This window comes from Halictus rubicundus, chromosome 1 (assembly GCF_050948215.1).
Source record: "Halictus rubicundus isolate RS-2024b chromosome 1, iyHalRubi1_principal, whole genome shotgun sequence".
NCBI lineage: Eukaryota > Metazoa > Arthropoda > Insecta > Hymenoptera > Halictidae > Halictus > Halictus rubicundus.
Genome location: NC_135149.1, coordinates 12,986,994 through 13,109,942, shown reverse-complemented (window position 1 = coordinate 13,109,942; position 122,949 = coordinate 12,986,994). Strand labels below are relative to the sequence as shown.

General features: G+C 45.3%; 3 protein-coding genes across 6 annotated transcripts; 2 read left to right on the top strand and 1 right to left on the bottom strand.

Annotated features, from left to right (window-relative positions):
- The first annotated feature begins 5,413 nt into the window (after positions 1-5,413).
- Positions 5,414-7,152, top strand: LOC143354409 (coiled-coil domain-containing protein 130 homolog). The gene is made up of 5 exons (XM_076788461.1): positions 5,414-5,570; positions 5,737-6,054; positions 6,142-6,402; positions 6,655-6,787; positions 6,849-7,152. Exons 2-5 carry the CDS (start codon positions 5,743-5,745, stop codon positions 7,079-7,081), a joined length of 939 nt encoding a protein of 312 aa, XP_076644576.1. The 5' UTR covers positions 5,414-5,570; positions 5,737-5,742; the 3' UTR covers positions 7,082-7,152.
- Positions 7,153-7,209: 57 nt separating this feature from the next.
- Positions 7,210-8,448, bottom strand: Lamtor4 (Late endosomal/lysosomal adaptor, MAPK and MTOR activator 4). Of its 3 annotated transcripts, none has more exons than XM_076788496.1 (3): positions 8,312-8,448; positions 7,686-7,765; positions 7,210-7,618 (listed from the first exon to the last, which is right to left on the bottom strand). In XM_076788496.1, exons 2-3 carry the CDS (start codon positions 7,755-7,757, stop codon positions 7,376-7,378), a joined length of 315 nt encoding a protein of 104 aa, XP_076644611.1. In that variant the 5' UTR covers positions 7,758-7,765; positions 8,312-8,448; the 3' UTR covers positions 7,210-7,375. The 3 variants fall into 3 exon arrangements, with proteins under 3 accessions (XP_076644611.1, XP_076644600.1, XP_076644590.1); XM_076788485.1 differs by having other exon boundaries at positions 8,127-8,401; XM_076788475.1 differs by having other exon boundaries at positions 8,193-8,397.
- Positions 8,449-9,002: 554 nt separating this feature from the next.
- On the top strand, positions 9,003-120,190 carry L (zinc finger protein Lobe). Of its 2 annotated transcripts, XM_076788443.1 has the most exons (10): positions 9,003-9,742; positions 24,142-24,222; positions 24,462-24,524; positions 51,453-51,524; positions 105,299-105,537; positions 109,642-109,784; positions 115,549-117,280; positions 117,412-118,491; positions 118,594-118,818; positions 118,894-120,190. In XM_076788443.1, exons 1-10 carry the CDS (start codon positions 9,703-9,705, stop codon positions 119,263-119,265), a joined length of 4,047 nt encoding a protein of 1,348 aa, XP_076644558.1. In that variant the 5' UTR covers positions 9,003-9,702; the 3' UTR covers positions 119,266-120,190. The 2 variants fall into 2 exon arrangements, with proteins under 2 accessions (XP_076644558.1, XP_076644564.1); XM_076788449.1 differs by lacking the exons at positions 9,003-9,742; positions 24,142-24,222; positions 24,462-24,524; positions 51,453-51,524 and adding an exon at positions 99,499-100,197.
- The last annotated feature ends 2,759 nt before the right edge of the window (positions 120,191-122,949 follow it).

Here is a 122,949-nt window from a genome sequence, read left to right as displayed (position 1 = left end):
TCTCTCCTCTCCTCCATCATTTCCTCCACCTCCTGTATTGTCCATCCCCTATCCTCAAAGAAATCCCGTCTTTCCCTCTCCCACCCTTCTCTTACTACTCCCCTCCTTTCCCTCCCTCTCATCTCTTCCCAACACAATCTCGCTAATTCCCCTCCCTTGCCCTCTCTTAACTTCTTTTCATACCCCCATGCCCTCAACCCCGCCCTGCCCCTCATTAACTCTCTTTGCAGTTCTTCCCTAACCATGTACCCTGGCGTACACCTTTCCACTTCTAACACCCACTTTAGGTATCTCTCCTGCATCTTTTCCATACCCTCCCTTTCCTTCCACCCCCATATTTCTACTCCGTAGCTCATCACCGGCCACACTAACTTATCAAACAGCCAAATCCTCCTCCCCCAGTCCTTTCCAAACCTCCTCTTCCCTATTCCCCACACTTGTCCCATCACTGCCGCCCCCTTCCTTATCCTTTCCGCCACTTGCTCTTCCTGACCCCCATCCCTCTTTATTACATATCCTAGATACCTATACCTACTGACCTCCTCTAGTGCCTTACCTTTCCACATCCACGTCACCTTCTTCCACCTTCCCCCTCCCCTCCTACACCTCATTATCTTTGATTTTTCCGCGTTTAGCTGCAGCCTTTTCCTATCTATATATCGCTCTAGCACCCCTATCATCCCTTTCATCCCTTCCTCCTCTTCCGCCAGCATCGCAATATCATCCGCATACGCTAACGTGTATACTTTTCTTCCTCCCACTTTCACCCCTCCCCATCCACCCCTTTCAAGTTCCTCGTCTATGTCCGCCAATAACAGTGTGAACAGCAGAGGACTTAGCGGACACCCCTGCCTCACCCCTCTTGCTGTCCAAAACATTTCCCCTTCCTCGTCCCCTACTCTTACCTTGCCTCTCGTTTCCCTCAGAATCTCCTCACATCTCCCTATTAACCCTTCCCTCACCCCCTTTCTCCTCAACTCCCCCATCAATACATCCCTATCTACCGAGTCAAACGCCGCTTTCAGGTCTACAAACAATACTACCAACCTTCTTTCCTTCCTCCTCACCTGCCTATTCACTATATAGTTAAGCACGTAAATATTGTCCATACAACCCAATCCTTTCCTGAAACCCGTCTGACTGTCTGGCAGTATCCTCTTCCCCTCCACTTCTTTCCTTAGTCTTTCTGCCAAAATCGCTGCATACACCTTATATGCCGTTTGCGTTAGCGTTACTCCCCTGTATTCCCCCACCTTTCTACTTTCCCTTTTCTTCGCTATTGGTACCACTACCCCCTCCGTCCAGTCATCCGGCCATCCTTCCCCTTTCCATACCCTATCACACACCCTCCATAGCCACTCTTCCACTTCTCCCCCTCCATACTTCCACACCTCGTTCGGTATCCCATCCCCACCTGCCGCTTTTCCCTCTTTCAAACCCTTCACCACCCTGCTGATCTCTTCCCTTTCTATTTCCTCTTCTCCATCCTCACCTCTCCTTTTTGCCTCTCCCTTCCTCACCCTCCACTCTACTCCCCCCAATACTTCCCTAAAATGTTTATCCCACTCGTCCATCCTTATTCTTTCATCCACCCGTGACCCTTTCTTCCTTTCCTTCCTTATCAGCTTCCATACCTGCCTTTCCGTTTTTATGCCCTGCACCTCTCTTTCCCACTTTTCCCTCTCCTTTTTCTTCTTCTCCTCGCATAGTTTCTTGTACGCTAACTTCTTCTCCTTTACTTCTATCCCCTCTCCTCCCCTCTTTTTCCATCTCCTCAACTCCTCCCTCACCTTCTTTTTTTCTTCTTTACATTCCTCATCCCACCAACCTTTCCTCTCCCCTCTTTTCTTCTTCCCCATTTCCTCTAATGCCTCCTTTACTCTACCCTTCAATTCTCTCCAATCCTCCTCTACTCCCTTCTCTTCCCCATCCTTCTTCCCAAATTCCCCCCTGAACTCCTCCACCCCTTCTTCCGTCCAACACCCCATCAGCCTTCTCCTCCCTCCCTCACCCCTCCTTTTTCCCCCAACCCTTTCTCCCTTAATCCATACCGTCAGGGGCAGGTGGTCTGAGTCCACCCTTTCCCCAACCTCCATCCTTTTCACCCCATCCCTCGTATCTTCATCTCCCAATACATAATCTATCACCGAATTCCCCCTCTTTCCTATGAACGTCCACTCCCCTAACTCATCTCCCTTTACGTTCCCATTTAGTATCCCCCACCCCCTCTCCTCTAAATACCCGCACAACCTCCTTCCTTCTGCATTTATCCTCTCATCTTTGGATTTTCTGCTCCCTTTCCCTTTTCCCTCATCTTCCTCTTCCCCTCCTATCCCACCCCCTTCTCTTCCCGTCCTCGCATTAAAATCCCCCCCTATAATCACCCTCACACCTTTTTCTCTCCCTTCTATCCATTCACCCAGCACCTCCAATTTCTCCCGCAAGTCCCCATTTACATACACTCCAATTACCTTCCACCATCCCCCCTCTATCCTCATCTTTATACCCATCACTCCCTCCCTTTCTCCCTCTTCCCCTCTCACCGTCTCAATCTCCTTCCTTATTCCCACTAGCATACCCCCCTTTGCCCTCCCCATCTTTTCCTCTCTCCTTGCCCACTGTGCTTCCCATATATACCCTCTTGGCATCCTACTCCTTACCTGTTCCCATCCTCTCTCCTCTATCCACGTCTCCATCAACACTATCACATCCCACTCCTCCAACCCTTTCCAGAAGTCTTCGTCCTTGTTCCTCAATCCCGCCACATTCCAGAATGTCACCTTAACCTCCCTCTCCCTCCTCTTCCCTTTCTTTCCCCCTTCTTTCCCTCCCTCCCGCCCCTTTACCTCTCCTGCCCGTTTCCCTGCTTACCTAACCAACTTTCTTCTATTTCGTCCCATTGCTTCAACTTTCCATTCACCCACATTTTCATGTACCCCACCTGTACACTCCTCCCTTCCCTCCTCTCCTTCTCCGCTTCCCTTTCAATTTTCCACCTTGCTCTTCTCTCTTCCTCCGTCAGGTCGTCATCCAACCTTTCCTTTTTCCCTCTTAACTTGCTCCTTTCCCTCATCACCTTCCTTTTCTGTTCTCTGTCCACCATCTTCACCAGTACCATCCCCCTCCCCTCCTTTCCTACCCCTCCTATCTTTTTTATCTCCTTAATTCCCTCGTCCTTCAGACCCATCATCTCCCACACCCTCTTCACCTCAATTTCCATGCCCTCACCCTCCGCTCGAATCCCCCTTATTACCACGTTGTTTCTCCTTTCCTCCCTCTCCTTTCTATCCTGTTTTACCTCCATCCTCCTTATCCTCCTTCTATTCTCCTCCACTTCCCCCTTCCCCATCCTATCTTCTATCCCTTCTCCTCCCTTTTCCCTCCCTTCCCTCTCACCCTTCTCCGTCTTTCTTTCTAGTCCTTCCATTCTTTTCTCTAACCTTTCCCTCTTTTCCACCTCTTCCCTCCTTTCCTCTTCCCACTTCTCTCTCTCCCTTCTTCTCCCCTCTCTCTCTTTCTCCAGCTCCTCTTTTATCTCCCTCAACTCCTCTTTTATTTCCCTCAACCCCGCCATCATCTCTCTTATCATGTTCTCCCAACCCTTGCCTAACCCTTCCGCCTCTTTCCTAATCTCCTTCGGCGACCTCTTCGTCTTCGCACTCTTTTTAAATATTCCCCTTTCCCCTTCTCCCTCGTCGTCCCCCTCCTCCCCTAACTCCCTCCCCCTTTTCTTCCATAAATTGTCAAAACTGCTCCCAGTACTTCCTCCCCCTCTCCCTATCTTTTCCGTGACCGTCGGCTTTCCCCCCCTCGTCCCTCTCCCCCTTCCCGCCTTCTACTTCCCCTTCCCCTCTGTTACTCATTTCTTCCTCTTATTCACACTACTTATACTACCTTCAAATTTCCCGCTTTCCTACTGACCCTACCGCCACCTATCAGCGCCACCTACCACTCTTTCTCTCTACTCCCGCGTTCGCCCCACGAGGATGCCGCCAACCTAACCTCCAATCGCTCCCTTACTTCCACCTTTCTCACAGATATATTTTATGTTATAATCATTTTTTAACAAAAGATAGTTTAAGCGCTCAAATAAATGTTTCACTACCGAATTACAGACAATCGTGTATCCCATAGTTTTTATGTCGACGTTGTGTAGTATTTCATAAGAATTTCAAAACGAATGAAATTTATACGTATTTTCTAAGTTTTCCTTGCTTTGACCGTTTTACTATATAAGTATACATGAAAATGTTAGAACTTTTACAGAATGTTAGTACATTCTGACATGTATGAATACATTCTAATATGTATGAATGTCCATGCATTTCTTACATTTATTTTTTGCTCGCCCAACGTGTATCCAAAGCCCGCCCATGTTTCAACGTGCTAAAACATACAACTTGTATGATACAAGCACTATAATCCAAATTTATAAATTCTTAAATATTACTGTATATCTTTTCTATATCTCTCTATGTATTATGTAGACACTTTTATATTTTAAGTACACATCAAATTACTTTTAAGTCCTTGAGGTGTCGATACACGTGAATTAATACAATGAATTCTCGTTATCAAACATCAAGTGTCCGAGGCCTTTCGAGCTTCGCGGTCTCTCACAGGTATTCGCTCGGCGAGAGTTGGCACGAGAAACTCGTAGGTACCACGTGGTGCTCCCACTACGCGCTACACGTCTTCCGCGATTGGCCGAATCGCTCAACGAAGACAGCAAACGAGCGTATTGAGTGTGACTGCAACAGAGCGATGTCGCGTGGCGACGCAACGCTGAGCTCAGAACATTGGCGTAACTCTATTGTGCGTGCACGGAAAACAGGTCCATGGAAACCTATTTTCCTTGCACGCACAGCAGGGATCCATCAACCCACGCTTGAAATTTATGACTTTTTTATTAAATTTAAGACTCCAGTCTTCACGGTTAGTGAGAATCAGAGAATATCATGTGCCCCCCATAGTTTACGCGGATCCTACTTATTTACGCCTATGTCGACCGTCCCCGCCGGGAGTAAAGCGTAAGAGTGGGATCCGCAGCTTTGCGTCAAGAGTAGGAACTCGCCGTTCCCCCTGCACCCCACTGACATTCTGAATTTCACTGAAATTCTGTGCCAACTCTCGCCGAGCGTACAATATACCCCGCGGTAGTGGGGATAATTCCGCGACATTTATCATCCAGGTCTTTGCGACGTATATAGAGAAATCACTGTATACGAAACTGACGCAAGCATTGAAATGAAATCTCGTGATCTCTACGCAATGTGTTAATAACCAAATTGCAAATATAAGTAACATTTAGACAATTTTAATTTTAATTTCAAATTTTATTTTTCGTATAGAATGAGTGTATTAATAACCAAATGAACATTTTTGTGATTTATGAGAAACCAATACAATATGTACCGTCGGTTAGACAGAAATCTTCATTTGCCACACATTTGTAAACAGACGTTTCAGTCGTTAGACGGATGAAAGCGCGTCGAAGACGAGTGAGGTTAAACACATTTAACACTGAGACAATCTACTCTTTTTGCAGACACGTATAGTAAAAAAACAAGGTACGAGTTATAAACTTTAGAGCAATGATACGATAATAATATTGTTCGTGTGTCTTTGAATTTTTATCGTTTTATATATGTTTTTTATATATTTTTGGTGCGTTGAAGATTTTGACAGATAAATACAAAATGACAATCGAATTTTAAGTATTCGTTTAATTTTTAGGGCATAATGGGTGAACGTAAAGGTACAAACTTATATTACCCACCCGATTATGATCCAAAGGTTGGAGGACTCAATAAATTTCTGGGTACCCATGCTTTACGTGAGAGAGCACGTAAATTACACATGGGTATCCTTATCATCAGATTTGAGATGCCATACAATATATGGTGTGATGGATGCGGCAATCACATAGGAATGGGTGTACGTTATAATGCAGAGAAAAAGAAGATTGGAATGTATTATAGCACACCTTTGTACCAGTTTCGTATGAAATGTCATCTGTGCGATAATCATTTTGAGATAAAAACTGATCCAGCGGTATGTTTCGTTAGAAACCAGTAATCAGTAGATCTGCAGATTAATTATTAATTATGCAAAGTCTCATGAATGGATCTTGTTTCGCAGAATCTAGATTATGTGATAGTTAGTGGAGCTAGACGACAAGAAAATAGGTGGGACCCCAAAGAAAATGAGCAGATAGTGCCAGAGACCAAAGAAGTGTCTTGTAGACTTTATGACGATGCAATGTATAAATTAGAGCATGGTATAGAAGACAAAAAGACTGCAAAGTCGCGTGATTCTTCCTTAGAAAGTGCGATAGCACTTAATGAAGCTACATGGAAAGATGATTACACTTCGAACTGCGAACTACGTTCTGCATTTCGAGTATGCTATATTCAATTAAACATATATTACATAATAATCATTATAGCTAAAACATAGCTTGTTTCTTTTTTCAATTATCTTATTAAGCTGCAACTAATACGTTGATATTCTTAAATTTTTTAAATATGTTCACTGCTTTAAATTGTACATTTTTGTCAGGAATGCACAAAATCGTGACAAATCGTTATAATTAGTCTTATAGTATGAGTATTCAATGATTGATTTATTGCATTTAAATGTATTGCATTCCAGACGAGAAAAAGAGAGTTACAGAAGAAGCAAGGTATCGACCACATGCTGCTCAGGAGGAATGGGTTAAATATTGATTTGGTGAATGAACACGAAGATGATGTGAAGCTAGCAAAGTTGCTCATGAACAAGAAAAGTATGTAACTCAAGTAATATATTTTCTCTGGCAATTACAATACTTGTTTCATGTGTTGCAGATGAAAAGAAGAAACCTCATCCTTTGAAACGATTGGTTTCTATTGTACGTACGAAAGACAAGTTACAAAAATTATCGCTATCGGCTTCGAAAAGCGACATGAAGAAACGTAAAAATGAAATACCAAAACTTCCGGAATTGAAATCACAACCATCGTCATCGAAACCGGTGACCAGCACGTTGAGTACGTCGTTGGTCACTTACGATAGTTCCGATACGGACAACGAGTCATAGTATTTTTTAAGAGTAGTTCGTGTAATATATTGTAAATTATAGCAGTAATCAATACAATTTATACCATTCTGTTAACTGTGTACCATATTTATAATTGCGGCAACAAACTCCGTGTAAGGAAGAAAATGTTTTTTGTGATTTCAAACGATTTTATTTATGATAACAGATCTTTAAAATTATCTTACATTTTTCAATGTTTTACAAACTGAGCTTGATGATTTCTTACATATTTATTGGATTCGTGTTTATGTTTACACACAATCTTCACTTTGTACAATCTTAGAGTAGTTTCATTTATAAATCAACAAGAGGTAACTGCTCTACAACTGCAGTAGTTGCAGAAACTAATTTTTTCTTAACTACATGGATCTTTTTGTTAGAAAGACAAATAACATAGCAATGGTCTGGATATGTTATTGATATCTTGTCGAATGCTTCGTTGCTGGGAAATCCCTTAGGATCGATTTTATTTGTCAGTGTGACTAGGCCTAAGATAATGTTTGCAATCCTTTCGTCATTTTCTAATTCACCTCCAGACTGAAACAACAAAGTAGATTGATCACCATGTTCCTTTTCTAGTACATTGTATTAACAAAATAATTACTGTTAATACGGCTCCGTCCTCTTTCAAAACCAAATATCCAATTTGATCGGGGATACGTTCCAGCACCAGCATGGTTGTATCTTTAATTGTGAAAGTCGCAAGTAAGATATCTATAGTCTGCCCAACAAGATGAGGCAGTGAAGTTCAGCATGCGTTCTTTGCTAACTATCTGAGAAGTGTAACTTCAATTCTGTCGCACTCGAGTGGCTATGTTTACGTTTACTGTCTCGTCTCGTTGGATAGACCATGATAGTTCAACATTTTGTTAATCATGGAACGACTAAAACACAGGCAATATTTTGATTATAGTAACATTTTTACTACACAAACAGATACAAGAAAGAATTGATCATAAAATTTAGTGTGTAGTTTTTTAATATTATATATTACATGATATATCAGTGAATAAATAATTGAGTATGTAAACAAGAGAATAGTTACAGTGGAGTCAGAATGACTGCGTTCGAGGATTAACACCATTCTATTGTCGACTGTCTAAATTCTAACCTATTCGATGGTCGTAGCCGTGGATACGTAGAAATTAACAATTGTTACGAATTTATATGGAATTGATGAAGGATCAGAGAAATTAACTGATTATGTTACAGTTTATACTTCGATCTCACTGAATCCAAAACAAATTAAATCGTCGAGCTGTCATAACAGGGAACTTATCTGTTTGTATATGTAGTACAGGACAACTGGCGATTTGTTCACGTCGGCAATGCAGAATACCTTCTCCGAAATGTAATGCATCATTGAAATCACCTAAACTTCAAACGGCGGAAGATTTCATGCAAGACAGATTATCAAAGAAAAGTAATGAGATATTACACTATATTGTAATTTATTAGATAGAGGGGATAGGAACATTTTTTTGTCTCGCTGAATAATTGATCGAGATTTAAATTCTGATTTAAATTTGAAAATAAACATTTACATAAGTATATGTTTCATTGTTGCTTTGGGGCCAGACGTGTGCGCGCGTGTGTGTGTGTTTGTTTGTGTGTGTGTTAGCCAAAGTATAAATTAAATACGAGAAATGCACTTGAAGATTTTGATGGACAAACTGATTTCATATCGTTATCGCATCATATAATACGCTTAGAGCCATAATATGTAGTTATCCAGCTCGCTCCTGTCATCTCACTCAGACAGGCGACATAGTAGTGGGTGGACTGTTATAATGACTATAAAAACAGTACACAATGTTGCAGAAAATATTTGCATGTGTCGCTGTAGAGACAGTTACCTGTACGAGGGTTGACGCGAGATTAGAAGGGATTGCGCAGGAACGCGGACGCTATCAGCGAGGGTGGCGCGTGCGCAGTGAGTTCCCAGTGGTTCTCTGCGAAAGGCTGCTCGCGATATCAGGTACGCAGTCATTCGTCGCGCGACTTTCGAGCCGCGCTTGTTGTTCGCCCGTATCTGTTGCGATATGTTGGACCGTGTGTACACGCGAGTTTGAATTGAAGCCACGTGGTTTCCGGTGCACGGACCGTTATCTCGATATACGGTGTCGAACGTCGCGCGTTAATTCGATCGAGGCCGCGAAACAAATCGGAGTTCGCTCGCCACATTTCGCACGTCGAAATAATCGGTGATCATCGGTGTCTGGACTGGCGAGAATATTTTACCGTGGGACGAACAACGTGGCATCGAACATGATGAACACGGTTCTTCGCTCGACCGTGCAACTTTTCGCAGCGAGATGTTACTCGGCGTCGCCATGGTAACGTCGCGCGGGTAACCGGATACTTTTTCCTCGTTCGAATTCGCGCGATGTCGTCCCTCGTCGCGTCCACGCTCCCGCGACAGTTTCATTAACGGTAGCGTGTCTCGCGCACCACGGACCACCGGCCAGGTTTTGTTAACGGTGCGGTTTCGCGACGGACGTTGTTTTCAGTGCGCGGAATATCGAGTTTCCGAGGGAAGTGCGAAATGTGACTGGATCCACGTTCCTGCTGAGCTGTCATCGGCGATCCGGCCAGAGCGGACCGACCAACGCCACGCTGCTATGTCCAGGAGGAAACAGGCGAAGCCGCGATCTCTCAAACGTGAGTAATACTTTTCATTTTTCATTTGTTTTTCTACGTTTCATTCGATTTTTCCGTCACGATCGGCATGACAATCTTCTACTGTTTCAAACTGTTTGCCTGATCGCGATTAGGTTAGCGCGACGACACAAGTACCGAGCAGGCTAGTTGTTTTGCAGCAACGGATTTGTTTAAACATTTGATAATTGTAAAGTTACGGACAAACACAGTTCCAACGTTAATTTTTTCGGGGTAGTTCTGAATTGGCGCGCAATAACGTCAGCCATGACACTTTCATTAGAATTTTGAATTTCCGCGCGTTAGAGAGGATTCAAACGGAAACGTAAAATGATTGCGGCTGAAAAATGCAAGGAGTCGGTCTCGTGAATTGATGGCACAATGCATTGTGCCGTCGTGTCACGTTTGTTTTTTTCCGTGTTTGCAAATTCGTGGCTGATGGTACGTGCGATTCTCAGTTTATCGGGTCCTTGAGGTTCGTAAACGGAAAAGACAGAGAGCATTGTTCCTCGAAGTGTATTCTCGATGTAATTGGAGGATATAATAAATATTGATGAATTATACTCGCTTTGTCGCACGAGGAAGCGCGGAGACGTAGAAAACTTTTGAAAACGAATTTGCTTGATGCAAATATTGGAGATACGGGTCACGTGCTACGTTGTGAAAGATGTCGCTGAGATTCAAATCGCGTCATTTATTAATCCCGTTTTTCTCGCAAGTAAAATGACGACTTCCTGGCAATTAAAGTTGCATACCACGGAGTTTTTGACCGTTTTTATTCACACACTGTCTGCATACACAGGATCATAGAAGAAGGTCCCATAGACCTCATAGTACTCACCGCGAGGAGTAAAAAATGTCTAATCAACACAGGTCCTAAAAGCTATCCTTTAAAATAAACTTTTGTCATTTATTACTGTTCCATATCATAACTGGTTCTTTTCGCAACATATTGACCGTATACACGCGATTGAAGCTTTATACTGCGACTTGTCTTAATAACAAGTGACATAATGTGGTCACGGTATGTAACGCTAATGAATAATAAATGTTGATCTTCTTGCGTAATCTGAAGATTTCACATTGAAACATTCTCGAATGCAAATCTCGCGGTTCTTTACGAACACATTGTCATTCGTTGCATAAATTGCTTTATTTATGAAGCATCGATGCGTGCAAATTTCGAATATATATTTAACGACACCGTGGGAACCACTGTTTTAAACGTCTTGTAGAAACTTGCTGAAACGTAGCAAATATTGCAAACCAATCAGGAAGTCAACCTCGATGAAGTAGCAAATCGGATCTCGTTCGATCCTCCTCGAACTTTAATCCGCATTGCGTTCCGGCGAAGTTAAAATTTTCTGAAGAACACTGAAAATTTCAACTCTGAATTCTCGAGATTTTGTGCACGGGGCGAGCTAAGTCGAAATGATTTTGAGCGTGAAATAGAGACAGTCACGGCGGATCAGTCTTAGTGAGGGTCAAGGAGAGCACTGAAACCGAGTACCTAGTGGAAAAAATACAGGGGTGCGTTGGCGAACGCGCGAAAGAAATAGGTACAGTTATTTTTTTTCTGGCGATGACGGACCATCCGGTACAGAGTGAGATAGTGGAAGAGGCAGCACAGTAGAGGAAAGAAGAAAGGAGAGAGAGAGAGGGGGGTGGGCTGAAGGGGTGTGGAAAGAGAGGGAGGCTCGCGAAGGGAGAAACGAAGAAAGAGAGAAAGCTCGCGTAGAGTGGCTGCTCGCGGTAGATGGAGAGAAACGGGATGGAAAGAGAAAGATGAAAAGAGGGAGACAGAGTCAGTAGTCAGCCAGGATGGAATTAGGTGGAAACCCGCGGGACCGGTGCCTCTCCCCACGGAATTCCCGGCCTCTGTAATCACCAGTTCTCCTATCCTATCCAATTCTGGTCGCGCTGCTGCGTTCCCTTCCTATCTCGCTTTTACTATTTTCTCACTTGCTTCATCCCGCTGGCCTTTCCCGCCCGTTTCTTTTATTTCAACCCCCTCGTTCCCTCTTTTCCTCCTTTCCTCCACCCCCGCGTTATCTCACACTCTATCCTCCCTCTCCCGGCACCCGCGCATCTTCGTCTAACGTTCCGCCTCGTCTACGGTGAGTTTTCGTCCGCTATTTCCGCTTTTCTTCCTGTTCCCGTCGTCGCGGGACCGGGCGTTGATGCGAGACCGCACTCCCATGCTTTCACGGGGGTTCCACGGGGGTGTCAACGGAAGCTTATGATGGCTCGGTGCCGCACGGTGGGCCAAGTGGTGGCGAACTTAGCGGGGGAAAAAAAATCAAAATTCTGACCGTCTATTACTTAATTTTCAATTTGTTTACACTCCTGAATGCCTATAAATATCTAAACACCATTTTGCCTATGAAAATATGAAATGCATATCTTTGCAACGTATTGTTTAATTCAGCTGTAAAGTTTATAGGCCGTCAATTGTAAAGAGGGTTTACAATTTTTCCGGTTTATTTGATCTTTCATATATCTACTTTCGCCGGAATTTCTAACGTGAGAATGATTTTTAAAACAGGTTCACAGTTCATGTTTCGCTTATATTGACTGAATAGTTTTTTTAAGGTCGTCTTGTCTTGTCTCGGAAATGTGAACAGCATGATCGTTGAAAGGATGATCTCATTCTATCTGGAACTGTCCATTTTTAGGGAATTTTCTTTAATTTGAAAGTTCGATTAGTTTCAGGGGCGGTCTTTTATACTTTTATGGAGCACGAGTTGAGTCGTCGGCACGTTTTTATTTTACTCGCGAGCTCGGAGCAGACTTTGGACGTTTTCGCCCGCGTGAAATCTCTCAGTGGTGTGCGTGTCTTCGTTTTTGAAATATTCGTCGAAGAAATTCACATTCTCCGCTCGCGCCCGAGGACCGCCTACTTTTCGAGCGTCGCGTCGTCCGTGGCACGCCTCGCATAATAATTTAACGAACAGCCGCCCAACTTAATCCTAGTTAGAAGTTGCATTATAATCACTATAACCACCGGGCAGGAATTAGGGCTGTCACTGCAAAAACTAATAGTGGATTAAGTTTTAGGGGAGCCGCGGTTAAAGGGATTAAAACCGTAAGCTAGAAATTTACATTGTACCGTCGTCTCGAGGTCCCGCAGACCAGTCTTTCCCGAATTGCATAATCATTCATCGATTGCCATTAAAAGTCGGGGGACCATTAAAACACTCGCAAGGTTCCCTGGGATCTCCACAGTGTGCAACAAGGACCCTTTGTGTCTGCCAAATCCTCCGAAAAATTTGTGCAAGTTCCTTAAGCGTTTAAGGGTCTTCGGTACATCATAGAATAATGTTTGAGACCTTTAAGGTTCCCTGCAAGACCTTGAAAGGCGCCCTGGACGTTGCAAAAGGTTTAGAAAAAAATCATACGAGATCTTTTAGGCTCTTCAGTGTTCTTGGTAGATCATTGAAAGATGTTTAAACCCTCCAAGCTTTTTTAGAAGACCTCAAGAGAACCCTTAGGCTCTATTAAGTTGTTCCAGGGTGTCCTCGAAGGACTTTCATCCTTGTAACTCCCTCCAAAAAATTTGTATAGAGCTTCCGACCCTCTAGATGCCGTAGTAGACATTCATAGAATTTGTAGGCCCTTTAAAGTTCTGTATAAAAATCCTCAAACTCTGTAAAGTGCGCCAAGTGTCCAAAAATGGTCAAGGTGCGTTTTTTCTGGAATCTTCGAATTTTTAAAATACTTGTAGCATCGATATTTATCTATAATTATAAACCGTTGGAAGACCACGGTCTACCAACGGGGAACAGAACAATTTGTTCCCAATCAGAACCGCAAACGAAAGTCAGCAAGTCTTCGATCCGCGGAGCGAAACCGCGAATAATCGTCTGGGTCCATGCGTTAATTAGAAGATTATTATTATGCATTCACGCGACACGCGCAAATTACAATCACGATCCTGAAGCATAATGCGCAGTGATTCTAGCCATTGCGGCCGGCTTTACGTTCATACGATCAGAGGCTCTCGAATATTCCAATATAATATCGAATATATTAACATCGAATATTAATACGGAATCCGAAGGTGATCGTTAAAAAATTCGCATTCGATTATTTTCCCGTAACGCCGGTATACAGTCGTTGCACCGGGTGTGCCGATACGTTATTCACAATTTTTTCGATCCGATACAAAATTTTCTCCCACGTATCCAGTCAATTATTTCATCCTATATATATCTTCATTCGTGAACTGCTCTTCCGTTAAAATTATGGTCGGATCGATCCTCTTACCTTGCAGATTACATTTGTTCTAAACGTTTCAATTAATAGGTAACAATTTAACACTTTGAGTCCCAGCCAACAGCCTAATAAATTCCATAAAATCAAAGTAATTTATTCTGGCATGTTGCAGAGCCTAATTAAATTCCAGCTCCCATTTCTGGGAAACGTGGCGCTCAGTGTGAATTTCATCTGTCCCGTTTGTTCGCAAGATAAAATATTTTATACAAACTTGTTCGATCAAAATGAATATCTAACTGTATTATTTGGTTTGTTGTATTTTAACAGCTTGCTAAGCGGTTAGGTTGCAATTCGCGCAAAACTGAACGGTGAAACGGCGCGGTTTCCATTCGAAAGGGAATATAACAGGGTAGCAAAGTCGATCGAGCAAAATGGAATATTTCTTGGGGTAAATATCGCGCGGCAGTCGCGTCGGCTCTAAATTCGCATAATCGAACGGTCGTTTCGGCGGGGGTCGGGATGCGATTATTTGGTGGACGAGTGACGAGCAGAAGTAGCCCGAAAGCCGGCAGCGCAAACAGATGGGCCCCTCCATTAACGCAATTACGAACGGTTCCGATGTACCTACGGATCGTCCACGTTATGACGGGGCATTGGAATCCATTAATACAGCTTCGGTTGCGCCCAGGTTCATTATCGTGCATTAATTAGCGACACCGTATATCACCTACGCTCTCGCAATGCTATCGGGCCGGGCTTGCTATTTCGTGGCTAACCGCGTGTACGTGATGCTCTGAACGCGGGCGGTGCGCCGTCTCTGATGTTGTTGCTGTTGCTGTTGCATCGATGCATTTGTGTGGTGGTGATGCTGGGTGTCCGTTGATCCGATCGAACGACAGCGAATTGCTTTCGCCGGAAACGCGCGATTTCTGCGCTCCGTTCCTACGACAACGAAATTACGCGTGCATGGGGCCTCTGTGCGGGTCGCGTTGCCTCGGTGGATCGAACCGCGATCGGTCAAACGATTCAACGCGCCCGAACGAAATATCGGCCGCGGGGAGTGCAGATGCTGCCAGCTAAGAGAATTTCTCAGAAAAATTACCTCGACCCAGAAACCACCGGCAGAACCGCCGGGAAACTGTAAAGGTTACTCGGCTAGAACGGCAATACCGTTCTCCAGATGCCTGTCTGTCGCGGTCCGTCTGTTTCTACTTACGGCGCGGGGTTGCTCGCTGCGACTCCCTCCTTCGTGATAAACCACCGACGATCCTCCAACGTTGCTATTAACGTGGGTCCACCATCTTCGGAAAATGGAAAGACTAATTCCGCGTTATATTATCAATTAACACTATTCCTACCGGGACCGGTCAAATGACCGTTTTTAAAATTTCGATTAGAATTTCTTATATACAACGTAATTGAATCGCCTTTAAACTTCACGACTTTTCCTGAAATATGCGTATAATACATTTTTCAATATTCACTTCTCTTTTTATTGTTTATTTTCTGAGAAAAATTTGTAGTCTGTCTTACCTACCGCGACCGGTCATTTGACCGGTAGAACGATTTATATCTTTTTGTAATAGTATTCTTTCAAAGACTCAATTCCAAAAATATAAAGTCGTTACATACGAAAGGTAAGGCAGTTGTGGTATGATTTTAGCCGAAATGTGCCATCCAGGGACTGCTTTACGGCACTTCAAAGTGTTTACAGTTCTCGCTCGCCTATCGGCCTCGCGGTGTTTATTTGCCTGATTGGTATCCGAAGCGGTCCAGAACCTCGGATTTTCTTACACCGTCTTATCTACTATGACTGTAAAATAAATAAAATCATAGCCGAAGGAGATGCCTAGACGTCTTCTCACGAATTCAAATCAGTAAAGTCTTGTGAGCTGAACAGAGAGCATCAAAACGTGAAAGTTACAAGGAGCATATTCGGCAGTCTTTTACTATTTTGTATTTTTATTCTATTATTATTCTACTTTTATTTTATATTGTCTTACGTGTTATAAGTGTCATTTTCAAAAAAGTGAACAAACCAACAATACTTCGTAGTAAGTTTCACATTTTATCTTTTGTTCATTTTTTTATCCATCTTGATTTACATTTTTATATTTTAATTTTTATTTCATCCCTTGAATATTCATTCCCAAAATGTCAAGACTTTCGAAATTTTTGATATTGAAAATGACAATACGGAAAATTATGATCTATTTGAGAACGACTCGAACACCGATGAGGACGAAGAGAATGTTTCGAACGTACGTAGAGGACGAAAGAGAAGGAGATTTTTAGTTACTTCCGATAGTGAGAATGAGGAAGAGGTAATCGAAACTGCTGTAGACAGAACTGTTTGGCAAGAAGTAAAAGAAGGGTCTAATCCTGGAAGAGCACCTATTCATAATATTTTTAGGGGAACATCAGGCCCAACAGGGTATAGTAAACGAAATATTATGCGGTGAAAACGAATAAAATATACATTATATACTCCGAAATAAAACAAACTATATTTTTATACTGTCAAATTGGCTATTATCTTCATTCTATATTAAAAATATAAGTTGTGCTAAAGACCGGTCATTTGACCGGTCGCGGTAGGAATAGGTATACATGAAGTGTCGGTAGGAATAGTGTTAATAGGTTCAGTTAATTTTCAGCCTCAAAATGGCCGCGAAAAGAACACTGTTGCATAATTTGCATTTATAATATACTCATATCTTTGCTGTTTTCAATGATACATTAAATGTCCTCAGGTACAAATTTTTTTTTAAGATATCAGAGTCACATTACTTTTAAAAAATGGAACCACCCCTTTAAACACTCAGGACGATAGTTAATTCCGTTAGGAGTTCAATGACTATACTTACTCGAGATCATTCGTGGTCGCGGATATAGGAAACGTATAAGATTTTAAATCGTCATAGAAACTAGGCAAGCGTCTGGATAAAGCGACGGCGGAACTATAAAAATTAAGAGAAACGCGTGGTCGCGCGACGGCGTTGAGAAGTTGAATGGAAGATGCAGGTTTGTGCATGAGCACGGTGCCATGAATCGGCTCTGGGCGAATGAATGGGGTTGGCGGCGATATGTCGACGTTAACGCGTCATTGCGAGGACAACGGTGAGAGGCAGATGAGCCAGCCGGTGCTGTCTCCGGAGCACGTTCTCTCGGTATAGCACTGTTGCAAAAGGAACGCCTAAGAAATGTACAAGCGGCGAGATAAAGTGGGCGGCGTTCGGGACGTTTGAGACTGTTTTAAAAGTGCCCGGCATGCGGAAGGCTGCGTAGCTACCCCCCCAGGAAGGAGAGGAGAGGAGAGGATTGGAGAGAAGGTTGTCTCTTTCTCGGCGAGACATTCCCGGGATGCGGTATTCCTTTGAGGCGAGGCCACGCGTCGACGTTCGCCCCGGCTCGACGTCCCTTTTGCGGCGAATTGTGCGTCTCGCCTGCCACGAGAATCGCAATCGTTGCCTACCTTTTGTACTAGTCGTCGCGTGCACCAGTTGCGTCCGCTTGACCCTCCTCCTCCTCTTTATTCTCCTTCTCCTCCCAGACCCTCTTTCACTTTGTTACGAGCCTCGCATTGCGATAAAAAGGTCAGAGACGCGTTGCTGCTCTTACGCCGCAGGGTGCGGTCAATTTTAGGAAATTGGATTTCGCTAGGACACGATTTATTGGAACGCTAACGTCCCTGTGAAACCCTCTGATTCACACCTGCGGGATATAGAGCCAGTCGGTATCGACGAGAGCTTCGAGTCGAAGATGGTTAAAGTGTTGGACTACAAGGATTTTTGATGGACGGGGTTGCTGGTGCTTCTAAGAAAATCCAAAACTTGCAAATCCGAAAATTGCAAGGTGCACAAGTGAAATGAAAACGTCTCTCCTCTGTTGTGAGAACGTAAAATCTGGAGTCTAGCGATGAAGGGACCTAGTCGAGTTGATGGTAACAGTTTTTTTAATCCAAGAAGAATGGTCTCTGCACCTAGAACAGCACCATCATCTGCTACTCTCCAGCCCCGAATGGAAACCTAGTAAAGTTCTTCGTCCAGGAAGAGGGTCTCCGGTGGAAGAGAATAATCTTTCAGCAAGGTAGTTGCGTGGTCGAGGTTCGTACGTTCGAATTGAAAGGCAACAATAATTCCTCCCCTTTGACTCGGTGTCGGTGGTCCTTGGATGATCCCCGGCGGTCGGTGGACCGATCGATAAAAGAAATACTCGTGCGCCGGGAACGGTGGCACCAAAGTTATCCGCAATATCCCGGGTGTGCTCCAGGTACCGTGTCGGAGCCAGAGGGTATTCGTCGGCGGATGCTCCGGGTCCCGCGGGAGTCTGAGCCCGCGTCAGTGCTGGCCGGGCCGCGGGGGTGCGGGGGAGACGGGTTCCCTCGGGAATCAGCTCGACTTCCCTTGTAGCAGCCACCCAGCAGCAGCAGTAGCAGCAGCGGTGTAGCAACGGTAGAAGCAACCGCCGCCTAGCATGGAGCAGTCATCCACCGCAGCAGAGCAGATCAGAGCGGAGCGGAGCGGAGCAGAGCAGAGCGGAGCAGATCAGAGCAGAGCAGAGCAGAGGAGAGCAACCATTGGGAAGGGCTGGCCGCTCTCTCGCACGCCCTGGCTCTCTCACAGGCTGTCTGGCTGCCTGTCACGAGTCCAAGACGTACGGCGGCGGCTGCAACCGGGGAGCAGAGATAGCAGTCGGTCCGGATAACCCGCAGGGCGCTCCTTTATTCACGGCGTATCGATTAATGACTCGAAACCCTGCCAGCCAGGCTTCCTAGCCGCTCCTACAGCCTCCAGCCTCTCCGGGATCGACGTCTCCGGGACTCCCGCGACCTGCTGCCGATCCCCCCGAGATATCGTTAGCGAGATTATCGTAACCGGTAATCGGGAGCAGTCGCTGTTTTACCCCTCTTACCTTCCAGGCATCGTAACGAGTTGACCCCGCGCCGGACCACCGACGCTTATTCCCCGCGTCAACCTGCCCGAGGTTACACAACTGCCCATCGACTTCGTAACTTTGTACTTTCATTCGGTTTCATGCTTATTACGACACTCTTAACGTCAATTTACACTATACGGGACGAACCGGCACTGCACGACAGTTTATGCTTTATGTCTACACTGCTCCGGCGACACACCGTCAGTTGACGTCAAATCGACAGGGATCGGACAGCGACGAGGAACTAGCTCTTTATTCTCTTTAAATATACTGTCACTGTATTTAGGATGGTGGCTTGTTGCATACAAAGGTTCGCATAATTTCACATGTTCACGGTTCCTTCCGTTGCCGGTACGTGCCGGTCCATGCAGGTCCGTGCAGTGTAAGTGTGAACGGTTCCATTTAGACCGCATGTTTCAATGTTTTGTCGTGCGGGTGACGGTTCGTTCCGTTGACGGTTATGTCTTTAGCACCGCTTGTCGGAATGCCATTCGTCAGGACGAGGGTCTACTGCCCATATACAGGGTGCAATTGTCAGGTTTGTTTAAGGGGAGGTTCTGTTGGATCGACCAGTCTTTCTAGGATCAATGGAGTATCTGTTCATAAAGTATATCAGATCGTTGCATATGAAATATCCGATTCATAACAGAGTCTACTAGAAGAAGAAGACGAAAGTTTTAGCTTCGAGTCTACCTAGTCTGTGTAGACCTGCAAGTATACAGTTCCAACGATTCTTTTTAGAGTTTCTATGGCGAACAGAGAGCACCGTACGACGAGACTCCGCGTTCGAATAGGCTAATCTATTAATTAGTCTTCGCCGAGTTGACATCACCGAACACAGAGGAAGAGGAAGCTCTGTCTCGAAACACTTTTCCGTGAGAGATCCAGCACGGTCTATGCTGGCGGAGGGTTTAGCCTCAATATGCAGTTATCGTCCCGCCGCATATAGATTGGCTTATAATAATACGTCTCTTCCGTATTAACCGGAAAACTGTTCCACCCGCGTGGATTTCAAAGAGTCTCTGAAAGAACTACCACCGCTCGCAATATTCAGAATATTCATCTCTTATCCGTTGAATCTACTCCACATTAACCATTTAAATCTAGTTAGCAAGTCGGATGTTCCTTTGCAGAGAACATGACGAGATTGCTAGCGATTGTGATACCGAAAAGATAGTTACAGCTTGTGAACGTGTTAAACAGAGTAATTAATTCCGTACATAATAACTAGACGAAAGGGTTCGTCGATCCAAGAAGAACCTGTAAACCTCTACCGGTGAAAAAGCGGAAAGAAAACTGGCTCGCTCGAATTTTTGCGGGCTCGTAACCGGAAGAAGACATTTCCCGGCGAGTTGTTGGTCCGAGAGGAAGGTCTCTCGCCGGCCCTTTACAGTCCACGTACGTCACGGCGCTGTTACGAATGTATCTGTAAGCGTTATCGAAAGTACAACGTACGGGGTTAAGCCGCAATATGCAGTTATCCTCGGGACGAGGGTGCACGTGGGTCATAATAATACATCCGTTTAACGTTGCCCGGGACCGTAAGGGGGGGGGGGGGGGTGAGAGGGCCCCGAGATTGCCCGAGCTGTATTTTCGAGAGCTTACATCGCCGTCTTTGTCCTGGTCGTCGAGCCGAGAGCTGGTATGGCGCGCGGTGCGCCGCCGAGACCAGACAGGAGACCGTATTACGTGCCTTCTTACGCTCATATCGTACATAAACACAGGTGCACGGCCGCATAAAGCTACACAAGCGGACCAGGCCCGCCCGAGATGATAGCCAATCCCCTTACCTTTACGATTATTGTCCGACCGGGCTATTCCGCGGCCTCACCGCCGAATTGTTTACAGTATTTACGATAGATCGAGTCCCGGGGTGCCGCGAGAGGCATACGAACCAGCCACTCGGTATTCCACGAGGTTACGCGCTAACCCCATGACCGGGGAGATTGGATTTTGCATCTAGATCCGCCGTGGATCTTCGTTTTCGCGCCAGCGAAACTGCTGCGCCACGGAAATCGCGAAAGAACACCGAGGTGGCTTTCGCCGTAGGATAATACCTTCTGCGATCATTTATTCAGCGCGTGGATTTCATGGATGCAGGTCCAAAGCGTTCCGGGAACGAAACTAGATCCATCACCGATTCGTTAGATGGCAAGGATCAAAGATTTCGTAACGAGTGTCCACCCTCTGCTAACGTTAGGCAGAGTCTATCCGGTAGCTTCAGGGAAAATTGGGATTATCCGCTTCTCGTCCGTTTCGAAAATTCTGAAAAAAATCTAGCGTTTTATAGATATACTGATGTACGTTGGAGAATTTTTTCAGATTTTGCGGTCGAAAATCCTGGTCGCTATAGGGAAAAGTGTGCGAAGGAGATTCGAAGCTTTCGGAGTTCTTGACTACCTAGGTTGAGGTACCTTTTGCTCGAAGATATCCAGTTCCCTGTCGTTCCAAAAATTCTCCGAAAATTCTAACGTTTCACAGGTACTTCGACGCGGGTCTGGGAATTTTTTCCGATTTTTTGGTCGAGAACCCAGCTCGCAATCTAGTTCTCGAGCATCTCGAATAGATACTGTCCGAAGAGAATCGTAGTTGAATGTGGTTTTGCAGAGTAGTATTGTATCGAGAATTGTGCATCGCAGTATCGAGTTCGAGTCTTGTAGTATTGTGCGTCGGATGGACAAAGTAGGTGCGAGACATTCGAGATTCTTAGGGGTGGAATCGGCGGCAATTAGCGGGACAAGTGGAACCGACGGAAAACTCCTCTCGCCCGGGCGCCCCGGGGTTCTCGATGATGGATGAACCATTAACCGTTGATATCGTCGGCGGGACACGCGCGCACCAGCTCGACAGAAGCCTTGACAGCTGACAGGGCGGAGGGTGCGAAGGTTCAATCGAAGGGTGGTTGCCACCGGTGCCTTGGCTGATGTCTTCTGGAATATTTAAGACCGGCTTCCATTCCCTTGCTCTCCGATGCGCCCGTTGTTTCTCGTCACCGGGGCTAATGCTCCTTCCGTCTATGGGAGGACGTTCAGCTGGCTCTCTCCCCGAGGCTTTCCAATAAAGTCGATGGTCGCTGGAATTTTCTCCGGGAGCCTCATCAAACTTTCGCGATTACCATCCCTATGAAACGCGCGGTGCTGTTTCGTGTCTCATCTCTGCCGACCTCTTCGTTCCGTCCCAGCTTTACTGACCAACCCCTAATTCTTCTTCCGAGCAGCGTTGCTTTCAGGGTGGAGGACTGTCCACCGTAAAGAAGAACGAAGTAATATTCTTATCTTTGTGAGTGGAATTTATAGAAATTCGGAATGTAAGGGAAAACCTTCTTCTTAGGTTAGGTCTAGGTTTCGTTCATCCTAGGGAAATGATAATGTTTAGGTCTGGGTTAGGCAATCGTTCATCGGTAGACTGCGTATCTTTATGCAAAAATTTTCGTCACAAATTGTAAGTCACAGAAGCCAGATATAAATCTCTGCTTTTTGACAATATTATAAAGCTGATAATAATACATTGACAACCTTAATGTGTTTTATTCGACTGTTTGGAATTGCACCACTTTTCCCGTAAGTGCATAAAATCTGCAGTCTATTCGACTATTTTTGTAAACATACATAAAACGGATGTTGCAGATGGATGTTTCTGACTGACATCAAATTAAAAATTGGTTTTAAAAATTGCCAAAGGGGATGAAGGATTTCCGAGAGTATACAGTTATAATTCATCAAATCCACTATTAAGTTTTCGCCTTCTATTTGGCTTAGAGATTAATTCTGTTGCACGGATCAGCGAAGAGAGCGTTCCGGGACAATGTATCCTTCGACAAAAGTTTTCGAATGTCTGGTTAAAGGGGTCGATCGTAATGCATATCGAGTGTGTGGCTGCGGAGCCGGTCCTTCGTCGGGCCGCGGCCGTTCGTTGTTGTATATCATCAAACGCGAAACGACGAGCCGTGTTTTCGGAATGAAATATACTCGCGGAGCGCAGTGACGTGGCTACCGTATACCAGAGCCATCCGTTTGTCACGCGGGACCACAAAATTAAACTTAAAAAATTACACCCCTGTCCACGTGGCCAACAGGTCGTTTGTTATTTTCCATTCACCCGCCTCCGCCGCTCCCCTTTCTCTCTCCTCTGATTCTCTTTCTCTCTGTCTCTTCCCGAATCGTTCTCTCTCTCTCTCTCTCTCTCTCTCGCTGTTCGACCACCCCCGCAGTCGAGCAACTTGCCACTCCGGCCGATTGCCAGCATTTCCGAAGGTGTCGAATGCGGATTTTTTTGTAAAACTCGACTGGCCTCAGCTTTTACCTAAACGAGATCGTTCGTCAACCCCGCCGACTGATTAACCCATTCGCGGGCTGACCGCTTCTCGCTTTTTTTTGTTTTTTTTTTCAACGATATACCGTTCGACCGGTTTATGATGTTACACCGTGCGCACACGGCGATTCTTTGTAAACGACACCGGTCCGGGGACTTTACGAATCAATTAATCAAAGACAAGAATGTGCATATTCTGTTGTATCGATGCACCGTTCACGGATTCTCCGTTGAGTTTCATCTTTCGGGATGGCTGATCATTACGGACCGGTTCTACTTAGCGCGACTCGAGTGCCGGGCACGCGTGACAATGTAACAAGTCGACTCTGAAAGTTGATTCCATGCATCAGGTGGTAACATTTACTGTATTTACTTTAGATTTTCATTGGCGTATTTTTGATGGAAAATGAATGAAATGTCTCCAAACGGACGTAAAAATAAGACATACAATTTTTACTTCGTCGATAAAAATACATGTCGCTTAGACACGAATAAATATGGACAAATTTTTGTTAAAAGACGTTGAGGTTCCGGAATGCATAATGCATTGACCGTCGATCAGAATGGTTGTCGAGTATTAATTGCGTGAAGAGAAGAAACACGGGATAAAATTGGGGAGATCGGTTAAAGAAATGGAATTAATGGGATTACATCGGAGAGTCGTAGGCGGCTCTTGTCGATACTTTTTCCGTAGATTCCCGTTGGCCGGTCTCACGTCACTGCCCTAAGAGCTTATTATTAATCGTCTGGTCTGCGTTACTCGAAATCCATATTCATGTTAGTCGCGGCTCGCGGTGTCGGTGTCGGTGTCGGTGCCGTGCGGTGCTGTGAGGTGGTTGTTTTTGCCTGTTTTTCCGGAGCGCAAATACAGATTTCATTCTTGGCCGGTGATATGCAAATGAGACGGAATTAATGGTCGGTTGTCTCTCTCTCCGCAGGAGACGAGGAGTGGGAGGACGGGAACGAGCAGAATGTCCTGGAGGTAACCGAGCAGGATAATGGGACAACGGGAATTAAGCGTGAGTGTTACTAAATACTTTCCACCGTTATCAAATGTTTGCGTAAATCTGCTCTCTCTCTCTCTTTCTCTTTCCCTGAGAGCAGCGAGCCCCCCACGATTGTTTTTCTTTTTCCTTCTCTTCTGCTTCTCTTTCATTCTCTTCTATTTTTCCTCGTTTTCTCTTTCCTCCGGTGTGTCGCGCATTTCTCTCCCCTGGAAAGTTGGCCGGTCTCGATGCGAATAATTTTTCCGTTACAGAGGACGACGAGGACGAGGAGGAGGAGGAGGAGCTGCAGCGGGCGTTCAGTCGTCATTCCGAGGGTGAGTCGAACGATTAAAAACTAATTAGCTGACCCCCGTGTCTTGGCTTTTCCACGCCGACGAATTACCCGCTTTATCCTGTGTTCCCCGACCGAGCATATCCATTTTAAACTTGTGTCGCTGGAAAACGCATAAAATCCGCAATCTACACACACACACATGAATTTTTAGCAATTCCTTCAATGCAAACGCGGTAATGTACAAATTCTTTCTGCCCGTTTTTCGTTCCAAGAGATCTAGAAAAAGGAAAATCTTGCCCTACGACGAACGTTTTCAACTGTTATGAGCTGCATTATAGATTGCACAATATTTCTGTTGCACGAGGGACTTGTCCGCACGTCAAAGTCAATTCCAAAGGATTCCCAGTCTTAACACTAGATCTACCGGACCAGTCAAAATGACTCATGGACGATTTCTTCTTTCACGATTACTGAAACTATCAAAACGTTTTCACGAGAAATTTTTTAACATATCTCTCGTTTGGAGTACATGTTACCATAAAAATCGTATGAAACCTGAGCAAATTCAATCTTACTGTTATCATAAAGGGATAAGTCTGTCACGTTTAGGGCTCGGTAGTTCTAGTGTTAAGTGATAGCATAAACGCGGACAGAGCGTCTAATTCATCTTATCCGGCGAACAAGCTCAAACACCGTCGATCGATAGAAACTGTATCGAATCGCGGGCATTATGTAGCTTCGTAAAGAAAAAGAAAAACAGATAAAAAAAAAGAGGAAGGAAAGAACGGTAAAAAAAATGGAAGGAGAGAAAAGGATCCCCAATGGTTACGTGCGCAGCATGCACTCCCCGGCGAGCCAGTTAAAAGACCAACAACACGCACCGGTTACATTCAGCCCCGTTCAGAGATCTATGCTCGTGGATCTCCTTCGCGCTGCTCTCGAATACTCGGCACAATGAAGTATTGCTGCCAGGCAACCGTCGTTATGCACGCAACAATGGGCCAAGAATCGCAGGGAGGGCATACATAGAGAGGGAGTGAGAGAGAGAGAGAGAGAGAGGGACAGAGAGGGAGGCGCGCGTGCAGTCGGCGCATTCTGGTGCATTACTTTTATCAGTTCTCGCGGGACGTTGCCTTGCACTATCCGCGACGCAACAATGCGTTCAGACGCGTCGTCATTGTTCGTAGCCGCTCAAGAAGCAACCAGACCCACCTTAGACTCTATGAATATGGGATTCCTTCGTCCCGGCGGATCCTTCGGTGTTGCGTGAGTTCTCGTGGATCCTTTCCCACCTACACCCACAACCCACACACACACACACACACACAGCCAGCAACCAGAGAAAACCGCCCCACCGATGACTCCGCTCGTTTTCCGAGCGATGACTGGATTTTCGAGCGCAGTCTCGCTCGCTCGCTCGCTCGAGAAAGAGAGAGAGAGAGAGAGAGAGAGAGAGAGAGAGAGAGAGAGAGAGAGAGAGAATGGATTCCTTCCTCGAACGATCCTCCACGGATCGTCCCTCGATGTGTGTCAAATCCGAGACAATGCTAAATCTGAATTTTCGTCCCCTTTGTGCTCTTTCCTGCTCTCCCCCCTCTGTCGCTCTTTCTCCGATGTTGTTGTTGTTGGTCGTGGCCACAGCTCGAGATTCCATTTGGAAACGGATGGAAATGAATCGGGCGACGTTATCCAATAGTTACAAGACCTCCCATTTAGAAAGTGCATTAAGAATTTATTTTTCGGGCTGTTCTTTAACCCCTTAACGCACAATTTTTTTTTAAAAAACCGGCCAACAAAAATCAATTTTTTATATACTGCGTTTGTGTTCCATGGAAAAAGGCTATATTTTATTCTTGAATAAATAAGTGTTATAGCTTACAATCCCATGTAAATGATAAATATCAATAAAACGATTTTTTTTATTTGCTTTCACATTGTTATTTTCAACTCTCGATTATATTCGAGTGTGAAAAATTATAGCAGCATAAAATACAACGCCGCTCGAATTATCTCGAGTGTGCACAGTTTGGCCTGTTTAGCGCGCTCGAATTAACTCGAGCGTACAAGTTAAGGGGTTAAAGCGTTGCAATTTTTTTACTGTATGAACAGAGCGTTTTTCCCCCTGTTCCCCCTGCTTTGTGACTTCTTTGCAAATTTTGATTGCTTTAAGAATAGAGTATTTTTGAGCAGATCCCTTTGCACTTGTGCTTTTCAATAAATTAACCCGCATGTTTGATCCATTTTCGCGTTTCTCTGATTTATTTTACCGTGGTACAATTTAGTCCGATTCGTGGGCAAGGATTGAATATGGTTTCGCGTTTTTTTTTGTTGCGACAAAAACCTCGTGTCACCGTAATTAGAAATTGGAACAGAGGATGATGGCAGTGATTACGGAAAAATTGCCCCGCCTAAGGGTACCGTTACCCATCCTGTGGCCGCGTGAAATTTCACGGGGTGGTTATTTCCGGTTGGAGGGACATCGTGCATAGCGTATGGGGTGGAGAAGAAGTGGCAGGCCGCGGCAATTCCTTTCAGAATGGTAATAGGGGCTCAGGTGGCAAAGGTGATCCAACCCTGCTTATTATGTCGATATATTGCGAGTAAAGTACACGCGGTGAACAATAGTGTCTTAACGATACGGGGGCGGATAGTTTTCCCGGTCGTGTGTCATAAAATATCCGTTACGCTCTCCCTCTATGTTTCTCGTCATCTTTCTTCGTTCTTAAACAATTTTCCCGAAACGAAAATTGATTTGTCTTTCAAACGAAATATATTAAAAACTTTCAGCTCACTCAGGCTTTCTTACAATGATAATCACTGGGTCGTACATGTTTTCCGTGTTAATGCGTCAATTATGTCTTAGTCAATAGACTGTGTGCGGGTCTTTGTGCAAAATATGAATTTATCTGTCTCAATTGCAAGAAATATCAGCGAAATAGAAAATACATTCTGTCTCTTGTAACTTCGATGGATTGGAAGGAATGTGTAGACGCTTTTAAATTCTTTGTTTTAATTTTTCCATAAATTTTCTGTGTACTAAATTATTTCACAATTTTTTCATAAATGTATTAATCAATTCACCATTATGTGCAATGACCCGCTGATTACCAGACAGTTCAAATGTAATCCGCAAAATCAAATGCACCATTGACATTTTTTTCCCAGCTTGTTCGCCGATTGTCACAACACATTTCCGTTCTCATAGACTACTTTCGACTTGCAAAACTTTGCCCCACGGATCAAAAGTATTCCTTACAGTAGAAACACCGTGGGAAAAAGATTCACGTATCATTGGTAACAGTATTCAGGGTTCGAAGGCCAGCGTAACCTTCGTAAAGGACGTTTTTCGGTGCCCGGGAGAACGGGAACGCGGGGGCCCGTAAAAATTGTAGGGAGCAATGAATCGGATATTAGCCGAAAAATTGTCGACTCGCGGTGCGCCCGCGTGCGAACGCGCAATGAATCTCAATTAAGCGAATTACATCGATCCCCGCCACCCGAAATAAACGACCGGAGTGCGGATATTTTCCGCAGACGTTTATGCATTCTGCAGGACAACACCCTTCCGGAAATCCCGAAAGAAAATTCGCAAATATTCTTCTCGCTCCTCCCACGAAGTGGACCCGAAACCTAAATGCTCGAAAAAGCCAAAGTATGCCAAAGTATCCTGGCAGAGAAGAATATTGCGCTATAATTTTTATTATTCAGATCCATTCCTTTTTTAACACAACTATAGCGAGGACAGCCTGTGAGGACATTAGGAGGTTTTCACATTAAATCTACCGACACTTCTACGAGAAATAAATACTGAAAAACACATTGTATACATACTTTAAGAAAAGTCGTAAAGATAAATAGCGATGTGATAATGTTGCATGTACGAAATTGTACGCACAAGGTTGAAAAGATCAATTTGATCGGCCGTGGTAGGTTTAGTGTTAACAATATTGTTACCCTATTGTCAACCTAGTAAAGGAAACTATTTCTGACTCTTGCGATCAGAAAATGTTTATTTTGCGCAAAAACTAGTAATCTGGTAACAACAATTGCAATATTTCTCAGCTGTTCAAGGTAGGTTAGCCGAGTTACATATGAGAATATAATTGCATTATAACACGATGATGCAGCGAGTTCTAGAATAAAAAGCAGAGACCACTTCGTCCCGCGAACGATTTGAAATTAGAAATTATCGCGTGTTTCTTGTTTGGTCGCCGGGAACAAATTCCCGTGGAATTAAGTGCACTGTCAAATGTTCGTCAACGATACCGAAAGTTGAATAGATTTTTCCGCATCGACAACACCGCCAATAAACGCGTGCTGGTCATATAAAATCGAAAACTACAAATAAATACGCAATTTCAAGCGTCGGGCTGCGAACGCGTTGCAACGCCGCGCCCCGTGTAATTACGTTGCGCATCGTTTTCGAGTGGGCTATGCCGGTCGGATAACTCGGTAGCAACTAGCAACTTTTCTCGGGAGCGGAGAGGCGACTTGACCCGATTCCGCTGAATGATTGTTTTCATTTATCATCGGTCGGCGGGTTAGGTTGCGCCTCGAATTTCTTTATTTCCTCCGGATTGTTAGCTAACTAGCAGGACCGATTCGAAAGATTCCTTTTTCGAGTCTGAGGCGGGCTGAAGCGGGTTAGAGCTTGGTGAGGAGAGGAGAGGAGACGAGAGAGCTCTTTCGATCCTCTCCTCCCCGAGGAGGAAGCGGGATCCGACTTTTATCCGCTCCACCCTGCACTGGCCGATTATTATTTCAGGTTACCTTTCGCCAAGTGTACTTGCGCGCGCTTTATACTCGAAGGTAAAACCGGCTTGGAGGAGCTCGGAACGAGGTTGTATCCCCGAGGAGGCCACCGACTCCCGCGGGAGATGCCTCGATGCCTCTCTCTCTCTCTCCCCCCCCCTCCCTTCCCCTTCTCTCTCTCTCTCATTCTTCTCTCCTTGTCTCGTTTCCCCGACTTCTCTTTCTCTCTCTTTACCTGCTCGCCTGAAAACATCGAGGCTCCTTCGTTTCTTTAATACATGCCCGCCTCCGCGAACGCTGCTCATTACCTCGGAATAAAATGACGGAACGTTAGCGGCTCAGGATTTCCCAGGGACATTTGTTCACCCTTTCACAACCTGACGACGTTTCCACGAGTGTCTGGGAACAGGTCGAATTCGACGTCGAATTATTTCCTCGGTTGGCCTCTCGCTCCGTATGGAACCAAGCATTTCGCGATTCCGAAATCCTGAAATACACGAAAATAGAGAATGTAATTGTAGTATCTTTGTTTGAGGCTCCCTTTCGCGGTAGTCTTAACTAATATCGGTACGGTGCGGTGCGGTTTATACCAGGCTGCATTTAGATTCAAATTCGGAGTCCTGGGCCAACGTAGATAAGCTGGACTCTTTTTTAGTTTTCCTGAGATGTGCTTTTCTTTTCTCTCTCGTTTAATCAGACCGTTCTGCTTGGAATATAATACTCCTCTTGGTCGATAAGACTTTTTTATATCGCAGCGAAAACGCGATTTTCTGGAACTGCGAACCTACCTTCTCCGTTCCTGGTTTTAACACAGCTCGCGAATTATTGCACTGGTAATTAACTATTTTAGGTATGTGTGAACTGAGGAAAGCAGCTTTTCCTTTTTGTGTTTTCTACAACACTTTGCACTTTCTGCGAAGAAAACATACGTTCTGTCCTTTCTTCCGGAATACGGAATACATATGTCAACAACACGGGTCTTGCCAGCGTTGTGTATCGTCCACGAAACACACCTGATCCGTGTTATGTTTACACTCCTCGGCGTCCGAGACCTCTCGAGCTTCGCGGCACCTCACAGGGTATATCCCGCGGTAGTGGGGATAACTCCGCGACGTTTATCATCGAGGCCTTGGCGACATATGTAGATAAATCACTGTATTCATATTTATTCTTCTATCGCGACAATAGACAACAGATAGGATTGACGCTACAATTGTGGCGCTATACCCAATGATAATTAACACGTTGACTGGCATGTCACCCATATGTGGGTGACGGAATTATTTGTCCAGGTTTTAAAATGAATTTTTACGTTAATATATTCATCGTGCCTAATTTGATTAGGATCTGTCAAATTCAAGAAAGTTGGAGGACTACTCAATATCATACATTTAATTTTTTTAAATTTTTATTTCATTAAATAACTTACTTTGATTTTATGGAATATTTGAGGTTTCTAGTTTGGCAGTCAAAGTGTTAAACTGCTAGAGTCTACCTCGAAATCCTCGAATATCTCGAACTCGATCAAAGATCACGTCGCTCCCAGTTCTTCTTTTAATTAACAGATAAGGTGATCCCAACACGTGTCAGCTCGTGTAGCGAAGAATCTAAGAAGCTGCAGAACTATATCCGCGTATCGGTGTTGTTTAGCAGCCACGGTACGCGCGATTTCCCCCGAGCAGCTCTCGCATAATCTCCCCAGCATCCCGCAGTCGTCTCTTTCGATCGGCATCGGGTCGAAAGACCTCGCAGCCTCCCCCTGAGAGCCGAGATCCCGCATTTTCTTAATGCCAGAGATTTCGATCCGTCAGGAGATCGGCTCGACAACTTTTCGGCTCCTCAAACTTCTCCGGTCATCCGAATCCCCTTCCAGCAGCCTTCTCAGACATCATTCCCCTTGTCGCGCAACTCCTCTCTACGTTTACGATCAGACGGTAGATCTTTACGCATTTATGGCATGTGCAAATTTGTGAAATGCAAGAAAGCACTTGTACTATAAAGATACAACATTGTTAGCTTGGTCTGCAAATATCAATTTCTATCAATTCAATTTTTCGGAAACAGAACTATGAAAATGGGAAGTTCCATAATTTCATCTCCGCAACTCGATATAATTTTTTGAAACAAGAGAAATAATGTTTTCTTCCCATTTTTCGGAGGGTTCGAGAAGCCCCTGATTAACAGCCTCAAGGGACGTTTTCCGTGGCGAAGGGTTAAAAGAACTCGCGAATACTTTTACAGCGGGGGTAAGAATGATCCAGCAGCCGCCGAACCGCAAAGAAATGACAATGGTGGTCGCTTTGGCTTGGTATATCGCGCAATTTCCAGGGGAGTCTGCCGGTTGTCTGGGACTGTGAAACGTTCGCCAGGAACCGGAGCAAACCGTCCGGGGTCTGGCTGAGAATCGAGCTGACAATCGCTCGCTGCGTCTGTCCCCGAGACAAAGAGGACAATTAGATTGTTCGAGGACGCGCGACACGATCGCACCAGCCAGCAGCCATCCAGCACCCAGTAGCAGCAACGGCAGTGGCAGTAGGTAGCAGCAGCAGCAGCAGTTACAGCTTTTCTTCGATACACGGATATCGTTTCCAAGCAACAGTTTCCCCATTCACCTGGCTCTGAACGAGACACATCAGAAACCTGGTGGCAACCCCCTAACCCTCCTGCTCGCTCCTCATCGTCCTCTTCATCGTTCTCGTCCGCGTCCCCGCGGTTGCTTTTGTTGCCTGATAGCGCACGCGGGCGCCCCGCTAATTCCTAATTGGCTGTGCTCGCTCTGACGGAAAAGGGGACACACACAGCGGTGTTGCTCGAATAATCAGGACCCAGCGGGGTTGCACTCTCACTCGCCGACTCGGCGACAACAACTCTTCCCGCTGGAAAAACTCAGCAAAGCGCAGAAGCCAACCCCCCTCCCTCCTCTTGGATTCTTCCGTCTCTAGACAAGGTGCGAGGCGTTAACCGTATACTGTTCGACAGAACGCAGTCGATACTCCCAGGACAATCATCGGGCGAGGACGATGATGCGTCTGCAGGATCGCAGACAGGACCACCTCGTCCATGGAAACGTTCCTGCCTCTTCCATGGAAAATGTAATTCGTTAACACTCCTTTCCCCATACCGTCGAGCAAGACTCGAGTCTTTCAGGCAGTGGACGTTAAATATGTCTGATTGTGGGCGTTATTCGTCTCTGCCCAACTGGAATATGGTCCCTATCATCAATAGATCGTGGAGATTTTTATGCAAAATAAAAATTGTCTGCACTAGTTGCAAGACACTGGAGCCACATAGATTTCTTTTCTTTTTTACTGTTCTGTATTTAATGCACAAAATCATGATCATCGATATTTATCCGCTAGTGACAGTATGGGAATACATGATTTTTCTTTCTAGACCTGGTAACCGGTTCGGCTGTGAAACAAATCGTAGAGCAATAACGGGAGCTTTCTACGACAATGGCGAGCCTAGCCCGATAAACATGGAACAAAGGAAAAGAATGACACGAGAAGTCGAAGTTGACACGTCGCCCGGTCATTGTTACCGAGCATTACCATTAGACATCATTTATATAAGTGTATCGTGTTCAAACTTCTGTGCTCCGGGACGTTGTCGCTTGAAAGTTCGCTTGCGAAGACGACGAAACTTTCCGAACGACCTAACAAAAATGTCTATAGGAGTCGTAAGGCGCAACGTCTGCTATCCGTTCCGAATTGCATGGTTTCATTGCAGTTTTAGCGGATGCAGGGGGCGGGGGGCGTAGGGTTAACAGGTTGCGAGCTCGTTTCGCTTCGAATCTTCCGATCAGTAGTATCGACCGTGTATGGTCAGCCGTGAGGCTGCGAGGCTCGGAGATTCGCTATTAACACTTTAACCACCGGAAGCCTATCAATCGACTGTATCTGTTACGACACCACTAAAAATTACTGTGTTATAATTCAAAACAATTCCTGCGTTACTAGACGTCGTCGTATTTAAGAAATTACTGGACTCTCCAGCGTGGTGCCAGCAAATCGATTTCGTGTGGGCAAAATAAAATGGATCATATACAGGGTGAGTCACCTAACGTTTGCACCTCAAATATCTTTGTTGTTTCTAAAGATACGTGAAATATGGTAAGGACAAAGCTGAATGGTACAATGGGGCTGACACGATGCCATCAAAAAATGTTGTTTTTATGTCATTTTTTTAGAGATATCAAGGTCACCTTGACTTTTTCTAAATGGAACCACCCTGTTTTAAACACCTACAATGATAGTCCCTTTCATTAGGAATTCAGTGACTATATTATTCCAAGGTCAGTCAAGGTCAAGGACAGAAAAAACGTATAAAACTAAAATATGGAAGCAGAATACCTGTATTTTATAAATGTTCGAAACAATGGCCGTCTACGTTGACACATTGATGTAAACGAGCTCTGAAGGAATGTTGAACTCAGAAATCTTCAACTGTTGTTGGAGCATCCATGTACACGGTCTCTTTTAGCAGACCCCATAAAAAGAAATCCAGTGGATTTAAATCAGGCGAACGTGTGCTGGCCATGAAACAGTTCCGCCTCGTCCAATCCATCGGTTTGGAAATCGAGAATCCAACGTTTCTTTTGCTACTCGTGCATAATGAGCAGGACAACCGTCATGTTGGTACCACATATCATAGCGATTTTGTAAAGGGACATCTTCTAACAAAATTGACAGATCTTCTTGCAAAAATTGAGCGTATTTCTGTTCCGTCATCATTCCGTTAACGAAATATGGTCCAATTACTTTGTCGTTCAAAATACCACACCACACGTTTACGCTCCATTGTCTTTCTCTGTCTGTGACCTTGAATGACCTTGGAATAATTATTGTCACTGAATTCCTAATGAAAGGGACTATCATTGTAGGTGTTTAAAATAGGGTGGTTCCATTTAAAAAAAGTCAAGGCGACCTTGATATCTCTAAAAAAATGACATAAAAACAAAATTTTTTGATGGCATCGTGTCAGCCCCATTGTACCATTCAACTTTGTCCTTACCATATTTTACGTATCTTTAGAAACAACAAAGATATTTGGGGTGCAAACGTTAGGTGACTCACCCTGTATATGTAACGATAATATTCTAGATCAGATGAAATCTCTGAATTCTGAGTTATTCAGGCTGAGTTGTTGTATGATCGAGGTTTTTCTAGCTGTTGAAGGGTCTATTAGAAAATCGTCAGTCATGGTCCATAGACTAACGAAAATTAGGGAATGATCGCCGGTGGATGCGTTAAAAACGGTAACACGAAATTTGGGCAAAAAGCGAGAAGGAGGAGAGCCTGAAATACTACGAGCGAGAAAGATAGAGGGAAAAAGAGAGTGAAAAAGGGAAAGAGAGAATGGGGAGAAGGTGGTTTTCCCGTGGGAAGGTAGAAAGTCCTGTAGCTGGTAGAACCGCGACGTAGGATCCAAGAGGAGAAGAGGACGCGGAGGTGAAGAGGGCGCCGAGGGATGAGGAGGATGGGGACGAGGAGGGACGGGGGTCGCGCGAGGGGAGTTGGGCGAGGGTATATTATGGGGAATGCCAGGGGAATCCCGAGGGACCGCGAGACCAGCCCAGTGCGCATGCGTCGAGCTGATTAGTTCTCCCTCTTCCCTTCTCCTCTCCCTTCTTCCCTCCTCTCTGCTCTCTCGCGTTCCCGAGTGCTGGCAGCGCCAGAGGAGAGCACGGACTCCCGTGGGATCTGGCCCCGCTGCCTCTTCGCACTTTCCACCCTCTCTCTCTCTCCCTCTCTCTTTCTCTCTCTCTCTCTCTCTCTCTCTCTCTCTCTCTCTCTCTCTTCTCTCGATCTTCTCTTCCTCTCTTTGGCTTTCTTTCGCCCTCTCCGTTCTTCCCGCAGCTGTGTGCTTTGCCGTCTTTCCGTTTCTCTCGATTTCGTTTCGCTTGGGCACTCCTCTATCCCTCATTCGATTTTTCTCCTTCGCAGCCTCCTCGTGGCCGCGGTTTCCCTCTTTACACGTTCCCACGTATCCCTGCGCGATCAAACCGCTAATGAAGGCTCCAGAACCTTTGCTTGACCTTCCGGGCCCTTCTTATTCGTTTCGTTGGCGATGGCCGACAGCAGTTTTTGTTGCTGGTTGCAATTGTTTGGCGTTGGCGGAATTCTTTCAATATCTTATGAAGGAGACACGGAGTCGCGTTCGATAAAACATTTTCGTAATGAAGATGGGCAACCAAAGACACGGTTACAGCGAAAGTGTTAGTAGATTCTTTCTTTGAAGTAATTTGAAATCTTTGTCACCAGTCCAGGATTGTGCAGCGCAATTTTTACAGGAACACTGTACGGATAAGGGAACGGTGAAGATGTTAGGCGAAAAATTGTGATCGTGGTATAGCATCGAGATTATCGACACGGCGCCGTCACACGGCGACGGCTCTATCGATACTTTGGGAAAGAGGGAGGCGTTAATACGATGCACCCTTCCCGCCCCCGTCCATTATCTATCAGCGTCGCGCCCCCGCGAGAGAACATTTCGAGGCACGAATCGCGGTTGTTCTCGAATGGCTCTTGATCAAGAGCAAGGAAAACGGCTTTAGGTACAATGGCACTTTCTCGGTGCGACTGTACTCGCCGATATAAGGCTGTCCCAGGTGACGAGCTGCCTCGGGCCGTGCCACGGCACTACGTATCCCTTGGGACCGACTATAGGTCTCTCTCTCTCTCTCTCTCTCTCTCTCTCTCTCTCTCTCTGTCTTTCTACCTTACCCTCTTTCTAGCCAGGTCCTCTTTCTTGCACACACGCTATCTCTCTCTCCCCCGATCCTCTCATTCCCAGCAGTTGCGCGAGGGATCTCTGTGGGCGAGCATGGACGAACCAGCACACTCGCGCGTCGATACGAGAAGAGAGGAGATTCACCTGTGCTGCTTCAGAACGCTTCGAATCGCTGCCAGCCGTGCGCGCGTTGCTGAAAGAAATTGGAATCTTCTTTAATGACGGAGTAATTTTTTTCACCCCGCGAATCCGCGTTACACCGACAGGGAATATTCTATGCGGGAACTTTCCAGGCTAGCTGGAACAAGCTTTACACGGGACGCCTCGGTGAAGATAAAAAAAAAATTGTAAAAAGACACCGTCAACAGATGACTCGCTCTCTCGCTCGCTCGCTCGCTCGCTCGAGATACCTTTGTGCCAACACGATCGTAATTGTTAACTAGAAAGTACGACTGTTTTCTGAGGAACCGATGCCTTTGCACCGTGAGCTAGGCCATTCCTAATTCGACTCTCGCGATCCATTGTCGGGCAATATGAATCTTGTTTTGTCAGAAATTGTCACAGACGGTGGCTCCCTTATCGTATAATTACTTACAAAAATTAGAAAAATTCTTCTGTTTCAACAAATTGAATAAAATCAGTGATACTTGTATAAAGTTCAATCCTTTTACATACAAAAGACACAGAGCATGTACCAAGCCAAGGATCAGCTCCTGAGCCTGACAGCTCCTGATCACAACTTCTTTTAAGAAGAGCATATCTAATCCTTGTACAATATCTCTCCGCAATGACTTTTTGAAATTACTCCCACGATTTCAGCAATATTAAACTAAAGTCTCTCTCTGACAATTCTAGCCTCACGAAAAATAAGTAATAAGTTATAAATGATAGATCGACCGTTCCCCGAGTACGAAATCGCATCGGTTAACGACACAACAAAACGCCGTCCCTATAAATCGTTTAGACGAAGCTATCCTCGAGCGTCTGATCACAGTTTTCGCATTCTACTGCTTGTCTCGCCACGAGCGCACGTTCGTTTGGTTTAACGCGTAGGCGGCGGGAGCGTTCCACGGGTAGAACGAGCCCTGGAGGCGGCTTCTGTACTCGTAAAAATTTCACCAAGGTAGAACACCGTTCGCCTGGTGTACGATCGCAACACGACGATATCGAGGGCGACGCGACGCGAGGCGACGAGTCTCGCGACGTCGCACGCGCGCAACAACGTTGAACCGCATCAGCGCGTTATGCGCGGCGCGATACGCAAACGGGACCCGATATCTGTGATCCAGTAGACAGCTGGAATTGTGCCTGGGAGATTACACAGACGTAGAATTGCGACCGTAAATTGGCACGCGAACGTCTGCACGGACGGTAGAATCACCTGGAATTACCATAGCGTAATTAACGCGGAAACGCGAAATTGTATTTATAAACTCGCGTAGAAGCTAGGCTCCTCAAGTTCTTCGGGCTCTCGGCGCGTCGCGATACGAAACGAATTTTCGATGATACGCGTCGAAAATTCATTTCACAGATATCGCGATGAGTTCGCGTTCGTCGAGGCGTTTCGTTTCTCCTCCTAGCGAAATCCTACACCGGAATTACGTGGCAGACGACAAACCAGTGTGGCATGTCAGAACTGAACTAAGCAGAATGTTGATTGGACCTGGGAGTTGATCATTGTTGGTGTAATTAGGTTATTGCACGTGAAATGTCGGATTTTGAACAGTAACGGTAATCAAACAATCTGCTTCTAAATAATCTTACGGATCGAAGTAAGCATCATTGTAATCGACAACCGTTTATATGTATATATATATTTGGCTTAATAATACTCTGGCTGGTGTCGCGAGGAATTCAACGACCTGCTACACTACAACCTTAAACCTGGAAATAACGTTAAACTAATTTTGGCTAGAAAAACGTGCGTCGCGTGGACGGCAAGTGTCGCGAAAAAATGAATTTTTCCGCAGTAGAATGGAACGTTTGCGTTCAGCCTAACGTTCATGGACCGTAAGCGTGCGCGCATGGTTTGGTATGGCAGCGTAGAGGAGAGTCCAGGTAAAGTGTTCGAGGGTTTCCTCGACTGTGGATCGACGGCGAAATGAAAAAAGTTACAAGTTAGGGGCGGCCTGGTCCTTGGTAAGGTGGTGCGTTATCGGGTTCTCCGCGGAAGGGTGTAATTACGAGCGCGGAATCAGGAGCGTGGCGCGGCAGCTCGCCGCTCTGACGATGAAGAAAATAATTACGTCGAGCCACGGAGATTAAAAAACCATGCAATTTTTGCGCCAAGCATTTTTCCGCGAGCGAGCGAGCGAGCCAGCGAGCGGGTGCCCGGCGCGAAAACCCGGGGCCGCGCGAGAGAGCGAGTGTGTATACACATCGGAGCGGAACAGCTTGGCTTGATTTACAATGCGCGCCGTGTGTATACGTTCGCTCGCGCTCTGGATGTTTGCGCTGCCACGCACGCATATTTTACACGCGAACACGCGTATTTACGCGAGACCGTTCGCGCGCGTTTATTGCGAACCCGAATGCCAGATGTTTATGAACAATACAGGGAACACTTTATCCGCGGGGTGTCTGCTGAATCGTGATTACGAAATGGAAACAATTAGGAGCGGAACAAAACAAAAAAAAATTTTTTTCTTTGATTCCCTGTACGCGCTGGATCACCACCACACTAACACCGATACCTCGCCTATGCTGCAGATCCCGCGAAAAAAATATTGTTATACGCGTGAAAAGAGCGAAACACGTACTAAGAAAATTCAGTAAGGCGGGAATTCTTTTAGTTAGTGTGAAAACAGACTTCGCGCGTATCAACACTAAACCTACGGCCGGTCAAATTGACCTTTTCAAACTTATGCGTACAATTTCGTACATACAACATTATCACATCGCTATTTATCTTTACGAATTTTCTTAAAGTATGTGTACAATGTATTTTTCAGTATTTATTTCTCGTTTTATTTTTTTTTCCTAAGAAATGTATGTATCTTGTCCTATCTACCGCGGCCGGTCAATTCAAATAATATGGTATTTACTCTTCTAAACCTGAACAATCAGTATAAAAGAAAGGTTATTCTCAATGTGATATGGCCAACTGAAAATAAATGAGCCGCCTTATTGAATGAGACACTATCAAGTTACGCACGTGCCTGGTTGATAATACTGATTCATGGCAAAGGTGGACGACATAGTACAATGTTATAAATCGAGGAGAGAGCATCGCAGTATTTTCTGAATAATTGAAATTATATGAAAATAAGTTTGTATCGTCATTTTATGGAAGTTGTTCATCTAGTAATTCATTCAGCAACAAATTGACTATTATCTACGTTTAATGTATTAACAATAACTTTTTTTGAGGACTGGTTATTTTGACCACGCTCGGTAGGAACAGGTATACAAGAAGTATCGGTAGATTTAGTGTTAAGTGTCAATCTGGAAACGTAACATCTTTAGAGGAGATACTTTATTAATTTCGGGTATGAACATTTTTCGATAAATGGGTTCTTCGTTCATGGACTGAAAGCATTAGGTTGTTGCATATGAAATGGCCGATGTCAGCATGCGATTTTGATCAAGAGCTACTATTACAGGATACGAGTTTATCACGCGATCGTAATGCAAAATTTGTCTGTGTAAATTGTACAAAACAGAATAGTAAAATAGAAATTTCATTCTCTCTTTAATTATCTTAATCTACCGAAGCTAATGCAATTGACACTTTTAAATTCGTTGAACCTGTGCATTACTTTAACTTGCACTTGCTCATCTTTGTTATAAATACATAACATCCGTATTCCGATTTTTACTTTCACTTCTTACAGTGTTTACTCGATATATGTCCAAAAACACGGGTCTAGAGACGGACATATATCGGCCAGGAGATACTAATTCTTGATCCACGCGATCCTACTCTCGAGCTTCTTGGCCTCTCACGGGGTATACCTCTCAGGGTATGCCTCTCCCGCAGCAGTGGGGATAGTTCTGGAACTTTTATCGGCTAGGCATTTGGGACATATATAGAGTAAACACTGTATTTATATATCTACTTTTACTTTTTAACACTAAACCTACCGAGCCTTAAAAGTATCTAATACATGTTGTCTGATAAAAATGACGAGATTGAATTTATTTGGATTTTGTGCGGTTCGTATTATAATACATGCTCTCCCAAGTATATTTATTTAATCATTTGCCACGAAAGCATTTTTACAATTTGAGTAATTGTAATAAAGCTGATTTCAATGTCGATCGAGGCGTTTGTCGAGAATTCTTTTTGGTAATCGTACAGAAACCGCTCTACAGAATTGTACCGCGATTTTGAATTTAGACGATCTTTAAATATGTCGTCGGGGGCATGATCCTGAACAAGTTTTTCCTATATGTGTATCGTTGCTCGGTCTTAGCTTCCGAGACATTCGTGAAAAACATCGAGCAGCGATGTATATATCCCCGGTCGAATATTTCAGCGCGAGTCGAAGTTCGTTAGAGCGCAGACGAAGAAATTGTATTCTGTCGGTGGATGATGTTCCGGAATACGGTATTAAGCTCGTATCGAAATGTGACGGAGCCGGGACAGAGTGTCTGGGGACCGGAGGGCCGGCAGCGCGCAAGCCAACTTAACTTTCGTGCGAACATATAGGTATCAGGCGCCGCGCTAACTTTATGCTAATCTTTCTCTCGTTGGGCTGTGACGCCATTCCGTGGGACGAAGCTCTGGCCTCTCGTCTTTACCCCCCTCGTCGCATCCCGGAAACCCTTTCTTCCGTTTCTTCTTCTCTTTCTTCTCCTTCTTCTTCTTATTCTTCTTCTTCTTCTTCTTCATCTTCTTCATCTTCTTCTTCTTCTTCGAGCGACGTTTTGCATATGCTGCGCTCGGAAGCGCGATCGAGAACACTGAAACGATATTTTTGGGAACTTCCTGACGCTCCCTGGAATTCAGAATCGACAATTAATTCTTTACGCAGCTTTTAATTTAACTAATAGCAGGGGTAAAAATGGTCTAGTTTGGGACAGGCTGCTAGACCGGTCTCAATTTGTTCAAGTTAGAATTAATAGCTGTTCTACTTCTGCTGCTTCGATTCGTGGTGGAAAGGTAAACTATTTCATTTTTGGAATTTCTTCTTTAACCCCTTGCATTACGATTTACTTTGCGGTTTCAGTGATTAGAACTTTTTTGTAATTCGTAATTTCCTATAAAAAGGAGAAAATTTATGTCTATTGTATCCCTATATGTTTTTCAATAGATGTACGTTAACAACACCGAAATAGAATTTTATTTCTGTTTGAGGGAAATTAAAAAACATACATATTTATTAGATTCTGTTCGGAATCTTCATCGCGAGTATGACTCGATATTGTAGGGCAAGAGGTTAATCCTTGAACAGGGGATGGTTTTCACGATTTCGTGGCAGCCATGGCTGGATCCATTCAAATCTTTATGTGTCGATCATTATTTCATACGAGACATCAATGTTAGTCTTTTCACAAGTAAACAGAAATTAAGAGTTTAAAACTTTGTTTTCAAGTTTCGTCGTGTTTGCGTGTTTCGAAAAATTTTTCGAAGGATCGACCGAGTTGGCGGACCGCATTGTTGGCCTAATTGCAGTATACCATCGTCGGCGAGCGCCCGGACATCGTTTTCATCGAATTTGCGATTCAATTCGACAGAGAAACATTAGTTCCGAGCGAGGCACAAATGGGTTGTGGGGGGTGGTGTGGCGGTGGAGGGCTGAATTACGCGCGACCCTTTAGGACAGACAGAAGAGCAGCCCTTTTCGTCGGAGGTTGCGCCGTCGGAAGGCACGGTTAGCGTAATAATTTCGAGATCGTAGTCACGCTAATTCCTCCACTAATTGGCTGCGTCGGGCTGACGTAGGGCCGAGAGCTTACGGCCTTGTGGCGTCATGTTTATGATACGCAGGTGTGTGCGTCGCTTTATGGTTCATCTCGCGTTCTGAACTATGACCTCGATCGATACCCGCGATACACAGGTCTGACCGTCGCTAATTTCAAGCGATTGATCTTGCCGCGATTAGCTTTCAGAAGGGGAGGGGAGGAGGGGATGCTCTGAAACCTCCGATTAAAAAGAAAGCCAACAGACGCGGGCAATTTCTCCGAAGAATCGGTCGAAATTCGAGTGTATTTCTCGACGGAGAAACTCTTCAGGTTCTTCGGACTCCACGGAAGATCCTGAAGGACCTAATAGCTTCAAGAGCGTTCGGATCACCTCCAGATTCGACTTCTCGAGATGTACTCTAGGCTCTGGGAGATCGCAGCAACGCTTAATCCTGCTCGTGAGATTCTCAGAATTCTTCTTGTTCGCGATCTTTTGATCAGTTTTAAAGCAGCTAGCCTAGGGAACTCATTTTTTGAGTAGGAATTAAACTTCCTAAGAGATTTCAGATTCCTTCCTGATGATGTTCGATGGGTATATCGTAGGTCATAGAAGCTCACAGTCAACTAGAAGCTGTATTTTTTCAGAGACAGGATGATGTAAGCAAGACTTGGTAGTAACTGTACCAGTGGATGATGCTCTTCTAAATGACCGAAGGCTCTTAGAATCCTTCTGGTCCAAGCATTCTCGATCGAGTGTTAGATACGAAGCTCTGGAAGCTGATTTCTCGGGAATAAAGTGATTCAGATAGGATTCGATAGCTTCGAGAGGAATTAAGAGGTCCAAACGAGTTGCAGATAGGTTCGCCGCAGGTCCTCCAGACGCAATTGTCCCGGTTCTGATCGATTCCGAGGACGCTGGATCTTGGGAGCTGATTTTTCGGGGTCTCGGTAGGTCCGTTTGGAAAAGTGGTCGCGGGCAAACGGTTCGGGGCTGCGAAGAGACGTCCCAGCAGGGACATCCGGCCAAATTAATTCCTACCAAGCCCACCGGTGTCCCTATCTCGGTGCGCAGAGCTTGCCGCTCGAAGGTGTAGAGGGTCCTCGTGCTGCCGCGTTTCGCAGTGTTGGTGCACGCGCACATCGGCGCGCATCGGGGCACACGGTCGGACACACGTACACCGGGCCGATCCTCGTGCGGCGGCGAAATACAAGGAACAGCCATCTTTCTCAGAAAGAAATTAAAGTTTTCCCGACGGTATACTTCCTCTCCTTCTCCGGCGGCCGCGTTCTCCCTTCGGTCTGCGGCCTCCTTCGTCTTCTTCGTCCCGGCCGCTGAAGGAGGGGAAAGGAAGGTCGAACGATACTGGCGCAGGACCTCGTCCTAGGACTTAGCCGGAGGCTCCTCCAAGGGTAACTCTCTCCTCTCTATCTCTCTCTCTCTCTCTCTTGGACTCTGGCTAGCCTATTGCTATTGTTTGCGACGATCCCCCGGGACGGGCCTGCCCTTAACAGTGGCATGTGCCGATGACACTGTACCGGGTGTTCGGAGTATCGCCGTTCTCCGTGGAACGCGAGCGATCTGCCTCACCGGCTTAAAAGGACACCGCAATATCCTTCGATCCTGACGCAAGTCCTACCTTTCTTCCTTCCTGCCTGCCGCCTTTCTTCTCCACTCGATTGTGGCCCGCTTCATTCCGACCATGATTTCTTTATGCCCGTGCCCGGCACTCGAATTAGCTGATCGCAGGACAATAATGTCTCGTCTTGGCTCACAGGAATATCTAACTGGTCACCAAGGGAACCGACCACCTCGAAGAGTCCAACAAAATTAGAGCAAATCAGCTGATCAGACCGAAACTACTGAGCTTTAGCTCCTTCATGTCCTTCAAACTCCAATGAAATTCGGTTCGTCCATGTACAACAGTTTATACTAACATGTGGATTTATATATCATTAATAATAACGGCAAATAATGGCGATAATTTATGGCATCTTCCGAGATTAAAAAGCAAAGTTCTCTCGCCTGGGTCTATTACCGAAATCATTGGTAGCCTGCGGGACGATGGTACGAAACGACGGTTACCGATTAATGAAGACGATAAGGTTTTTACGATCACCAGGTTTCATTAAACCCCATAAAAAAGAGTACCTTTGGACAAAGTTCAAATTGCTAATAAGAAAATTTCGGAAAAATGACACAATTCAAATCCCCTCGTATATTATCACGACTATCAGATTCTTGTGAACTTGAAGCAAGCTTAATGCTCGCACGAAGAACGCAAGAAGTCGATGGCGAACCTCATCAGTCTTTCGAGGATTCTGTAAGTAAATCCGTTTGGTCCCGTCCGAAAAGGTCGCCTGTCATCCTGATTTCGCTCACACGTGTTTCGCATTCCGGTGTGCTCGACTAAAATCCACCCTGAGGAACCTTCGTCCCTCAAAAATCGTAATTACCCCCACGAAGTGCCTCTCCGAAAGAAAAGGGTCCCCCTTTTAATAATTGAAAGAAACGTTTGCTGGCCGCAAGGTCGATTAAAATCGCATTAACCATACGGACAGATGACCAAAAATCGAGCGCGTTATCTCGTAGTTACCGGACACTTTGATCCAGCAACGATTAAAATCGAATTTGGGACCAGCCTGCCAGCCCACTTTCACGTTTTTCCCCCGAACGTCGATTTTTCATTTGAATTATCTAGCCACGTCCATTTACAGATTTTTTCGCGGCTTTTCACCGCGACAGACGCGAAAATCTGCGACTACGCGCTTCGACCGGTGAATATTGAATATTCGATAAATTTTTCACGAAATTTTTCCGTCCATCAAAACAGATTTCAGTTGTTCCACCGGCGTTTCGTAAATGGAAACGCGAGCTCGATATTATCGCCGGTTTCCATCGAACGCTACTTAATTAAATGGCCCTTCTCGACACGTGTTGGACTCTCGATCGCGAATGATAATCTATAATATCCTGTCGCAGCTTGATCGGGCAGTAGGGACACACCGTCGCGCATTCTGATGCGCATTAAACTCGAATTACTTAAGGCGCGCGACAATTAAACGAGGGAACTCGGTGTTATTAGTGCGCCGAACAGTCTATGATTACTCCGAATGAAATATGTCGCTAATGACCACCGTGGAACGATAGCCCGACACCGATCTCTCCAGCCCATTCGACGTCATCGTCTAATTGATTTTCGTGTGAAACGGGCGTCCGTGGATTTGTTTCCTAATTGAATTAACATATTAACCTCCCGTCGAACGAGTCCCGCGAATCGCGCGGGATCCTTCGACATAGTAATCAGCTAAACAGCGTCGAAGCATCGCGCAAATGACCGACAATGATTGATGAAATTTCTTCTGCCACCGCGTCCCGTTCTACGCAGACCCATTTGTGTTTCTTCAATCAACGATTCAATCAAATTGGTTGGTACACGCTTTTCGTGAAATTGTGAAATCATAAGGTATAAATTAAGTATCGACATTTCACGCAATTTCTTATTCAGCTTGTCCATAAATGAAAATTTATTTGATTTCCTAGAATGGTTTCTCGACTATCTGAGCGGATAACGACACAAAAGAAACTGAAATGAGCTATATCGATACAACCGACGATTCTACCGTTACCTTTCCAAGCCAAGTAATTCCATAGCCGTTTAGTTCTACAGTTTTCTCGCTACTTAACGAAGAATTCGCCGTTTCGCAATCAGATCGAGGGAACGCGGCGACGGACGCGTCCCCGACTGTTTCGCAATATTTTCCAAGTATCGGTGGCGTTATACCGTAGGCAATGACCACGATGGTTCGTAGAATTTCCCGCGGGGTGGGGGGGGGGGGGGGGCGAGAGATCCAATTTCCTCGGACAAAGGAGCTTCGGTTTTTCGAAGAGGGGGTCCGGGACGGGGCACACAATCAAGAAAACCGATTAAAGTAATGTAAAAGAGAGGGTACCCTGGAAAGCGGCAAGACGGACCATTTTCCTGCGGCGTTAATGCCCGGAAATTACGACGAAATTCACGAATCACGAGGAGAGAGGGCGGTGTCGGTTAGGGGGCGTGTTTTCCGAAAGAAAAACGCGAAATCTTGGGGGCGCGAGACAATTTCCAGGGAAGGCTGACGAAGCTCTCCCGCTGACTTAGCTCGGGAAGACGAGATCGCCTCTCGGCAGAAGATGAGACCGGGAAGATACGAGCGCGCGATCTAGCCGAGAGAGGATCGTTAGTATGGCCTCGGGACACTGACTACCTTTATCTCCTCGAGTTACCAAGTTTTACCGCGGAGACTAAAACGCCTCGACAACGCGCCGAGCCGAGCCGAGCCGAGCTGAGAGAACCGGCCGCGAGTTATTAGCCGAGCCGAGGAAACTTCCGAGGAAGCTTTCTCATTCGTTTGCCCCGCGAATTACAGTTGCCATACCCGCTGCAACGAACGATGCACCCGGCTACCGGAAACGGTAGCTGTTCCTGACAGTCGCAGGACCAACTAGTCCTACCGACCCGTCAGACTGACTCGCAAAGATCCCCGCGGAACCGCTCCGGAACTCGACTGAAACGAAAAATTATTTTCTGCCTCCTTCTTCTGCCCGGTCTTTTGTTCGCCGCTGAACCGCTTTTTACGGCACTGTTGCGCTTATCTTGCTGCAGAGTGCACTCTGCTGCTTCAAGGGAGAAAGAGCTACCGAGTTCTCAAATTTTTGTGGCCGGGTCACATTCTCCTTTGGGATTCATCTGAACCGTACCACTTGGGAAATGTTAAGACTAGCTTCTTCAATTAGAGTGTTAAAGAATATTTTATATGGAGAGGGATTAACACGTTCGCCAACAAAATATCGGATATCGATTCTTGGAGCTACATAATTTAGGACCGTTCACAGATTCAATATTTTTCATATTTCTCGTTCAACGATGACGATTTTCGCATTCTGGGTAAAAACAGACCCGGGCACAGCCGTCGGAGGGGTGAATGCAACGTATTTTCTGTGTGAAATGTTAAAACAATTTAAAACTCGTGGACATCACGAATATTAATGCTTTTTCTGTGATTTTACACAACAGTATACAGTAAATTCTATACATACGTCGCGAAGACCTGAATGATGAATGTCGCGGAATTATCCCCACTACCGCCAAGGAGTGTAAACATAACACGGCTCGGGTATGGCTCCTGGACGATACGCGACCCTGGCAAGACCCGTGTTGTTGACATATGTCGAAAATTCACTGTACATAAAATGAACTCGACAGTGAGCGATGGGAAGTGTCTAGTTGGGAAATGAGATTCCTCTTTTGTTTTAATTTTCGAGAATGCGATTACGGGTCGATCGAAACCACGACGTAGAAGGGGAAGGTTTTCTGGGCCGGACACATCGCAGATGATCGAGCAGACAGCGGCACCGCGTGTAAACACTAATCCGGCGTACATCCGCGATGGCTTCGAAACCGCGGGCGCTTCATCCGGTCGTAGTTGCAGTTGCAGCTGCATGAGTTTACCGCTCCGAGTACAATCGTATTAGATACGAGGCGGGGAATATAGCGGTGTCGGGAGAGCGAGTTTATAATGACGGAACAAGAAGGTCTAGTCGCGGGAGACCGTATCACATTTTACTCGCGTGTGCTTCTCGCTGCTGGCCTGCTAGATGGCTAGTCTTACTGTCGCATGCATGGCAACACCCTCCGTGTCGTAGTAGGAATCGAGAATCACACCCAATTTAACTTTGACGCAGCCAAAAATCATTTACGGGAAAAATCGATCACACAACTTTTAAAACTTCTTCGAAAATCTCTTCTAAAAATCCTTTCTTCGAAATTGATTTTCGTTTTCATCGAAAATGGCAGTGGACTCTTTAAGAAACAGTAGAATCGAAGAAACTTGATCAGTTCTCTCGGATTATTTTATTGCAGTTCATTTTCTGGACGGAATACCGGCATGTCTGTGCACGGGTCGCTTTTTCTACTTATTACATAACCTGCGGATTTTCTCTAGCAATTGTCTTTATGAATTTATTAGAGGTTTCGTAAATATTCTTTATAGTAAAATATAGTTTATCTACATCCTTGTCGGTTTAGAGTACTTTACCTACCTACTAGAATCAGCAGTGTGTTAATCAAAACCCCTCGGCTACAATGTCTTCCACCCTGAACCGTATTCCACTTTTAGAATATTCTCTGCTAGGATAGGATCGGTCAAGCCTCGTGACATGAACGTCGTACTGAAGGATTCGGGTGAAGCGGAGGAACCCGTCAAATTTCGAGATCCTGCGACGGTCGTGACGCATATCGGAGACGTTGCATAATTGAGCTCTCGAAAGAAATTGCAGGAGAAAGGTGAGAGAGAAAGAGACACTGGAGGCGCGCGCGAGAGCAGGGAATCCAATTTGGGTCGAATGAGAACCAGCGGGATGAGAGCCACTGTTGTGCTCCCGCGGGACCACTGGGAGCAGTGGGAAGCCTCTGTACCCGTGCTGGGGCTATACCCGGCTACACCGCGGCGGGTCGGCGGGAGAGAGAAGGGGGCCACACTCCCCAAGGAGGTAATTACCCTCCCTACGTTCGCCCCAGCCACCCACAAGCCATCGCAACTTCAACTCCTGCCGGAGTTACATGCTAATACAAAACCAAAACCGGTTCCCAACAGCTTCGAGTGCCGTCGAAATTTCTATACGTACTGCGCGCGTGTCCCACCGGCGAGAATCGTAATGACGTCGAGGACCCCGAACAGTCGAACCCTTGTCGACGAGTGCGCGCGATTTGAATCCCGAATGGGTAACCCGGCAAATTTTCGAATTGTCGGGATCCCACCTACGTTCGCCTAAACTCGCGGCAACAGCTTTGTACCATGGAACTGTCCGTCCCGAAACTTTTTCCGAAGACGGGAAACGGGGAATTGGAGATTAGAATTGCTTAGGCACGAGTTAGGTAGGAATTGATTAAATGAGGATTGGAGAATTTTTTGGACGAAGGCAGAAAGTGTGGTAGCGTGAAAATAGCAACTGTATAATTTTGTTTAAGGTTGGTGCATTGAAATTGAACGTTGTAGAAATTGATCAAAGGAGGATTAAGCGTTTTCGGTGGCTCGCAGGTGTATGAATAAATGAAACCAACGGTGTAACCGTACTTGTTAAATTGTGATGTAATTCTAGGCCAGCTGTCGTAAGATTGATGATCGGAACAGTTAATTTTGGCTTCTCTAGGCGGTTGAGCCGGTTGTTTATGGGATTTAGGGAGCCACGGGGTTGGTTTTACCGACTGCCGAGGGGAGTGTTAGCGTTCTTTTAGGGGTTGAAACGCGGCAGTGATTGGATTAGCTGGATATCGAGTTGGAAACGTTTTCGGGGGAAGGGTTGCTTGCTATCTCTCGGCTCTCGCCGCAACAATTCTTTCGTTTTCTTGGTTATCTCCTAAACTCGTCGACGATTGAACTGAGTGAACATGTATTGCGAGCACCCATTGTGATCTCAAACAAACCTATACATTTTTGTCATAAACGCACCAAACCCGCAGTCCAGTGATTAACAAATGGTTTGAGGACACTACAATTAATTTTGCCGCTGTACGCATGCCTGTCTTCTCTGAATCTTATTTTCTGGATCGATCGAGGATCGCAGCAGGCTTAATGAAATGTAGGATTCTTCCATTCGTCTTGCATGTTTGCATAAAAATTTGATGGGTTCCGATGCTTACGGCGAGAGGCAGCGGGTTAAAAGCTGCCATTTTTATGATCAATACAACGGACACATCTGATCCCGACGTAATGGCGGATCCTGAAATTGCGCGACGCGGTACGTGCGCGCACGCTCGCCTCGCGTTATTTGTTTTTTTTTTTATTTTTAAGCTCGTTCACCTGGTATATTTCGGTAGCAACGAGAAACTGATTACCAACAGTGTCCCAAGCGCGGCCTTGGAACTCCCAAAAGTCATACTCGTAAAAAAAGACTATTGTACACCGCGGACTTCCGGGTTATTTATACGAGTTATCTCTTCTCTGAAACCGCGAACCGCGCGGGCGCGCGCGCGCCCGTTTCTACAACCGCCGCCGTTGCTGTTGCTGTTGCACCCGTTGCTCCCGTTGCACCCGTTGCAATGTTCGCAACCCGGTGACTTATGAGCGATGATAATTCCAGCAGCTTGAGTGCTGCAGCTTTTCATGCCCCGACTACTTAGCCCGTAATTCACCCGACGTCTCCGCCGTCTCATGCGCCGCGTCTTATCAATGAGTTATTCGGGCGCTCGGACAAACAATTAACCCGCCCTCCCCCCCCCCATAGTCGCATGAACCACCCGTGCAAATCGACTTTCGCGATACCGCAATTTTTAGCATTCCTCCGCTCGCTCATTCAATTTTAATCTTCGCGTTCTACGCGGCATCACTTTCACGCCAAATATATTATTCAACGCTTTGACTGGCATCCTTGAAAATTCCGTTGTGTCGAAGTAACTTGTTCGGTGAAATAAAAATCGGTGAGGTGTATAATACTGTACGCTCTTTCAACCCTCTTGCACTCTGCACACCATAATTAATAGAATTGTATGACAAAAATTAATAGATTAAAGATTAAAAATATTCCAAGGATTTAAAAATATGGTTGAATTATGTTCAACCCATTGAAATTATTAAGAAAAGACCCAGCACCAAACCGGCATTAAAACGAGCAAGTTAGCGGAATTCTCGACCTGTCGGAGACCGTTTATCGATAATCGCACACGGAGACGCGGAAAAACTTGGATCACGAACACAGTCGCGAGCCCGTGGTTGTTTCGCGCAAGTTACGCTTAAAGTTGCGCATACGTCCGGTGGGAAATTTGAATTTTGGCCAGTTTTCCTCCATGTTGGCCCAAGGTGGTTCGGTCTCCTATGCGCAGGAATGGGCTATGGGAGCCAATATCACCGGGGTATGGCTCCCATGGGATCACCTCGTCTCTTTTCCACCCCTTTCTCGTATTATACGCATCCGTGTGGCAAAAGGGTCGTATGCGCCCATACTCGTGCCCGTGCCCATGTCCACGCCAGAACGCGAACTGCCCTCCCCCTTCTCTTTACTCTCGTACCCCCGTGTATCCCGACTTCGTTCTGCTCGATCGCACCAAGTCCCATGAAATTTCAATGTTGACCCCTATTAGGGTCCAACGGAGCCGGAGTTACGCGACTGGATTTCGAAGGGACTGATCGAAACAGACGGAAACGATCTGCCCTTCGATACTGTATCACCCTGGCCTTCGAACTGGTTCTTACTGGACTAAGCTGGGCGCTAGGGCCGTACAAAGGTTGATCGATTTTTCACGAACATTCTGAGTCTATTTTGTATCTCAAATTTTATTTTATTACGGTTCACGTCGATCATACACGACACAATTTTTTTACTAAGCTTGAAAGTCAATTTCTACTACAATCTATTAAATACACCAAATGGTATGAAGATTTACAACGATTGTTACAAAAATTGTTGGATATTATCCAAAATATTGTTTAGTAAATTGGTATTTAATAAATTAAACGTTTAAGTATTTATGAGGTATTGCGTTAGTACGAATAATATACGAACAGCAAAGAATTATTTGGAATGCAATTATTGTAATATTCGCGGAACAAATTCGCAATTTACCGTTTTCCTTCTAATGAAATGGTCATGATCTTTTTACAGACTACCTCCAAGACGGCAGGCCATCGTCGGTGCAAGGGCCGGACCTAGAGAACCAGAACAGCCTCGACAGCGGTGAGTTTTGATCAGAAGTTTTCCTCCCTGGAACGTTGGGCCGCGTTCTCTTGTTCTCGGGGCGATAACTCGGGCGACAGACCACGAAAACCGAGCTCGAAGAGCTCCGATACAGAGAGAGAAAAAGAGAGAGAGAGAGAGAGAGAGAGAGAGAGAGAGAGAACATTGCTCTTAGGCAGTCTCGTGACCCATAAAAATCTCGAAGATCCTAACAAGCGGCGAAGTCTCGGCGATAAAGAGGGTCGCGCACGCCGCCTCCCTTCTTGTTTCTCGGCCTCGATGCTTCCCAAGCCCGCAAACATGCGGGGGTGAATTTTTCAGGCTCCGAGGGCGAGATAGAGCCTGGTACACCCACACCATCCAGGATTTGGACCCTGTTTGCGGACGATTTCTCGCCGATAAACTGCGCAAAGACCGCGATTAATGCGAAACTACGGAATCTCGGTGTTAATCAGCGAACTCCAGCAACTCGAAGTAATTGCGTTAATTTCGAAAAGATAAGGGCCGAAAGTTCCCCGTATAAAAGTGTTCCGGAAAAAGTGTGTTTCAAGCGCAGTCTCGAAATTGTTCAACTGCTTCGGAAGTTGAAGTCCAGCTTTACGACTGATTTTCACGCGTTGGTTACTTGGTGCTGAATAATTGACCGAAAGTAGAGCAATTCGATCGCGCGGTGTATAATGGATCTCTCCGTTTGATTGTACGGGGAGCGAATGATATTCGCGTTCATTAAATTTCGACGGAGGTCTTCGACGACTCGTAAATCGACGGGGACAATTCGAGCAATTATTTATCGCTGAAATATTTATCGCGACGGGAAACAATACGACCCCGACCGCTCATTTAGATCTCGGCTTGTCTAGCTTTCATGGTTGTTCACCCCTTGCACCACAATCTACTTTAAATTTTTAACGATTCGTGAAGATTTAATGAATATGCTGGAAAACTAGCATTAACAGCGATACAATTTGTATTTCAATACTCGATGAGGGAATCAATACTTATTAGTAGACTGCGGATCTTTATGCAAAGTGTTCGTCATCAATTGTAAGAGCCAGGAACCAGATAAAAATTCTTCAATCATTCTAACACTAAATCTCTCGCGGTCAAATGACCGGTTTTCCATCTCACGATTATTGAAATTATAAAAACGCTTTCACAGGAAACGAATTGTCAGAACAGTCTCTTCTCGATATATGTCGCAAATACCTGGCTGATAAAAGTCGCTGAACTATCCCCACCACCGCGGGGTGTACTCGGTGAGGGGCCACGAAGCTCGATAATACGGGTAGGGTACGACGTTCAGCGTGGATCAAAGAATAGTCGTCTCCTGGACGATGTATGTCGCTGGCAGACCCGTGTTTATGACATATATCGAAAAAAACACTGTACTCCTAAGGCGTTTTTCAGTTTTATATGTTTTGTGCTTGGCAGGTTTAGCTGTAATAAATTTGATTAGAAGCAAAGCGTTTGAACTCGTCACGATACTGACTCGGTGTTAAAGGGTTAGGGATTAATTCGAGCCGGATTGAAGGCATCGAAACAGTCTTTCGGCGGGCTTAAGGCTTCCCATAAGACCCCGGGGACACTTTCAGAATCGACTGCATATTCGACACTCTCCTACACGGCCACGAATTTCCACGAATTCGACATACGCTTACGTAATTCGATTACCGGTCGGGTAACAGAGGACCCAATTCGGTTTCACTCGGTTTTACTCGACCAATCTCCCAAGTCCATTACTAGACACAGGAATATTGTCACAGACACAATTAACTATTTCGTTTGATTGATCTAGGACAGCGGTGTCCGTGTGCCGGGGATGCGCACGCGTCCCCACGGGAGCTTTGATCCTGCTCCTGCTCCTGCTCCTGTTTCTGGTCCTCGCCTCGAAACGCGTAAATTTTATCCTGTTTAGACCCCTTCCTGGCAAGCCTGCGTCCTCCCTACCTCCCGAAAGAACACAACCTAAACAACCGATAAACAGCCTCGAACTCTTCGGACATCTAATTAACTCGCTCCTTTAAACAATGGGATTCACAGACCATTTCGAACGCTCGAATCTGCTTCCAATTAGAACTGCTTTTAACAGAGACGAAATTGTTTCATAGCCGTTGGAGGACACCTGAGAATGATGATCTTTATTTTGTTCATTGAGGCATTCTTTTTAATAAGAAACAACATTAATCTCTATTTTACTTTTGTGATAGAGAACATTTTTGTTGTCGAAATAAATTTTTCTCTTGTTCACGTTTCCATAAAAGAATTGATAAAAATTAGAAACTTGCATAAAGATCCATTCGTTACACATTTCGAGCGAAGAAGGAAGATGATTTACGAATGACGCACCTCAAAGGTTGACAACAGGACTAACCGCGAAGGGTGGGAGTATTGTGTCCATAATCTTACCTGGGAAATGTGCGTCGCCTAAATGACAACAGCTAAGGTCAATTCAGTCGTTCCTGAACGCCAAACAGCACGTGTCGAATCTGTTCGTTAAATTCGCGCGATGGTGTTTGTAAAATTGTGCTGTAAAGGTCCTGCATCTTCTTCGGCAGTGGATAGAGGTCAGTACAATTTTCGCTGTATAATGTAAGCGTTATATTGTTACTATTCGGACTGATATTGCTACCATAACTAAATCGCAAGTCTTAATGCTAAAGTCACCACCGCTGGTCAAAATGACTGGTTCCAGATTTTGTATTGTATACTTATTGAAATTACAAAGATGCTTTCGTAGGAAAAAACAAATATCTCTAGTAGAGCACATATTACAATGAGAATTGCACAAAGTTTAAATAAATTCAATCTTGTCATTTTCATGTGGCAGTATGTACCAGTTACTTCTAAGGCAGCTATTAAAAATTGTTCTAGCGTTATTCTATAAATTTTCCTTACGTCATTAAATTTCTTGTGCTCAGTAGATAACCGAACATTTTTCAGTATTATATTGTAGAATAAATAAAAAATCATATCGGTTGGAAATATTTTGAAAATAAAATAAATATATTGGAAAAAAAAAATGTTTGGCTTTGTAGTTGAAATAGCTCAGAGTGCAAATGGTTAAGATAGATGAACGAGGATGATTTTCTTGGAAATTCCACGGAAATTTCGCGGATAGAAAGGGAAAAACCTAGTTCGCCGAAATCGGTGGTTGCGGCGAGATATCGAGCGACGCGAACAACAGTGGTTGTAGCCGAGGAGATTTTTAATCGGGGAGATCGACGGCGGAAGGACAAGCTGAGCCTGTTTGCCGGCCGAGCAAACAGCGTGCTCCTCGAGAGCGTAATCGAAATTGCGGCCGGACGACGAACGAGTTTCCGCGGATTCCGTGATGCGGCCGCGGTGATTCGATTACCGTCGACCAACACACAGGGATTCAGCTTCAGTGTCCGCTCTAGAGCTGTGCAGGAGGAAGTTGAGCTGGTTCCCTGGCCCGTGAATAAGACCGAGAGGGTTGGACTTTGCCCGCGGGCTAACCACCCCGGCCGACGTACCGGGAAGACGCGAGTATGTCTCTTCAGCTGCAACTTCCGCTACCACGTCCTCTGTCCATTCGAATCGAGTAATTAGAGAATTTTTCGGCACCGTTTCTCCCGAATTCATCGATTTGTGATTTTCGACGATTTTTTAGACTTCTTCTGTCCCGAGACAGAATTTAGAGAATAACCAGAATTCAGAGATATCAGTGACTGCTTGCATTGTTCATTGCATTAGATTTTGTAGGATTCTCAGTCTTAGTGATACCCTGAATAGCACCCCTGATGCTTGTGTGTCTCGACGATTGAAGAAAAATATTTGTATTCAGCTCCACGTGCCGTTCGAGCAATTCTGAAGTAATTAAGATGGAAATGTTAATGCTAAGAAACGTGGTTGAACGTTTGAAGAATTCAGATCGGAGTACAAGTATAGTAGCGTTTCACGAATTTGCGAGAAAAATGATCGAATTAAATATTGCTCGAATTATTAAAAGGAGAGACGAGTTTCTATAGAGCCTCTGTCTCCTGTAATTGGCATAGAGGATTTTGATATCGCACAAAGACCGCCCCGGGTCCAGCCGGCCGCTGTTATTTGTCAAATGCGTTTTAATGGCGGCTCGTCTGGCGCAACGGTGAAAAGATTGAATATTCGGCGAGAGACGAACATCGAAATGCTTTATCGAATTTGCAATTGCGGTTGTCGTTGGGGCGCGGGGTAGAGGTGTAGAGGAAAGGGGGAGGCGGGTTGCCGCGACGATAATAAACGATGTTGCTTAACTTGGACTGTATCTGACAATTTCAATTAACGGACAGTGCCGTGTAAATTTTGTTTGTTGAGCCGGCCGCGGATAAATCACCATTTAATTATAAGGGAAATCAATAGAATTCAATTAAAAGTCGTGTACACGGGTACCACCGCGCGATATTATTCCTCGGCTGGTAAAAGGGGACCTGGTTTGTTTAACAGGCTGAAAATTTGTTGCAAACCAGCAGCAGCAGCAGCAGTGGCACCGCGGTAAGAAAATCAGGTGGAACGAGGAGAGAGAGAGAGGACGATTGGTGGGTTTAATGGGATCCGCGTGTGCACGCGGAAACAGTTTGTACTTTGCCAGTACACACGAGGCGCTTGTCGACCGAGCAAACACTTAATTAACCCTTCAAGTTCTCTGCCACCTACTCTGCCGGTACCTTCGGCCAGTGAAATAGTACTTCGGATGTAATGGGTTCGCTAAGATTCATTAAGAATCAACCGCGATACCCTGTGTCGCGATTACAGGGACGCTGTTAATTGTGTTCCATTTCGGTCACGAGTTCATCAATAAGAACGCGAATCAAGCTTCGGAAATCTTTATCTCCTGGTCACAAGACATGTTGCAAGACATGTAAGCCACGTAGGAGTTTATTCCTCTTTCTAATAGTTTTATTAAGTTGTAAGAAATGTATTGACACTCTTAAATTCCTGTCATCTTTTTACCGTTTGAAATAAAACCCACCCATTTTTGCTATAAATGCATAAAATCCACAGAGTAGTTATTACTATCGCTATTTGGTCTGTCACTATCCTTCTATGCGAAACCATCACTGGATGAGATGTTCAGTATATGTATAGTTGACACAGATCTGTAAAACGTATTTTTTAAATTTCTAATATACGACCACATAAAAATGTTGTGGACAAAAACTTTTAGTATTTTCTCTGTAATTCCGACCATTATGCAAGTTTTTCAAATTTTTTCTCACGCCTCGTAGTAAAATAATTGTTCTGACTTTTCAAACAAATCGTATGGTTCAATATTAAAAAAAAGTGACCGTTCTTTGAATGTGACCGAACATTACTGTGACTCACTGTATACCAAACTTGAAAACTGATTTCGATATTTTCTGATGCCTGAACGTTTCCTCGCCGCAACTTCTAAACAGAGCTAACCATCGACCGGTAGCTTATGAATGTCACGGGGTCCAGGTGTCGCGACAATTAAAGAATGGTCGAACGAGATTGAGAAATCGTCGGAAATGGCGGGGCACCTTGAATCGACATCGGTCCCAGCGGACAAGCGCCGGATTCACCGTGCTCTCACCCAATCTCTTAGGCGGGTCGCATCTTTTCGGTCTCAGTCAGTCAGTCGCTCGATCCTGTCCTCCTCTTTCTCTCTGTGTGCCCCCTTTTGGCCACCATTCTTTATACTCGGGAGACCCATTGCAACTTTAAGCGCCTCGCATTACGAGCGTTCGGCTCGTTTCTCTCGGGTTCGGGGATCGCTCGAAGCTGTTCCCTTCTTTCTGCTCTTAATTTAGCCTCCCCTACGGTCGAGCCACCCCCGCGGCTTGTTGTCCCTCGAGTCACTTCTCTCTCTCTCTCTCTCTCTCTCTCTCTCTCTCTCTCGGAATTCATTTCATTCATTTCGGATGTTTATACGCAGCAGCTCTCGCTGCCAGATCTACGCCGGACCCCGTGTGTGCCCGATTGTCGGACATCTCGGGATCAGGTTGGCTGAAACCCCGCAATTGGGGTTTCGGGGTTGGTTCTGCAAAGCGGCAAAGGGTTAGTCGCTCGTGATTAATCGGCATCCGCGTACACCAGTCTCGCAGACAGCAACCGGCTCTGTAAACGTAAGAGGAGAGCGTATCGTGTTCTGTCTCGTCCCTTTTCCTCCTTAATTGGGACTCTCGCGAACACTAATTACGTCTTACCATCATACCACTTTTCAAACATTTGAAAATTATGCGACACTTCTACTTTGAACTGTTTTCTGTTGAATTTGCTTGACGTTATGGTTGATCCTGGTGGCTCAACCTTGGCTGTAAGATTGTATCTGGCTTGGAAGTGTAATCATTCTTGACAGAAGCAGATGAATCTTCTCTGATAGGACATTCTTTTTTCGGTATTCTTGATTGAGTAAAATTGGCTTGGGTTGATTCTCAGCCTCGAGAGTTTCTAGTCTGCCCGGAAGACGTTTTGCTGAAGAATATTCATAATTGCGTCGAATATGCCCGAGCGATGTTCATTCGGAAGGATTCTGGTCAGTCGGGTCTCGCTGGAAGACGGTCAGCATATCGTCCCTGATTAACTAAATCCTAACAGCCTCGGTGGACACGTTGAAAATTTAACTGTAGTCCGTCTTTGGCCACCAAGGAGAGTCTCACGCCCCGTCATACATTATTCGCAGACCCGGAGAATCTGTCTTGGTGCGAGGGAGCATCCTCGAAACATCGCACGGTGGACCAGAATCGCAAAAAGCTGGACCAAATTCATATTTCGTATCGCAAACTCTTCTCTCAATTTGCTAATCAACGTTCTTGCATTTGATCAATCTACTCGTGTCACGAATGCACAAAATCCATTTATGACCGTGAAATAAATCGTAAAGTAACCAGGGCAAGCGGTTAATTAATTTCCAGACCGAATATTTGTCTGCCGAACTGCACCAATTTTCTGCGAACAATGCGTCCCAGCTGGATCCCACCGCGCCTTCATCCTTTAAAACCTAATCTCCGCGCCTCTCTGGCTCGAACATTTTTCCCGAGACGGTTCTGCCGGAAGCTGGAAGATCTCCGGGGGTATGTCGATCCTCGGGACTTCCGTCGGAATCGTCGTTGTCGTTGGATCTCGCTCGCCTAATTGACGTTAAGTGAAAACGGTGTCAATCGCGCGTGCAAACCGGCATCGATCGCTCGTCGAAACAGAGAGGAGAGAGAAAGGCGGTATGACGGAACGGTGAAAAACCGGGGGACGACCGGAAGCTCGCGCGTGGCATGGGGGTGGGAATGGGATTAGAGCGTAAGGGTTGATCGGCGTGAAAATGACAGAGGCGAACGTAAACAAAGAAACGGAAGTGTGGTTCGCTCCACGCCGAAATTATTTTGTCCACGACACGATACGATACGTCGTTGTGGACGACCGGCATCACCGAGACTCGACCATAATTAGGGAGACCGGGCAAGGACACGAACGTGCACTTTAAATGTCCGCCAGCCGTCCCGCTGTCGGTTTAATTCGCTTATTATTTAATAAAGTTCCGTCACTGTCCGTCGCGCCGCCGTCACGTGTCTTATCCGCGCAGATTATCGCGTTTTGGAGAGCTGACTCGCGGTTTAATAAGTTTTCCATATTCCGCGGGGTGAATACCCACCGTAATTCGCTTTTCCCACTTCTGCGACCACTCTTCGATTTGGGGATGAAACGGGGAGGACGAATGTTTGTTGCGCTTACGCGTTGAAATTTTTTATTTACTACAGCGGGTGGGTTTGTGGGAACGTCAATTGGACGAAGAATTTTTGTTGCACCCCTGCGTCGAAATTTTTAACTGTTTCCTACAGAGGGGTAGATTTGTAAGAACTTGAATTGGACGAAAAATTTTTGCTTCTATATCGAAAATTTTAATTACTTTGCACAGTGGGATGATTTACAGGGATCGTATCCGAAGTATTGAGATAAGGGAAGAAAAGTTTGGAATATTTTATCGGTTTCATAAGGTTCAATTTCTTTTTTAGTGGGGATGAAAACATCCTCTTTTACCTCTCGACGCGAACTCCTCTTTCATCTCTCACCGGCAGCTTTCTAATTTACCGACCGGCGATGCGATCGCAGTCTTCTTATAGTTCACTGTTTCTCCGTGGCGCTGTGCTCGATCGATAGCCGTTTCATACCCCTATAATCAGAGATCGCCACCCCTTCGATTGAACTACTCGAACTTAAATTTCAAGTACACAAATTCTTCCCAAACATCGAAACAGAACAACGAAGAAGAACGATCTTATCTGAGAAGAACAATGCAATTCTTCGAAGCAAAAAATTATTTATTGCCCAAGCCTCGATGATCCCTTAACTGAACTGAGTCGTTCATTTGTGAAATTAATCGCTTGATCTTCCATAAAAATAATAATGAAAACACTTAAATCTTCTGTGATAATTTTTTCATGTTAGACGAATTAATGTAATCAATGCAACGATTTTCATGCAGAATAAAAATTATTTGCATTCCTTACTTACACGATACAGAAGCTATAACACACATTTATCTTCTTTTCTTAATAATTTTGACGAGTCGAAAATTATGCGACAGTATTTTTAAATTCTTGGAATATTTTTACTATGTTCTATTTGAGCATTTTCATCATAAATGCATGAAATCCGTACTCTGGTAATAAATAAATAAATGAATTCGAATTGCGAGTGGTCTATCGAAGAAATGCGTCGCAGTGAAAGGAGTGAGAAAAGATCGATATATCGGTCGCGTGTATCGGTAGTAGAATATTTTCCTTGAATATTCCGTGTTCGCGCAACGAATTAACATCCATCCCATGGCGCCTTGTCTTGTTCCGTTCCCTCGGCGTTTCCGCGTTCATAGCTTCCGCCCCCGGCGCTAATAAAATAATAAATACATGTCGTGAGGGTAGTGGAGGGGGGGGGGAGGTGCGATGGCGTTTTGCACCTGCCGAGGTGTACCCGTGGCTTCTTCTTCTTCCTCCACCTTCTTTCCACCCTGTTCGTTCTTCCTCCTTCTGGCGCCTTCTTCGGCCTCGCCACCCCCTCCGACACCATGCCCCCGCCTTTACACCCCTTACATTGCCTCGGCGTACATTACACACAACCCGGTTATTTCTCCAGGGAGTTTTCTCGCGTGAATGCCGCGAGAGCACGCACACCCCCGCAAGCCAACGCGCTTATTTACGCGCCGAGGCAGCTTCCTCCGCTCGAAGAATTTTCCCTGTCTACCCCTTCTGTTCTCACCTTCGAAATTGACGGGAACGCGATTCGGCGGTCATGGTCGTCATCGATTTTTCACTCTCGATTTCCGTTACCGACTTATTGATATACTAACGATGGAGAACTCCTTGCATTCTTCGATTGGAATTTCGTAATTATTGTATTGGATGGTAGGGAGGGTGGATTTTTAAAAATAAAATAGCACCTTTACATTAAAAATATAAACGAGTTCACTAGTGTGAAGATTGCTTTGGAAAAGCGGCGCCTTAGACACGCAAAGGTTTAAGGGTGCGATACTGAATAAAGGGAGGCTGTAAAGCAGAGATCAAACTCTTCCGTAATCGAACTGTCGAATACTCAACGTCAAAATTAACCCTCCACGGAGGGATGACCGTCTTTCCAAAGCAAACGAGCCCGTATCAAGAAAAAGACTGTACCCTGCAGTTCAAGGGATGGAGAGTGATTCTTTGCGAAATTGATTCCGAACTGAAAGGAAACCCTAAAGAAAGGCTGAAAAATAGAGGTCTAACTCTTCCGTAATTGAACTATCGATTGCCCAATGTGAAAATTAGCTATTCACCTAAGGGTCACCCGTTCTCCCAAGAAAAAGACTGCAGCTCGCAGCTCCAGGGGCGGAGAGTGATTCTCCGCGATTCGACAGCGATCACGGAACGATTCAATCTCCGTGGGTGATCCAAGCTGGACCTGCAGTTTCCATTGACGAGTCTCTCCAGGCTTCTCCCATGGCGTGGACGATAACGGGGGGAGCGAGAGAGCCCTCGAAAGACGGGGGCGATAACGCGGAATCGCCGCGCGCCGGCCGGCAAAGTACGTCGCCGGCAAAAGTTTCTGGCGCCGGGTAAGAATTTCTCTCGCCCCCGGCCGGCCGGCCCGGCGAAAGTTTTCGCCTAAATTCCCGCGGGTGCCATGAGAGAAAGGGAGAGAAAGAGAGCGAAGACGAGCAAGGAGAGAGGGGATAGGGACACAGGGGGTTGAAGTACAACGCCCCCGTCATGCAAGAAGCCGTGGCAACTGGTACACACGAATGAGCCTCCTCCGACACCCCCTTTCGAGGAACACGGATCCTACGGGGGTGGAATTGAAGAACTTGCGACCGACTCAACAGCCGAAAGTGCCGTCACTTAACTCGCCGATTTATCCGCCGAATTATCCTACCAACACCCGCGGACTCGACGGTTTATTTTATCTCTGGAACGAGCGCGCTGCGAATTGTAATGGAGGCGAAGAGAATCGAATGCTTGTTTCTGGAGGGGAGTGGCGGATTACCGGAGCTGCACTACTCTTGCAGTGCTGTTTTGCGAGGTCTGCCAATGATCTATAGGTTATTCAAAGAGCGATTTGCTTTGAATCGTTCGAAATAAATATTTTGCTGACCAGGAAACTCAATTTCATTTTTGCATCGGAAAGCGATCGACTTTGATCATTGTGCAAATGGTGACGCTCGGGTCCATTTAAGAAATTATTTATGGTTGATTATTGTTAACTATTGCAGCCGATTAACAGCCTGTTGAACTCTTAAGGAAGCAAATAAATTGCAGAGGATTCTAGAAAATACACAGTAAGTATCGATGTTCAAGAAATTGAATAAGGATTTTGAAGAATGTAGAATTTTGATGGAGTTCAAATTGAAGAACCTAATGTAGAATACAGATTGGTAGATTCTTGTTTTTAGCAAATGAGTGACGACTTCGCGATTATCATGTCGGATTCCGAAGGCTACGAAACGGGAGAAGAAGCAATTTCCGAGGGCAGCCGCAGGGTCACGATCCATTAATGTTTTTCATCGTGGCGGTGGGTCATTCATGGTTCTGTAACATACATTATGCATCCTCGATGACGCGGAAAGGGAACTCTCGATTCTGCTGGCTCAGTAGTTTTAATGCGGATTGGAGTTGCGATCGGTCTTCTTTAGCTTAAGTAATTCCTTCGGTTCCTTTGCTCTCAGTCGATCGGATCTTTATGGATCTTGCGTGGTAGGTAGACGCCTCTCGAAAGATAGCCGCAAACAACCCTCGAACGCTAAGGGTTGAAACTATGTCTTTCAATGTCCCGAGAACCAGTGGATGCCAGACAACAATTTGCCAAATTGTGTAACTTTTAACCCGTAGACTTGAGGGTTGAAATCTTTTATATTTTGCCCGACATCCTGGAAACTTAGGATGCAAAGAAATAATTAATTTCTTCAAATTGCGTGAATCAGTTTTCAATCCACGCGTTTCGATTTGCGGGATGTGCAGAGCAGTCGAGTCCATCGGATGCCAAGTGTACGCGGATCAAAGATGATCTATGGCCCGAGCTGACGGATCCCCGCGCGTCAACGCTCCCGAGAAGGATCGGGCAAGGGTGACGAGCCTCGAGTGCCAATTTCGACGGGCAAAAGAACCCCGAAGATGATTCGAGCCGGTTGACTCAGAGCAGCCGGCCGTGTTCTCATCGTATCTCGAATTGGAAAGCGGCCCAAACGCTTAATGAACGGCGTTTCGTACTCGCGCGCGTCGGCCGCGATGCCGCATCGAGCTGTTGACCCATTTACATCCGATTACTCACTCGACTTTCTTTCGTTCTGCACTGAAATTTAGCTCTCCGGCGATCTTCTGTCGCCTAGAGAACCGAAACCGATCGCCCCTTGACCCACCATTGGCTCCTTTACACTCCAAAATGTCAACAGCATCTTCGCACTGTCTCTATTCTTCTTTCTAAAACAACTCAACGCAGTTCAATGCAAAAATCGCTACACATTGAATTTTCTCTTGGGAACAAAAGGTGAAGGGTACAAAACAGAAAAGGGTCTGCACTGAAGAAAAAATAAATTCTTCAGTGAGACAATATTTTTCCGTAGATTTTTTTCCCTAAAAATTAATTCTTTTGTTTCGGGGGAGTTCTTGAACCGCGTTTCGAGTTCCCGGTGAATTTTCCCGGCGGCTGTGTGTTTTTGGGATGGCCCGTTTATCAAAGGACGTCCATCAAACGCGATACTAGCGATATTTCGAGCGAGCAGGCTGTGCATACGTTGCCGGCGATCGCGACAAGGTAATACTATCCGCTCGGCAGCTCGCTTACGAATGCAAATGGGCTAAATTAATCCGGGCGGGGCTGAGTGCTCGGTAATCATCATTACCCGGGATTATTGTTTTCGTAGGGTGTTGGGGTGCTTCGAGACTCGGAAATTCCGTGCGCGGACAATAATCCATGACCATTACTCCTGTTTCACGGTTCGGGGAGCCTCGATCGCTGACCGATCTCTACCAACATCTCCGCGAGTGCCTCTCTTGCGGCTGAATCAACCAAAATCCATTTTTCCACCGACCACAGGCGATTCGAAATAAATCTGCAATTTTGATCGCGAAATATTTCTTGGTGCGGTTTCATTGACAATTGCCCCGGAACATTTTACACTTATTTTCATAGAGACGGTGGAAACAATTTTTAAGAGTCTCGATCGCTGATCGATCTCTCTCGAGCGTCTCCATTGTTCTTTTATTTTAGCTAGATCTACGAAGATCTATTTTTCCTTCGACGACGAATATTCTCCAGAAGAAATCCAACGATTTTACCTCGAAGCTTTTCTTGCGCAGTCTCCCATCGACAGCAGGTTTCGAGCGTTCCGCATCGATTTCGACGGCTGAATCAGCCCCAGAAAGGATCGCAGAGCGTCGATCTTTTATCTCTGGAGATTATGCTAAACTCGAGGGCGATTTCTCTCCGGTTCTGTTGCGTTGCGCATGTTAAGCACGCCATCTTCTGCATTCTCGCCTCGTACAGACACCGCTGGGCCAACCTTGCCCCAGTTTTTTGGTCCAACACGATGATTCGGGCCCTGGTTTCGCAAAGACGATGGAAACCTACCCAAATTGCTCTCTGTTTTCACGCTGCATCCATCTGTGGATCACAGTGACACCATAAGTCACGATTGGAATCTGTCCAGCTCATTGTTTCCCAATCTTCTGTGGCTCAAAATATTTCTGTGAACGAACTATCTCAGCTATTCAAATTTCCGAGTGCAGTTAAATGATTTCCTAATCTCACAAATTTTCAATCGAGTAGAATAACTCGAATCTATGATTTATAATGATTATTCTCGCCGGTTTGCAGATGGATTTACCGAATTCACGCGCAAATGGGTCTCATCGGAATTTCATATAACTCCTGCATTATTGTCGCGATAAATAATTGATAACAGGTGGCCGTTATTTCTATAAGGATCGATGACGCCTTCGGCTAGTGACCAGTCGTGGCGGAAGATTAAAAATACTCGTTATCCGATTAGAAATAGGTGTCTCGGGGGTATGCGACACAGTTTCAAGATGGTCCCTCGAAACGCACGGAATAAACGGGATGTTACGATGAAAGATTCATATGTCTCTGACGAGACTCCGTTCGACATAATGAAGAGTGACACGAGCGTAGAGAAGGAAATTTTTAAATACCGAATGCGACCACCCCCTGTTCGCTGGGACCCGCGAGCGTGGGTAAAGTTAGATCGCTATAACAGGATTCAACGCGTGAATGCATCATTTGCGATGTATTGGTGTTCCGCGATCCTATTCCTTATGCATCCTCGAAGCAGGAAATTAGAAGCTTAATACAGAACGGGGGTAAGGAATTAAAAACGTGATACAGTGATTTCTCTGTATATGTCGCCAAGGCCTGGATGATAAACGTCGCGAAATGATCTCCGATTGAAGATACTCGACGCTGGCAAGACCGGTGTTGTTGACATATATCGAGAATTCACTGTACAGAGCGGGGGCAAGAAATGAAAAACTGAAGCCAGAACGGGGGCAGAAAATTGAACACACGATAGAAAGATAGCGCAGAAAATGAAAAACTCTATAGGGAACGGAAGCAGGAAATTAACAACTCAATGGAGAACGGGGACAGAGAATTGAGAACTCAATAGGGAGGAGTGGAGAATTGCAGAGCAAACTCAGAGAATTAATCGACTCGATCGAAGTTTTCATGGGGCGGTGAAACGAGGGGAATGCGAGGAGTCAGCGCAGCTAATGGATCCAGAGGATCGAGCGATCGGAGGACCACGCGGAAGGCGATCCTCTTCCCGGTGATCACGAAGATTTTATCTGACCGGTCACCGGTGCCCAAATACTAATTGGACACGGCTTTATTTATACGGACCAGGCCAGCCCCCACGGTAGCCCACGTGACAGAGGTTACACGTGGCATTCCTGCGGCCGTGTCTAGCATGAATGCTCCACGAGTCAGCTTTTTAAACGAGAAGATCTCATAGATCGTGCCCGAGGTGAATTTCTTCCACCACGAAAGCGTGTTGATTTCTTCTCTGTTAGAAGATTGAATTTTCATCGATTTTTAGAAGTGCTCTTTGGTAATTGTTATCACTTTCCGTCTATTATTACTTCTGAATAGTTAGATGGAGCTAGTAAAAATGCTCGAGCAATCGTCGAAACTGAATGCAATCTCGTTCTATTTTTCCTTCGGTATTCATCCATTAGGAGAAAAAAATTCTCTCCACGATTTGGGTCGTTTTAGATCTGCCTACAGAAATTGCATCGTCTCCGTAAAATACAATTTCTAAATAAAAATACAATTTCTTGAACATTTAAACAGGCTGCAACCGCAGCGATTATATTCAATTCTTTCAGCGTGATCTTTAACGATTCTGCAGAATATGATACTTCTAACCGCATTTGCGGACAGTTACTATTCCCGCGAGACTTAACTAAAATGCGTTGTTAATTTTTATGAACACCGTAGATGGACGATAAGAGCCTCGAAATATAGATTATCAGGAGACGTTAGAAATTAAAAGACAGAATTAAAACCTGCTTAACGGATGCCTCGAAAATTCTTAATCGTGTTTGCCTCGAATGGGAACCGTGAACCAGGATTATCCGTTCTGATCTTTAAAACGCAGCAACATTGCAAAATATTCTTTCTCGGGCTTCTTAATCTGCTTGAGAGTTCCTGAAAAATTCTCTTTCTAGCTGTGTGACGCATCGAGTAAAAGAGGAGAAAACGGGTAAATCGTCGGATGAAAAATTGCACGGTAGCGTAATCGTACGGAAGTACGTTCGCCGGAGGGAGAGACTCCTCGGATAAAGAAGGAGAAAGGAAGAGAGAGAGAGAGAGAGAGAGAGAGAGAGAGAGAGAGAGAGAGTGAGAGAGAGAGATGAGGGGGGCGGTCGGGGGGAAGGACATTGTCCCACAGTTTGCAATTCTCTTCGCGGAGAGAAAGGATTGCCGTTGAGGTGAGATTTGCGGTTTTCTTTCGCGATAACAGTAAAGGGATATACCTAACGCTATGCAGAGTGCGGGGACGAGTTATGCTGCACCTATACGACTCGCTGGTTAAACGGCTGGCAATACACCGGGCATTAACTCCGTGGAATTTTAATTCGAAACTGTCGTGTCCCCGTGGCCATATATTCCGGAGGTACTCTCGAATTTTACAATACACACTATTCTGCAACTGTCTCCTGTCTCCCTCTCGATAAAATTCGCCGTATCACGATCGCGTCATAGTATTGTACTTGCAAACCGTAGCAACAATCTTCGGCTTCCTTTCTTCTGTTCGACTGTACGGATCGCTCCATCATTCTAGCCTCCATTTTCATTTTGTATGCGCCAAAATATTTTTTATAGGCTACAATATATATTGTCTCTAAGTTTCAAAACAGTTTCTGTACACTACAAACTTATCTCTGTAGGCTCTAAAATATTTTGATAGGCTGCAATATATTTTCTCCGAGTTCCAAAACACTTTCTGTGCACTGCAAATTTTTCTTTGAAGGCTCCACAATATCTTTATAGGCTACCGTATATTTTCTCCGAGTTTGAAAGTACTTTTTGTGGGCTGCAAATTTTTCTCTGTAGGCTCCAAAATATTTTGATAGGCTGCAATATATTTTCTCCGAGTTCCAAAACACTTTCTGTGCACTGCAAATTTTTCTTTGAAGGCTCCACAATATCTTTATAGGCTACCGTATATTTTCTCGGAGTTTGAAAATACTTTTTGTGGGCTGCAAATTTTTCTCTGTAGGCTCCAAAATATTTTGATAGGCTGCAATATATTTTCTCCGAGTTCCAAAACACTTTCTGTGCACTGCAAATTTTTCTTTGCAGGCTCCAAAATATTTTTATAGGTTATAATATATTTTCTCCGAGTTTGAAAATACTTTCTGCGGGCTGCAAAATTTTCACTGTGGGCTCCAGAATATTTTTGTGAGACACAAGAAGATTCATTTTTTACACATTTTTCTCTTCTTTAAAAGCTAGTTGCTTCTGCAAAACAGGAAGTAGTTTAAAAATCAATACCTCCGTGACATACGACGATCTGCGACGATCTACGACGATCTACAATGATCGCAAGGCTTCGAAGAACCCAAGAAAACGCTGGAGCAAGGCTCGCGTTAGATCCGACCGGATGGATTGAAAATCGAAGAGGGCGATCGAAAGGGTTTTTGCTCGACAGAGAAAGAAAGAGAGGGAGACAGAGACCTCGTAATGCTTGCGCGTCCATCATGCAACGTCGAGTGCATGAGAGTAACATTGTAGCGATCGATCGTGTGCGTCCGTTCTCCAACCGGGCGTTCGATCGTCTCGGAGAGGAGCCGAGAGCCCTCTGAACGCTGAGCCCAATTACCGGCGTGTCTTTCACCGGCTAAATCATGCTCAATTGGATGACTCAGGAGAACCGTGTGTGTGGAACTCCCGGGTAATTCGCTCGTTCCAGCTTTCCGTTGGAAATTAGGAAGTCGGTCGTTCCTCTGATCTTCTCAGCGGAGAGAGAAGAAGGTGGAACCTCGCGCGATTCATCCTGCTTCTTGATGTTTCAATCTGTTCTGCATGACAATGGCTTTTGGGTAGTCAACCGGCAGACTTCTCGATTTCTCGGATATTCAAAAGTTGCTCCATGCTGTTCTTCGTGGAGGAATTACTAAATAATATTTTCTGCGAAGCGACACTTGATTGGTGACGGTATAACAGACAATCTGAACGGACAGTGCCTAGAATCTTGATGTTCCCCCTCTGAATTTTTAATCGATCGTCAACGTGCTAGCAACACTCTTAGAATCGACCGAAGAACATCCTGCTGGACATTCATCTCAGCTGGACAGTCTAAAAATTGCGAGAAGGATCATTTCTTTAGTTCTTCAGTATAACGTGTTCTCAGAAGTCTGAAGAATCTCTGAGAAATATCCTCTAGCATTTAACATCCACATTGCCCCGACACATTATGACTTGAGAGAAGCATCGTTCTACTGTCGTTTAAACGAACAGCCAGTGTACCAACGACTTCAAAAACCACCAAAATCTCCGAGGATCTTCCTTGCAGCATTTAATACCCATATTCTTTATCTTGCTCGAATCCTTCAGAAGTTAAGAGAAAGATCTTTTCTCCGATCCTACCACGAGCAGCCAATTTATTAACAAAAGCTTTAAGAACCTCTGAGAAGCTTCCTCCAGCATATTAACATCGTGGCTCGATCCACCAGAAGCTAAGAGGAGGATCCTGATCCTTGAACAAATGGTCGCTGCATTAAAATCCTCCAGAGCCGCAAAAACTTCTGAAGTGCCTCTAGCATGCAACATACACATTTTCTAGTCCAAACCGGTCACCATATCGAAAGCCTCTAAATACTCTTTGAGAAACATCTATCACTTAATATCTGCATTCTCGATCTTGAAATCGTCATTGCCGTTGCGCTGTCCACCAAGAACATTATAAAATCGCATCAGCGAGAAGAAGCAGCTTGGTCACTGCAAAGGTAGTGCAAAGCCGTTGCTAGAAGGAACAAAGTTCCAAGGCGTTTCGCTAGATCCACGATCTCCGCTCGCTAATTTAATCCGTTATCGATGATGTCCGATCGATGCCAGCAATCAGGAGCAGCTGGTCGCGAATGAGAGAGACGGAGGAGGGAAGAGACGCGTATCTATTTGTTTCAATAATGAAGGATCAAGGCGGATCGCCGCTACGCGCGTCTGGGTCCCAGTTCTGTTCCCTTCTTCAGCTTCAGCTTCAGCTACAGCTTCTGCCACGTCCTTCTCCTTCTGGAGGCGAGGTGTAGGTCGGCAGATTTTATCGCACAGGAGATTCCTGTACGCGGTACATCTCTCCGCGGCTCTCCACGGCTCCGTTTTGTATTTCACTTGCCGCGACATGCGTCTCTCGCCGGGCCGTGCAGGATCACGCGAGTCGCCTTCAATGACTCCGCCACGGAATTCCGAATTCTGGTTCGCTCGCCGGCGTACCCCGTTCCGGAAGCAGTTCTCTGCAGAGGACACCGGACATCTTTTTAACCGGCCCGGCTAGAAACCGTCGCGCCGCACAGTGTGACGGAATGGCCTTTTTAGCTGGACAACAGTAACTTTCAAATCAACAAAAACTAACTGTGCTAATATAATCTAAAATAACCATGTATTAAAACCCTTGAATATTAAAACTTAAAGTTCTTTTGTTGTATGTTTACAGAGCGTGTAAGCTTCACCTAAAAAACGAACACCTAACCTATAAATGAATGGGCACATTTCCATACGCGCTAGAAATATGTTAAAATGTACTAAGGAGTGTTTAAATTTCCTATATATGAGGGATATAACATCTCAAAACATGTATTTTCACTTTAGTAATTCCAAATTATCGATAACATTCCTCTATTTTTGTAAATTAAGTGTCAAAGACGGTACTTATTTTTCCACAGAAACGCCCATGTTACTACTCTTCGTTAATGAATTAGTATATGCCCCACGTCGCCCCACGCGATGATTTTTAGATATAAATAAAGTAGAGGTTCTCTACTTTATTTTAGTACCAAAATTGGCTTGCGCAACGTTGCGCAACTATACTAATTTTTACAATGAAGTTACGTCGTTTTACGTACACGCTCGTGACAATCATAGCTCGGGCCGGGCGTTTCGAACGCAGCCGATGCCGATTGCCGTTGCACTTAGCGGTTTGTTTAGTCTACTCGTTGAAACCTATGGATTGGTCTCATTCATTGTATATTGAAGGAATAAACAATGATAGGATCCCCGAGTTTTCCTCTAAACTTTCTTCGTATGAAAATTCGTTTCTTCAGTCTCAGAGCGATCAGCGTGCAGTGTACATCTCCCTTGCGTTTTTCTTATATCTTTCAGTTTCGTTATTTTTATTGTTGTTGTTGTTTTATCGTTATTGTTATAGCAACCGAACGTTTCTATTTAAGACTTTGATTTTGATCTCTGTTACTTCTTTTGTTTTATTTATATTTTCATGTTATTATATTTTTATTAAAATAGTAAACAATAATATGAAACAGAGTTGTTATTTATAAAGTGAAACCTTATACTAAACCAAAGAATAATTCTCTCCCGTTAGAATATATCTGAATCTCCAAAAAGTAACATGTACTATAATTTTTCCAAAATTACATTGTTTTTGTCCCTAATTAAAATTGACGTCTTCTTTGATAGTATCTACTACTTGCTAAATCATTCTGTGTTACATAGATCCATTACTAACTTTGTTGTATTTTTTATTTAATTATAAATCACTTAAAATATATTGTTTAATTAACAAAAACCAACTAAGTGTTGTAAAAAATGAATAATTATTCATATTTTATACAACTGTAAACATATTAATCGATAAAAATAGAAAAATAGGCGATTTAGAGTTTTGTCCAGCTAAAAAGGCCATTCGTCACACTGTGCGCCGGCGAAATAACCGTTCCTCATCTTCCGCGGCTCCGCGATCCTCTTCGCAATTATTCTCTTTCCATACCGCGGAAACGATGCGCCGTAAACTTCCCGAGAAACCTGCTCCGAACTATCCGCGAATCGGTTAGCAGATTGAGAAGAACGTAACAGAATTTTTGAATTCTAATGTTTTCTACCGTTTCGAATTAAACCTGCCCATTTCTCACGTAAATGTATTGCAGACAACAATACATATTCTAGCTTAATAAATGCACTGACAAACTTGGCTCGGCATTCTCGAGTAATATAAATGGAAAGACTTTGAACATTCAAAAGTGCGGAAATACTCTCAGCCGAACACAGGAAGCAGAAAAAAGTAAAAATCGATTTTGTCGATTAAACGATTCCCTTCTACCTGTGAAAACAGTCAGTATAAATGTCATTGATCTTGTTTAATATAAATGTTTCCTCGCCCATTCGCAGACGTAAACGTGGACATTTTAGTTCAGTGAAAAATGGAGTGATGAGAAGGCAACGAAGCAATTTTCTATTTGGAAGCAACGCGCGATGGCGTTCACTTTGCAAATTCTCCAAAGCCAGGTGCACTCTTGTACTCTGTAGCTAGATTCGTGGCAGATTTTTGCATGGTACGAGGGATGCAAATGGCGAGGTCCAGGTCCTGGGATGGTGGCAAGGATCGGCAACAGCTCGGCCGCATCCCGGGAGAGGAAACGGCGGCGCGCGCCGTTTAATTGTCCGGGTCTTAAGCGATTGCGGTTTGAGGGCAGTTGAGACAAGGATCGAAGCAATTTGCCGTTTCGCCGTCGCGTCGCGACGCCGAGCGAACCCGGCGAACGGCGCAAGGAGAAAAAGGAGCCGGGGAATGGTGCTTAGTGCTTGCGCATCCTGCGATGCGGTTGCTGCACACGTGGCTCCGTGTGCAATAGTGTGCGATAGTCTGTGCATGCCCGCGTACCGAGCGATAATCGACTCGCGTGTGCCCACGCGTCGACCGCAGAGAACCGCTTGCACTTAATTGAATTCGCGTTACAGGATTGCTTCTCTCTTACCGGCTCTGAGATCCCTTCGCCGAGATCCTCCGACGGAGATACTTCCGGTGCTAAGATCCCTTTAGTCCCTCTTTAGTCTCTCTTTAGTTTCGAGAATTTATAGAATTTACAGAAGTCATTCCTAGGTGATTAACGACGATTCCCCTCTTCTCTTTGTGTGCACAGCACGGAAATTGTAAAGTATTTCTTTCTGGATTTGTGAAAGAAATGTTGTTCAATAGAAATAACTAATGGCTGTTGATAATGAAGCTAAGACAAATGTTGCAAGAGTTCCTGGTATCGGAACTGGCACGAGCAACAACCGCGTCTCGCACGGAAGGAAACGGAGCCTGTGGAGCGCAGCGTTCCGAAATCGGTAAAAAAGGGGCGCAAAAGGGATAAGAGCAGCGTTTGCTGGGATACAGCCGAGCGGTCCTATAATTATCCGCTCGTAAACCGCTAACGGACACCTTGCGCCGGTAAAAAGAGGATGCACGCGTTATTAAAAGTCTGCGGACGTATCGTTCCACGTCGCCTCTTCCTTCTCGAGCTCTCCACACTTCTAATTTCGCTCTTCAGCTTGCACAATGTTGCTTCGGCTCTCAATCTATTCGGTATCTCTCCAAACATCTGAAAGAAAATTCCATTCTTTCTTCTTTATTGAGGAATAATAAGAAGGATCTTATGAAGGGAAATAATGGGAAAGAAGATGATCCCAAAGATTCAGACTGCAACTCTGAAATGACATACAGACATAAAAGATATTCTGTGCCAATTTTATTGAGATTCATTTAGATCGATCGCAGTAGACGGTTTTGTCAAATGTAAAAATAAAGAACGGAAGAAAATGAAACTTGCGGATTCAGACTGCCGCATCATTTGATTAAAGAATGTTGAGCGTGTTTCTAAGCGTTCGTCGAAGTTGACGACTTCACTTAGCGTGGCCACCGTCCTTCTGCAGTCGCATAAGCTCCTGAATCCTGGCGCAAACTTCGTTCACGGTCCCAGAAGTGTTTCGTCTTCCGCTCCCGCAGTCCAGGACGACATAAGCAGGACAACGGCTGCTAACGCTCGATTTTTCGCGTTTCCTTACACTCCGTTTCCTCGTCCCTTATTTTCTCTTGTTCGTCCCCGGTTCCTCTCGTTCGTTTTCTGTTGATGCCCGCGCCGATGTTCGAGATCTCGAAAGCCGGCCCCGGTCCCGGTTCTCGACTCGACGTCGTGGATCGTAATCGAAGGAGAAGATGATGGATAAGGGCTCCGACTCAGAATAAGGACAATAAAACGGGCGAGACACGCCGCGAGATCCCTTAAGCTCGTTGCACAACCGATCGATAGATCGTCCACGGCGGAAACACCGTGGAAGAATATAGAAGCGCGCGTCGTTTGGCAAATTGTTCGACGAACGAGCTTCTCAATTTTTCCACGACTGTCCCGGATATTGAATTTTCATACGTTGAAAAGTCTGTCGATCGCGGGGACTGTGGATCGAGCTTTAGACGTTCTTTCTAACCGAATGACGACTCGAAACTCGACACGAGCTACAATGTTGCAGAGTGGTCGCGCGATCGACGCAACAGACTGCTCGGACTTTTGCGACGAGCGCCGATCGATCGATTAGGCTCGCGATCCTTCCGTTCTCCGCGGAAGAGATCGATCGCCGCTAATTGGCAGAAATTGTTTCGAGTGCAACTCGTGTGGTTCGATTAGTTTCTGATACGCGCATTGACTCAATATTTATTTGCACAACGCGGATATCGATTGAGTGACATGTTCGGAAATTAAATTGAGTCGCGCTTTCGGTTTGTAGAACCGCGTCTTCCACGGAGTTGGCTTGCTTCTACTTTGCTGACCAGAAACTCGAGACTCTAGTCCGGAATGCCATAACTCGCTACAGGACGCTGCACTTTAAAGTTTTCGGTATCGATTCTCGATCGTGCTTTGCTCCTTTTTAGTATGAATTTTATATCGTTGCTGGAAATCGTAGTACACAGAATAATATTCAGAGGATCCATGTCTTCTAAATTTTTTAAATATTTTACGAAGGAGGTGCATTTGACACCGTTTCTGGCAGCGACCGTGTAAAAAGAATTGAAGAATATTAATGTCTGCTTTTCATCTTGTTGAAATTGAAGACAGAAAATTACAAATTCCATTCGGAGTCTATTGAGATCAGGCACTTGAACCGAAGTTGCCTAAATTTTCGCAAAGGGGAACTCCTGGCATCGTTGAGAAATTTATTATAAATTATAAATTTCATCGCCGGGCAAATATTTGCGAGAACGGTGTCTCCGGGCATCAAGGAAAGCGACCGTGTCGCCAATTACGTTGCACCCTCGCGAAACCCGCCCCCGCATTCGATTACACTCTCCGGTTTCGTCGGCGTTACACAGCCCCGGTCCTCTCGCGGTCCTCGGTGTGTTCCCGTGCTCGATTTATGGCCGTAGGAGAGAGAGCGCGTAGAGGTATTCTCCGGGCCGAATTCGGGCCATTCGTCAAGCCCCGGGTTCGCAAGAGCGTTTCGCGAAGGCTCTCTCGTGCGGTGTCCGTCGGGCGTATGTGCGAAGCTGCGAGCTGCGCGAGAGAGGAGAGAAACTGCTCTCGGGGTGGGTCACGCGTATAAAGCATAGGTCGGAACGAGGCCTCGGGGTGCCGTGGCTGGGACCCATGGGCTCCATGCTGGAAAAACTCGGCTGTTAACTGCTCCGACCGAGAGGCGAACCGCCGACACCCACCCCCAAAGCCTATTATCCAACGCTCGACTCTTTTTCGCTACGATTCTTACCGGGAGACACACCAGGCAGTCATGGTTTTCCCGTTATCCGTGCTTTCGGAACGATTGACTCGAGACGTCCGGCTTCCGACGATTGGAAATTGAAAATTGCACCGTCCGCGACCCAACCGGGGTCGCCTTAACCCCTCCCTCCCGCTTGGCACTCGCGGATTTTGGAAATTTTCTTTTTCGAGGCGCCGGGTCTGTGGAGATCGCGAGCGTTCCCAAAATGGTAAAGGAGGTCCCCTTTGCTTCGAAAATAGTACGACATCGAATCAAAATCAGTAGAGAATTGTTAGAGATTTGCTAGCATGAAGGAAAACTGAGGAAACATCAGAAAAGTACAATTACTAAATTTACTACGACACGACATTATGACTGAAGAATGCTAATTCTGGGACCTTGCGAACAATGGCTGTGTAAAATCTTGTGAGACTAACCGGGAGGTTCTCCGAGCCCACTTGTCTTCCCATCACAATTGTCTGGATTACTTGCTGCCTTAAACCTCCACAGAAATAAATCAATCTACTGTCACAGAGCTATTCAATTAAATTTACGAAAATTATAAAAATAAAAATGAGTGGGTAAAGAATTTAACAATGTCTATATATTATTTTCATCTTGCGAGTTATTAAAGGAATTGATGCGGACAATTTTTATTTTACGTTAAGATCCGCAGTCCGCTAATAACAATTCTATTCAACGTAGTCTCCGACGATGTAATGTTTTCTGAAACGAACTTGCTGACGATTCGCGGAGTGTTTGCGATTTCTGCCGCGCATTTCCAGAGTCTGGCGCTTCATTTAGAGTAGGATGAGTTTGATAGTGGAAGAGAAGGGGGGGGGGGATAGATGGGAAGACAGAGCGGAGGAATTCTGGAAGTATTTGATTATCGAGGACGGGCGAGGATATGCTCGCGCGTCGACCGTGGTACGAGGAAGCCGCGGCTGGAAACGTCAGGGGACCAACAATCGGAAAACAGCGTTGTTGGTGGTCGACGCCGGCTGGCAGGTTCGAGCCGGAGACGCGAAAGTGCCGTTCGAGGATTCCTATTTCCCACGATCCCACGGCTGCCATACGAGCCCCGCAATACTCCGTCTTTCTCCGCACTGCGGTAATCATAATTACACCTGCGGGTGCCTTCTTATCGCTCCACGCCCGATCCCTCGGCCCTCGCGGCATCCTTCGAGGATCCTGCTTCCTCTTCGGCTTCCTACTACCGCCATCGCCAACTTCCCTCCGTTGCCATTCCATCCAGACCCCCGATTTTTTCGATCATCCTCCCTCGATCCTACTCCGCGAATAGCAATTGCGAATTTCGATACCCGAGACGCATCATACTCTATCACACTTCAGCTTTCCCTGTTCAATTTTGTAAAAGTATTTTTGACAGCCTGCTGTTTGTTGTTAGAGAAAGTAGACAAAAGACGCGAAGAAGTTGTGTTGACAAATTTGTTAGAAAATCCGACTTGAACGGATCAACTGACTCCTAGAAAAATAATAAGACAGAGAAGGGTTGAGCAGCCTAGGAATTAAGGGGTTGGTTCTTCAAGGGTGGTTTCACTCCTAAAATTTCAGTTCTCAAAATTGGATATTGTAGATCCTTATCTAATATTTTTGGTACTTCTCCAAACCTACAAAAAGGCCTTTCGAGGTCTTCCTCAGTTACGCAAACACCGCACATCAATGCATAGTTTGTCTTATAATGTGTTATTATCTTGGTCCTGAGTTTTTCTGCAATTCTTTTACCGGCCGTTAGGCAAATGTTCAAGGATGGCGCGTAATACCTGCGAGCATAATTGCGCAATTTTAACGCGCCGCAGCTGTAGACAGGTGAAGGAAAAATGTAACGACAGTCCCTCAGCATTTCGGCACGAGAGCCGTTTTCGAAAATCGCGGCGGGTCAAGGCGGATCGCTTCGTGTATACTTAACGGAACGATGCGTGCACCCGAGAAGTTTTACATTAGCAGACGTGACTTCGTGCGTGTTGTTACCCGTGTTTCCCGTTGCTTCCAAGGAATGCTTCTGAATATGCTTAATATAATATCAACGGATCAATTTATGCGACGAGACTTTTCCATCCGGATTAAATTTCACAGAAAATCGAGGGCGTGTAAGAAGCACAGAGGAAAAATAGTTAACATTCATATTGCGCGGTGTAATTAATTAGCTGGATGCTGTGATCTATGGACAATGTTTCGGACAGTTCGGCGGAGGAGTTTTCCGCGAGGTTAGCGAAACAGTGCCGTAGCAAGGCGGGGAGAATCGAGGGTGGTATCGGGTCCGGGTATACTGCGGTATACACGCGTGTTATATCCAGGAAAGACGGTGGTCCCCGTGGGAGAGATGGAGCACGAAGCACAGAAAGCCCGTTCAATTGGTGTCCAGGGTGCATTTGCGTCTAATTCAATGCATTATACCTCCCCGTCCACCCACCACCGCCGCCGGCTAACCACCCTCTGCCCCGGTAAACGCTTCCTCCGGTTTCTGTGTTACGTGCTCGATCGAATAATTCCTGATTCCACTCGATGAGGATTTCCTTGCTGCCTCCGATAGCGTGCACCTACGTATCCTGCTACACCAATCCCACGACCACCGAAAGAAACCGATTCCTACGTTCGCCTCCCTACGAAACTATCCTCGAGATTAACCCTTTCGAGTTCGATCCGGTCGTCCAAAAATTTACTCGAGGCGTGGCAAAATTATTTCAGTCCTAAAATTCGCTCGATAAAGCAAATTACCAGATCGAGGACTGTGTGACTCTAAGAAACTTGAATTGTTCGATTGTTTTAAATTGGAGGCTGAGTACTGTAACATCGGTGATGATTACTTGGAATAAGTTGATCGCTTTGTGAGGAGACTATACTTTCAGAATTTAACACTATAACTACCGGGCCCGTCAAAATGACAGATTTCGGATTTTTTTCTTTCACAATTCGTGAAGTTATAAAGATATTTTCTTGAGAAATTTTTCTGTATACTTCCTTATTCGAGCACATGTCACTATAAAAATCATATGAAATCCGAATAAATTCAATCCTTTGGGGCTCGGTAGTTCTAGTTGCACCGTTAGTGAATGTAAAATATAATTTCCCGAAATGATTGAAAAGCAGTAGTATAATTTCGACATCGTCTTAAGCTAGATCGATCGTCGAGGAGATCGATGGAAATCGATAAAATCAGGGTCGAACAGCGAGCTGCAATTTCTGGGAGGGGTATGAGCGTCCGAGATTTCGGAACAAAAGTTCTGAATCCCAGAAAACGGGGACACGACGACAGCGAGAGAGAGAGAGAGAGAGAGAGAGAGAGAGAGAGAGAGAGAGAGAGAGAGAGAGAGAGAGAAAGAGAGAGAGAGAGAGAGAAAGAGAGAGAGAGAGATGAGAGACGGGAGACGGTTCTCTCGTGAGAGAACGCAGAGATCCGTGGGGCGGGTATTCGGTGGTCGGCCCTTGGTGTCTCGCAGGGGCGGTTTATTGTGGTGCCACCCTTTGTACACGTTTCTATAACCCGTGACAAGATGATTGGGGTGTCTGGTTACGGTCTCGCAGGTGAATACGCGGCGTGGGTTAAACGTCGAAAAAACATTCCGACGCATAATGTCGATTTCTTTTTTGCGGCAATTATCGTATTCGCCTGGAACCCGCGGGATATCGGGTTCTCTCGTGTTCTATCTGATCTGCCGTTCACCCGACAATGGGATCCTGGATCGAGGGAAATGGGATCGAACACCCTTTGTGCACTTAATTCGCCAATCTACTGGCGAACCTTCCCAGATGAATAGTTAGTTCGTAGGAACATGGCAGAAGCACTTGCTAGACTCTGAACAACAGGATAAGACTCTACAGACACGTCTTCAGTCGAGAAGCAATAATTGAAGACGTTTATGTAAATTTGTGATGCAGATTTCGAGCAGAATTTGTTAAATATTTATTAGATCGGTGCAAAAGTTCGTGCCCGATTCTAATAGGAAATCGGGCACGAACTTTTTCAGTGACCTAATGTGTTCATTTAATTTCCCTTGAACCGGAGTAGAATTCTGTTTTTCTTCCGGAAGGTTAGGGACGGCGAAGAGATTGCAATCGTGAAATATAGTGAAGGGGTTGATATATCGTGATCTGCACTGGAAAATCTTGATCAGGAGGACGGCGTTGCAGGGTCTGGGTCCCCGAGTGCGTAATCCGGCTAATTAGCCGAGACCGAGGCCGGTTGTATCGGCGCGGGGGTGGAATAAGGGGGCGGATTCCGTCAATCGATGATTCCGGCGGATGTTCTAAAGTTTCCAGGAAGGGTGGATCGTCGAAATTGGTTTCCCTCCGTTCCGCGGCGGTGTTTTCGGGGCCGAGCAGAGAGTATCGGATGTCCTCGGCGCACTACAATGGGGCCCCGAAGACCAAAATCAGCACCGCCCTTTCTTCGTGCCCCACCCTCGGTCACCCCTTTCTCGAACCGATTCTACCCCCCCCCCCCTCTCTGTTTCGGTTTTCGTTCCGCGTCGCTTTGGCCAAGTGATTCGAGGAGAACGGAAGAAAAAACAAACGAGGCCCAGGATTTCATATAATATAGAATGGATATCCTGTCCGTGGTGAACCGATGGGGCCCCACACCGGGGGCACGGTGCCCGCGTACCCTTTATGCCATTAGGTGGTGCCGTAACCCGATATCTTCGCGGGCAAACGGGGCACAAAACAAAGTATGGGCCCCATAGCCTCGACGGGATACACGTAGCCCCGGTGACGGGGAACACGGAAGGCGCGTGTTACTCCAAATGGGGCACCGGTTCCCCGATCGATCTCCGTTCTCGATCCCTCGCGATCCTACGAAATCTGCTTCCACGCCCGCGCCACCCTTCGCTAATTTTTATCAGACCTAACGACAGCAGCAATTACTTCGACTCAAAAACACTCTAAAAAAAAGATGATCACTGGCGGAAATTAGGAATAGTACATATTTGTACGGTAGAGCTCCGGTAGTTGCTCCAGGCGCACACAATAGAAACTTGATTGTTCCACGATTTGTACTAAATTGAAAAATCTACTGAGTCTGTGTATTAGAAATTTGTATGGTCGGATGGAATATACCTAAGAGGCTAAGGAAGTACGGTAGAACCTCGATAGTCGCACATGATTTGGTAGAGCTTTCAAAAGAATTCTTCAGGATAGAGTATAATGAAGTTTGTTAACGTAAACGAACGGTAGTGCGGACGTTATCGGAAGACATGTTGGTAAAGGTTGATAAGGGACTTTTATTTCACAAGCACAGTTAACCTTGGCCCGCGCCCGACTCCGAAGAAGACACGCAGCCGGTCGAAGTCGAAATTAACGCAAGACGAAGCACGACGGGGTTGATTCTCCTCTCCCCGAGGATCCCGCGGGACCTCTTGTAATTCATCGCAAGAGGTTTCTCGTCCTCGAACCACCCCCGCGACCCCTCCCGATCTCTCTCTTTCTCTCGCTCTCTCTCGCACCACCCTCTCGAGAGCCAAGTCGAAACCTTCGAGCAAGGTCGAGATGCTGCCGAATTACTTGTAAATGTTTAAACTTCTTTCCGTGGCTACCCTTGGAGCACACCGTCATCTTCATCCCTTCAAATTTAATCCCAATGGTGATTCCGGCGAATTAATCCGTCTTAATGCGGGAGGAGATTCCGTCGTGTCGACGTTTCCTTGAGAGCGCGACGGTTTCTCCGGATTGGCCGTCCATCCCTCGCTTATCTTCGCTTCTGCGGAAAAATTAGGCTCCTTTCGAAGTCGCATAGGTTACTCCGATTCGATCAATAATCGGTACGTGACCGTAGAAAAATTTCATAAAAGGCAAACAGTGGTTGCATGCGCTCTAGACGATTTTTCAGGGTTTCTAAATTTTTATTAAACACAACACCACTTTCTTAATTTAACTGGAAGCCTATTAACCCTTTGCACTCGAAGCAATTTTAACTCTAAAACGAAACATTTCTTCCGACCTAGAATATTTCCCTTCTATATATATTTTTTCATGCTATACATACGAAAATGGTGCTATTTACTCGTACAGTACTGAAATGTTTAGTAATTTGTTAAATACAAACAAATTTAATAATGTAAAAAATATTTTGAATAATGATACAGGAATTTTAAGTGGCGCCTTATATGTAGTCGCCATTCAAGTGCTAAGGGTTAACACTTTGAATGCCCAACTAGCAGCTTCAAAAATTCTATAACGTCAAAGTCAATTTATTTAGCGAAATAAAAATTGAAAAGTTGAGATAAGGGATACTGAAAGTTCTGTTTCAACCTTGTTACCTTATTTGTAAATAAGGTTAATATTAATATCCAGATAAATATTTTCGTCTCCCAGAAATGTGGTACTCAAAGTGCCAATGAAATTATTAGATGGTTTTAATGGAGTGACGTACGAGTTCACAATTGGTGTTGAGTGGTCCAATTAAAACTTTTCGGTCGTTAGACTTTTAAAAATGATAAAATATCGATGCGTTAAAAAATACAGACAATTGTCTAAATGATCCCAAGCCGTGCCACTTGAATTAAAATCGCGAGCTCTTCGAAGGGGTCAAAGATAGCAATTTCTGTATTTGTTTAAAATTGAGGAATAAGCGGATTTCCGAAAAAAGCTTTTATCAGCATGATGACCCTCGGAGACGGCGTGCTCGGCGTAGGAGGTTTTGTCAGGCGGTATCAGAATAATCCTCCGGGATGGGCCAGGAAACGCGAAGGATGCAGGAGCGGCGCGGTAGGGTGCAGGGATGGGGGTCCCGGTTCCCTAGGGCCCGCGTCGAGTAAGATTGGCTCCGGTGTTGGCTCCTCCTGGGACCGAGACTCAATTAAACTTTAAGATGATATGCGCCAGGTCTGGCCCCCTTTCCCCGTCTCTCTCTCTCTCTCTCTCTCTCTACGGTGACTATGCGCTCCACCCAGTCATCCTCTCGATTCTCCCCGCGTCGATAACCAGCGATCCGAGGCTCCTCGATCAAAGTAAATTAATTTGATTCGACATTATTCTTTCTCCGCCCGTTTCGAGAGATCGATACGTCCGAATCTTATTGTGTTTCGATTCCGATCATCGCTCCTATCGAAACTGAGACACAAATCGAAAGTATAGCATCTTGAATTAAACTGTCGTATAATTAGGCTGAACGTCTTTATCGAATTAAAATGTCTAGAGTCTTCTTGGATGATTGAAGTTAATTGATTACTTGTTCGTTTCTTTGGAGAGTCTGTCATACGATAGAAGAAAAACTGCGATAGTTCTTGAAAGATTGACATGTTAGTAGTAGTTACTAGAAGGTTTTTTAATGACTGTGGTATTTCTAAAGGAGGATTAATGAGTTCCTTTTAACCTTCGTGCACTTTGCTTTTAATTGTAATTTTTCCAGCTGAAATGTATTTGTACAGATTGCACATAAATTAAGAATTGAATTTGATCCAGAATTTAATGTCAAATGCAATCTAACTTACTTCTCGATAAAAGATCCGATTTCCTGAACTGTGAACAGGAGTTCTATAACAACCTGAAAGAAAATTAATAGATTATATCGTGTCGCGACTTTTTCCAGAAGTGAATTAAGCTCGTCGACCCGCGAGTCGACCCAACATTTTCCGAATTAGCAAATCGATGATGCGAAATACGCGACGCTTTTTTCCGAGCAATCGGTTATCGAGCTCGGCGACGATTGGCCGGTTAAATCGGGTCCGATTAGCAAGTTCTTCAAAGATCCGGAGATTTTTAAACGCCCCCGGTGATGTAATTAAATCCTGGGTGACCCGACGGGTTACCGGTCTTATTCGAAACATTTCGGAGTGTCAATTACGCTGGCGCTCGGTTGAAGTCGCTTATTTAAGCGGAATGAATTTATAGAAATTCTAACGGACCGAGACGGACGGTCCGGGCACGGTAAAATATTCACGATAAAAAGAGTAACAACGCTGACAGGTTTCGCGGCTGCCGCTTTTATTTTCACGGTTTTCTCGAAGAGATTTCGTTTGGGGAATTTGTGCTTCGAATCGCGTGTCATCGGTGTACACAGTTTCTTTCTCAGGGCGAAACAAAAAGCGCGTAACGAGCGATTTTACGCTGCGACAGCTGAAGAAAGAGAAGAGAGAGAGAGAGAGGGAGAGGGAGAGGGAGAGGGAGAGAGAGAAAGAGAGAAGGAGCCAGGCGGAGGGGACGAGAAAAAAATGAAGCTGTTTTCTGCAAATGGAAAGAACGGAATGTCCATCGGTTAAAGAGCGGACCCCGGCCATTCCCACAGTCCGCGGGACGACCTCACCGCGCGCGTCTGCTTTTCTTTTATCTTTTGTCTCGTCACCCCGTTCTCCTTCCGTACGATTCGCTCTGCTCCCACGGAAAACGTGACTTAGGCTACTCGAGAGACTCGAAGCTGACTCGATTCCAGCTCCTCGATCCGCTACCATCGATACCCCAACTGATCGATCTTCTTGCGCACGGAGTCATCATAATCTTCTGTACCCTCGACAAAAGCACCTTTTGTTCGTATGCATGTATTTGATGATACTTTTGCTCCATTTACATCGCTATCAATTTCTTCGTTTCATTATTAGGATTTTATGCATTTGTGAGAAAAACGGGTAGGTGGCACAATTTGGTAAACGACCGAGTGCCAGTTATAAAATAAAAGTACCGTATAGGTCGTTGTAATCAAAACTCTGGAGTAAAAGTTTATCAACAGAGGTTACTTGAACGATTTCGGATAGTACAGAACCCAATGAAGTTGGTTTCAAGCAACTGTTGTGTTATGTACAAAAGTAAATTTTGAAGATAGATTGAACAAGTGAACGTGTTAAATCGAATCACTGCCAATTGTACAGGGTGTAAAGAAATGTTTGGCTGCCGTAGGCGTATTCTACATCTTCTGATCGATGAAGATTTGTAACAAAAAAGTTGCCTCAAAATTATCCCTAATCTTGAATTTCAATGTCGACATATTTTTTATTGCATTGTATTCTACGCGTCATGTCAACAAAAAAAAAATGTTGACCTTGAAATTCAAGCTCAAGGACAATTTTGCGGCAACTGTTTTTACAGATCTTCATCGATTCGAAGATGCAGATTACGCCAATGGAAGCCAAGACCAAACATTTCTTTACACCCTGTACAAACATCCGAAGCACATGCTCTCCGAAGAGCGAAATGCTACAACAGATTATCTAACAACATACAGTGATTTCTCTATATATGTCGCAAAGGCCTAGATCCTAGATGATAAACGTCGCGGAATTATCCCCCCTACCGCGGGGTATACTCCATGCGGGGCCACTAAACACGAGAGGCCTTGGATGCCGAGGTGCGTAAACATAACACGACTCAGGTATGTCTCCTGCACGATACACGACGCTGGCAAGACCGGGGTTGTTGACATATATCGAGAATTCACTGTATAAAGCGCCTGTGGGCATGAACGGGAATGGTAATAACGAAAAGGAGCACGTTGCGCAGTCTCCGGATCGAAAGGGGCCGTGGCATTCATATTAGGAATTCTTTGAGCATTTGCATCGCGGGAGCAAGGATGTACCAAGAGGCGCGCGGGGGCTTTAATCTGTCGCCGTTAATCACGAATTATCTCCCATCGTCGGCCTTCAATGGCGTTTCGAATTTAAAGGAGAAACTCGAGCGATTCCTCGGGCAACGAAGAACCATGGGGGGAGGGAGGGGAGAGAGAGAGAGAGAGAGAGAGAGAGAGAGAGAGAGAGAGAGAGAGAGAGAGAGAGAGATTCCGCCGGTTCCCGTGTCTTATTCATATTCATGAAGATTCAGCTTTATTTCCGAGGGGATCTGGGGTTGGGGGAGGCCCCGCGTGGGTGTTGGGGAAACACCGGCGAGGCGACACCGTTCCCCGTGTCACGCGACAGGAGGTCCCCGATTCCTCAGGCTCTCGGACTTTATCAGAGGGGAGCTGTTGCACCTCGCGCGCACACCGCGTGTGCAACGCGCAGCAAGAAGCATCGATCCTGTCGGTGCTACAGGGTACAGTTAAAAATTTCGTTAATGCTACACGGCCCCGCGTTTCGCTCCAGACACCCTCGTTGATCAACCGTGGCGGAGGGAGAGCAGCAGATTTAAAATTCAATTCCACCCGAGAAACACGGACCTGGAAATCTTTTCGTCCGAGAGATTGTTGATGCCGCCTCCGCGTATCTGCGAAGAATTTGGACTGGCAACAGGCTCGATAGCCGCTGGTCATCCAGCGAGTGGTCTGCGCCTCGGGTGGAGCATCGATCAAGTGTCTTTTAGAGGTGTCTTTCAGGCAGTGAATGGCTTACAGGCCAAAATGATGATAAAAGATGGGTGTTTAAGGGGGCCGGCATGGTTTGAAATCCATACACGTATGCAAGGGTCAAAATCTAGAGAAACTGCCGCTTCAATATTGCAATGAGCAGTTTAGAAGTGGTCAATTGTGTTTCCTGAAAGTCCAATCCACGTCTGTATAGAGCCCAAATTGCGAATTTCTACCTCATCGTGGAGTAATTTGTAATATTCGGCAGAAAATTCGAATTCTGAAGCAAGTATGACGTCACAAGATGGCTGCCGCTGAAAGATTCTCTTAATTTCGAGAGATTTAGTGTTCGTATCGAAAAAAAGGCTCTGTACAGACGTAGCAAAGACATGTACAAACACGGTGGTATGCATTTTTAATTGATCACTTACTTATTTAAGACGTAAAATGTCTAGAAAAAAGGCACAGGACAACATAGCGTGACAGTCAAGGCCAAATGCCTGCCGGCCCCCTTAACTCTTGTTTTATTTTCATCAGAAGCGACGCTGTACGCCTCGGTTTCAATAAAACGATGAAACCGCAGTCAGGGATCTAAACAATCCCAGGCTGTGTATAACATTACACTAAATCGGACAACTCATCGAATCGTCTAGCTGAGCATAGACCATGTTTTAATTTCTCCCGAACGCGTTCCGAGGAATCTTCTCCCATTGAATATCGGCTGATCGTTCGCTTATGGTAGTTTAGAGGGTACTTATCGAGGTATCGAAGTAAGTCTCACGGGTGACTAAGACGAGAAGAGCCATTCCCCGGCAGTGATACGGATACTTTAATGGACCATGAACGTTTCGAGAGAGGAAGAACGGCGCGCGAGAGTCTTTGGTCCCTGGCTCCCTTGTCGGACAGCCCCGCAGGATCATCGCAGGACCCCTGCCGATCCCTGGTACCATGCTAACTGTCCTGTCATTGTCACGAGCCACACCGCGGGGACATTTGTTCGGGAACGAAAGACCCACTTCCCTCGCGTTAGTCACGGCCGATTAGTCCAACTGGAACTTCGCCGGTGTTTCCATACGATCCGGTGTTCCGCTATGGGTTCAGCTCTGTTCAGCTCTGTTCACTATGTTTAACCGAGGGACTTTGAACCCAGGAAGAGGGTTACAGATATCTCGTAAAATTATATTGTCGAATTAAGCCATAATCCGAGTCGTTACACGTGTCTCCGTCTATTAATTTCTAGTGTCGCGTTCGAGGACTTTCTTCGTTAGCCTCCGCACAAACCATCGTCATTTTTGTCGATTCTCACGCAGAAATTTATTGAAATGATCCTTTACGAGTGCTCGTGATTTCGATCATCCCGTTTGAATCGTAGAGCAAAGTACAGTGAGTTCTCGATATATGTCAACAACACGGGTCTTGCCAGCGTCGTAGATCGTCCAGGAGACATACAGGAGCCGTGTTATGTTTACACTACTCGGCATCCAAGGCCTCTCCAGCTTCGCGGCACCTCAGTGGGTATACCCCGCGGTAGTGGAGATAATTCCGCGACGTTTATCAGAATCACGAGAAATCACTGTACCTAGTAAAATAAAAACAATAATCTTAGGACAGGAAATATTGATTTCCAATCAGAAATAGATCGTTCGAATCAGCTCCATGAGAGGAGTCAGTAAAGAGGGTAAACACAGTGTAAGCGTTATCAGTCGGCGTTATCAACGCGATTCCGTAGTAGCGACGCATGAAGGCGGGGAGGTCTGAGCCGGTCTACGTCAAAGTAGCAGGAAGGTTAAGGGCTTATCTGTGACCCGCGGTTTCGAGGGCGCGGGTTGGAATGCGAGAAAGAGAGAGAGAGAGAGAGAGAGAGAGAGAGAGAGAGAGAGAGAGAGAGAGAGAGATCCCAGAGGAGAGTACACCATGGTGGCACGAGCGGGTTCCACGCACGGGTTCCACGAGAGAGAGAGAGAGAGAGAGAGAGAGAGAGAGAGAGAGAGAGAGAGAGAGAGAGAGAGAGAGAGAGAGGGTTCTCTACATAGATTCTCGAACGGGTGTGCAGCACACGTATCCTCTTGCCGGGCCGTATTTGTCCCTCGGTGTGCACGTGACATCTTAATCTCTCCCGGCCCCCCTATTCGTCGTCCTTTCTCTTCCTGAAGGTACTCTCTCCCTCCTCTCCCCGTTTACCCCGCCCCGGTCGGCCTATCTCTTTATCTGGTCCCCGCGCGCGTATCTTTCATCCCTTTGACTCGTTTTTTTCTTATTTATCGCCCGTTTTCCTTTATCCGTTTCTATCGCTGCGAGGAGCGTCTCTCCCTTTTGTTCCCGTGTCTCCGTCGCGTTGGTCCGATGCTTGTCTCGAGTCACGAGGCTTTCTTTCCTCTCTTTTCTCTTTCTCCCCCTTTCTCTGTTTCTGTTTTTGTTTTTTCGTTAGACCGCGTTGCTTTCTTTCGGTTTCCCTCGGACTCTTATTCGCCCGATTGCGTTCCCTCGCTCCCTTTTGTCTCTCGGCCTGTGCTCTTGCCCTTTGATGCTCCCTTCGCTCTCTCTCTCTCTCTCTCTCTCTCTCTCTCTCTCTTTTTTTTTCTTTTTCTCACCCTATGCAATGAACTCTCTCTCTCTCTGTCTCTCTCTCTCTCTCTCTCTCTCTCTCTCTCTTTTTAGTTTCTGCTCATTGCTTTCGCGCGTGTACCCCACCAACACGATAATCAGGGTACAGAGAAGTCCTTAATCTTGGCACCGTTCCCTCGGGAGATTGTAATCTGAGATTTAGGTCCCAGCCGGTGGGCACCCAGGAGGCACCTCGGCGGACACCTAACGAGCGAGACTCGTTGTTCCTCGCATTCCTTGTTCGACACTCGATCGTCGAATTACAAACACCTACAGGCTTTGCTTTCCTCCTGGCTCCCTCGAGGCAGCGACTCCCTTTTAACTAGAAAATACCTCTTCATGATCGCTTGCAATCGGACGGTGAATCTCATACATTTGTGATGAAAATAACTGCGTGAAATATACGATACAATATACCTAGGAGAATTTGAGAAGTCAATGACTGTTGCATTCTTCTCAACCTCTTAAGATCAATAGAATTAAACAGATCTTAATTGATTTCATAATTTTTAATGTTGCATAAAGAGTCTGTAGTCTACTAAAAAAAATATACACATAAAATGTAAATAAATTGTAGCCCTATGCACCTTTCTTTTCTTTTTTAACAATTTCAAGTCCACAACAATATATAGACATCCTTAAATTCATTTCACGTCTCTACCGTTTTAAATAGCATTAATTCGTTTTTGTCATAGGTGCATAACATCCGAAGTCTAACAATAACGTTCTTCACACTAGGTTTACGGGTCACTAAATATTCCTATTCCGCATTACTTTATAAAAATAACGAAAATGTATCTATCCAAATTTTTAGCCATTTCTTTTACAATATATACCCAAAGAAATAAATTTGTTGAATAATTTCTCATTCGTGCATTTTTACAATTAAGAATACTAGAATCCGTCATTTGGACGGGTCCCGTCAACCTAGTGTTAAATAACGTCTTCACAGTTTCGTATCTCATTTATTTATTCCTGCGATAAATCCGTAAAAGTCACAGACTTTAAGATAAGAGATTAAAAGAAGATGATCAACGGGGAAGGAAGGGTAGCATCGGCACGCAGATCATGCCACCGGTTGGTTCTTTTGTTAAGAAGGATCGTCGCCAGTCGGAGGATCGGGGGATCATCTATCGCGTTATCCCAGCCGGGGGTGTATTGCTGCGGGAATTTGTGTGCGCGCTACATGCTCCCGAAGCAACAAGTAGCATCAGGCCGGCGTACCTGCGACATTTAAGTAGACATGGTCGTCTCGTTAACCTTCGATCTATCTGCAACCCCCTCGAACCTCATTTCCACCCTGCAGGCAGAGATCTCGCGCGAAGGAACCAACCCCCATTCCCTTCTGGTATCTGTAGCGTATCTTGAAAGTCTTAAGTCTGAGATCCGATAACGTTCCAAAGATTCCCTTTCAAAAAAAAAATAATACAACAATTTTTAGTGGTGCCTTCTAAAATAAGCAAGAAATGCACCAGATATAGTGAATTCTCGATATATGTCAACAACACGAGTCTTGCCAGCGACGTGTATCGTCCAGGAGACATGCCAAGTAGTGGGGATAATATCGCGGCGTTTATCATCCAGGCCTTGGCGACATATATAGAGAAATCGCAGTATTGACTAATACTAGATCTAAATACTGGAGTGTACTACCATATTCCAAATTAGATTAGAAAATACTAGAACATATTACAATACAATAAAATATACTAGACTTGACTAGAAAAAGTAGAATATGCTAACAATGGTCAATTTAGGGGGCTGTACCTACGATTTTACCTGGAAAAAGGTCGTCACTTGAACCCCCCATTACCATACCAAAATAATTAAGAAATGCTCCAGATGTTGTGACCAGTCTTAAACTGAAAGGGAGGGGGCTGTTCACAATTTTACCTGGAAAATAGTCCTCACTTAAATATTGTAACAGAGGACGTTGATCGAAACGTATTGAATGTCCTCGACTCACTAAAGTGTTTGTGAAACAATTCTACAAATGTTTTGATATTCTTCGAGCACAGTGACAGTGTCCTGAATTTTTCCAAAATTGAAAGTGTTTGACTCAAGAGTTCAAGGTGTCTAACGTAAAGCGTTGTACTAATTTTTCTATACATTTGTAAATGATCAACGATCGAATCATGATTGGGAATAGTGTTTCGAAAAGCTATTAGAGGGTCGTTCTGGTCCACCGGAGTGCAATTGAGCGGGCAGGTGCCTCGCAGATCCGCCTTCGTCAGGTGCTTCTTTTACCCTGCAGCTTCTTCGTTTTAATTTTATTTTTTTTTTAGTGCTCGTGCACCGCGACCGACGACCTCGAAGGGACAGGTGATCAGTGGTTTCGACATAGCCCGATGATTCGGTGCCGGCCGTGACGAAGGGGCACGCGACTTAATCACGGACTACGTAATTGGAAGCTAGCCTTCGATCCCTCCCCGACTTTTAGCCGACTCCGCCTTATTCGACTAATCGTCGCTCGTTAATTGAATTTTAATGATCTTCCTGTGGCCCCACAATTGGACGAACCTTCTGTCACTCTTACCACCTGATTCTCGTATTATTTTAACCTGCCAGGACATCTTGGACATCTTGGCAATCGATCCACTATTGTCAGAGGCCCGTTTTGCCAAAGAAATTATTATATTATCGGCATGGTAAACATTTAGTGTTCCATCGTTCGTGGAACAAAGGGGGTTGAAGATCGTCAAACAGTTTGTAGCCCATTGATCTCGAGTGAAAATGATTTCGTGGCTACCGTATATCGACTAATCGCGTCCAATAAGCTACAACAATCGCGTCTAATAAAAGCAAAAGGCAAATAATCGCGAGTGGCAATAGTGGTCGCAGTTTGTTCTTCCCGAAAGAGTCGGGCACACAGAACGCAGAGACGATGAGTATAGTGAACGGTTCGGTGGCCCTTAATTCGTTGAATCCTCCGGAGGATTCGGTCGGCCCCCTTTGATACCTTGGCCCCCAACGAATTAAGGTTCACCTGCTTGACCTCCTCGTGGTCGGAACCGACAAAAACCTGGTGCGGGGTGCTGGTCCTCGCTGGGGCAACCGGGTAAAAAATAAATGAGCCTCGCCCGCGTCGATATTAAGGGTGGATTCGGGAGTCATCGGTGCGAGACGCCTCCTACAACGAAATTCGATTCGTTTCCCCGATGATTCCTTGCCGTGGTCGCCGCCGAAATTATATCTTTCCACTTCTAAACTCGTCGATCACTACAAAATAAACATGTGCTGTCTACAAAAATAAACGTCGAATTGATTTAGATTTTTCGCGACTTTGTGCAACGAAGACATTGCCAATGGAAGCATCGGGGGATGGCAATTTATTTTTAGTCGGCAGCAAAGTCTGTCTCGATCGGATTTTTAATATTACAGCGTTGAAAAGAACCCCGGCTTTTCTGACGATCTAAATTCGCAAGCGCAGTTTCTAAATATTTGAACGACGTCTAGTTCCCGAAAAGTTTCATGTTAATAAAAACTTTGGTCCGAGAACCTCCCCGAACGTTGCATCAGCCGTCTCTCAGGGGATCGCGTTCTCCAGCTGGCTCGTGCCTCGAAATAAGGGATGCTATGGCGCGAATTATCCTAATAAACTAGACCACCGCTCGGTGATCCACAATTTTCAAATAACCATTAAGCGCCGGGGGAATTCTCCATTTGCTTTTACCTTGTGGCAAACTTCTGGATCCCCGGCACTTCTAACTTTATTTTTTCTACTCTTAGACAGCCCTTATTTATTTAATTTTAACAATTGGTCTGCTGAGGAAGCCTATTAGTAAGATTTTCAAAAATTATGGAATAATGTGTTAACGCGAAACTTGTCATTCAGTGTCCCTGTCTCTTGGAGAAATAACGTTGAGAGATTTTTGTTATATACGGATTCATCGGAAAAGAATTTGGGGAATCGAATTAATTGAAAGCGGAGGGGCAGTTTGTTTGAAAAGGGGTTGAAAGGTCCAGCCCCATAGCTTCGCCACGAGAAAGGGCGCGCGCAGGGTGGTCGGGGTTCCTTTGTTGGCACACAGCTACCGGAATTCCGAGTTTGCTGGATAGAAAACTAATTTGTCCGCTGACAAAATCATTTTGCCCGGTGAGTTCGCTTCGACACGCCATCCGGGAGGTTTCGGAGCCAGCCCAGTCACTTTCCAGTCGTCTCGGGAAACACCGATTCCTGTGTTTTCCCAACTTGCCTCGGCATGACCTTAATCCCGATTCCGCACTTGACCGCGTCTAACGACGATCCCCTGCTTTCGGAAATTCCGGGAACGTGTCTTTAATATTATGGCCAGGTTCTGTACGTTCGTGACAACAATTCTCGGGGAGAGTAATTAACGAACGTCATTAGGAGTGGCACATTAGCAGAGAATGCGGTAGATCGAAGATATCGGCGACTCGGATTTGTCTAACAGGTGCCATTACCGAAAATGAGGGCGTTTCCTCGTACCACGCTTTTAAATTTTTAGAAATTTATGCGATTAGCAATTTAAGCAATTTTTAGCACTGTATTTGATACTAGCAAATTTGGTAAACGAAATATTGTTTTGAACGGTACTGTGGTAATTTTCGGTGGCTCCGCAGAGTCGCCATTGAAACGCGAAACTAATGAATAAATGAAATAATTAGACATTCGGACTAATTGTCCCACGTGATTTGATGGCGAGATTCCTGCAAAAAGTCGAAACGGTGTCGCGATTCGTCCGCAGACGTTAATTAACGAGTCCCGGAGTCGAGCTTTCTCGTTCTCGACCGTTAATCAGCGGTCGTAAAGCCGTAGACTAATGGTTCCAAGACTTAAGAAAGGGTGCCGTTGGCTTCCAAGATGGCGGCCAAGATAAACCACGTCGAGGGTGCAACGTCTGCCGAGGGTAGCCGCTTCCGGTCTGGCCGTAGCTTCCTGACCGTGGCTGAACTTACCCTCGGACCGAACCGGAAGTGTCGGTTACCTCTTCCTAGCCAGATCCATTCAGCTTTAAATTTATCGCGGAGACTCGAAGCATCTCGGCGATCAAGGCTTCCCCACATTTCAACTCGTACAGCCCCGTTCTGTTAACCCAATTTTTCATTTATTGTATTGAAACAGATATCAAAAGTCTGAGATTTTAATCTGAGAAAACTGTTGTCCAAGAACGCTTTGGTGATAATTAGACTGCGAATTTTTTTTTTAAATTTAGACTACGTAAACTTCAAAGCAGTGATATAATTAAAAGAAGAACGAAATTTTCCTGTGTCTTGCAATCAAAGCAAACATTTCTATTTTGCACATACACTCCCATACCATTTTTATTCGTCTGCATTTATCGTGAATAATAAATACGGAATTGTTCTCCGATCAAATAGCGAATGGTTCGAATGAAAGAGTAACCGAATTAATTGTTTATTCTTATAGAAATAAAATTTTATGTATTATAATATGAGCGTACATAATTTTACCGTGTACCATCGGTTGCACAGAATGCGTTGATTCGCCGAGTTCATCGCGCGGATGGAAAATTAACGTCGAATCTCGAAGCCAGGCCACAAAGGGTTGAATTAATTGGCTCGTCAGGGGATGAAGGGGTTCTTCTAGCAACTAGAGGTGCGTAGGAACGAGCGAGTCTCACCGGAAGTCGTTGTAGAGAGGCCAACAGCTACCGGTCCGGCGCATTTCTCGCGGCTGCCAAGGCAGTTTCGTGGAGTTTATGTTCCTTGACCGGAAGTTGCTCTTGTCGTAGGAAGACTGCTCGCCGGTTACTGCTCGAAATTTGCATTTCTGAGTGCTGGGATGCCTCGGGATCTGGGAGCCGGCGCGTCTTCGAACGATTTAGTATCGAAGGAAACTCTGTACCAACGCTACGAAGAGTCTTCATCGTTTCTATCTCGAAATTCGAGAAGAACGAAGATAAGATACTAACCCGTCGCGATGCCTAATTGTGGACGGATTGTCGATATGTCGGAACTTCCGGTGGAAAACACGACTCCGAATTACGAACTGGATTTCACGGAATTTATCTCGGCTGCACAAACAGATAAGGTGCTGCTGGTTCTGTATCTCTTCTGTGCGAAGCATTTTGACGGTTGTTTGAGGACGATTCGAGTCGATTTACGACACCAGCTCAAAGTACACCGAATTTCCAGACTGCTCGACGACGAGTTTCCCCCGCGAACTGTTTCGAACCGGTTCAATAATAGATGAATGGGCTGAACTTGTTTGTCAATGATTGCTTGCGATAAGCGTTTCGAGATAATTTCCGACTCGAATGAGAGCAAATTTCAAGTTCATTTTATACTCACAATTAGTGGAAAAGCGCGTGCTAAGTAGTATCGCAGATATCTTTTCACTTTGCGATGCTGGAACTTCGAACCGTCGAATGTCTCTATAAAGTGAAAATTTGTTTCGCTCTGAATAAAAAATATTGAAGCAATTAAAATTTCTACTTGCAAACGATTGAAACCACAGGAATTATGTATAATTTTTTGTAATCGATCAGTCGCAGGAAGATCGGAGGAACTCGTGCGCGATTCGCTCGGATTTCACCGGCACCGTGAAAGCGTCGCGGATCGTCAACGCGCATAGATCGGTGGTTCCTCGGCGCGGCGTCGCGAATCTGCTCGTGATGCTCGCGTGAGAGCGTCTCAATCTAATAAATTCACGAAGGAGCGTCGTCGTCCGCGTTCTCACAGACCACGCGAACAATCGGAGCCAATTCCTCCCGCTTCCGTGTGATCTCCCGACCGCAAATCGGTACACTAGCATACCTTTGTCGTTCCGCGCTGGCCGCAGAACTGTTTTTCTCTGATCACCGGTTCCTGCAAAATCTGCAATTTTCATTTCCTCATAGAAGGACTACCAATATCCTGAAACCGTTGTTTGTTCTATTCAAGCCTGTGATCGCAATTTCCCGCCTGTAAAGTGTTTTTCTCGACCAGTAGTAACATTATTATGTTCTTGGTTAACGACACGTTAGTTTACCTTCGAGGCGATGATAACCACGAGGTGCAACATCGTTGAGTACCTTAGAAAATTTTGGTCACCGACCAATGGACATTCTTGTGAGAGTTTATTCCCAGTCTACTTCGATTAACAAGGTCATTGTGATTTGATCATTGTAAGGGTTTTCAGAGCGAAGTGTCGGTGTTGTAGGAAGCGGCAAGAGCGTTTTCAAAGAGGTGAAAACATTTTGAATGTGACAAGAGAGCATGTCGAATGTCGCGAAGTTTATCGTTTGGAGGGAAGAGCAGCCGTACGAGCGGCTCGGCGGCATGAATGAAATCGCGCGTGCCGCTTCCACGGGTTGCGTGTTCCCCTGTCTGTTCGATGGTGGGGATAGGGGAACGTGTGGACGCGGTCTAAGCGTGGGTGGCTGAAGAGCAGCGATCCGACGCGATTCACCTCCGGGGCGGACGGAAGCGTCGCGTGCGCGTGTGAACGAGCCAAAAGGGAAAACGCGTGCATCGTCTCGTGGCCGCGTAGGCGGAGTCGATCGTGACGAGACACCGAACCTCGGCACATGCGCCTTATCACGGAACCACCCACAACGCGCGTCGCGACGACCGTCGTCGTTCCCAATTCGCTTGCTCTTCTGTCAAAAAAAATCTTCTTTTTCACTCGCCCCCTTACACTGTAATCTTTTCCATTAAATTCACTGGAACTCCCTTTGTCCCCCGCAACTTCTTCGAAAAAAGAAAAGATTTATAGTAATGCACATGCCTCTAGTCTAGAGAAAAGTAAATTATATCTGGAATTGTCGAGTTTGGCTCGAATAGAGCGGGTTAACGCGAAACGATGGGTAATCAATCGTTTGTCCAGATCTAGATCGCTTCGATCGGGATCGTATCAAGTTTTTCTCTAAGATTCTCGAGCTACAGCACGCGAGACGCTCTAGAGGAAATCAATCGTCGGGTTCGAGGAGCGATTTCGGTTGCTCGGGAACCCGCAAATCCCGCGAAACCCTACGGGCCATTTACCACCAAGTTTCGCATAGTTTCCCGGAAGTTTCGCCCGCAGTCAGATCTCGCGGCGTGACTTTAAACCGCTCGCTTCCGACGCTGTTTCCGCGGAAGACGATCCACTATCATCTCCTCGAGAGATCTGAATTACTATTTATTGCGTACTAGTTTGTTTACGTTGAAATGTATGAAACGTTGCCGTCGATTCAAAAGAAATTCCATTCACCTGACGAATCAATTACCATAAAGCTTCGAAAGAGGAATGGAAAATATTTGGTGTATACTCTTTTTTTTTTTTTTAAGTAATCATTTTTGCGTCTCTACAATTTCGTAATGAATAGAACGGAGCGAATTTCACAACCTTGAAATGGAAGGGATGAGCCCCATATTCTTGGAATGGAACCATAATCGTGGAAAAGATCGTTGTCTTCGCGGAACGGCGCATTTCTCCAATTTGGAGGGCCGCCGTCGATACCTGAATGGCGCGATTAGGTTCCCCGAATGGGGGTCATTACGGTCGCTTGACCCTGCAATAATTCTCCGGTGCTTAGAGTGACGAAGGGTCCGAGGAATCGTCGGACGTGCGTGCCTAAGGCGGTCTCTAATGGCGGAGCAACGGTGAGGGTTTACTTTGCTTTTTGTCATGCGGCGATTTCGCATCGTTGCGAACGGTTCTCGTCTAGTCGAGCGACGATTCGGTCCAGTTGCGAGATAAATCGAAATCGATCGAACCGATCGGGCAGAAAGCGTCCACGTCCGAGGCTCAATAGCGGTCCGACATCGTGGACGGACGCAGTTAGGGTAATTAAAATGGCCGAGGGAAATCGGCCGCAAGAGAAAACAATGGTGTGTGACCATTGTTCTCGCCTCCTGTTCTGCCAACCATTCAAACAATCGTAGAAATTTTACGAATACAAGACGTTTATTGGGTAAATGATTTTTACAGCGAACTACCCTTGATACCCACAACCTTTTGAGTTCGTTTTCGAAGAAACAACCTGACGAGTTTTGCAAGCGTAATTAAAAAATTGTGTTAGACGCGATGTGAATTGTTATCGACGACTTGGTTTCTGTTTGGAGTGAGGGGGCGGGGAATTAGTAATCTGGTTTTTCCAGCGACGTCGATGACTCAAACTACCCCTCGGAGAGGTTCACGGGAAAACCCATGAGTAATCTGCATCGATAAACACGCATGCTAAACACACGTAACATGATTCTTTGCGTATTAACTGCTGTTCGTTTCAGAGTACAAATGATTACAATTTCGTTGTCCTCAATAATTTTCCTTTTATCCTCTAAAGCAAAAATCAACTTTATTGCAGGTTAAAATTTTTTTTAATGCTCCAATTGTATCAATGCTAATATTGATAACGAGATTTTACTTCAATTTAAAAGAAATTTAAAAGAAAATTTTCTAACAGTAACCAATAGAGATTTTACTATCGATTGGATTAGGTACATAAATAAATACGCGTTAATAAGCTGCAATTGCGATGATAATAAGAAAGAACGTGTACAATTTTCCAGACATCCTAACAAAAGAAGTCCTTCGACTTTCGAGGGTCCAATTTTATATAATTTTGCTCTTTACTATTTTCGTAATATTAGCTCTTCTTAACACTAAACCTACCAAAATTAAAAAGACTGGTTTTCCATTTTCACATATTATAATGAAAATGGTTCAAAGTTTAAGTAAATTCAATCTTCTCCCTTCTATAAGACGTTTCACTTTGATATGTTTTGTGCTTGGCAGAGGTGTAGTGGTAAAATAAAATTTGTAAGGAAACAGTTCAAGAACCAGTTTATAAGAGAGAAGTCATAAGTCCGGAGTTAGCGGATCATTAGCAAATCCGAAGAGGTGCGTGTGAATGGTCCTCGAACGGGATCAAGACCACCTAAAGTGTCACGATGGCAACGAGATAAATAATCCCGATGGGTGGGCGCTGCTCGCGCCTTTCCGGTACGGGGCACGGGTTACAAGCGCACCTCGTGGATCCCCGTGGGTCCCCATAGGGAGTCGCGGTGCTCCTCTGTTGGCCCCCATAAGGTGGTACAGGGCTCCAGCCGTGTGTGAGAATCCATTCCAGTCGATTTCACAGGGGTTGCAGGGGGTCCGAGCCCTATTTTTCCCTCGTTCTTTTTCTCGTTTTCTGCGTTTCGTTCGGGGCCGTGCTCTCTTTTGAAACTCCCGCGGGTCCGCGCGGCACCAATCTTGAACAGCGAACCCTGCAGACGATCGGAATCCCCGATAGGAACCCCGCTGGCGAACCTTCGAATAGATTTCGCCGGAAACTATGCGACGACGTCGATTTTCCTGCGACGCCGTCCCGTCGCCTCGTTAACGTCGTCGTCGGACGTTAATGCGAGGCCGGGCCCTGCTTACGGGCACTTTCTTTCATTACCCTGGCCGATTATCGGCTCGACGGAGCTGTGAAGACATTTTGGGGACCCTGAGAGACCCTAGGAACAGGCTGGGTAAAGCGTTCAACACTTTCCGTGCCGTGTCTCAGAGTTACTTGCCTCCGTGATACAAGTTTCGCAGAAAGTCTACTAAATATGTACATTCTGCGACAAAGCGATAGGACACCCGTAGACGTCTAATGTTTCTTAATACCAATGATGTATGCAAAGATTTTGTATATAGATCCGTATAGATTATGATCTGCTTAGTAACATGTGAAGAAACGGCTACTATTTTCTGTCCTAGGAGTTACATCTGTGTGCATGAAAAACCGGTGCGTCAGAATGGTAGGACATATCATAATGTTTTAACCCCTTTTACTATAGTATCGCGAGTCAGACTCGTGATGAAGTCTTCGAACAGAATTTTATAAAAATGTATATTATTAATTCCCTTTAAACTGAAATGAAATTCTATTTTATTGTAGTCAATATTCGGCCAATACAGAACACGTGGTTATACGATCAATATAAATTTTCTATTTTTCTAATCGTTGTAATCGTAAAATAAATTGTAGTGCAAGCCAGTGTTCGAGAGACAGTGAACAGACGAGGTTCTATTAATCACGTGAAAAATCTTTCTTGTGCCCTGATAGTGAATTAAATTTACAAGAGTCACGAAAATGGGACGCGGTAAACAGTTAACTCCGACCGAAATAAAACAGAGGTCAGATCGATGCCGGGATGCGAGTGGTGGATAAATATTCGCGGGCGGGTAAAAACAAAAAAAAAAAAAAAGAAAAAAAAAGATGGGAGAAGAAGAAGCGTTGTCTCATTGATTATGTGAGAGGAGCGGGCGGGCTTCCGGTAGCGGGAACGGTAACCGCGGCCCCCGGTCGCTCACCTTCTCCGTCGAAAGGGCACACATAGGTGGATTAGGTGGATGAAAGGTTAAATAGGTGCCAGTGGGTAGTCGGAAGGTGGGTGTACTCGTTAGTGTGTGATCCCGCCTACCGTCCAATGCGGTGGCTGGTTTCCCAGGGGACTCCCTAGCCTCTCTGTGCCGGCTTTTGTGGTCCCTTCTCCTTCCACGTACGGTAACGCGGCACTCTTTTGCTGTCAGGAGGAGGACTTGGTGTGTCGGTTTGCATCGTGCGCGATAATAGTCACTGTGGGTTCCCGGTTAGTGCGCGTTTCACAGTGTTACCAGCTGGCTGCTTCGCTCGCTCGCTCGTTCTCTCTGCTCTCGCATCATTCGCTCGTTCGCGCGTCAACGTCAGTCCTTCCGATCGAACGATCGAGGTAGGATCGATCGTCCTCCCGGAGGATCCTGCCACCTGATTTCCTCCGCGTCTTCTCTTTCACTCTCTTTACACTTCTCTCCGCTCCTATCTTTACTCCTCACACTGCTGTTGTCATCTCCTGTACGCCGATCTTCCGATTCGTAGATCGGCTCGGATTTATCAGTGATTCGTAGATCTGTCGTGTCGAAATCGAACAGATTTGATTCGTGGCATGATACCGAGGACCGCGATCGATTCCCTTGATGACTTCGAGCTCTGTGATCGATTCCTGCGGAAACTGAGCTTTGTGATCGATTCCTTCGGAAACTTTGAGCTCTGCGAGCTCTGTGATCGGCATTGAACCACCGGTGAATCGGTTTCGCTCGAGGATCCAAAGGGTGATGGTGGATCGAGGAGGTTTACGCTCGAGGGGTGCTTGATCCGAAACTCAGAATGCTGTTCAAGGGAAACAGCTCCAGGCTCGAGCTCCTGATCGGCAAGATACAGGCGCACAAGGAACCGACCCAGGACGAGCAGAAATCGAAAGGTACATTATCGTTAACCGTGTTGTTGCGGAGTTTTAATTGATACTCGGCGCGAGCGAATTGTTTGATGCGTCGCGCGAGCTGCTCATTCGAGCTCAATCTGATTTAATAATTGTCGGTTAACTCGTTCGTTGCTAAGAGCAATTTGTGGGTTAAGAGACAATTTTCCGACAGACTCGCCATCGTTGTGCACCGATCGATTACGCGATGTCTTCGATTCGGTATCGATTCGAACTGAAAATAGCTTGCACGCGTCAATGTTTAATTTTTTTTTTCGAAATTTTCTTCGGTTATTCGGGGAATGCGTAGAAATAATTTCTCTGAATCGTTGATTAAATTTTAGGGTTTTTCATGATGGACTAGGCTGTCAATTTTCTCTGCAATTTTAATCTCGTCGATCTATTCTTTAAGTCTCGTCCCTGTGGTGCTACATTAATTAATCTACCGATTACCTGTACATATTAATATAGCGATATCAATTTAAAAGTGGAATTCTTTAGTTCGCGAAAATACTTGGGTACGTTAATTAAAGAAGCCGTCGACGTGGGTAACGTTGGGGCCATTCAGGTACATTTTCACAAGGGGGTTGAGACGATCGAAAGTTGGGAATTTCTGGTCTTTGGTGGACGACAATTAGATGAGTATAAACCAGAATTATTACCTGATGGTGCGAAAAAGTACGTTTGAGGTGCTCGGAAAATTAATAACAAATATTTCGTCCAATTAGACTTACAAAATAAACATCATATAAATGTATAAATAATATAAATAATATTCCACTTTCGAAAACGATGATTTATATTATTTCGTGTTGTGCATTTTAAAGCCAACTCGCCAGCCAAAGATTTAACTTTTAAGTGGACTATTCACACGATTACTTCTGGGGGGAGGCATTAATTTTCAAAGAAAAATTAACTTCCACTTGCCAATACAATGCGAACGAATATCAAGTGTGTATTGATTCATTCGTCACATTTTTTAAATCCATTTTCAAAGTTCATTCAGGGGTTGAGATCGTGGGGGTCGTAGAGAGGGGAGGGGAGGGGTCGAGATGATCGAGGAAGTCAGTCGGCCGGTTGTCGCCACGCCAATGGCGGTTTGTAAATCCGCGCAAACCACTGGCAGCCTGACGGAGTTCGCGTCCCGTACATAAGTCACAATTAACGAAGGCGTTAAGTCGGCCCCCTATTAATAAGCGACGTCGAAGCGTCCTATAAATAGCGACGGGCACGAGGTGACAACATTACGCAGCCACACGCGACGATAGCCGTCCAAGAGAAAGAAAGAGAGAGAAAGAGAAAAAGAGAGGGAGAGAGAGAGAGACTGTATATGGGCGCGAACACGCGCGCACGTTACCAAAGACAAAAACACAATGCAACACGGCTGGCATCGGCAGGTCGCGGCAGAAAAGAGCTGCCAGTGTTAAGTGCGACTATTTTCGCGTCGATGACACATCGCTGCTGATTGGACGGAATCGAGACTCTAAATAAAACCCCCTCGAATCCCCCTGCGAGCCTTTGCGTCCTTGTCTGCCGATCTTTTAAAGATAGGCCCCCCTTCGCCCGAGGATTCTAAGGAATCGCCTAACTTTGTACGAGCTGCCAAACTTTCACCGATTCCGGACCATATTTCCTTCGCACCCGTTGAAGCACCGATGGAAAGAGATCTAGAGAACCTATAAAGTTGTACTGTGTTCCAGCACCCTCCACTCTTTTTGGAAAAAAAATTGGAAATCAAAGACATCCTTCATTTTCAAACTAATCGCTCAAACTTGGAAGCTTAAGAGCATTTCACCTTTGCACCCCTTTAAGTAGGTATTGGAAAATGATTAGGGCGTCTCTAGAACGATCCTACCTCATGCTAGCACCCCGTGTTCACCTCCAAAAAATTCCAAAGCAAAGATACACTTCCCAAACCGAGCCTTGCTCTGATCAAAGAACTCTTGGGGGATGAAATAACGAAGACAGACAATAGTGTGTCTTATGTTCAGCATTCCAAGACGTACGAATAATCAGATAAATTAATTTAATTAAAACCTTCGCGAGGGTGCGCGCGGTTCGATGATCGGAGAGTGTTTCGCATGCCTATGCGTCGATCAGAGGCGTTCTCCATGAACGGGGACCGGCTTTGTTCCTCGTCCGATTTCTCTTGGCAGTCTCGCAGTCGAATTCCCGACGACAGCGGATCAGCTGGGTGCCGTTCGGCAGCTCGGTTTCTATTTATTGCGTGCTCACCCGATCCGCCTTGTCTCTCTTTCTGCGAGAAGAGGCGCGCTGCGGCTGTGAGTCACGCGGCATGCCAATTGGGCGAGTGCCCCGATACGTTCACGAGATCTCTGTTGCACAATCGGAGGAACACCTGATCGACAGAGGCATCTTGGGGGTTACTCGCGGTGGAACGCGCCCCGGAAACGTACGAAATCTCCCTATAGCATCTCCCAAGCGCCATTATGGAAATGAGGCTCGCTTCGCACTCTTAAACCAGCCCCCGGTAACCAACAAGGGCAAACCACAACTGCATTCGATCTCGGCTCTCAAGGATTTTCACATTTCTCTTCAAATATTTTCCTAATTATTTCCGCATCAATCGCCATTTAATTTAGAACAGCTCAGATCTTTGTTCGCGGCTCAATTCATCCCCTTAGTTTAAGGGACTTGAAGGACCAGCTTCATAGTGATCCTACAATTCTAATTTTAATTTGAATTTCAGTAAATTAAATTGATACCCAAATTCTAAGCTGACAAATTTTCAAGCGTGGTACGAATAAACACATTCAATTTCAATTTTAATTTCAGTAAATTAAATTGATCCTTAAATTCTAACCTGAAAAATTGTCAAGCGTGGTACGAATAAACACATTCAATTTCAATTTTAATTTCAGTAAATTAAACTGATCCTTAAATTCTAACCTGTAAAATTTTCAAGCGTGGTACGAATAAACACATTCAATTTCATGTGGACAAATACAATCTAATGTTCATACGTAAATATTCTAAATCAGATGAAACGTTCGAGTTCTGAAATGAAGAAAGTGTCTGCCTATTTCTACCTCCGCAAATGAAGCTACAAATTAAATCCCATTAAAAAAAAAACCAGGCTACAATCGCTTAGTATAGCCTACTGTTTCAGAAACGTTGAAAGAAGCGTCCTTACGCTCCAGTTGTCTCGATTAGGATCGCCCAGGGTTTCGTTAAGCAGCGTCACGTGCGAACGGTGTATAATTTGAAGGTGGACGGTGAAAATATAATGAACGATTAGAGCAATTACCGCGACGCTGACAGATTACTCGCACGCGATCTCTCGCGCCTGTTATGGGGAAAACGGGACGTGGGCGGAGGATGCGAGCCATTTAACCGTGATCCACGTGATCCGATCTCGTTGGGTGTCTCCTTGCCTGTTGGCCGGAGCCGCTATAGAGCGGAGGAGACGGTATTCCGTAAAATCTCTTAAATCCAGTGGTGGGTGTCGGATCCAGAGCGTGGACCGGGGCAAATGAGGAAACGGCCAACTAGCCGAGTCATTTCCACCGTTTACCAGGGCCACTTTGCTCTATCCGTGCCGGTGGGAGTCTCTTCATTCCTGGCAATTATTAATTATTCGACTCGCCTCGTCCGGATGTCTCCTTCGTCGACGGTTTCTTCTATTACGCGTTTCTTTCCACGGCCAGACCAATCCCTCTACTCCAATGCCTTCCAGTTACACCTGGAACCTGCTGGTACCCCTGGTTCCTCTTTCACTTCACTTATCTTTCACTTATCTTCGGTCCTACATTTAATCGTCCCTACCTCTATCTCTGTTTCTTACAAATAAAATCTCTCGCGATCCGTTCAGCTGATTTTGCCAAATCTTTGAATTCTATCCTCTATAATTGTTGGTCGTCAAACCAGCAAGACAGCGGCAATGATAAAAGAAAAGATTGGTCCTTCGCTCAATTACCCGAAATCGTCACATTTCAAATAAAAATCCCGGTCGCCAAGTAATCGCAGCAAACGACGACCGCGCTGTTATCCCGGCGAAGGAGAATTGCCAGCGATCGCTTCGGGGCAAGCAAGAAGCAAAGAAGATTGCGGGTCGTGTCGCGATTGTTCTCTATCGCTAGCGGATAGGAGAAAAAGCTTAGCATTCGTTTGTGTTACGGGGGCAAAAATTCCGAGGCGCGTTAACACGATCCCAGGGAGGATAGCGTGCGGACTGGATGCGCGGATAAAAGGGTAGCAGAACTCGATCCGCGAGAATTCTTCGCGAATTCCCCGCGAGAGAGAAACGCTTCTATCCGCGGACCGGGGGGACCAGTCCTGGAGGATCTCGCGGCGGTTTCTTGACGAGAGCCACGCGGGTTAATGGTACCAGTTTCACCGTACAGCACGGTATACACTCGTTACGAAAACAATCCGAAGGGACGTATAACGGGCGAGGCTGAGGTCAGCCTGGCCTCGTAACGTTCCTACATCGGGGTTCGTAAGGTCACGCTTATGGAAGAACAGGTCCCTCTTGCGACATTTAGAAACCTGTTTACGAAAAAGATCGCGCTCGGACCCGACGACCACTGACAGCGAGCCTATCGGACTCGACATCGACGATTCCTCCACTTCGATCGACCCTTCGGCGCCATAACCGATAACCAGACCGCGAATCTTCGTACAAAGTAAAACATATCGGTAGCAACTGCAACAAACAGCTGCCAAATTGAAGCCCGCCACTTTCTTTAACCCGTCGCGTTACCGTGTCCAATGTCACTGAACATTTTATTGGATTCCAACTAGTCCCAGATCGAATTTCCATTTTCTTGGTTTAAATATACTTTGGCATCAACGTGCGCGGATGATTAATCAAACTAGGCGAATCTAAAGCAAAACGAGTTGTACACCTTCACAAATTGATCCTATAGTAACCACCTTCGCAAGATACGTGACACAGAGACTTGTCAGGAATCCATAGATGACGATACATAACCCAAACTTGAACCTAAAGCACGTTCGAAAAAGTGCTGATCTATTTTCTACATTGGTTCTAAAAAAATGTTCTGTTCCGTCTAAGGATTACGGAGGTTCGTTGGACGCGAGGAGTTCGTTTAGGTGACGAGACATTTATCTTTGATTGCAGAAGCACTCGGGACCGGAAGTTCGTCCTGGCACAGCGAGGATGGCGGGCCAAACTCGCGTCGAGGAGGAGAAACGCCGTCGTCCTGCGCGACTCCCACATCTGCTAGCTTCCCGTCGGAACCTGAAGTCGACGCTGACGTTGGCGTCAACGCCGACGGCAACAACGCTACCGCTCCTTATCCTTGTCAATTCTGCGATCGCACCTTTCCGAGGCTGAGCTACCTGAAGAAGCACGAACAGGTAACTGAAACACCTAATTCATTAAACCCTTGTTTACTCTGGGATCATGCCTTGAACCTTCACCAGAAACCCCCGAGTCTCTCCAACGATGATCTCGCTCTTAACACCTTGTCTTATTTTATAGTTTACCATTACAGAGAGTAGACATTTAAGAGACAGAGAGAGCGAGAGTGTCGTTTAATTATTTTGAATCGAAGATAAATTTCTGGTGTACAGTAAATTTAGAAGTCTGGAACTTCGAAATATAGAGATTCTATTATTGAAGTTTCCTGTTCCGTTTCAATAGGAGTGTCCCACCTTTAGTTTTCTAAATTCGCAGTAACAGAATTATCGAAGCAAATGTTCTATATTCTATATCGTAGAATAGAATATTATAGAATATGAGAGACTTGTTTTACAATTTATATTATTATGTAGCGTATTTAGAAAGCTGGAACTGTAAACGTAGTACATCGGTTCAATCTTAATCCTGTCCGCGAAGACCCTAAAGTATCTTGCGGGTCCTATTAAAATAATAAGAAACCGGAAAACTTCAATGTCTTCCAATAAATTCTGAACCATAATCTCCGACGATCGCATCGCAAACAGAACAATAAATGAAGGTGTAAATCCAGTTCTCCCTAAAGTGTCTCGCAGGTCCCATTACTCGCGATCTAAATTGAACGAGATCCGAACGTGACGTTCTGCGAACAAGTTAGTTATCTCCGGAATTAAATGAAGTTGCACGAGCCAGGCAGAAGAAGTCAGTTATCTTCGCCATAAAGTCCAGGTAGCAGGAACTGGTATTCGAGATTGAACCTAACTCATTGCCAGTACAAACCGCCTCCGGAGGATCGCGAGTAGTCGGAGAGGCGTGGCAGACGCGTGGCAAATTCGGATTTTTTTCTGTTTTGCATGTCGGTGGCATTAGAAGCCGAGAGAGGGCTTCTCTTCCGCGTCGGTGCTCGGGTCATCTTTGGGTCAAAATCTGTACCGTGTCCCATAACAGGTTGTACCGGTCAGGTAGTTCGTCCAGGTGGCTCGTCCAGGTTCGGGTTCCTCGGGACTTATCGGCCTCGATGAAAGCCGCTTGCACGCGAGCTGAATCGCGGTTCCAGATACCGCTTCGATCATGCTGATAAAGTTTCCTTCTCGACACTCGTCCCGCAGGTCCTGTCATTTTTTGACGCTTCAATTAATTACAGGGACCGTAACGGTTATAATCAAACAGAAAAAATGTCATGGAATAATATGTATTTCATCGACTAAAATCGTACTGGTTACAAATAGGGATTATAAGTAACCGAACATTTTTTCTCTTGTTGGTAAATGTTATCGTTGAGAGAAATACATTTCGATCACTTATGAAAGTTATCGATGGGAGAAGTTTATTTCAATCGTTCATAACAGTTATCGATAAGAGAAAGTTATTTCGATCGCTCATAACAGTTATTAATGAGAGAGAAGTTCATTTCGACCGCTCATAACAGTTAATGATGAAGGAAATTTGTAATAGTTATTATTAAATTGTACAACTTTCAAATGGTAGATAATCAATAAATTGTTGTCTACAATCAAAATATAATATGACAAACATGACTTTTTTCTAAATTTTCTAATGACAAACTACACCGCAAATCGCAATTCATCTAACGTTAATTTTAGAGCAGAAAAGGTTCGTTCAACGCTAACCTGAGCGGCGGGCATAGCGTGAATTACACACACTAGTTTTGACAAATACGGGAGTCTATATTTCTGATTTTCCCGGTTGAAAAAATTTTGAAAATTTTTTTCAGATGTTGTGTTGTTCTTATGGTCTGATGATTCGTCTTGCTGTACGAAACCTTCTCAATTAATTTCGCAGGCTTGCCACATCCGAAAAAGAGTAGACAACTCAGTAATTAAATATGCAACTGAAATGAATTTTCTCATCAATGATTATTATGAACAAGTGAAAAGAAATTCGATCATTGATAACTGTTACGAACTATCGAAACGAAACAGTTTTTCTTCATCGATAACAGTTATCGAGGAGAATCCAATTTTTTGGACACTAATAACTGTTATTTGTCACCAAAAAGTATAAAAACCAATATTTTTTAATCATTTTGTTCTTCGAATTTTTTTCTTTATATTTTGTATAGATTATCTTACATTTCAATAATATTAAACTTTTTATTAATGATATTTATCGTAGAAAATTTTAGAATAACTGTTACGTTTGGTCTCTGATTAATTGTATGCAATTTTAGTACTCGCAGCTCCTTTTAACAAGCGATGCATCACTCATTGTTTCAACTTGACTGTTCCAATTGGGAAAGCTTCTGCCCCATTCGCAGCTTTCTCAGCCCTTTAATTTCAAACGATTGTGGTCTAGAAAACACTGTTCCAAAATTTGGAAAATTACCTTTGCCATTTTGTTATTGCATTATCCCTTTTCAATTCATCTACACTTTCTCGAATAGAAAATATACGAGAAGATACTTAACACTTTAAGCGCCACGTCGGTCATGTATGAACAATTCATTTGCTAAACTTATTATTAAGTAAGCCAAATTTTACGAAGATGCACAAGCTGCGAGAATGTTACAAAACTTGTCACGATAAACTTTGTCTTCTCTATTCTTGTATTATTAAATGTTTTGATTTTGTGTGATTTTTATTGCCACTGGACGTGTTAAAGACACTGGGAGAGTAGTTTCTATAAAAACACTTGGCTCGAGCAAAACATTGATCATACACACTCGAACCGCAGCGAAAAACAGCATGACTCGTAGAATGATCTAAGAAATCCCGCTGATTCGCAAAAAAAAAAGAAAAAAATTCCGATGGATAAAAAAGTTTCCACGCCGTCTAATCGATCGACATCTCCGTGTCGCGCTTCTTGCTCGATGGTTCTGCGATCGATGTCAATCAGCGATGCTTTCTTGGACGCTTTCTCTCCTCGAGAGTCTCTCCTCTCCGGCTTCCGGAGCCGGATGACAGCGAAGTTCGTCTTCCAGGACGAACGGCCAACGATCGCTTCGCCCTTCCGTCCGGATTGTCTCTTCAAAGGAGCCGACGAAACGGCTCGAAAGTCGTACGTGCCGAGCTTACCCCGACGGAGTTACGAAAAGAGAGCATATCGTGCCACGGCTGGGACGGAGACGCGAAGGAAATAAAGAGGAAAAAACGACCGGACAAAGAGAATGACCCGACCCGTTCGCCATCATATCGGTCACAGTGATCTACCTGGGTGACAACCAAGGGGAACTTCTCCGACGAGAAGTTTCTTGCTTGTCGATCCTCTTTCCCACCTCTCTCTCTCTCTCTCTCTCTCTCTCTCTCTCTCTCTCTCTCTCTCTCTCTCTCTTCGTCTCCCGGACCTTTGGCGCATCCCACCGAGCCACTGGTTAATCGTCCTATCGTTTTGTTCCATGTTCGTCGTTCTTATCAATGGGAATCTTATCGTTCGATCATTAGAATTGCAGAACTTCGTGTACTCGATGCGTTAACACGGGTTCGTTTTATTTTTGAGTCGTTGGAAACATCAACCCTAGACAACTGAACTGTCGTGTGTGGAAATTACAGTGCCGAATAAAATACAATTGAATTTTTTTTTTTTTGTAACAACGAACACATTTTTCACTTTATAAACAGGATACAAGAGACAGTTTTATTTGGTATTGAATCTATAAATTGAAATTGAATTCCGCACTTCGTCTGATCTCAAAGAATTCGAATTTTAGTTCAAAATTTATTTATTCTGGGCTAACGAAGAAGGGGGACTCTCATTTCATATTAATTTTATTAGATTTATCTTTACAGTTTTAATTCATCAATCTTTTATTTACCTACTGAAAGCACTAGCAAGTGTGTCTCCCATTTCATTGTCATCCCATCCCCTTCATATTAATCTGTATCATCTGTTTTGTTTGTGCACCAACTTCTGCAATCTTAAACTTTCTCGCCATAAAAGCTTAGCGCGTTAAAATTTCCAACAATCTTTTATAGTTTTGTATTTGTGTGACGCTGTTCGATGGGGTCAAGGTGAACTGCTATAAATTTGCCCGGGGGTTCTATTCGCCCGGTTATCAATGTCCACGTCCAACCGATAGATAGATCATAGGTATGTTAACGTTCCAGAGCCACGGCGATCAAATGCCGTATCGGTGCAGCTGGTGCGCCAGACTATTCAAACACAAACGCAGCCGAGATCGACACGTGAAGCTGCACACCGGAGATCGAAGATATCGATGCACGCACTGCGAGGCTGCTTTCTCCAGGAGGTAAGCCGGAGACTCGTACCTTTAACTTGGGACCCCGTCGCCGCACAGCGACAGTAAATGCTGAACCATTACCGATGTGATCATAACCCCTATCTTCCTCCTCGACCCTCCAGGCCTCCACATAACAAAATCCATAACACAAAGATAGAGCTTCCCTTTTAAAACGCGCGATTATCGGACTGCGTAGCAAGAAACGATAAATGAAATCCACTAATTCTTTCTATTTCCACTCGAAGCAGAATTGATTCTAATACGACTAACCTTGAGGATTCGTAGACTGCGTAGCAAGGTTAATTGCATCCGATGCCTTTGATAAAATTCTGCAACAAATTCTTCCTATCGAACGGCCTATTCTTCCTTCCGTTCTTAGATAAAAATCGGGGACCAAAAATAACAGTTATCCTAAAATTTTCTACGATAAATATCATTAATAAAAAGTTGGTTATTATTGAAATTTGAGGTAATTTATACAAAATATACAGGAAAAAATTCGAAGAACAAGGGGATTAAAAAATATCGATTTTTATACTTTTTGGTTACAAGTAACAGTTATTACTGTCAAAAAAATTGGATCCTACTCGATGACTGTTATCGATGAAGAAAAACTGTTGCGATTGCTCAAAGCAGTTATCGATGAGAGAAGTTCATTTCGATCGCTCGTAACAGTTATCAATGATAGAAGTTCATTTTGATCACTCGTAACAGTTATCAAAGATCGAATTTCTTTTCACTTGTTCATAATAATTATTGATGAGAAAATTCATTTCAGTTGCTTATTTAATTAGTGAGTTGTCTACTCTTTTTCGGATGTGGCAAGCCTGTGAAATTGATTGAGAAGGTTTCGTACAGCAAGACGATTCAACAGACCATAAGAACAACACAACATCTGAAAAAAAATTTTCAAAATTTTTTCAACCGGGAAAATCAGAAATATAGACTCCCGTATTTATCCAAACTAGTGTGTGTAATTCACGCTATGCCCGCAACTTAGGTTAGCGTTGAATGAACCTTTTCTGCTCTAAAATTAACGTTAGATGATTTTCGGTGTAATTTGTCAGGAGAAAATTTGGAAAAACTCATGCTTGTCACATTAAATTTTGATTGTTCCATTCTATCGTTTGAAAGTTGTACTATTTAATAATAACTATTACAAATTTCTTTCATCAATAACTGTTATGAGCGATCGAAATAAAAACTCATTGATAACTGTTATGAGTGATCGAAATGAATTTCTCTCAACGATAACATTTACCAACAAGAGAAAAAAATGTTCGGTTACTTATAATCCTTATTTGTAACCAATACGATTTTAGTCGATGAAATACTTGTTATGACTTTTGACTGTTTTCTTTTTGGTTATAACAGTTATGGTCCCTGGTAAAAATGATTCGAGATCAGTCGCGGAAACGAAGTCGCGTGAAGGAGAGGTCGTACGTGGGAAAATCAATCATCCCCCGGTGGGTCGTGGAAGTTGTGAAAGCGACGGGCCCCGTGGACAGTCGGGTAAAGTGGGGGCTAAACACAGAGGGCCCCGATATTCCGGGGGACCGATCCACCGGGTGACAAATGAGTAATGATCGCGCGACGACCGCGGCCCCGGCTCGCATTAGTCAAGCTTTACTCTCTCACGTGGCTCTCCTCTTTCTCCCCCTTGAGTTTTCTTCTCTACGTCCCCTTTTCCCTGTCTTTATATTCTTCTCTCTCTCTCTCCCTCTCTCTCTCTCTCTTTCTTTCTTTCTTTCTTTCTCTCTATCCTTGAAGCACATTCACTCGGTCTTCTCGCGTATTGAAATGCTAAGCTGGAGAACGCGAGGGTGGCGAACCTAACCGGCGCTCACCTTTTTCGTGTTCGAGTGTGTCCGTCTCCTCCCTGCGCGCAACCGGCTGTTCCTGAATGCTACGTGTGCACGCGAGAAGAAGGGGCCCCCGCTTGTCCAGGTGAGCGGCGGACAGGTAGGCGCATAGGTGTTACGGGACAACAGGTAGAACATTAGTCAAGTGCCTCGTTCCCGCTCGTCCGACCGGCCTTACATTCTTACGCCGCGCTCACGACTTCGAACACGATCCAGAACTCGCATCCCCTTCGCCATCCGCGTCCCTACATCGTCTCTGGATCGTCCCTTGATCCAGAAAACACTAGCTGCAAATGCATTTCAATTTCTCAGTCTTTTTAACTCTGGATCTCGAGCAGAGTCAACTGGGGATCTCGGGTCTCGCGTTCTATAATTTCCAGATTTTTAGGCAAAATAAAAACTTTCCAAGTCGGTGCGAGAAGTAGAGATTGCAGAAAAACTTTTTGCCTTTAATAATGTCACCGAGCCCAAAATAGTGTGACGATATTTTATCTTCTTTTAATGAATTCACAATATTCAATCTTCTCATTTTTATAAGGAAACACGCGGGATTCTGAAAGGTACTTTCAACTTGTAGACACTAATGTTCACGTATCTTTTTATTGGAGAGATCTTGTGAAGATCGGAGACCCTAATAATCTAATTCGATCGTCTTTAACACGTAGAATTACCGAGACAATTTTCGATTTGCAGAAGCTAGCCCCTCTTCCTTATTAGATCGACTGCGGAAGCAGGTTCAATTAGAATAGGATCAGTCTCGGAACGAACGAGTAAGTGGACCTTGAGTTCGGGGATTGGTCGCTCGAAACGAAAAGTCGAAGTCCTAACAGAGACCTTCTCCTGTCAGCCATTATTACAATCGCGTCGGCTGATCTTTACGCCACATCTCTATTCGTTCTCGGGACTTGACGGTCGGCTTGGGTGACCCAACAAAAGGGTGAAAACCCCCGTGGTTCTCACATAGATCCCGCAGCGACGGGGGATCTCGGTGCGGCGACGTAGATCGCCGACCATCGATCCGACGCGCTCGTATCATCTGCCACGCGAAGACAAAACGAGATCAATTCTTTCCCGGATGACGCGAACCAACAACATAAATGTTCGATTAAGAGTCCATCGCTTAACAAAATTCTATCTTTTAATACAATTTTGCTCTTTTTTTTTACGTATTTCATGAAACTGCAAAATTCACGCATTTTGAAGACCGGACAATTTTTATTATGCATCTGTCTATTCGTAAGTAGACTGCAGATTTTAGGCATTTGTGGAAAAAAAGAGGACGTGACATTTAAAACATAGATTGCAAAAATTTTCGGATGTCGATATATTATTTTCAACTGTAGAAAATTTGTATATACAGTGATTTCTCTACATATGTCGCCAAGGCCTGGATGATAAACGTCGCGGAATTATACCCACTGCCGCGGGGTATACCTCGTCAGGGGTCACGAAGCTCGAGAGATTTCGGTCGCCGAAAGGTCGCGTAGATCAAAGAATAGTAGTATCTCCTGGTCGATATATGTCCGTGGCTAGATCCGAGTTTTGGACATAAATCGAGTAAACACTATATTTGTATTTGGCTCCTGAATTTTACAATTGATGAAGAAAATCTCTATTTTGCATAAAGTGCCCGCAGTCCATTCATAAATATCAGCGAGCAGGAATCTTTTTATATCGATAGTATGCAACTCTACCAAGTAGATCATCAGCTTTCTCGAGAAGAACTCGATCGCGATTAAATTGGAAGTGTTCAGAGACGTTTGAGAAGACGATTCACAGGTTGACGAGCGCGCCGTAATCCGTCACAGGTCCGTTGAAAAGTGACACGTTGGGGGCTAGCAATCCTTGCGAAACGGTTTTATCCCTTCAGGCTTCTATTATTTTCGCAAACGAGGGGCGTAAATAAAATTTCTGCGAGCGTGGACGGTCGAGAGCCGTCGGAACTCGTGGGAGAATCCGAGGAGAGTTCGCTGGGTGGAGCTCTCTCTTCTGCTCCATTTATTTCTATTTCCTCTCTTCCGGACCCCTAACAGCACGCTCCACCCCTGCGGGGATAATGACTGGCCATTTTTTCCATTTACTAAACACTCCGCCGTGATTACCTTGACCACCGGTTGATGGATTTAACGGAGAATCACCTCCCGGATTACTCTAAATCATCGTCCACCAACAAGACAATTTCATTATCCTTCTAATTCGTAGTTTACCAATCTTTTATAACTCGCAGGTTCGCTCGCGAAATTACCTTACAGCCTTTTCAAGCGAGCTGTCTCCAAATGTTCCTAATCGTACGTAGAATTTTTTAATGTTGAACAATTCGACAGAAAATGAAGGAAATGCAGGATTAGTTCGAACTGAAAACTCGTTTTATTTTTTGTTACGCTACCAACTGCTGTAGAGCAGAATCATTTGCAATTCTCCCAATTTTAATTAGTCTAACTAGCACCGCAGACGTCATTAAATATCCTTACAATTTAAAAAACGATACGAGGGGAACGTGTTGTATCATTTAGACAGCAGATTTTACGCGTTTATATAAAAAATTAAAGAATTTCAGAATATCAATGTACCGTGTTTAGCTTTCAAGTTATTAAAGAAAAATTTCTATTCGGTACCAGTTCATTGCAATTGGGACAATTTAGATTGTGCATAAAAATCCGCAGTCTAGTAATATTTACTCGCTTGTTCTCCGTCTCTAACGATCTCAAGAATCCTCAATAACTTTCCGTTGCGCGTGATTCCTAAAAATGGAAAAAGAACAAATTTGAGATTTTACCACTTTTTACACGTTCCCACCACCGAGTGGAGAGCGTCAGAGGCCACCACGCTGTAAGGAGAGGTAGAAAAGTGCGAAATGTCGTCGATACACCCCGTCCTCGAGCGAAAGGTCTACCGTTCGCGAGGAACGTGTCGGCTAGGTTGACACACGGCGGTTTCCCGTTTTCCTCAGCCGGATAGACGACACACGGGAAGCGATACAGGCGATAATAGGACGTGGCCAGGCTGGCCGGCCGATAATCCTCGCTTATGAATTATTCAGGCGTAAAGTGCAAGAGCAAATTTGCCGTCTGTCTTCGTTTCTGGAAATCGAGACACTGACCGGTCCGCGACCGTCCCGTGTGTGCGCGCGTCCGTGAGTCTGACCTCGCCTTATAACGGATTTAGTTTTCCGTCGAGGGGATGAATTATTCATCCGTTCGTGGGTACGGCCGCGTGAAAATTGTTGACCCATCGCGTTCGTATCGCCTCGACTCGACACCCTTTATTTTTGGCCGCGAGATCTCTGACAGATCCCCAAAATTTCGACGTCCGTTTTCGTCACCGGTCGACAATTCAGCCATCGGGGGAACCGTCCGATATCGTGCAATTTTGATCCCGATTGACGTGCTTCTTCCACGACGATTCCCGGTTTGAATACTGCGTCGTCTCCTTCCTGCGACCACCTTCCTTTTAGTTTGCTTTCTATACCCTGCAGTCGTTCCTCTACAATTTTCTTCATTTCGAAACTTCTAGGTCCTACAATTCTCTTCTCTAGAATTTGCTCCGTAAATTTTTCCTGGGCCCTTTAATCCTTTACACGTAATGTTCTTAGGTCACAATACACTCAATGCTCTTAAATTCCTGCAATCTTTTCGTGTGAAATGACACCCACCCATTTTTGCCATAAATGCATAAAATCTGCATTCTACCTATTAGCAACCAGTTTTCTAACATTTACAACCTCTTCCACAATCTTCCCGGGTGTGAAACACTTAAGCATCTAATTTACCCGTTGCTCGCGTACGTTTCGCAACAACCCTACAATTGAAAGCTACTCGAAGAACTTCCACCTGTTGAACCTCAATCCCGAATCCCAATCTTCGGGTCTCCTTTTCTTCCAAGATTCTCTAGAACGCAATGAATGGTTTCAGCGACCATCTGAAGATCCACATGAAGACGCACGACACTCAGAAGCCGTACCAGTGCACAGCCTGCTCCCGCGGCTACAACACAGCAGCAGCGCTAACGTCGCACATGCAGTCTCACAAGAAGCACCACCATCAGTCCCAGGGCGCGACGAAGCTGCAGGACGTGGAGTACGGTCGTCGCAGCGTGTCCTCGCACAGCACATCCTCTCCCCCGGTTCCCAGTTCCCCGTCGCCCTCCCTGAACCTAGCTCTGAACCCTAGAACAGGATTGAAAAGCTCTCACGGCAGCGCGTCGAACACGCCGATCCTGAGCTCTCCTTTGAAGCTGGCCTGCATGTACTGCACGCGGGACTCGTTCAGTTGCATGCAGCAGCTGCAGATGCACGTGCACACGATGCACCAGGCGATCCTGAGCGGCGAGAGCGTCGCAGTCCCTCCGTCTCCCAGCAGGACCAGCGATCAAGCCGGTTATCAGCGCGAGAAAGGGTCGCACCGATCAGAGGGATCCTCGAAGGATCATCACGAGAGGAAGTATCAGGAGGATGCGGAGAGATCGACGGACAAGGACCAGTTCGAGAACGCGTTCACGTGTAACCAATGCACGATGAAGTTCTCGACGTTGGCCTTGCTGAGGGACCACCTGGTCTCGATCCACAGAACCGACGGATTCGGCTCCGCGCTGATGATGTGTCCTCTCTGCGGCATCCCCTGTGCCTCTGCCGCGGCCTACGCAGAGCACTACGTCCTTCAACACTGCGAGAATCGAAGATTAGGACCTCTGGACGGCGCAGAGTACGGAGAGGCGAAGATCAATGGGACCTACGGAGACTCCAAGAGTTCTAGAAATCAGAAGACCAGGGATTCGGTATCAGAGCCAGCTGATTTGACCAGCAAACATTCCAGACCCACCGAGAGCGGCTACAATCCCGGCACCCTGCTCTGCGGACAGTGCGGAGCTGCTTTGAAAGACTTCGAGTCGTTCAGAGAACACCTGGCCAGGCATCTCCAGGCTGATCACAGGAACGACTCGATGAGACACCCTTGTCCAAAATGCGAAGCGAGCTTCCAAGATAGAGAGGACATGCTGGTGCATCTCACTAAGCATTATCTAGGCCAGATCAGCAAGGAGTACGCTTGCGGAGCTTGCAAGAAACTGTACCCTCATCCAGATCTACTGCAGAGGCACCTGCTCGACAGTCACGCGCATCACCTTTACAGATGCGCCTTGTGCAGGGACACTTTCGACTCCAGAGTCGCTATACAAGTTCATTTCGCTGTGAAGCATAGTCAGGAATGCAGGATCTACCGGTGCAACGCCTGCACTGTTCCTAATAATGAAAATTCGCCTGGGAACTCGCCTGGCGAGGGCAGAAGCTTCTTCAGAAGCGAGGCGGAGATGGCGAATCATGTCAGGAGCGTTCATGCACCGTCCACGATCTCGAACAGCAGCCCCGTCGCTAGGAGTCCCGCTTCTACACCTGGGGTTACTGGCAGCGCTATACCAAGATGCGTTTTCTGCGGAATTTGCTGTAATTCCGAATTGGAGCTGCAACTGCACCTGGCCAGCCACTCGACTAGCTTGTACAGATGTCCCATTTGCAGAGAGGGCTTCGCCGTGGAGTTCTTGCTGGACAGACACATGGCTCAGGCGCATCATTCTAGCGACCATCAGGCTGTCAGGAGCAGCTCCAGGGAGAATGGGAGGATCGGGAGACCTCCGAGGACTCAGGATGAGGTGAGTGTACTAATTCATTGTTGGAATAAGCTACTGTTCGTTCTTGAAACGGCGGAACAGACTATTGATAACCAAGGGAACGTTAATTGTTTCACAATCTCTGAATCTTCGCAACTTTCGTGTTTTCCTAGCCAAAGTCCCAGAAAAGAGGTCGTTCCCCAGCTTCCAGCAACAACAACTCGCTGAACCAACGCGACAACAACAACAAACGTCCGAATTACACCAGTACAGGGTCCCAGCAGTGCGAGCTCTGCGAGAGGGGAGAGTTCGCGAACGAGGCTGAGCTTCAAGCGCACAAGAAACTGGCTCACGCACCCGCAAAGCTTCAGACGAAGTCTCTGTCCAGTCTGAGCATGACCTGCGCTTACTGTGGCGAGGTATGTCGTTCTAGAACCGAGCTAGAGTCTCACACGAGGATTCAGCACGCTTCAAACGAGCCTGGGGGCAGGCACAAGTGCAACATCTGTGACGAGGTATGTCCTTCTGGAGCTACCCTGGCCGAGCATAAGCTGCAGAAGCACTGCAAGATCCAGCTGAGCGACAGCTGTGTCGTCTGCCGAGGGAACCTAGCCTCGGAAGCTCAGTTCCTCGAACACGTGCAGAGACACAGTCTGGAGAACGTCGATCCTCAGCAGAGACTCGACGGCTCCCTTCCTCATCTTCCTGCCGCGTGCGTGGTCTGCAGACAGACGTTAATCAGCGACCTGGAGTGTCGTCTTCACGCCAGGCATCATCTCAGATCGTCCACCAGCTCCCAGAGCACCGCGTCCAGTCCCAGCCCCAATCAGAAGAGCCAGAGTCCAGGGTGCTGTCTATGCCTGAGAGATTACTCGGCTGACGACTTCGTCAGCCTTCCTCCCAGCCACATCACCGGCGGAGGACAGTCCCTCAGAGTCTGCAAGTCTTGCTACATCCGCCACTCTCAGGGTCTACCTATTCTAAATTCACCCTACGAACATGCTAGAGCAAAGAACGACAGAAGCTGGGCTCCCAGCAGCAAAGAGTCCCAGTGGGACGGGTCCAGAGATAGATGGGAGTCCGAGAGGGTGTTCAAGGCTGAAGAGAGGACTGACGAGAACTTGACTGATAATAAAAGATGTCAGGACTGTGGCGTGAAGTTCGAAGACCCCGAGGAGGTGGAGAAACACAGGCTCGCGGAGCACGAGAAGCCTGCTGCTGGCTCCAACACGTACACCTGTATACAGTGCCAGGTAATTCGAAATGCTCGACACTACTTTATCTAGGCAAGACGACAAGACGGAGCGTGTGTGACAGTCTTTAAACCTCGACTAACAATTTACTGTCTGTCTCAGATGTCGTTCCCGTCAGAGGCTAAGATACAACAGCACGTCAGAAAGGAGCATTTGGAAGCTACAGGGAAAGCTTCCGTGGATGCCCTGCGCTGTCACCTCTGTCTCTACGAAGCCTGCAGCCCCCTACAGCTGCAGAGTCACCTGATAGAGCACACTTTCGCCGGCTGTGCTGCTCTGAGTTGTTACATTTGTCAGTCCCTTTTCACCGCTCCGATCGGTCTTCAGGTACTTATCAATCTCAAAGAATTTCTCTTAAATTGTATACACGAGAATGTCTTAAGAATTTAAATTATTTTTCAGAACCACATGCTCCAAGAACACGGTCTAGGTGCCCGGCCCTACGACTGCTCGAAGTGCACCTTGAAGTTCTTCTTTAGAGCCGAGCTGGATCACCATGTGCTGACGTTCCACCGTCCTGGAGAAATGTCTCCACCCCACGAAAATGTGCAAAACGCAGAAATAAAAGTGACAGAAGCTGAAGAGCAGAATTGCGATGATGGGATCACGGTGAAGGAGGAGATGTTGCCAGACGTTGGCGAAGAAGAGGAGGAGATCAACGTTGACGGGCAAATGGAACACGAGGAGGAGGAGGAGAAGCAGGTCGAGATGAACCAGAACCTGAAGACCGAGGTGGACGAGGAGGCTGCTCATCCTGAGAAGACGGAATCGTGACTCCCTTGAAGAGGGTACCTGAAATTGCGTCGGGTGTTGCGTCAGCTTGACTCCACGGTGTCGGAGCTTTGTTGTTGAATCTGCTGTGTTTTGTATGGCTGCCAAGACTCGGTTGAACGGACAACCGTTGTAAATATTTTCCTGTTCGTTTGAGTCAATGCTGTTTTCTTTAGAACATTGTTCCACGAAGAGTGCAGGCTCGACCGTTCCGGAAATCATCCAGCAAGCTTCTTGGCCTGATTGCCAGAATCATTGATCAGATTGTAAAGGGAACTACAGTTAGATTTTTTAAGATACCCTTAACGAAGTCTATGTGATCGAATGTTTTTGCGCGTTGAGAATTGTTCGGAGAGGAGCGAATTCATTTTTTTTTTTTATGGGAACAACGTTTCCATGGACTGTTCTTTATTATTCCACGATGGTTTTTTTTATGCACAGAGTTATTGCGATAGGATAGATTGGTATCGAAAGATCGTGAACGAGAACGATTTTACAACGAAAAATCTTATTGAAAAACTTGTCTATGTTGGTTTTTCGGAATTTACACGATCTATTTGTTAAGATTATATTCTGTTCTCATGTTTTAGATATAAATTGTAACGTTAAACCTTTCGTTCAGTTTTTACGTGAATTGTTATCATTATTGTATCGTGTTCCACAGTGCGTTTGATTGGTTTAAAGAGGTCTGCTCGAACGAGTTTGTAACACACAGATGCGTCGTTGTTTTTTATGAGCATGGAACATCTCCTGCGACTACGATTCTGTAAATACGTTGAATAGTATTAGCAACTATTACTCATCGTTTGAACGACTCGTCGGTACCGTAAGCGGTAATTATTTAAAGGAAGCAGATGCAATAACCTGTCCACTAGGTTTAGCGGTATTATAAGATAGTTCTTTATGAAATAAATTATTGTTTTAAATCGCCGAAGCTGATTGTTTGTGTTTTCCCTTACACTACATACGTAGAACGCAGTACACGTTTGATTGGGTATAAATGCAGATTCCAATGTCTGTCAGACGCAGTATAAATAATAGCAAGAATCATTTTTCAGTGATCACTGATTAAAATGCCTACAAGAAAATCAAAGGTATGCAAGCGGCTTTTTCCCCAGCCTGAGAAGGGATCCCTACTACCTGTAATCATGGGTGATAGTGGCCTGTATAAATAGAAATTCGACTCAGGGAAACTGCAGTCCCTCTCGAGCTGTCGGTCTAGCAAGAGGTTCTGGGAGCCCTTTGCATTCCTGGAGGTTTCGAGTCCAGAAGCTTTGGACAGAAAGGATAGGAGAGTGCTCACGCCCAGGGTTTCCGGCGTTCCCAATAAAGTGCTGCCTCCTACTCATTTTGAGCATGCGTTCCAACTTTCGTGACATCAGAGAGGAAATGAGAGCAGAGAGGATAGGTGAGGGCTCACGTCCGGGGTTTCGGCGTTCCCATTTTCGTGACATCGCCAGGTTTTAGCAAGGCACAGAACCGAACAGCATTTAGCATGAAACAGAACCGAGCAGCTTCTAGCAGGGAACAGAACCGAGCAGCTTCAACGACGAGATATATATATATATCTCGTAGGTGATTGGGGCCGTTACCGACCGCTCCCAACACCCACCTGGCACCTAGTTTGAGACTCGGAGTTTAACACGGGGGCTGGCAGTCTTTATATATATCTCGTCGGTGACATAACTCGTCAATCATTTGTATTTGACCAGATTTGATCATTTTTGTGGATCTAGTTCCAACATTTATCGTTCGTCAGCGAAGAGGGCGTAAGAAAACCAGTTGTTTACATGAGAGACACGAAACCCCATTTGGTGATTGGTCTACTCCTATACCTCGTCTGTGCCGGCACCACAGACGAGGTATAGGAGTAGACCAATCACCATATGGGGTTTCGTGTCTCACGATCTGAAATACCGACATCGTTAACAACAACTAGATTTCTTACGCCCTCTACTCTGACGAACAATAAATCTTGTAACTAGATCCACGAGAACTTTCGACCATATACCTATGATAAATGATGAAGATACGACTCTGAACCCAATACACGACCGTTCACGCACACGGGTGAAAACAGGTGTAAATCTAACCCGCTGAGGACAGCAAACCTAACACTAACCTAACACTTGCTCAACAGGGACAAGCTAACCCTTTTTCATTGAATAGAAAGGTATTCAGAAACAAAAACAGCGTGTTTTGATTAATAATTGAAAGAGAGCTGCCTCGAAGGTGACGATGGGCCAAGAGTAAACAAGGAGTGCATTGAAGGACCTTCGGCTCATCCCGAGGTAGCCTAAAGTAAATTCAGACACAATTCAATTAAATACACAAGTTTTTATTATTAGTACGTCTTAAATTTTATTTTAAAATGTTATCGCAAAGTTATAAATAAGCAGCTATTAGCTCGATATTATTCCCTATTTGTAAGATTACTAGAAGTTCTTACAAATAGAGAATAATACCGATTGCCCGGGTCTCACCACGAGGAGGTTGCTGCACAAGAGACCCGAAAGGAAGCCAGAAGGAATTCAATACGCTTCCTTCTGACTCCCTTTCTTACAACGACCGTTCGAGTCTTAGAAACTAAATTTCGCAGAGTATGTCGAGTAATTATTGCGGAGCAAATGGAGTGAGTCGGAGAAGAAGTCTCCGATTCACGGGAGATTAAAAACGAATCAGGCAGAAGGCTCTGATTCTTTCAAAGAGAGAAACAAAACCGAACCAGAGCAGAAGGCTCTGGATCGAGGGTGACGCGACGCGTACAATGCTTGCAGCCCAACTCCAGCCAGCATCGATACCCGACGTGTTCTCACGAAGAGCGATGTTCGAGAGAAGCGTTCAAACGATACCCTAAGTTTCCCCCACCCACCTGTCGCCAGGCAACGACTAGCGTTGAGGCGACTCGGGTGGACTTACGGCAGGGAGGATTTTACACGAGTGAACAGGTCTCTCGAACATCCCTCTCAATGGATCTACGCCGAGCACCGGTACCAACCGGTCTGGTACATACAAGCAAGGTCCGACACAGCATAAGGCTGTGTCGGAATCAAAAATCGAACCGAGCAAAGTGAAGTTACGGCAATAATTACTCGACATTTATACAATACTAATAAACAAGCTTAATAACTAACGCACGCACTCGAATCGAGCAATTATTGTGAGCCAAAAAAAAAACTAAATCTGACAAGTCTCTGAACAATTCCAGAGAAAATAAAAATGGAGCAGAAGGCTCAGATTTACGAGAAACAAAAATGAAAGAAGCGAACCAGAGTAGCAGCCTCTGGTTCGAGGGTGACGCTACCAACTGGTCACAGCAGAAGGCTGTGACCCAAATCAACAAGCGAAACTAACAAAGTGAATCTAACACAATAATTGCTCGAGAACTAATACGAACTTATAAATACTGTGAAGTCTTCTTACTATTCGTTGTCTTCGTTCGACGATGATCATGCTGAACTGTTGCGATTTAACTGAAACAGACTAATAATAATTAGACACAAAATGGAGGAACACAGAAGTAATCGAAGAAGAAACGAGTCTTCGTACGATGCGTTGTCTTCGTTCGATAATAAATTTCTGCAACTGTTGTACTCAATCTGAAACAGATTAGTAATGATTAGACGCAAAACAATGGAGGAACAACGAAGTATCAGAAGACGATGAAATAAAGACAAAACGATGACC

Excerpts from the sequence above, each read along its gene's own strand:
- L (XM_076788443.1), top strand. The coding sequence starts at position 9,703 with ATGTCCAGGAGGAAACAGGCGAAGCCGCGATCTCTCAAAC. Across the intron at positions 109,785-115,548 it reads GAGGCTGCTTTCTCCAGGAG|CGACCATCTGAAGATCCACA; the intron begins GTAAGCCGGAGA and ends GAATGGTTTCAG. Across the intron at positions 117,281-117,411 it reads CTCCGAGGACTCAGGATGAG|CCAAAGTCCCAGAAAAGAGG; the intron begins GTGAGTGTACTA and ends GTGTTTTCCTAG.
- Lamtor4 (XM_076788496.1), bottom strand. The coding sequence starts at position 7,757 with ATGCTGGTGCTGGAACGTATCCCCGATCAAATTGGATATTTGGTTTTG. Across the intron at positions 7,619-7,685 it reads AGGACGGAGCCGTATTAACA|TCTGGAGGTGAATTAGAAAA; the intron begins GTAATTATTTTG and ends TTGTTGTTTCAG.
- LOC143354409 (XM_076788461.1), top strand. The coding sequence starts at position 5,743 with ATGGGTGAACGTAAAGGTACAAACTTATATTACCCACCCGATTATGAT. Across the intron at positions 6,055-6,141 it reads AGATAAAAACTGATCCAGCG|AATCTAGATTATGTGATAGT; the intron begins GTATGTTTCGTT and ends CTTGTTTCGCAG. Across the intron at positions 6,403-6,654 it reads AACTACGTTCTGCATTTCGA|ACGAGAAAAAGAGAGTTACA; the intron begins GTATGCTATATT and ends ATTGCATTCCAG.